The sequence below is a fragment of the Melozone crissalis genome, unplaced genomic scaffold, assembly GCF_028551555.1.
Source record: "Melozone crissalis strain CALT ecotype California unplaced genomic scaffold, PUWL_Pcris_2 ptg000018l_1, whole genome shotgun sequence".
In the NCBI taxonomy this organism is placed as follows: Eukaryota; Metazoa; Chordata; class Aves; order Passeriformes; family Passerellidae; genus Melozone; species Melozone crissalis.
Genome location: NW_026535796.1, coordinates 40,684,013 through 40,827,865, shown reverse-complemented (window position 1 = coordinate 40,827,865; position 143,853 = coordinate 40,684,013). Strand labels below are relative to the sequence as shown.

Sequence of the window (143,853 nt, the reverse complement as noted above, 5' to 3'; positions counted from 1 at the left end):
TCAATTGATTCCCTTCTGCTCAGCCACAAGACTCCATGTGCTGGTGGGCTTAGCATAGTGTTCAGTGCTCTCACTGGACAGAGCTGGGGTGGTTATGGTGGCACACCCAGCCTGTGGTTCAGGGAGCAAAGCAAGCTGCCCTTCCTCCAGCATCATCCAGCTCCCCCAGCTCAGCTTTGCAGGGCCTATACTCAGGCATACAGGCACAGCACATATCCCTGACACAAGGACAGCCAGCATTGCACTGCAAGAACTCTCCCCAGCCTCATCTACACTTGTCAGGCATCTTGCAGGCAGGTCAGCAGAGCAGGAACCTGACTAGGAAGGATTTCAGCCTTGGTCAAGTGTTCGAGTGGAGGGGAAATGCTTTCATTTCTTAACTTTCCCTTAAAATAATGCGCACGATCTGTTCTGGGAACACCCACCAAGTGAAAATCCCTCTGGAGACTGCCTGCCAAAGCCTGTGAAAATCCCTTCTGGGAGCCCTGTCCGCTATTTCAGACACAGCCTGCTCATAGGAACATAAATCTGCTGTCCTCACTGGTGAAGATTATTTGAGCTGGATTTAATGTGCCTAGGCACATCTTTCTTAACTTAGCTCAGATAACCACCTGCTGCTTCACGTGCATTTGTTGCTCAGTGCAGATCTCTAACAGAGTCCCCCCTGCTGCTGACAGCTGCCCTGGGCTGCACACTCACCTTTTCCCCACCATCTGGCACAGTCTCAGCAGAACTGGTGCTAGGGAGGAAACCACTGATCTCTGCTCTGCCCAAATATTTTACTTCGGGATTCTTTTCTGTCACAGCATTTTGCCACCTTGTCGAATCTGGAGCAGGGAATACCTGTTGTTTAGGAAAGAAAGTAATAGAATATAGCACAACTCCCTAAAACCATAATAGAGATGACGCTTATGGAAATTTATCAACATCTCTAAAAAGTTCCCTATCAATATGGTTTACAAGAGAATGTGTTTCTTTGCTGAACCTGTGACTGGAAGACCATATGGGAACTGTTTTGCCACTAAAGTTTCATTTAGGGGTCAAAACCACCGAAGCAGGATTCTGAATTGTATGGGTGATCTCTCTCCATTACAGTAATTCCTATAGTAAAGAGGGGAGGTGGGGAGAGCAGGAATAAACCACATATGTTAGCACTTCTGCTGGCAACTTGGTGGATTGTTTAAAATCAAAGGAATCCCCACATTTTTTGGGACATGAGAACATTGGCACACAGAGACCTTTTTAAGATTTGGCATAAGACACCACTGTTTTTACCCACAAGTAGCTCGTGCTGCCAGCCACTCCAAACACACTCCCATCTCAACATGCTGCTGGCACCAACTCCACCTGCTGGAAACAGCCTCACGTCCCAGCTGGATTCAAGTTCTCTGAATGCAATTGTTAGATTTGAGAACTTGACTCTGCTAACATCCTTCTCAGGATTAAAACCTCCAGAATCAACAAGTGCTTCACATCTTTCTGAATTAACTGATCAGAAGTTTATCCTCATTCTAATGTAAGGGTTTAATGCCATCCATGTTCTTTAGAATTCACCCCTTTATCCATGTATATCAGAAAATTAAATGCAAGAAGCAAAATTTATCCTGTGCTTTCATTTTATACACAATTTACATGCAATCAATTCAAGCTGATTTAGTTTATCTAGTATGATATAAAGTAGATGATATAATCACAATGAAAGATTATTTGTGTCTGTTAGCCAAGGCTCCTGGAACACATTACGAGCATTATGCATCAGACTTCATGTTCACAGACACCCACCAACATCTTATATACACATACTCAGAACAGAGGATTTCACATGGCTGGTCCAGTTCTGAATTCACTATTCATAAGGCTCAAAAGTTTGAGTTAAAGAAAGGCTTCATAAGACTTCCACCCTCAAACTGAAACTCTACCCAGTGGGGAAACTACCCTGTCAGCTGCTATTGCACTGAGTGTTAATTACCTTCACTGTTAATGCTTTGCTTCATGCCTCCTGTGTCCTTTCATTTCCAAGAGATGATGGGCTTTTTATCATCCCTTCAGCTGCCAAGCAAAGCACACTCTATTAGTATAAGTGTCACAATGTGGATGTTTATCAGCTGAATAAATTATTGCTTAACCTTTCCTCTAAGCCAGTCATGTTTTTATTACTCTTGCATTCCTATTTTCCAATTGATAAAGAGGAAAGAGGAATATAGCTGATATCTACACAAGGCAATAAGACCTTGCAGGATCTTGATACTCAAACCTCTGTCCCTGATGCTTTCCTCAAACTGACATTTCTGCTTCTCTCCTAACAGCATTTAACAGCCACACAACCAGCATGTGCTGGGAAATCCAAGCATCCAGATTGCAAGGTGGTAGAATACATGCATTATTAAAACAGTATTTTAAAGAGCTAAAGATCTGTTCACTCAGATGAACTAATAGAAATACCGTGATTCAAGAGATAGGAAGCTGTCATTATGAGTTTTACTAAATATTATGGTCAAGTCAAAATTAATTATTTGCAAAAAATTTTGATTCATTTAATCTGGGGATCAGCAGTAATATCGGGTTTTAAAAAATCACCTTGTGTGCTAAATCCACAATTTTCTAGGTTTCCTACACATTTGCTGAAATCAAACACATTCAATTCTTGAATTTGGAAAATACCTGACTTTATTTTTTTGTTCAGAGTTTTTCAAAATAATCTAAATGAATACCCAGATATGCTTAGATATGCACAGATATCAACAGTCACAGGAAAGTTCATGTAATACTATGTTTGTGAGTTCATGAGATTGTTGGCATTTTTCCCAGTAATTCAGTGATTTTATTGTCCTAGTATGCTTGTTTTTTGAAATAGGCAGATTAAACTCATACTTTGTGAAGGTACATCAAAACACCTTCATTAGAATTCTGTATGATTCAAAGTTTTTCTCATGAGTATAAATCAGTAGTAGCTATGATGGTCTAATAACACCAGAGATAAAATTTGTTGGCAAAACCAGAATTTGTTATTAGGGGAAAAAAAATATATCACCTAATCTAAAAAAATATTTGCTTTCTTTCTACCAAATTTTGAAAATGTCTTGAGTCATTTTTGGATCATTCAAATATCACAGATTTTATTTTTTTGCAGTAGCCAAACAAAAAGGAAGTTGCAAACATAGTCCTCAGAACATTTTTACTTCTGTTTACATCAAACATTGCCTTCAAAATTACATGAAAGTTCCTCTAATTTTATACTGTTCTCAGTGTAAGTTTTCCTAGAAGACAGAGGCTGTAAACTTGATGCGATACTAGGAATGATTATCTCCAGATGTAGTGTTCTTTCATCAACATCCATTTACTATGTGAGTGGAACAGCTAGCTTTTTATTTAAAAATAAACAACAAGAAAAACAACAACCCCCCCCCACAAACAAAAAAAAATAAACAAACAAAAAAGAAAGAACAAAAAAAAAATCCCAAAACACCCCAATCAGAAATCTTCTCAGGAAGAGTTTTAAAAAATGTATTTCCTTCTGATTTGTCTCTCACTTCTGGAAAGGCATTTAATCATTATCAAAGGGTGTCAAGTGATAATCTCAGATGTGGCAATCAAGTGCAGGCACAGCTTTGATGCAACACCTCACATGCACAGCAAAACACCTTTCTGGAGTTTCTCCCACCAGTTAAAACCTTCAGCCTTTTGCAGGAGCTGAGCTGCTGTGTGAGCTCAGAAGGACCCAAAGACTCAGCTGGAAATGCACTCGAGCTCCTCAGTGAGCTTCCTCGGGTTTCACACCGAGTCAGGATGTCCAGCCTGTGGTTTTGGTGAGAGCTGCACCCACACAGAGCCTCTATCACTGCTTCTATCTCAGACTGGGCATGAAATAATGCTTCAGACGACTGCTGGGTCTACTCCCATCTCTGGGGTCCTATCAATACTGAGAAAATGTTGACAATTTGATAATGGACCATTATCATTTGGGAAAAATGAGAGAGAAATTGAAAACAAACATCTAGTAAATAGAATTAAACATATTCTCCCATCACATATTAGACATGCTCAAATCATAGAGTATCTGCTGGAGGTCTGCTGCTCAGCATACATGTTTACATCAAGGATTACAAAACTTTTCTCTCCTGTTATATCAGCATTTAGTCTGATGCAACTCTGATAACTACTCCAAAATCACTTGCTTACCAGCCACTGCAATACTGCATCATGAGCATATAAAAACCCCAACATCCTATGGCACTAGACGCCTTCATATTTTTTAACCTTAAAATCCTTCCCCCTCCCTGCAGTGCTCACCTAGCAACTTTTGTTTACAACTCCAGCATCAACTCCTCCCCCTAGGCAGGCCAAGATCTTGAGCATTATGAGCTTCCTGACTGTGGAAATTCTGTCATCTTATTCCTACCACACCTACTAAAACTAGTCTGCAACAATGTATGAGGACACTAGAACAGGCATTTGTTGAAAAGACTTTTAAGTATCTATTTTTGCACCTGAACATCACATCAAATTCTTCCCTACCAAGACTAGTTTTTGTAGTCCTTTTCTAAATTATGTAACCAACATTATCTGCTAGCTAAGTAGAAGAGGGCTATGTAATTTTTCTAACAGTTGTTTTTTAGCCAAGCAATATATTTGGTGAGTTTTGGTTCGTTTATTTATAGAAGTATCATGAAGTATCCACTCGCTACTTAAAGAAATCCTTAAAAATCCCTCAAACAAAAAAACAAATAAAAGAAAGAAGAAAATTTACATTTCTTTGCCTTCCTTTTATTTCAGAGGTAACCTACCTGATAATAAGCTTCCATTAAATGTTAATAAAACAAAGGTTACATAATTCACTATCCAGCAAGGACTAAGCAGGATAAATCCAGATACTAATGATGGTTTGTTTGGGATTAATGGTAAGCGTTGGATTAGTTGAGGGCTTCTTGGTATTTGCATTTCCCAGCTCACAACAAAAATTCCAACAGCAAAAGGCTAGTGCCACCTTTGGATGAAAACTCATATTAGATCCCTCAGTCAATCTGATTTTCTGTCCTGCTACTTGTCGTGCTTTCAGAAAGTTAAGTAAGATTTAATCAGAAAGTTGTTTTTTCCTTCTCTCACCTCTTTTTTTCCTTTCTTCTCCCACTCAACTCTAATTTTTAAGTAATAGAGAAAGAGTTCTTCCCTCTTCTCAGTGCTCAAACTCTTTGGAGTTTATTCTTGGAAATGTATAAGAAGGTCTATTAATTGTCATGATACTTGATTAAAGTCCATTTGTAAGATATTTCCACAAATTGTTAAGCATTTGAGGGAGACAAAAAAAAAATCAGTGAAACTTTTAACCTAAGTTTAGGTAAAGGTTTATGTAACTTTGATTCTTATTTTGGTACTTCACACATTTCCAGACTTGTCCTTATTTTACCTTGCTTCAGATAGCCAGAAATATCCTCATCAGTCATCAGACCTGCAGCACCTCATTCATCTCACTAAAAAAGGACTTCTTCATTTTGAAAGGCTGTATCCAAATGTGGTATACAGCCACTGGCTGAAATGGAGTTCACTTTCTTCACAGGGATCCTGCCCTGCTGTGTTCTGAGTTTGAGACTAGAACAGTGTTACTTAACACCCCAGTGGTTTTGGCTACTGCTGAGCAGCACTTGCACAACATCAAAGCTTTCTTGTTTGTCACTCTGAGGGTGGGCGAGGATTTGGGAGGGAACAGAGGCGGGACAGCTGACACAAACCAACTGAAGGGACATCCCATACTGTGCATCTTCATGCTCAGAGATAAAAATCTTGGGGTAGGGGGTGGAACACCTTCTAGCATAGCCACTGCTCAGAGTCTGGCTGGACATGGCTCTGCCCATGAAAGATGCAGAGAGCAGCACCTTCCCTCGACCCTCCTTCCTTCACTTTTGAAATGTCTTTACCTTGACCCAGGCCTTTTCTTGCTTTTCTTCTTCCTGTTGTGTCCCCCACCCCAGTGCAGGAGGTGTGAACAAGCAGCTATGTGGGTGCTTAACTGCTGGGTCAGCCCACACCAGGATTTGTAAAACCTGTGTCTCCACAACAGAGGAACACCCAGCATCTTATTCCTTAAGGCAAATTAGTGTAACATTACTGACAACCAAATCTACCGTCATCCTTGGTACTAATAAAAGTGGAAACAGTAAGCAAAAATCCCAGAGAGGCCAATGATACCATTTACTAATTGGCTTTGGTTTTCCATCTGTGTGTGGGGGTTTTATAATTACATGTGTGCTTTATTTGATTTCAAGGGCTCTGCATTTATTTCTAATAGTAGTACTCTCCAGTCTTTATTGGATGATCCTCTGGAAACCTTGTACTAAGAAAAGAATGTGATCAACCAAAACCTTTAGTTCCTGTGTTCAGACATACCTCTACAGCAACATGAAACAGATACCATTTAATCTACCATACACAGGTAAGTGACAACTTGAGAAAGACAGTCTGGAGTGAGTCAAATCAAAAGAAGGGACTTTTCTTGATGATTTCCCAGTACAACCAATTAAGTCCACTCCCTGCACACCCTGTGGCCTTGTTTTTCAATTTTTCATGATTTCTTTTTCCTTAACAATTCCCCTTATCCCCTTAGGGGTGAAAGAACAAGGGTTTGCTTTCAACTGAGGAAATGCTCTGATATCAATGCCCCTCTATTGCCACCCTATTTCTAAAGCTTCTGATTGTAAAGCTGACCAAAATTTGGCCAGCTGACTTCTTTTGCTCTCTGCAAGTACCTCCTAGACTTGAGGATAAAAGTCAGGATCATCTGAAAAAAAGGTTCACATACCACACATCAACACATAACTGAAGTGATATCACCATTACCATGTGAGTCCTAACACAACCATTTATTGGAGAAAAGGCTCATGTTTCCAGTTTTTTCATATGCCCCTACCACTAATGCCTGAGTGCTTCTACTCACTTACCACTTGAGTCAAGGTCAGGTGAATATGAAAATGGTGTAGGTCAGAAGATTCCTGAACTCCTAACATGCTGGGAAGTGTATAAAGAGTATCTAAAAATCATATCTTGAATAACAGCATTTCTTATTAATGTTTTAAGTAAAAGTCAGTCAATGAAGCAAAGTGCACATGCAAATCTACTACCAACTCTTACTTCCTCACATTTTTATCCAAATGAGTTTAGTATATATCCTAAAGGGAACTCTGGAGATGCCAGCATGTCTGTGTACATTTATTAAAATGAAAATAAACCAAAGTAGATAAAACCTACCAAAGAGTAAATGCTGCTCTTTTCTCAGCTCAAGCTATGTTTCTTGGCCCATCTGGCACTCAAAGCCACCTTTAGGCTTCCGTGAACCCAAGGCCATATGAAAAAAATTATATCCCAAGATAAAAACACACATCTCCAGACTGTGAGAGCTAGATTAAACCATTTGACATGTATTTCATCCCTGTCCTGCCAACGTAAAATGCAGCAACATGCAGGTCCTTTCTGCCAGTACAAACTAGTTCTGTTTATTCTATTTATTCAACCCACCACACACCTGCAGCCCCTGCCCAGGTTGCTTACACAGGGGCTGACATTCTCTCAGACCTTGACCATACTCAGCTTTAACATCGTGGTGGGACACACTCAGAAACTGAGAGCTGACCACTTTAGTATTCACAGAGTGTGGACCATCACCAGGTTTTACCTTTATGACTGCAGCCAACTAGCTTTAAAAGCAGTTACCTTGTACCCAAGTCAGGATTTTAATACAGAACATAAATCCCAGCAGATGCTGGAAAAATGCATCCAAAAAGCTGGGTAAATATTTGGCCAGAGGATCCAGCCTCCAGTCTGGCTAGTTTAGAACATCAGCTGCAGCAAGAGAAAAATAATTTGCAGACTCTCATGAAGCAATTCATCAGAGCATGTAGCTTACAAATAACAAGCAACACTCTGCTAGACTTACAGTACCTCCAGCCTAAGCACACAATTCCAAAGAATGAATTGTGACCTTATCACATGATCTACATTTCTCTACTACCTTGCCCACACAGGCTGGCTCCACTACCCCTAACCAAGATGCTAACATGGGTAGAAGCCAACAGGCTGACAGTGAGTTTTGCCCCTCTTTTCTTTCCCTGACCAGATGGGAGTCTTCCCTTTCTCCAGCAAGCAGCTAGAACTGATGTGACTGCCCTGATCTGAGAAAAGGTAAAGAAGAAATTCTGTTCAGACCAGGGGTGTGGGGGAGACTAAGACCCAGCACCATCTCAATTTATAGTCTCCCTGTGGCAGGCTCTGGCTTTCCAGCCACCAGATTACTATCTCCTAACCCACATTAACCTACACATTCTCTCATCCACCACTCCAGAAAACTATTAGGCTGTTATCCAACACATTTAAAAGTGGTACAGCTGCAAAGGGTTACAATAATACCAAAGAGAAACATCAGTATTGTGAAAGATACAAGTGATTGTAGAGAAATGTATTCCAAAATTTAACAACATGGTAGGCAGTACAACTCTAAATAGGCAGTTAAGATCCACTGTAATAAAAATTTAGGGATGCAGAAATACAAGTGGACTCCTTATGTGTGAGAGACTGTAAGTTTACCAGCTGAAACAAAAAAAAGACCATTCTCTTGCAATGCTAGCAGAAATCCCATGTTGCCCAAAACTTCAGCACTAATCCCTGACTTTCAGTGCTCTGCTGTAACAGCTTATGCAGCCAGGCCCTCCCCATGTGCCTCCTGCAGAGCAGACAGTGCCTCACAGTGCTCAGCTCGACAAGAGCAACAAGACAGTCACGACTGACACCATAAAGATGTTTGTTCCACATATGGTCGCAGCTCACACTTCATTAGTGCCTGTTCCTAAATGACAAGTTTATCTGCTGCTTTGACGGTAGCTGGCTCACGCCTGCCTAACCATATTGCAGGCAACACGACTAACCCAAGAGCATTTTGGTTCCAAGAAATTCCATGAAATTTACTTATCTGGTGAGAAATCGCACACTGGCAAAGCTCTTTCAAAGGCAGACATAGCCAATAGGATGGCTCATGAAGTCTGTAACATTGTTAATCAAGCACTTAGTGGCTGACAGCACTGGATGTTTACACAGTCTGGATCCACTCGTTGGATCAGTGGGCCCAAAGGGACACTCTCAGGGTGGGCAGTCACAGGCTTCCCACAGGCAGAACACCCCAGGAACTTGGGTATTTCTGTCCTACTGTAATTTATGGCCAGTTAACACCAACTTCTGATTGCTCATCTGAGTGCTGGGGGGTGGGTGGGAAAGCACAAACACCCACGAGCAGCTCTCCTGCCCCTCTCTAACCTCAGCTTCTCATGGGTCACAGCCCAGTTACAGCCAGCCTGTCCCACTGCCCTGCTGAGGTAGTGCCTGGGGCAGCATGGTAACAGTCCCACCTGCTGCTCTCTTTTTCTACTGTTTTCCCATTGCCACTCCATGCCTTTGTTTCCAGCTCAGTGTGCCCACATGGATGCGGTGAGGCGCCCACGGACCCCCTCCCTCAAAGGACCCCTCACCTTCCCAGAGGTGACCCTCACATTGTGGTGCCTCTGGCCCCTCTCAGCTGCCATTCCTGCTCAAAGGCATCAGCGCTGCTGGCCATGGGCTGCCCACACCACAGGCTGCCCATTCTGACTGGCAGCACCACAGGGCAGGCGATGGCCCCGTGCCAGGCAGGGCAGCCCCACTGCCCATAGTCACACACGGCTGTGCAGCGCCCTGCTCTGCACCACACAGCTTAAAAGTGCAGAGACAAACTATTTAGGGGGGAAAAAAAGCAATCTCAGTCTACCCTTGCTCTTACAGCACTAGATAATTCAAAACATTGAAATAATATTAAAGTAGAACAGCACTAATACTTCTGCGGTCTTTGACATGAAATTGTGGAAAATCCTCTCATGATTTACTTTGGATTTGTTTATCTGTTCTAGATTTGGGGTATTTTTCCCTCTGCAGATTTCCATTTGTTTCAGCATATATACCAACTATTGCTATGCAAATTCTTTTATTCAGATTTCTTTTCATAGTAGCTTTTGTTTCAAAGGCTTGCATAACTTGCTAAGGAACTTGCACTTTAAAAATATACATACTGAAAACAAATTAACATTTTCTGCAGGAGGTTTCAAATAACTTTACAAAGGGGAGCTAAAAAGGAAAAAAAATCAATTATCCTTTTAAGTGGGATATCAGAAATGAGACTTTTTAAATTACTTGAAAGTTATATGGATGAGTTTGTTCAGATACAGAATGTAATTTCAAGCACCATGCCATTTCAGAAGGAAGTCTCTTGGTTTCCAATAATGTACTTTCCTCAAAAGGGACTTTATTTGGACCAGAGACACACAAACATCCTGCTTTTCCAAAGAAACTTCCTTAATGCCCACAGTGAACCGAATTATCAATGTCTTTGGTCTTCAAAGCTCCAGCCTCAGACTACCCTGAGACACAAGCTGTGCCCTGCAGGCACAAATGCAGACTTTGGGTGATGGTGCTGCAAGGTCTAGAGCACAGAACCTGGTACTGGGCAGGTGAACATGGCAGCAAGACATCACATAAACACACAGCCTAGACACATGAGCTGGGATTCTTTACAAAAGACTGGTCTTCACTAATACCAGCCATACCAGTTTTGATTTCTAGCCAGCTTGTTATCACAAACTTTGCCTTTTCTTCTTTTTTGGTGTGGTTTTTCAACCGTCAAAATGACTTGCAGTTGCATCTATATGGGCACAGAGAAAGTGTTTGCACTGAAATTCTCTGCTTATTTTCATGTGACCATTGCAGGAGTATGTACTTTTCACCTCTGAACTGCAATGTGTTCTACCATGTTCTTTTAATGATGTAGCTAGTAGTTACCAGCCAAGAGGACTCTAAAATTAGTTATTTCTACAGCTTCTGGATGTGATGAAAAGCACTCAAAAATATCTAGAACCTCCTTCATATTTTACCATTCAAGACAGCATTATTATCTTCAGGAATACAATATTCTGAAAAGACAGTTCTGCCCATCAAGTGTCACTAAAAGTCATGGAAAATTGGACATGTTTTTTATTCCCAGAAGAATAGAACCAAGGAAAAAACTTCATGCTTCCAACAGTGCCTGACAGTCTTTGTAACTTCTACACATTTTGTGACTGTATTATTGAGATGGTTATTCCATGAATTGCATTAGTTTAATCAGACAGTAAAGTTAAAAAAGGAGCAGCAATACAGGGGCAGATGATTTCTATTCTATTCTATCTAATATCCCATTTATTGACTGAAGCATTCAAACCAAGGACAGACTTGCCTCATACAGGCATCCATGCATCCCCAAAGAACAGCAACCCCTCTCTCAATGGGCACTCAATACTCCACAAGTGTTATGAGATAACCCCCAAGCTTTCTGAGCTACTGAGACTCTACATCCTCATTTTGGCTCAATTTCAGGACTGCCGCTGGCACAAGCTGAAAAGACTGGAAAAGCAGACACAACAAAGCATTGAGTTTGTTTCTTAAAAGAACTCACAGAAAAAAAACAAAAAAGCAGAGCTGCTGAGTGTCCCAAGTGAACCAACGAGGTGTCTGAAAGAGCCAGAATGTATGAAACTGTAAGCTAGAGTAAGAAATTCAAGGATGCTGTTTTAATGTACTCCTCTCTTGAGCTTAGTCTCCGTAATTAAAAAATAAAACAGCAAACAAAGGGCATTTCAGACAACCATCCATCCACTGTATCCATGGATAAACAGAGACTCCTAAGGGGAAGAAATGCACAGAGACCCCTGGAGCTGTGGTGCAGAAACCCAGATGATACCAAGGGAAGGTCTCAGCTTCTCATGTTCTGGATCACATCTTCCACTTTCCATAATCAGCAAGGGAGCTCCAGGCTTCTATTCACCTACACGATGTACCTGGTGTTAGTATAAGAGTAAGTGCTCTTCTATCCACACACCACAGCAGATTATGGAGTAGAACATTCCTACCCATCCAACTAAGAGAAAAAAGCCCAGAGGAGGTAGTTATGCTAAAGCAGAGTATTAAAAACATACATCACAAATAGGCTGAAGCTGATGATCCAGAAAGTAATTCTGAAGTATTTGCCATGGGAATATAATTAGACAGCCAAGTAGGAATCTGCCTGTCTTCCCCACTTCCAGCTTTCCCCTATGTCTTCCCTAAAGCATACCATTTTTTTAGCATAGATAGATGCCCAATCAGACTAGATATTAAAGGTGCCTTGCTACTAAATTTCAGCTGCTTGCATAGCGACACAAGCTACTTACCAAGTCCAGGGCAACAGATTTGCTGGACAATCGAAAAAATAAACCTTGGGAGTCAAAACAAAGCAGCTGACTTGACAATTTTCAAAATACTGTAAATAATGCTATATTTCAGCAGTTTTCATCAATCACACGAAAGAAGCCAAAGTTCTGTACAATAAGCAGTGTGTGGCACTGCTAGGAGAGAGATTTTACACTTGTACCTACATCAGCAGGCAGCAGACTTTCAAGGTGTAATGCCCTATTCAAAGATTTCCCTGCATCTAGAGCCACAATACACAGAAGACATGGCAGAGCACTTGCAATCAGAAATCAAGGCTTACAGAAGTATATGCTTAGGAAATCAGCACTGTTTTAAACACTATTTCAGAAAGTTCATGGAATTAAAAAAAGGGCAACATCATAATGAAAAGCCCTTTAACGCAAGGAAGATTTTTCAGTATTGAGCGGCCCAATAAAAATTCCCTCTAGGTCTGATTTCATACAATTACATTGCATATGATTGAACTATCTAATGAATAATTAAGTGGCAGAATGGTACAATCAATATAATGAAATAAAAAGCAGAAGTAAATATCAGTTAATCCAATACAAAGCTGTGTATTCAAAACCATACAGACCAACACTTTGACCAGTGACAGTGGAGCACTGAATTTATTAAAACTTTAAGAAAAGACAAGAAAAAAAGAGTCTTGTAACTTCTTGTTGTTGGTGTCAACCCATTATCAGTTGATAAGGTGGAAGTTTCCAAGAAAACCCATGATTTGCCTTTAGTGCTCTTATGCTTCTATACTAAGCCTCATTTCTTCTTTTCTCCCCATGAGACTGCACAAAAATTCCATTTATAACCTGGTGCCCCTAACCCTGCCCTTAGCCATAACCTGAAGTATGAACCAAATAAATCACCCAGCACAGAACTTCAAGTTGCTTCATAAGCAACTTGCAGCCATGAAACCTAGACCTGCAGACTCTGCTGTGTGATCAATGAATTTAATTCTTTATGATGCCGTTCATAATCCTAACATAAACTCATCCTGGAAAAAAACCCACACACCATTATCTTCTTCTGACGTGACATGCTTGCAGAAGCTGAAAAATTAGCCACTAAAACTTTCCAAAGCTTAAACTCATGCTTAATTCTATGGGGAATAATTGACAAGACAATCTTTCAAGCAAAGCAGAACACCATCTCCCTAGAAAAGTCATCACAGTTTGGTAATTTCTCCTTCCTTCCACGTTGCCTAAAGCTCTTTCTTCACTCTATCCATACTGTATTTCCAAACCAAGAATACCAAGGCATATATGTCTTTTCCCAGTCTCAAAGTCCTCAACTTTGCAGAAAGCATAGTGCCCCCTGACTAGATGAGCTATTTTAGAAGCACTGTTAGAGCCTATGTTCTGACAAGCAAAGGAAAATTCCGTTCACAGACCAAAAAATAACTGTATAATTTGGAAGCTATTTGTTTCTTAGAAAACAATCAGCGGAACAGTCCTGCCAATGTAGAAGTAAAATTACCAGAAGCACTCAAGTGCTGTACTCAGGTATGTAACACTTGACTTGTATGCACAGCTCACACAATGCAGTCTCTAGCTGGCTTTGAGATCATATACACATGCATCAGAAATACAATCTCCAATTTTGTGTTTAAATAATGTAAATTACCCATTTCCATACATGAGTTTAAAGGCACTTATTTTTATATGTAAATAGCAGCAAGGCCACTACTCAGATGTTCAAAATGTTCAGTCTTTCCAGGGGGCTTCTTGAACACAGAGCTATGATTTCCTTCACTGGATATTCCAATACCTCCACACCAGTAGTTGTCTTCTTTTTTTTTTTTCAGATGGCTTTTTGCATCAAGTAGTCAGCTACCACATAAAAATCCTGTACATGTGAAATCAAGACCACACACTGTAACTGGTCAAAGACGGTGCACAATGTTGAGGAAATAAAATCAGTAATATATGATGGCACAACTTTGTTACTTTTTCATAGTAAGTTATTCAAACAGTTAGACCAGACTACACAGAATGGACATTAGGTGCAGTTTTATAGGATGAGACTGCCATGCAGGCATTTTACACCTATACAGCTTGGAAGGTATGGACTATATACATGCTATCCAACTTCTTCCAGTTGAACATTCATTTTTCTTTTTTCCCCTTCATACCAGAAGCAGAAGAATTTTACATAAGGAAAAATATTAACTTCTTAATTAAGTTCTGTCCTTCCAATCAATGGAGCAGTAACCTATGGGCTACTCAAATCACTTTTTAAAAATTCAAGAATTAAAAAAATACCCAAAGCCAATGCCCAGAAGTAAATAAAATCATATTCCACACAACAAAAGTGGTATTTTGACACTCCTAGAAGAGAAATCAGAAAATGAAAAGTCACACTGAATTTCTACAATAAACTGAGTGTTAGTTCTATTCTAGTCATTAGTGCACAGAAACACAAAAGCTGTGCTGAAAAACTGTTACCATCGACTCCAAAAGGAAGCAGATTAGGATCATGGTTTGCAATATCAGAGTGTTTTTTGATTGCAACAGAAACTAAATTTAGACCCAGTTACATAAAAAATACTAATAGCCTTAACACTTTTAATCAGCATAAGAGGTTTAAAGATACACGAATGATTTAAAGTCTGTTGACTAGTTTTATACTGCTTTTGCAATATTGTGCATTAGTAAAATCAGGGAGATTATGAAAGAAATACTAAAGCATAATAAAATTACATAAAACATGAAAAGCAGGCTATGCAGAGTGACTCGGAACACTGACATTAAGAGAAATTTTACTAGAGTATGTCAAAATCAGAACTTCTCTATAGATTCCTGCAGCATGGAGGTCAATCTAATCAGGTAATGCAACCCAAGTACCTGGTAGGTTCAGAAAATAGGTTGGACTCTTTGTAAATGCAGTATTAACTTGTGTGATCCTCCAGAGGGCAAAGAATAAAAGGCTTACTCCCCTCATAGTGCTGCGAAGTGCTGATCCATGACTCGCACCAAGCACAGAGCAGTCTGGCAGCCTTTCAAATGCCAGGGCTGGCACGGGGACGGGCAATATGCTCCACCAGCTGTGCAACTCCTTCAGGAGCTGCAACACGGCAGAAAAAGCAAGTCCCTGATGATTCTCCACACAAGTTCATTACTATGTCTTGCAGAGCACCTGCCAATAATTTAGGAAGTATTGATTAAATCATGCTCAGAGTTTTTTCCTCCATGAAAGTTAAATAAGTTCTCTGAAAACAAACGAAGGTACAATATTGCCCTAGAAGAAATAATTACTTGGGTATGCTATACCTGTTGCCCCAGATATATAGTAAAATTACAAAATTACAAAATGAGTGGCATTGTTATCACATGCAATATCACAATTTTTTGTATGTAATCCACACCATGAAAACATTTTCAGATTCATATATAGAAGCATATGCAACAGGTTAGTTAGGTAAATGTGGGTAACTTTTTTTTTGCTGATTTTTTTTTGAGAGTTCACTACAGTGGCATCAGAAAGCATTCCTGAGATGCCTGTTCCCATCGTTGTGTCCTAGCTAGATACAGAAATTAAATGGCTGACAGTCCTTCTAAGTTTCAGTGATGATTAAGTTCTAACTATATCCCATTTTTTCCTTTCAAGAATCTTTCAAAATCTCTTGTACAACCTTACTACACAATTTGAGTGTTACTGCTGATAAAGACATATTACCTACCCGCCTCAGGATTATTTCTAAGAAACCTTGGTAATAACAGCTGAGATGAGTACACTATAAAACTTACACAGATGGACTTAAGACTAAAAACCCCACAGTTTGAAGCAACTACAATGGAAAAAAAAAATTGTAAAATAAAGTATACTGGAAAATAAGGTATAATACCTGTCAGTCGCATTTTTGCCCTTTCTACAAAAATATAAACAGCTGGAGAGGAAGCAGTTCTCTGGATTAGATTAACTGCAATGGTTTTAACATAAAACTATAACCTTAAACACCAATAAAAGGTAATCTTCAAAGCTTTAAGCTATTAATGATCTCCTTTCTTTGCTAGAACTCAGCAATCTAAACTGTCTCACTCCAAATTAGAGTTCTTGTTCTTTTTTACAGAGTCGTAAAGCACTTGAGTAAATGACTGTGCTGTGTATCACAACATGGTTCAGAACTGGTGAGGAAACTAAACAAGACTTGAAGGCACCTGAATTAAGTGACAACTTTAAGAAGGTATCAGTAAAACCACCACTTGAGGAATCAATCACTCCAAGAGCTGTTGCTTAACAACTGTGTTGCTAAGAGTGCATTCTTCACACCTATATATATCCCCATAAACTAATTAGTCATAAACAAAGGAAAAAATAATTTTGGTTGCATGTAAAAATAAGAACCTTTGACATTTTGAAGATGGAATTTTTATTTACTTGCAAAAGTTCTGACATTGTTATTGACATTAAATGTTATGCTCTATTTTCTACATCTCAAATACCAGCAAGGGCATTGGTAGCCAATACTACACAACATGATGAACACGGTCCACTGGCTTCCCATGTAATTTTCCAGAGTCAGTTTTACAAAAACTGGTATCAACCTTGGGCCAAGTTCAACACAAAGCCTGTGGTTTGGTTTGTGTAATTTTTTAATTGAAATAAGCACCACTGCAAATTTCTTCAGAATCATTTGTCAAAAATAGCTTTTAGAGACATTTTTATCACTTCCAAAAAGCTGCATGGAAAATTAAAAATATTTAAGAAAAGCCTGCAGAACTGAAGTAATGTATTTGTTCATTACCAACATCAGTGACTGCTAGACTGCAGTTACAAACTATACTTTTTGGCAGATGCTTAGCTCATTATCATTCAGCTGTTGAATCACAGATCCAGCTTGCATCACCTAAGAGGATTATACAACAACCGGCAGGTTTTTACTGCTTAAAGCTCATGGAGCAAACTTGTTTCTTCTGACCTTAAGAGTTTGTATGGATCCTTCTCTCCCAGGAAAACAGTTACAGGGCTTAATGGAAGTTCTACTAAAAAATGCAGGAGTGAGGTTGTCTTTTTGATTTTTCACTTCTTATCACAGTAGTAATACATAACCTATCAAAGATAGTAAAACTTGAAGTTCACTGTATGAAACAATCTTGTTCTCCCAAATACTTGTAACTATATTCCTCTTCTACCACTGTGAGGAAGTGTTAGAGCTGAAAGGAAGAATCAGTTCACTTACCACTGAACTGCAACTGTTCTGTACTTGCAGGAAACAAACCATGCAACAAGACTCCTAAAATAAATGCAGGTGGTGCAGGATGGACATGATCTGGCAATGTGCTCTTGCAGCCCAGAAAGCCAATTGTATCCTGGACTGCATCAAAGCAGCATGAGCAGCAGAAAAAAAGGAGAGGATCTGCTCTCAACTCCACTCTGGTGAGACCCCACCTGCAGTGCTGCATCCAGCTCTGGGGTCCCAGCACAGGAAGGACCTGGATCTGTTGGAGCAACTGCAGAGGATGGCCACAAAGATGATCAGAGGGCTGGAGCACCTCTCTCATGAAGGCAGGCTGAGAGAGTTGGGGTGGTCTAGCCTGGAAAAGAGAAAGCTCTGGGGAAACCTTAGAGCACCTTCCAGTACTTAAAGGGGTCCTACAGGAGAGCTGGAGAGAGACTTTTTATAAGGGCATGTAGTGACAGGACAAGGGGAAATGGCTTTAAATTGAACAAGAGCAGGTTTAGATTAGGTACTAGGAAGAAATTCTTCTCTGTGAGTGGGGGTGACATACTGGCACCAGTTGCCCAGAGAAGCTGTGGATGGCTCATCTCTGTAAGTGTTCAAGACCAGGTTGGAGAGGGCTTTGAGCAACCTGGTCTAGTGAAAGGTGTCCCTGCCCATGGCAGAGCACTGAAACCAGATGATCTTTAAGGCCCCTTCCAAATCAAACCATTCTATGATTCTATGCGATTTTGATCTTTGTATTATATCTCTTACAATCAAAATGAGTCTCAAGAGAAGGTAAGATACTGTTTAATACTGTTTCAAGTATTTTTAAAAATAAATGCCAACAGACAATTTTATAGACTCTTTTGATCTAGTTTCATTATCCCATTTTGAACTACCATTGATGACTTACACAGTTTTCAGACCAAGAACTACAATTCTGGTTACTAGATACATTTCTTTATCAGATTTGACTGTGAGATCATCTTCCCCAGCACTTCCTTTCCAAAACTACGAAAACATCTCTAAAAGCCATGAAACAGAATATCATGCAACATTCAAATCCTTAAAGAAAAACTACTTTTGGCAAAGACTCAAAAAATTTTAGTAGTTTTCATGGTTTAGCAATGGTTAGTGCTCCTTCCAAAACACTCCAAACCATGTGGCTGCCACTTGTTCACTTCTCCCTTCCCCTCTCCTTCCCCTCTTGGGGCTGAAGAGAAGAATTGGAGTCACAAAAAGTGAAGACTGTGGGTTGAGATAAGAACAATTTACCAGAAACAGCAATGAAGTAAGAAAATGAACAGTGACAGCAGCAACATTAAAAACAGAAGTGTACAAGGGAAGTGAGCAATTCCCATATGAATACTCACCTCTGCTCCAAAGGGAGCCCAACAATACCACTGCCAGGAAGGGACCCCTTACCCATTCTTGGAAAATGACCTGAGGTGGCATGGAATAACCCATGGAATTACCTCTGGGTTATTCCTGGCTGCTGCAAAAATCAACCCTGTCCTGGCCAGAACCAAGTTTAAGTGTTTTCCCCAGGCAATACACTCTCCTTTACTACCTGAAGTAGTAATACATGTCATGCCTTAGCAAAGAAATCTTGATTCTGTACAAAACGAGTGTTTTAGGACACAACCATCTATAACAATTATTTAGATTGGGGAAGAAGCATGTCTCTGCTTATTAATTCCTAATGAATAGCATTTGACTCCAATTAAAAACTAGTAGATACGGGAAAATCCCTACATTTCGAAGCAAGTTGTAGCAGCAAGTACATCTCAAATGCTCTCTCAAGACTGTTACTCTGACAGAATGCTGGGCATCCTACCTTTCCATTAACAAGGTATTTTGAGAATTGGATCTGGTTACATCTAAATATTGTTGAAGAATGGAGAAGATTGTCACCTTCTCCTCCAGCCCATAGTGTCAAAGTAAAACGATTAAAAATGAAACTTGTCGGATTTGGGGCTGTTTAGATAGTCTGGAAAAAGCCCAAAGATGGCCTTGGGCCGCCCGAGTTCGAAAGGACGAGAAGAAACTCCAGATCTGTTCTCGGTCTCGGTGTTTATTAATTGCTTATCTAAAAGATTTTCTCTTGGCCTGACAGAGTTCTGCTCAGCAGTCAGCCATGGGCACACACTGAGAGCCCCTGGGGCGGCCACCTATCTTTATACCCGGAGTTACGTATACAATATTTATCATTTTTCTCCAATACCCTCTACCCTTATTAACCAGTGTTCCCCTAGTAAGGTCCAATCCCGGAGTGCCAACATCACCACAGAAAATGGAGACCTAGAGGAAGAAGAAGAAGGAGAATGGCACGCCCCAATTCCTCCATCTCACCTCTCTAGACCCCCCTGTACAGAAATTTTAAACCCTGTATCTCACACTCCAATTAACTTATCCCTTCACCATTCACCCCAGTGGAATCCTCCCATCCTCATACTGACGTCATCTCCCCTGTGGGATCAAAGTCCAGCCACCAGACATTTCTGGCAACATTCCAGGACTCCCGAGCCCCCCAGGGGTGGTCTCGTTCACCCTGCACCCCAGTTCTGAGAGGCTGAGATCCCACAGAAACTGTCACAAACAATGTTATTTAACTCAGGGTAAAGCTATGTTTTGATAATAGGAACAGCAAAATAACTAATACTCGAATTATCTTTTTATCATTACAGACCTTTCCTCTGTCTCCACATAACCTTGGCTCTTCTTATGTGACGAACCTAAACTATCCAGGAGCACAGGAAGGAAATATTTTTATATTTTTAATTGGTGAACACCAAAACTAGGTTTGAAGTTAATGTTCTTACCCTCAGGAACAACAGAGGGCAGAATAAGAAATGGTACTCTTTGTCACATTTTTACTGCTAATGAAAGACGTAGAAGCCTGAAAACACAACTTAGGGATCACAGCAGTACTGACATTGTGTGGAGGTAAGGGGAAAGAAATCTTACAGTTCAGATAAAAACTAGAACCAGACTAGTAACTCTGAAAATCACACACAGAAGTTCAATTACTGTCTAAAGCAAATCATAGTTAAGAACATATCAGGGAACTGACAGCAGAACAGGCCAAATGAATGAGCACTGGCTTCAGGTGCACACTGCTTTACTAGCCCTGAATGCCCAGCTGAGGAGCACACCTGCCCCACAGCACCAGTGCAGCCTGTGATGCACTCTCTACAGACCTCCAGTCCCAGCTCTCAGCTGACCACTTGCACCTTGCATGTCAGCTTTCTAGGTCTGATTTCACTCTTCAGCCACACTCATGCTGAACAGACTAAAATAAGAAGCTGTTTTGCTTATACTTGAGCCTTTTTCTCAGTGATAGCACTAATTTGGGATGTCAGCACACACTAGAATTTACAGACTGATAACATGGCTGATAACACTAAAATTTTGTGATCTTAGCTGAGTTTGTATCAGTAGGTCAGAAAAACAAACAAAATGGATAGAAAGGTTTATGATCACACTGTGCTGTCTTTATCCTTTTTTCAAAAGCAGCACTATTTTGACTTCCTAAGGGTTTTTTTTCTTTATTAGCATATTCCATGCAGGGGTATGTGATCCCTTCCCATCCTAAGCCCTCAAGGTTAAAGTCCTACAGCCAATATGATTATGTACAAAGTAACTCACTTTATAAAAGTTCACTAGTACAAACAACAGTAGTAATACAATAGTATTCAGCAACAAGTATGCAGCATCATATAGATTTACATAGCATTGCTACAAAACCAGAGCATTTCTATGAAGTTCTGGATGTCAATATAAGGAAATACACATTTTTCTAGACTGTTAAGAAAAAAACCCCAGATTTTGTGTAAGAAAATACATTCTCACTCAGTATTGTATTTTCAAGTTTTTACATTTCTAGTACACAGTTCCATTAACTGTTTAATACAGTCTTCACTTTTAATCTATTATTTTAAACAGAATAATCTGTAGATCGGAGAGAATTTTTTTGTTGAGAATGAACTGCAAAGTAAATTATCTTTCCATTCATAGCCCACAGGGCTATTTTTTGCCACTTTTTCAGAAGGTTTTATTTAAGCACACACACAAAGAGCATATATTACACTGTTTTATGTAAAAAGCAAACAACCCTCCACTGCCAAAGCTGGTGTTTCATACACGGATAGGGGAAAAAAGGATTAAATAAACTTGAGAGGCCATTCGTTTTCATAACTTAATTTCTGAGAAATTAATGAACTCAATGATGTGTTTATCCTTACCTAAAAGGTAAGGTAAATCCCTAGCATCAGCAGCTACAATAAGTCTTACTGTCATCTAGAACAGAACATGGTACAAAATCATTAAATACATTACATGAACAGATTTCAAGAGAAAAGATCTTCCTGAACATGGCTCATGTCACTCTGAACAAACAGCAGTGCATGGATAAAGGCTTTAGGCTTTGAAAAGTATTAAAATCAGAACTTAGAAAAGTTTTTATAATTGGCATAATTTTGCAAGAGCTAGGAGTTACAAATTCTGTAATGTTGCACAGAAGTTACTCTGAAGCATAATTACTGCATTTTAAACTACCTGAAAATATAATCCAATCTTCTTAGAGTAATTGCCCAAGTAATTTTTTTATCCTGCAGATTACAATATGAAATGCTGTTTCAGAACAAATCAGTAAGATGGAAGAGATACAGCATTAAGATGCAGCCAGGTTAACACTGGGGTAACTTTAAGCAGTCTAGCTTTAAGTGGGCTGTTAATAATGTACTTCAACTAAACCCAATTTAAAAACAAAAGAGGGAGATACTTGAGACTGTTCCCTAAATCAAACTTACTTAAAAAAACCCTAAGCAACTGAAACCAAAACCAAAAAACAACCTCACAGAAACTGAACAAAACCAAAGAAACCAAAGCTCTTTATCCAATCTTATTTTAGAACAAAAGAATGACTTTTACATGTTTCGTACTCTTTGACAGGAAATCTGTGAAACCAAAACATGCCCTGACAAATTGAACCTCTCCTGAGAAGCGTTCATAGTCATAAACTCATTTATAATGTGTTATGTGGGAGATGCCAAGTTGTAACAGTTTAAGAGTCAACTACATGGAATGTACCAACAGATTTATGAACAACAGTAGCAGTTACTCACAGGTTCATGGCAGCTAAGTGATCTTTGTGAATTAGATTTCCCTGTATAAATTAGAAAACTACAAAAAGTCAGAACTGGGAGAAACCTCCTTTGTCTGTAGAAGTTCAAGTGAAAACACCTTTGCAGCACTTTTCTTAGACAATAGCATACTGCTCGTATAAAAGGTCTCTTATCCTATAGAAGTCCTGGCAGAGGCAGCCTTCCAATCCAATACGCCCTGTTTCAGTCTGAAACAAAAGACATGTTTCAATTGATTATCTTTACATTAATTAGAAAGTTCTTTTATTACTAAAATAATATTTTATTTATTACTAAAATAATATATATTATTTTCCAAAGAGATGAAAACACAGAACACCTACCCTGCGGACAGCCACCAGGTTGTTGCACACAAGCACTCCTCCAACAAATTCAGCTTGTATACCTTCCCTCAAGAGAACCTGCTTGAAGTCAGACAGTCTTGGCTCATTCATAAACACAGACTGATGCCCAAGAACCTTCAAAACAACACACATAATTTTACTGCTGCTATTTAACACCTTCCATTTTTTCCAAAGATCTCATTACTGCGTTGGCAGCAGTGAGGCCAAGACTACAGGACTCTAAATTGGTTCTATTTCTGTTCACCTGCAGCAATACACCTTCAGGACAGAAAAGCCTTAAAAGTTGCCCATCACAAAAAGCAAAAGGTTTTTCTTGGCTCCCATATTGAAGACAAACACAAAGCTACAATGAAGATCCCTCTTCCAAGCCATGCTATGCTAGGGACCAAGCTGCAGTGAGCTGTACTGCTGATCAGTACAGCGTGCTGTGATGGTTGCCATGAATCTGAACAGACCTGGGAGCTGTCTCCACAATTCTCTAGCTCCCAGAACAGACTACATTTAGGACTGTGAAACAGATAATCTTAAAAAGCATCTCTAGGATTAAAACATACTGGAATAATTCAACAGAAAGATAAAATAGTTATCTCCTAAAAGGCAAAGTATTTTAAAAGCTATGGTAAATTTATAGAAAAGATAAATTTAATAAATTCTCAAATCACTACTATAGAAGCAGATGTATGAACGTCAAAGATCTGTATCTCAAGCATATAAAGTATCTTCCATGGCATCAACAAAACGTAATAAAATCCTGACGTGACTAACACCAACTGATTTCTCTATCTGCATGTACTAATTACAGATATGACACACACTAACTAAAATCTTATTTCATAAATATATGGCACTGTTAATGGATGCAAAAGATCATCCTCACTGAAAAGCACAAAAGCTGAACAAAACCAGCACCAGGTTTAACAAAGAGAAACCTAAACATGAAAATCCAGTTTCAGTTAGGCTTTCATTTGAGTAAGATCACAGTATCAATCTCTAAGCACTAGAAAAAGACAAATTAATACAGAGGTCTTAACAAAAGAAATGCAGAGCAGCATCATTATCATTTCTGTACCTCATGAGGTGGCAGAGGTTCCAAAGTAGGAATGATCTCACTCTCCTCACACATCTCCTTGTCATCGTCACCAAAGAGGCTTTTCATGGCCTTCTGTTGTGCAATCACACTGGAGTCTGAAGAAGGCACATCCACTTGCATCTCTAAGTCTTCATCTTCCCTCAACTCTCCCTCTTCCAAAATAACTCCAGTATCCACCTTTGAAACCCTCATGTCCAGAACACCATCTATCCAAGCCAGCTCAGCGTCCTTGGCTTTACAGAACTGAAGAGAGCTGACAAGAGAATCTTTCAACCTGACCTGGGTTGCACAAAAATAAAAGTACTGTTAGTTTTATGGAAAATACAGAGGTCTTACTTCAAGCCTTAAAGATCAGCAAGTTTCTCTTCACCATCTTTCCAGTTGGTTTGATTCATGCACTCTAATGAAGAGAAAGGATGGAGCTGGTATCACTAAGACAAGATACTTTAAAATTTAATTTATGTAACACTCATATCACAACTTAAAAAGCAGCAGAGATCAACACCTTTCTCATCTTGGCTCAAATTAAAAAAAGAACCTATTGAACTGCAAACTTAACTTAAATTTACAGCAAGAGCAATAATTTCCTTTTAAAAACCAGAAACCTTTTTTGCAGCCAAGTTATTCCTCAGCTGGTCTTGGCAAATTCAGAGGAAGTTTCTATAGATACATTTAGGTTACTGACAAATAGTTCAAAATTTCAACTCTCCAAAAAATTATAATTTCTATTTTATTGTAAGAAAAAATGTTGTAAATATGAGAATTTTAAGTGCCCTTACCCTGATTCCTCTGGTGGACTCTGGGACTTTAATCCTTTAAATAAAGCTCTACTCTCAGAGATTGTTATCCACATTAGGAGGTCCATGATTCCCACAGTGCAATCAAGGCTGCAGCCATGTGAAAGAACCACCAGCTACCCACCCTTGTGCAGCACAGCCCACTCAAATGACACTGTGACACTGACACTTCACTCACATCTATTATTTTCAAATTCAACATTGCCACTGCACTGCTCCTGGGTCATTTCTTACACACTAGCAACTCTCACAGCCTAAAAAAACAAACAAAAACATCCCAACAACCAACAAACCCCATGCACAAAACATGCTGTTTCAAGGCTGCCATAACTGGATGGTTTTTAATAACTGGAATTTTCTACTTTCTATAGGATAACAGATTTTTCTCTAGAAAGAAACAGAAGCACCTCTTTCAACAATTCTACCAATGTTTTTCTATTAACTTTAAAAGAACAAAGGAATAAAGGACTACTACAAAAACTGTGAGACAATTCCCTCTAAACAATTTCAAAAATTAAATTGGGAGCATACACAATTTTCACATAATTCACACAAGCTATTCCAGCTTTCTTATTTAGAACTTAATATATTGAATTTAATTTTCATGGCTAACATACAGCAATACATGATCATAACCTTACTTTCCAAGAATCAGCACATTAAGTTTTTGGGGGGTATGGGTATCTAATTTGTTTTTATCATTAACTTGCTCCTAATTTTACATGTTCACTCTTAGGTACTATTTAAGTACGAAGCATTTTTTTATTCTAGCTCTTTAAGGCTCCATTTGAGATTCCAAAGAGAATCCTGAATTGCAGCTAGTATACAATGCTATTCTAAATATAGGCATTATAAATTTGTAAATACTTCAATAAAGCAAACTGATGCCCCCATGGACACAAACATGCAAAATTGCCTTTTGCACTTCAGGTAAAAAACCCACTGATATCCCATTCAAGCTTTCAAATGCTTATGAATAATAAGCCTCAGCAGAATGCTTATCTAAACACAGAAAAACACAACTAATGCCTTGAACACACAAAACTAATTGAACTCACAGGTGGTATCACTTCTCCTCTCCCAAGAACAGAGGGCAAATTACATTCTGCTCATACAGCTCTACTACAGTCCACAGTAGTTACACAACTAAAAAATTCCAGTGCCTTACCTGGTAAATGTGTGTTTCACTTGTAGCATCTACAGTTTCATGAAGTTTGGGCATGTAAACTTTTATATCTTTTCCACCAAAAGCTCTGCAACATTCTGCAAGGTCCTGACTGGCCTCAGGTGGGCCATGGACAATCACCAGTTGTCTTGGTTTCATTTGGTTAATAATTTTTTTAATTGAGTCCCCATCTGAACGTCCTTCATAGTCAATGTATGTAACTCTGGCTCTAGTTTGAATGAAAAACCCAAGAATAATATGTTTCAGTTTAAAAGATTAAAACTTTGAGTGTTCCAAAATACTTCATTAAGATATTTTTTAATTATTGTACATCAACAAAAGCTGTCAGCACAAGGTATATTATGGATCATCAAATATTAGCATGTGTGTATTTAACACTATACATTCACAAAATTCACTTACATAGTTATCAAAAAAATAAGTTATCCAGGAAATAAGCATACTTGAATATGTTATCCTTTTAACAAACATACTTAAGCATCAATGTTAACATACTATTGTATAATTTCATCTATCTCTTCCAGTTGTCTCCATAAGACAGGAAACAAACCAAACTTTTTAAGAGTAGGGAACCACAAGACTGTTCTGCACTCCCAGAAAGACTAGTAAAATACAACTTAGCTTGGGGAAAAAAATAAACAAAAATCAAGTCCTTTCCCACTTTCTTAAATCCAAGCTAGGCTTTTGCCTAATTTGCACGGTACCCATGCCACTGTTCCAGTAGAACTGAGAAAAACAAAGTCACTCACTTAATTTCCATGGATTCTGTTGCAGAAATACACTTGGTAGGAACATCTGATAAATCCTGGTCCATAGGCTCCTCTCCATTTGTCAAACCAGACTCTAATTTGCTTTTTTCTTCTTCTGTTGCTTGAAGCTCTGGAACTAGAAAATCCTCAGGTCTAAAGAATGAAAGGTATTTTGCTTTTTAGAGTAAAACCAAAGCACTATCTAATATAAAAACAAACAGTGCTGATTATTACTACTAAGATTTTTTTGTAACTGCTATTGCCAGCAACAACAACACCTGCCAAATATTTCTGTACTTGAACAGAGCTGATTTGGAAAGTATGACCGTCCTATCTTAAAAAAGAACTTGAATAACTTAGGAAATACTAGCAAATTGGGGATTTCTAGCAAGTATTCCTTATGCAAAGCTGACAAATATCACTGAACTTTGTTAGGATGAATAGTGTTTTCTCACCTCGCAAATTTAACATTAAGCGAAATTTAAAGCAGAAGAAAGTGAGGTTAAAATAATTTAAAATCTTCTATCTCCAAATATTTTAAAAAAAGCCTGGAGTGAAAATACATCCTGAGAGGTGTGAACACAGATCAAAGATCAGCACTCTGCAGCTTCAATCCTTATCATAAGCTTTCTCTAAGACTAAGCAGTTTGAAGAGCATATAGCAATGCTGCAAAAGAGACAGAATGGTGAATTTAATTCCTTCTAGGTTTTGATTATTTCATAGCTACTATGTTAGTGTACATTACCACCACATACTTGATAATTTCACCATATTCATCCCATTTAATTCTTTCTTCAGGAGCTGGAAACATTGGATAAGATTTTTTTGCCTGTTTGAAGAAGCTTCCTTTCCGGCTACCTTCACCTTTCATCATCAAATCATGTTTGGTCTTATGTAAAGTTGGCTGGTCAATATCCTCTTCAGCATCACTCTCATCACTGGAATCAATATCTGCCCTGAAATGACATTCCAAAAACACCTAGCACTTCTTCTTTTTTTTTTTTTTTCTTCAGGTTTCATATTACATAAACACACTGACCAGAAAATAACAGTTGGCATAACAGTAACCAAGGCCATGGGCAGTTTATGTATCTGAGAAAGAGCTCACAGTTAAATGGCAGATGAAACTGGGCCTATCAGGGCAACACATTAAAGACAATCCCTCCTGATTGCTCAGGGCCCTCAGACAAGGCCACTGAAACTCTAATTCTCATTTAGGCCTGAAAAGAGTTGAAGGAGCAGAATAATCACACAGAAATCCCAACTCTGATCATAACAGCAGTATGAGCAACATACTTACTCTTTAGACTGCTCTAACTTCTTAGCTGCCTCTTTCTTTAGTTTTTCCTTTTCCAGGTATTCCTCAAGTTCTTTTCCTTCCAATTTGACACGTTTTCTCAACTGCAGATGGAATTAAAATTAATGTTATTGTGAGTAGCTGGCACAACTTTAATACTTCTCCTATATGCTGCTGACAAGAATATTTGTCCTTGGGCACCAAGGGCAAGTATAAATTGTATGTCACATTTTTATGGCAAAAATGTGGTACCTTGACATCATGATAGTGTCAACTTGTACAGTCTACTTTAAATGAAAGCATTTCTAAAAATATTAAAATCAATTAAGCTTTCCAAAAATAAGTGAAGGCAAATACACTTAGATGAGCAGTGGTTTTTTTGTTTTTCTATTATTAACATCAAACCAGAAGAAGCTAGCAAAGTCATACTAGCTGGCCAAACAATGGTAGATTTTGTTTCTTGTCTTCTGAGTACAGTTCACTTTGAATAAACTGAATTCTAGTAATAATCTAATAGTATAATTCAATTATTTCAATCCAATTTAAAACCAAAAAAAAAGCTGCATCATCAGTGCTGAAATTATCACTGCAATCACAGGGGACTTCCATAAATTAACAATGTGCACCAGAAAGAAGTAGACACAGGTGCACAGATTATTGAAAACAATTTGAAAGCATGAATATCAATTAATTATTTCCTAATTTCCAGCATTTGCTTATCCTTCTAATCCTGTTGGGATATATTATACTAATTTAACTTGATTCTCCTCTCATCCAAACCAGGAGAATTTTCAGCAAGACTAACCCATCACATGTAGTGATCTGTATGTCAGCTGCAAGCAGACTTTTTTCTGTGCTTCTATTATTGTAGAAACACAAAGGAATGAGTTGCCTAAGAATAAATATTTAAAAGGAATTTCACGCTCAGCTCTATTAATTTTGCCATGCCGTGAAAAGAATTTGCAGTTCTCAGTAGGAGACCTATTTTTATGTAAATTTACCCACAATCTGATAAATATGCAACATACTGATTTCAGGTTTTTCTCCACCACTAGAAGCATTTCCAGAAGATCAAAAGGGAAACCATGTTCAGTTTTGCCCACAATAAGAACCTGGAGCTACAGAGACAACTCTTACCTCAATATCTATAACTTTTTCAGAAGGATTATCAATCAGGAATCGTGCTAATGTTCCAGGTGTAGTGCGATAAGTTAAAATGATAGAGTTTTTGGAATCCTGACACCACTGAATGAAAAGATCTCTAGAAAACCCACACTCCAAGTCAGGCTGACTGGCAAGAACAACTTTAGGGCTAGGCACTCGAGCCAGATCAGACAGACTGTGGCATAAGGAGAGATGGCGGAACTGGAAAGGGTTGTTTCTCTTGTCTTCAAAGCACCTCATCAACTTGTCACTCATCCATTCCACCTAAAATACATATTAGACAAACTTATCTATACAATTACAAGTTGTTCAACAGCACAAGCTTCATATGAAGTACAGGATACAATATGCCCAGGATTACTGCAGTATTTCTCAGCAGGTGTAGAAATAATGTTGAGCATAACCAACACTGAAACAAGTACTTTACGTTCTCTTTTTTAACAACTACAAACTATGCTAACAAGTCTTATCATAAAGACAGACATCAGTATCAAGAAACATACACACTGTCACAACTGGACACTGTGTTACTTGATCAAAAAAGCTGAGACACAAACATGCACTACAGAATAAGGACATTCACCCAGTATTTTGCCAATTTTTACCATTAAAAAGAAAAGCTTTTGCATAAATTTCCATTACTCTTCATAACTGGATTTTAAAATCAAACCTGTGATTTAGAGAACTCCACTACATTGTAGCTGACATTATTCAAAAGTGCAAGAGAGTAGACTCCCAATCCTGCATCTTTTGTTCTCCAGATCTGATCAAGAAGCTGAGCAAGTTCCAGAACTCTGCCTGCTGTATCCACAGCTATTAACACATTTCCATCACCTCGTAATGTCTCCAAAACATTAGCTAGGAACAATTAAAAACAAAACAAAAACCTGCTTACACTTTGAACCAAAGTTAGAAGGTTTGTGGTGTGGCTGAATCTTTTTTTTTGTTATGTCACACTAGCAATCATATCCAAAAGTATACTGAACACAGAAACAAATGAAACTTCAAAAGAGATCCAAATCCACACTTCCACCAAAATTAAAGGGAGCTGGAGTTTTCTCAGTAGCTCTGAAGATCTCTCTGCCTTGGTATTTTTTATTTTGTTCGTTTGTTTTGGGGTTTTTTTAAATTAAAAATCAACAGAAAATGGAGTTTAAAAAAAGAAAGTGCTGAGGAAGGTAATTTAAAAATCTTTGAAGAGATTTAAGGATACTGGGTAAAATACAATGTTTCCAAATACAGTTCATTGTTGTTAAGAAAACATTTAACTCACAAGATCAGTATCATCAGAAAAGAGTAATTCAAAACTTGTTACATTTTAATAAGGGTTCTTAAGTTTAAATGCTAATTAATTTCTCATAGAAAAATAATTTATAGTGGCTAATAAATCCCATTACTGATATTTTTGAAGCCCAAACAATACATACTCAGCAGCTGTTCATCCCTTTGCTTCCTCCTGGGTTGTACATAAGTAGCATTAAATGAATCTGTAATAAGCAATGAAGGCCTGCTCAACATTTCCAAGGAACATCCATTCAGATGGCTGTGGAAAAAAGGAAAAATCTCACTTTTTTGCATTTCTATTTAATAAGAAAAAAAAAGGCAGCTAGATTCCAGATATTTGCATGTACAGAAACAAAACTCCTCAGCTGCTGAATGCTTCCTGCTTCACATTTACAAATAAATAAAACAAATGGAATAAAGAAACCCAGAGCTAATGCTTGCTTCAAACTGATTAATCTGGATGCAAATGAAATTAGTGATCTTATTAGAACTGGAAATGCACTTCTGCTTCCACACCTCTTTATCACCCACTAAATGATGCACAGCTAACAGCTAAGAACTGTACATTTCCATGTTGAACTTACATCTCCCTCTTGTGGTTGAAATCAACGGCATAAACAATTTCTTCCTCCCCATCCTTGACAATCTTCCAAATTGTGCCTCCTATCATGTGACCAGCTGGCAATGGTGTGATTGACAAACCATGTCCTTTACCTACAAAGGTTTTCAGTATTTTAGGTAGATTGCACATATTAAAATCCAGTACTCTGAGCAAGACATAGTAACTTTAAACAACTGAATACCCAAATTACTACTGAGAGAAAAAGTCAAATGAAGTATGAAAAAGCAGTAATATCTGTCCTTCCCATCTAAGCAGTAATGTCAAAATATTTTGTAATTCACTTTTATCCTTCCTCCAGAATAAAGAAACTAAAGCAAAGATCAATTCTTCTCTCCACCTCCCACTGACACTCAGAGCTGCTGTAACTATGGACATAAACAACAGTAATTTATATAAAAACATATCACAATGATGCAAGCCAGGATCCTCTCTGGGGCAACACTTCATGTTTACTATAGCATTCACTTTTGAGGTACTTAGGAGAACTTACATAAATTACACAGTCTGGAAGCTTTCCAGAATGACAAACACACAAGTTAAACACAGCAGAAAAGGTGTTCATGTGCTGCAGTCAGGGATGACAGAACTTTTCAGCATCTGATGCATTTTTCAAATGCACTGTTGCTCCCTGTATATACATCAGGTTAAAATGAGACTACCCACAACCATTACTCATTGACTCTGCTGCATTAAATGCACAATAATAATTAATAATTAAACATATATTATCTTCTTAAAAGTCTCCATTGAGTCTTTTCAAATCATCTCCATTAAATATAAAAGTTGGTTGGTTTGAAAAAGTTGTATGATAAAATTGCTCTTTAGATGTAAGAATTGCCAGGGCAGACAAAGCCCTGCTACAACTATCTCAAAAAGGGACCAACAGTCTTTCAAGGCCAACATCCTCTTTCTGTTTTCCAAATAAGAAGTCTTTTGGCAGCACTATTCATGAACCTGTAAAATACTGCACCTCAGAGACAAACTGCTGGTGGTCAGCCTCTATGTGTCTCTGTTCAAGAAGAGAGTTTTATTTTATTCTGATCTTTACATTCAACACAAGTGGAAAGCTGCTGATTGTCACAGGTCCCAGCAATACACTACACTGAGTATGAGTGAGTCACTGAAGATCTCCCCATTAAATCCTCCACATGCTGCAACTTCATCTCTGCTCTGCAAAGCTTTCCCTTGTGCTTGTACTTTCCAGCTCTGAGTATCGGCTGCTAGAAGTAAGTAAATACTTTTAATAGACATCAGTAAATTCCAAGAGAAGTTACAAAAACACAAAAGACAAACAAATAGCTAAACACTGTTTGGCATGACCTCCTCCTCATTAAGTGAAAGTTCTATCCATGTCTAGATACAATTGCAATTGATACAGACTGACATGAAGCTTATGAATTCAGCACTGCAAAACACACAGCATTTCAGAACTCAGTCCCTTTACAAAAGTTACTTTAACTTGTAACTGCTCTGTTGCCTTTCACTAAAAGTAATTTCTTGAGGTTTTGGTGACAACTTTACCTTTTAAGTTCACAATCTGAGAAAACTTCAGCTGTTGTATCTTATCAAAGGCTGCATCTACATCATCCAATGTAAAGAGTGTGAAATCTTCAGTGTTGTGGCGGGACTAAAACAAACAAAGAAGCAGAGAGAATTCAAACACTCCACCATCAAAGATGTTGTGTGTGAAAGCATCAACTTGAACATACCTGGTAGAGATCATACATAAACATCTGTCCCATTTTATATACAGGAATAGTTGCATAAATGGCACAATTCAATCCCATTTTTCCAACTGCATATGGAAGTGCACCAAGGTGTAGAGGGTCAGGGTGGGAAAGGAGAACAGCATCAACCTGGTGTACATGCCTGTAAAAAGAGGGCCAACAAAAGCCATTGGAAGGAGTTCTGTATGGTTCTGTGTATCCCCTGCTAGGGCTGTTTTGAGAATACATACACAGTCTGAATGCCAAACAATGAAACTTAAACTCTTCAAGAACTGGAACAGTTTTAAAAATCATAATTAAAACTTACAGGTGTTTCCTAATGTTCAAGTACTTAAAAACACAACAACAAGTGATTTCAGAAAGCATTACTTTAAGATCTGAAGACATTTTCACATCAAACTCCTGATGAGAAAGACCTTAGTATATAAGTGGCCACCAGAAAGTAAATTAACTGAGGGACCAAGAACATTATCAGTACAGATTTGCTACAAATTGCTCATACACCCCAAAACAGACAACAACTTCTCTTCTGATGAGCTCAACCAAGTAGAAGAACCAAAGATACAACAATCCTTCAACTGATAAAAGATAAAGCAAAATATATTTCAATATTTTCTGATCAAATCAAAATATATATCTTAAATACAGAAAATAGCAAACATATCATTTAAGAAAAGTAGCACATGAGTTTGGGGGATTTCATTACTCTTAAAACCATTTTTTTTTCCCTTACAAAGTGTTGTATAAAATTAGAAATCAGACTAAAACCTTTCTACATATCACAACTGAAAAGCTTGAGGGCATAAAACACATGTAACAAATGAAAATACAAGCTGGACTGACAGTTTTTTGTTCCCTTGCATAGTAAGTGGAACACACACATTCTTCTCAATGGCTGTTATGAAAAAGGAATTTTATCAAATCACTTTGAGATAAGACACTTGAAAAATTTCATAAATTATCCTCAGTACCTAACAATCCTCACTTAAAAGATTTTAAACACTGCAAGTGTGTCAATGCTACAGAACTAGTATCAAAAAGCTCAGTTTCTTTCCCAAATTTCCATGTTTCAGTCCTAACTTGGCAATCAGCACAGCTCCTTGCTGTACACCTAAAAAAGTTCAATAGAGAAGTCTGGACAGATTTTGGTTTGGAGGGTTTTTTCCCTTTGCAGGGCTGGTGTGCTGACAGAAGATGTTTTCCTGACATTCTATTCAACTTGAAACAAGAGCCAAGAGTTGAACTGCTTTGTATTCAGCCTACATGCAGGAAGGCTTCCTCTCCTATTTAAAACTTAGTTAACTGTTCTAAATTAGCTGAGAGTGAAGGTCAGTCTCCCCTAAACTGTATCACATTTATGACAATAAAAAACAAACAAATCATCCAAGCCAAAACAAAAACTGAACAGTTTGAGAATTACAGTTACAAGACACAACTCACTGGCCTGACAAGGAAAAAATCCCAAGTTTTTGCAGGAAATGTTTCAGCAGTGTGATTCCCTTCATGTAAAATATACACTAAACAAAACCAAAAAAAAAGAACAATTTTTCATTTAGCAACACCACACATTATACCACTGCATGGAATTTTGAAAACTTTCAAGACAGACCGAGGCCTATTTTAAAAACAGGTGCATGAACTGAACTACTTACTTCCTCAGAGAGTCAATAATATCCATAGAAAAGTTTTCATCCCAGCCACAGTCCAAAAGAAAACGAAACTCATCTACTTGCAAAAGATAGCAGAGGGCAGATTCCTCCTGCACCCCCGAGAGGGTAGTCAACTTGATAATCGATGTCATTTTCCTCTCCAACTGTTTAATCTCCAAAATGACTTATCTGAATGGAGGACAAAATGTTTCGTTGACTGACACAAAGAAAAATTCCATTTACTTAGATCTAGCTTCACATATTCCTCAAAATATGCAGGCTAACGGTGTTAATACTGTTCAACACAGCTGCTCGATACCAGTTAGGTCTCAGATATTAACATTCTACTCTTGCAGGTCTTATTAGAAAGAGTTGGAGTTAATTTTCTACAATATATATTAAGGATAATTCGAAAAATGATCCCTAGGAGCAGCGCAGTTAGCAGCAGCTCCACGGAGCTGGATGGGGGCACCCAGAGATGGCACATCCAGGGCCGCGGCCCCTCAGAGCCAGGCCCTGCCCAAGCAGGGACCCAGCGCGGGCCGGGCCGGGGGCTCCGGGACTCCAGAGCCCGCCGGGCCCCGGCGCCCGGGCTGCGCTCGGGCCTGGCCTCTCGCCGGGCGGGGACGGGGTGATGGGGACGAGCCCTGCGCCCACTCCAGTCCGAGCCGCGGAGAACGAGGGGCAGAGGAGGACGGTGAAAGAGCCGATACCTGCCGCCCTCAACCACCCCCAGCCCGCGCCGCGCTCGCCGCCATCTTGCGGGCGGCGGGGAGGCGGAGCAGCCGGCGGAAGGGCAGCGGGCGGCACCACCGCCAGCCCGCCGGGGGGAGCGCGCTCCTCCCCCGCCCCTGCGCAGCCCGTGGTCTCGCCCGGCCCGCCGTTCCCGGTGCCCTTGGCTCGGCCGCTGCGGCTCCCGGTGCTGAGCAGCGGTAATGGCGGGGTCGCGGCGGGGCGGGAGCGGCGCTGGGGGCAGGAGTGCTGACGGAGGTCCCTGGCAGCGCCTCGCTCCGTCCCCTACCCCTTCGCCCGGGACACGGCGGGCGGGAGAGCCCCTTAGCCGTAGGGCTTCATGGCGCTGTTGCCCCTGGAGGGGCGGTCGGGGTCCCGGGCAGGCCGGGGGCGGCTCGGCCGTGTCGCGATGGGGCCGTGTCGCGAGTCAGCGGCCGGGGCCGGGCCGGGGGGTCCCGCCGGGGGTGCGTGCGGGGTCGCCCCACAGCGGCCGCGGCGGAACGGCGGCGGTGCTCGCCCTCGGGGCCCGGCCGGGGCTCCGGGCCCGCCGCTGGGGGTGACCGACTGCGCTGGGATCGCGTGTAATTCCCTGGTCTGGAAGGGTTTGGTTGGGTCGGAAAGGTTTGCTGGGCCTCGTTAGTCTGGAGAAGAGAAGACTGCGAGGAGATTTTATTAATGTCTGTAAATATCTCAGAGGCGGGTGCCAAACTCTTTTCATTGGTGCCCAGCAACGCGGCAAGGAGCAATGGCCATAAACTAAAACACAAGAAGTTCTGCCTCAAGACGAGGATGAACTTCTATAATTTGAGGGTGACAGAGCGCTGGAACAGCTGCCCAGAGAGGTCATGGAGTCTCATTCTCCTTTCTCATTAAAAAACCGCCTGGATGTGTTCCTGTGTCATCCATCTGCTGCAGGTGATCCTGCCTTGGCAGAGAGGTTTGACTGGATGATCTCCAGAGATCCATTCCAGCTGTAATAATTCTGGCATTCTGTGATTTTAGAAATGTTCTTCCTTATATCAGAAATGCCCTTTCATTTCTGTCAGCTCCCCACTGCATACACAACTTGTCTTTGAGACTTGACACAGAAAATAAAGTGTCCTTCTACAGGAGTTTAGATTATGAAAGTGTCTAATGTTTTACAGAGCAGCGAACTTCTGTAGGGTTGCTTTAATGAGTAAATTAAAGAGATGTTCTATTTCTCTCCTGTTTTAGGATGAAATGCTTTTTTTCCCAGGCTCAACAGTTAGGATTATTTCTAAGAAACCCAGTATGGGTTTGAGAACAGTATGTGTCTCCTAGGAACTTTTTGATAGCCCTCATGTGTATTATGTCATTGTAGAATCCTAATAAGTGAGAGTAAAGGTGCCAAGCATGCAGCAGTTTCCAAGTGCAGATTTATTAGCACCTCTTACCTGTTCCACTTTTCTTTCCAGCAGTCATGGTGAATTTCGCCCAAGCTGTGCGTGAACACTGGGTTCACATCCTTGTTCCCTTAGGATTTGTGATTGGATGCTATTTGGACAGATGGAATGATGAAAGATTGTCTGCCTTCAGAAACAAGAGCTGCTTGTATAAAAGGTCTGCTTTATGATGCTTCTTATGTTCATATATACTTATTTTTCAAAGTGCTTCTCAGTTCTTTTTTAGTTATGAGTGTAACCAAAAAAAGGGAAGAAAGGCCTAAAAATATCAAGCATTCATGAAGTGTTTTAGGTCAGTAATACCTTCTGAAAATGGAATCTTTAGGAGCTACCTTCATGAAAGAAAGGATCATTAAGTGCTGTTAATGACTGTAAAGTTCTTGGTCATGAGATATGGAAACCATGATTTTGACTTTATAACTTCCTTCAGCAAGAAACACAGTGCTTGAGTTTTAATTTTCTCTCTTAAATTTAAAATTATCACAGCACTTTTCAACCAAATACTTTTATAATAGTGTGTTACTTCAAAATAATCTCAAAGTTCTTGAAAATTAACATACATGCTGCTATATCTTCCCTGAATTATGTGATTTTATGCACTGATCAGTTTGGGTTTTCTGGCTGTGACTCCTCAGGGAGCATTTCCATCAGAAAACTTGAGACACTGACTCATCTGTGTCAGTTTAATTCTGTATTAGATCATCAGGTAACAAAAGAAGAGGGGAGAAAAGTCATATTGCATGAACTGATAGTAGAAGTGCTATCAGTTTGTGTGCCAGTGGATTTTTTTTCCAACTCTGGCCTCACCTAAATTAATTTTGAGTAAGAAAGAAAGCTTTTGACATAATCTACCCCCCTGGTACATTAGCACTTTTCTTAATGTATTTGTTAGTGAAGTTGGGCTGCTGTGTCAGCGTCTTGTAAAAATCCCTTCTTCTTTCACACCTCTCTTTCCCCTAAAGTAATAAATAATTATATTTCAAAGAAGTAGTATTTTTCATTTTGGATCCAATTAAAAGTCTCTTAACTCCTTAGAAGTCAGGTGTTCTGTGCTTCCAATTAAATGAATGGAAATCAGAGGACTCAATGCATTGAAGCTTTTGAAGAAAGGAGGAAGTTTATCAGTATGGAAAGATTTTTAATTGATAGCAATTGCAAGGAAAGTTAAATTTTTACATAAATCTCAAAATGAAGGTATTGTTGAATATAAAGTAACACAAATAAGCACTTACATTTATTAATAATTATTCTAAAAAGAAAGATACTAATTTTAGTCTCTCCTCTTTTTCTACACAGGGAGTTGAAGCCTGGTGAAGAGGTAACATGGCGATAAAAGCTGATGATGAAAAGGAAAACATTTTTGTTTGATTCATCATCTTCCCTCACATATTGAAAGAACAGGAATATGGTTTTTACCCTGAGAGGATACTACAGTAAAGGACATCTGCAATTCATCAGTGCTAGTTTAATTTCTGGTGTTACTTTTTGAAGTTGATTTAATTACATAATTAATATGTGTTCAGGAATTCCATTGGCCCACAAGTGTTGAAAAAATTTTCTTCCCTACTCTGGAAAGGAGAGGAAGAACTATAGAATAAACTATGCAAAAATCATTTATGTTCAATGTGGTGGTGTTCACAGGGGTCCCAGGACAAGGGAAGAGATGAGAATCTTGACTCCCTGTTTCAGAAGGCTAATTTATTTTTTGGTGATATATATTATATTAAAAGAAAATTATATATTAAAACTTACTAAAAGAAGAAAAGATTTCATCAGAAGGCTTGAAAGGAATAGAAAGGAATGAATAATAAAATCTTGTGGCTGACCAGAGAGTCCAAGACATCTGGACTGTGATTGGCCATTAATTAAAAACAACCACATGGGAACAATTAAAGATGCGCCTCTTGCATTCCACAGCAGCAGATAATTATTGGTTTTCTTCTCCTCTGAGGCTTCTCAGGAGAAAAATCCCGGCAAAGGGATTTTTCAGAAAATATCATGGTGACGGTTGTTACTGTTGTGTGGGGTGTGGAATGCATGTGTTTCTAGCTATTTCATGAACTAGCCTAATCCCAGAATGTGCTTGACAGCTACCGAACATGGTTACGTTTCTTTCTGGGTTTCCTCTGTAGGCTTGTTTGGAGTAGTGGTAAGCAGTTACTGCAGCTTTGTGAGCAGACCAGGAGGGTGTAAGGGGCTGGTGAGCAGGAGGAGCGGTGCCGGGCGCTGCTCCGCTCGGTGCGGGGAGGAGCGGCACCGGGGCCAGAGCCGGGATGAGCAGTACCGGGCCGGTGCGGGGAGGAGCGGCGCGGGGCCGGTGCCGGGAGGAGCAGTACCGGGCCGGTGCGGAGAGGAGCGGCGCGGGGCCGGGGCCGGGATGAGCGAAGCGGCAGCGGGGCCTGTACGGGGCTCTTCGGCGGAGGAGCGGGCTGGCGGCGCGTGTCGCTGCCGCGCGGGAGCGCTGGCGGGCAGCAGCGGCGGCTCAGCCCGCCGGCCTCCTCCCCGGCAGGGGGCGCCAGCGCGGCGGCCGGGCCGGGCCGGGCGCAGCCAGCGAGGCCTGCCCTGCGCGGCCGGGGGGCGGTGGGCGCTGCGATTGGCCGGGCGGGTCACGTGCTGTGGGGGCTGCGGCCGCCACAGTAAACATGGAGTCGATCTTCCACGAGCGGGTGAGTGAGGCAGAGAGTGCGGGGGGACCGGGCGGGTCCCGCTGCCCGCCCGCCTTGGCTGTAGCGCCGTCGGTTGTGGCCGTCCGGGCCGCCGAGACGGGGGAGGCGCGCGAGCTCTCTTTGAGAAGCTGCTGGGGCGGTGCCCGGGCCTCCCGTCCCTGCGCTGAGCGCGGAGCTGGCTCCGGAGCCCCCGGGGTGCGCTCGGCCGGTGTCGGGCCGGGACGCGCTGTCCCTCCCTGGCATCTCGAACCTTCGGCAGTGGCTTGTTCTCTGCCCCGGGGGAGAGCCGAGGCCCTCGCTCCCCGGTGCCTGTGCCTATGGCCCGTCCCGGCTGGGCGCTGCCAGCCCTGCAGGGAAAGGAGAGCTCGGGCGTCCGCTTTAGCACGGGGTCTGTGTTCTGGGGAGTGCAGAAACAGCCCCAGGTGTGCGGAGGTGTAGGCCGCAGTTCGCATGGCAGAGAAATGGGTCCGAGGATGAGCAGGGGCGGGCAGGGCTGCCCCTGTGCTCTCAGAGCCGTCTCGTCACCCAGCCTGGCTTGGCTGTGCCTGTGTAATGAGCAGGGAGGGGCAGAGCCGCTGGAGAAATCACAGTTTGTATAGTGTGCTTCTGTGTGCCTCCTGTTTTGGAGAACAAATGCTGCTGTGAAATGCTGTGATTTATCCAGCTTCGCAAATATGACCTATTTCTGTTCTAATGCTGTTCAAATTGTAATTGGATTTGTTCTTGCACTTTGCCTGTGTCTCTTCAACTTTGTTGTGTTAATCTTTCTACTAGTTCTGTTACTTTGTTTTGTTATGTGGGATTGGTTTCCTTAAGAAGTCAAGTAAAATAACTGTGTACCTTCCTTTACAAAATTGTTGTTCTGAAATCCATAAAACCTGGGGAGTAGGTTTGGGTTTCAAAATTTGGCAAGTGTTGTGATGTTAAGTAGCCGCTGTTCAGAGGGTGAGTGTTTGATTTCAGCCGTGATGGCCTCTGCTTCAGTGACCTTCAGTGTGGCTTTGAAACCAGTTTAACAAAATGTACTCTTTTCTTACATGGCCTGGCTTATCACAGTACGAATTAACTTTTTATTGCTAAAAAGTTTCCTTTTAGAGAAACTACTATGTAAGCATGTAATACAACTAATTTTCAGTGGTATTTTACTGTCTCTCTGTTTCTAAACCAGTTTCATATAATTCTGGTGGGGAAGCCTGTGATTGTTGAGCAGGTTCTTCTGTCACAGTTTTGTCCAGCAAGTAGGGATGTGCTCCCAGAGGACAGAAGCTGCTGTTTGCTCATGAGTTCCTTGCTGCAGGGAGGGCATGAGCTGGAGGAGGCTTCCAGACTGCACTGAAGCCTGGCCGGACAGCCAGCCTAGCTTTGGTAACTCATTGCTCAACAGAGTGGTGAAGCCATAGGAAGGTTCTGGAGTAAAGGGAACTTTCGAGGTTTCAGCTGTAAGGGAGATCATGGGAGAGTTCTGCATATGATTTGTTTGATGCTTTTATGGAATTCTAAACAATATTCTTCAAAGGCGTATTTTTGTATTCTTAGTTTCTGTGGGTGTGGTTTGAGGGAGGCGTGTTCTGTTTTGTTTTTAACGAAGAGCATGTGCAGGAGAGTTCTTAATGTAAATAAAATGAAGACTGATTAAAACAGAGAAAAACAGCTTTTTAAAACTGATGTTACTTGTCTTGCACATGGAGTTACTTTTATTTGTAGAAAAAGGTTGCTTTTCATGGGAAGCTGCTTTGGTTGGTTTACGTTGTGGTTTTTTTAACGAGGTAGTATTTTAACTCATATGTGAAAATGATGGAGCCTACGCATTCATTCAGATCAGAGATTTTTTAAAATTTTTACTACAAAATCATGGCTGACATTGTTAATTATGTCTTTTAAAATTTGTGCTGACATTTTAAAAATCTTACCGTTTTTAAAATCTTACAGTTTTTAAAAATCTTATAGTTCTGTTACCTGTAACGTGCTGGATATGTAACAAAGTATCTGAAATGGTTTTTTATTTGAATCAATATCAATTGGTCTATCAATAAAAAAAATTCATTGTTTAATATGCTGAATTTAATATTTTGTTTCCCCAAAATTCTTTTCAAGATTTTCAAACTAGTGGTATGACCTTAATTTATCTACTTCCTATATGTAAATTTCAAGTGGAAAAGGAGCTTTATTGTTACTCCAGCACCTAATCACTTTCTCAGCAATAACGTGGAGGGCAGATTGTCAATAGCCACCCCTGGAAGAGAACAATAGTTAAAAAATATTGAGAGTGTCTGTTATAGCAAATGTTTGTTCTAGGAAGTAGAGATCTAAACTGTTTGATTTTCATGTATTGATGTTTAAGAAGAAGATGGAATCCATTGTTCTGATGGTTGTAGAGTCTCTGTGATTTGTTGGGTCATTAGCAATATTAATGGTGTTTTCAAAAACAATTTTTACATGAAATTTATTTCCCTTAAAGAAATAAGGTAGTATGGATGTTGGCTTTTCTCCCATGAAGCTGATGGGAAGATTGTATTCTATAGCTTGCAGTGTAATACATTAAAAGAATGTATGGTGTTCTGCAGGAGTGGGGAGGGCAGAAGTTTGCCAGAGTGAAACAGATGAGTCTTTTTACAGAGTTTGCATCAACCTGGGGTGATTTTTTTTCTTTTTCTATTGTTTTTTTTTCTCTTCCATCATTAGCAAGAAGGCTCATTGTGTGCTCAGCATTGTCTGAATAATTTGCTGCAAGGTGAATACTTTAGTCCTGTTGAGTTATCCTCTATTGCACAGCAATTGGATGAGGAAGAAAGGATGAGAATGGCAGAGGGAGGAGTATCTAGTGAAGAATACAGAACATTTTTACAGGTAAAATTGTGTTCTTTTTAGGTTGCTTGATATTGCCTGAAATGAAATATTGTCTGGCACAGACCTATTCTTGCATAGCTAGACAAGGTTAATTTTCTAGTGCTAAAGCTTTTTAAATTTATAGGCATCTTAGATATGTCATTTTCAAATGTTACTAGTACAGCTTTACACTAATTCTACAAAAAGCTACATTACCTTCATCTTACAAGTAGGAAGATCAGGCATGATGAGGAGGATCAGTAATTTGCCTTTTGTTTTTGTAAGCCAGTGTCAGATAGGAACAGAAATTCCCATGTCTATCTGCCCTTTAAGCACTGAACATCTCTAAAGGTTTGAGTTTTAAATTAAAATGCCTATTTGGGGCATTGTAATCAGCCTTACAGACAAGGACACAAATCATTGCTTTAAGAATCTGCAGTTACATTTATTTTCACAGCTCAATTATTTTTGACCTTTTATGCTTATACCATTTTTCCCCTTTCTCCCTTCCAACTTCACATCGAGCAGCAGCCTTCTGTAAATATGGATGATAGTGGATTCTTCTCAATTCAAGTAAGCACAGCTCTCTTCTGACACCATTTTCTGTTTATGCAATATATGTTCTTTTATGTAATTTAAATGGCATTGACATTTCCATCTAGTTACCACTTTATGGCCTTAATGGGATTAAGTGCTGGAGTTCCAAATGTTCAGAGTGTTTTCCTTTAAGAACAGTGACTTGCAGTTCTTCAGTTCATGGGCCTCAAATCCATGGGAGAAACATGGATTCAGGAGCTGTGAAATGGCACCTGCTGGCAATAAGCTTGAGTTCTAAGCTGTTTCTTGTGGGCACTTCAGGTGTAGACCTTGGCTCCCAGGTGAAAAAGCATAATTCAGATTGCTTTCTCAAATTATAGATTGGAAAGCCCTTGGCAATGGTTACAGGGTTATCACAGTGATCTGAAGATTTTTCTTGGGTGTTTTTGGGTTTTTTAAGGCCATAGGGGAAGAGTAATTAATAATAAATACTTAAACCAGACCAACAGCAAAAAAAGTTTTGAACACCAAATTGGGGGTTTTGTCTAGATTAGAGCTCTAGGCATCTTTGGCTGTCTCCCAAGCTTTCAGTGGTACTTGTCAATGCTCCAGACTCCCTCAAGAGCTTCACTTCCTTACAGCCAAATGGGCTGGTTTTCTTTTTAACAAGAAACCATTAACAGTTTGGCTTTCCTGCTGTCTTTGGGCTGCTTCAGTAGCTGAAAAAAATGCTTCCTTGTTCTACTTTTTTGTCCTGTCATTGCTTTGTCATTTGAGGCACAGTTGGCTTGCTGAAAGGAATTAAAATTGTTAACTTAAAAGTTCTTACAGCCTTATATCTTGTAGCTTTAAAGAGTTACTGTGAAAGAGTTGGTGCTCAGATCAATAAACTGACTGATCCTGTGATAATCCAGTGGTACAAAATTCCCAACAGTTACCGTGAAGAAAGATTGAGATTGTATTGGGGTAAGGGCAGAGCAGTGCATTGCAAGTAGAGAGATGACAACTACCAAAGTGTCTGTGGAAGGAGGAATGGCAGCTTTGTTTGGAGGAGTATGCTCATTAACCAGCTGAATTAAATCCTAGTTTTGTTACTTCTCCTTAGATAAGATGTGAGTGTTATGCTTGCACGGGGATTCATGACAGTTGCATTTTGAGTAATGTGATTCCTAGGTTTCCTGGCAATGTTTGAAATTAATTTTTATGAAAACAGTATAATTGTTTAGCACAGCTAAGATGCTTGCATTGCTTGAATTTAGATTTGAACTAGTCTGACTCATGAAAAGTGTTCTTTTTTGACAGGTTATAAGCAATGCCTTGAAAGTGTGGGGTTTAGAACTAATCCTCTTCAACAGCCCAGAGTACCAGAGACTTGGGATTGATCCTATGTAAGACTCCCTTAGCACCTTGCTTTTATTTTACTGTACAAATACTTTTTGTATTTTATATTTTAAGTCTTTCTTTTAAATGGCTGTTTTATGCTCTGTTGCATTTTGATGTTTGTATTGCCCCTGGCTTTGATTCTTTTTCCTTTTTTTTTTCTTTTTGGGGGTGCATGAGAACATCTGTCCTCTGTGCCTTCATGGTATTTTAGTTTCTGTGGCATCACAGATATATGGAGATTTCAGTGATATTGGCAACTTCCTGAATGTTATAAAAGCAGTATGAGTATTCTGTAATGTAGCATCAATAGCTGTATTACTGAAACTTCAATATAATAAAGTTCGAATTAGTGATAGCAAAGATCTTAAACATTATTATGTACTCTGATTTTAGAGTATTTAATTTTATTTATATCTTTTGTTTTTCTTTTTACAGAAATGAAAAATCATTTATTTGTAATTATAAGGAACACTGGTTTACAGTTCGAAAGTTAGGAAAACAGGTGACACTGTCTTTTTTTATTTTAAAATTAACTTCAGAAATGGGTGTGGAGAAGTGGTTGCAAGTAGTTTGTCCTTCCCTTTTGCAAGCTTTTGCTGCAGTTTGGTTTAATAGTATCCCATATTTTAAAAAAAGGTAAATGTTTGTTTTATCACAAAAATGCCAGGCAGGTCATTGTAAATATTAGCCTGGGAAAAGACTGTAGGATCAATTCCCTAGTGAATGTCCAGTGGGGAGCTACAGGTCTGCTAGGGTCTTAGGTGACTTCTTAAGCTATTTTCTTTTTTTTTTGTCTGCATGAAATACTGAAGAAAACTTATACTGGGGGTTCAGGGGGAGTAGGGAATCCTGAACAAAGATTAGGATCCCTACAGAATTCAAATTTATTTTAATACAGTAAGATAGTGGCACTGTAAAATAATTTTGTATTTAAATGGGCAGTAAATATAAGAAAACATTCAAGTTTTTGATGGATAATAATGCATACTTAAAAGTACATATAAAAGCTTATGAGCTTTTATACAACATGAGCAGATTTGGTGTTTGGTTTTTTTCAGAGAAAACATTCATGGGAAACAGGTTTAAGAGTCTGTAATAGTGGGACAGGAATGTGCCCATTTGGTTCCTTTTTCCAAGTTCTGTCTACTTATGTTGTCATCCAGATTTAAAAAATAAAGAACAATCACTTGTTAGTGAGAAAACTAAACTCGACTGTTTGGCTTTAGTTTAAAAGTATGGCTAATGTTTACAGGCATTTTTTGTTTATTTGATATCAAAAAGGTTGTCTTTAAATTATGCTTATTAAGCAATGCAACCATGATGGGTGGAATTTTATGAGGGCATTCTAACCCAAGACATCCTAAGCTGGAGAGGGAATGCTTTTTTCCTCTTTTACCTGTGGCTTGAAACCACATGAAGACAGTACTAGGTGTCTGTTATCTAGAGAGTAATGAGGAAATTTGCCAAAATAGGTTGCTTTTCTTCTGTTACAGTTAAAGCAAAATTAGTTTAACAAAATTTTCTCCTCCATAATGTCTTTTAAAAAGTTGCTATAGTCAGTCCATCAAATTTTTTACAGAATTTTTTATTCCCCTGCTCTTCTACACTGTTGGTTTTTTACCCTTTGCTAGTGGCAAGGAGTGTTTTTGGCAAATAAAAGTGATTGCATGACAGGGTGGTAGATAGTCACTTATATTGTTGTATGGGCCTGGCTGCAGGTGTGTGGATGCATATATGAAAGTTTGGGTAGATCAGTGCATTTCTGTGAGAATGGAGATAAAATTCTCCTTCCACTAAGTCAAATGGTGCTTTCTGGTTAAAACTGTCTAATACTGAATGAGTAGGTCTAAAAAAAGTTCTTTAGCTACATTGGAATTATATATGGAGGCCTAAAGGTAGAGTATTTTGTTACACATTGAATAAATTTTTTCTCTAGAAGTTTGATGTAAGTTTTATGTAAGTAAGTAATACTGTTTCTGTTTAGAAGTATTATAAATTACTAGTTATGGTCTTTGGGTAACTAGAAATGAGTTGTGTATGTTTATGTGAAGGTGTTCCCTGTTGTAATACAGTGCTGTACTCTCAGCATACTAAATTTGAGTAATTTTTTTGTTAATTTAAGTTTAAAAATTATCCGAGAGAAGGGTAAACACTACTTTTCAGCATCACTAGCTATTAAAGGTGGAATGTTCCATGAAAGTATTTAATTGAAATAATTGAATGTCTGTTTTCTGTATCTATTTCTTAACACATAGCATTAATTGATGATGGGTTTCTTACTGCATTAGTCTCAGGTTTAAAACTAGGATTAAGCAGAATTTTAGAATGATGTCTGAAATAAATCAAAATACAGTGGTTAAAGATTACCTGGTTTAATGTGTTTCCCTGGTACCAGTATTCAATAATGTGAGAGAGCATGCAGTAATTTCCACACTTCAGATGTCCTGTTAGAGTATTTGAAGGACAGTGTTTAGCAGTAAAGGTATTATGCTTCAAAACCCTTTAATTTGATAATTTATTTTACTATATTTATTTGGATATTCCATAATAAAAAATTACCATAATGTACAGGAATGGATTACCAAGGAATCTTCATGCTAATTTGTTCTCTCAACCTTTTTTTTTCTTAATTACAGTGGTTTAACTTGAACTCTCTCTTGATGGGTCCAGAACTAATATCAGATACATATCTTGCACTTTTCTTGGCTCAATTACAACAGGAAGGTAATAGTAACTTGCAGATGTTAAATCTCATTAATTAAAAGTAGGTAATAATCATTATTTCTTAGAGCTTACGTATTCAGTTAACTACCCTTAGTTTTATGATTGAAATAGTGAAATAACCCAAGTCCTTATAATAAAAGGTAGAGTCTTACATCTTAAATTGCACATGATTGTATTCCATATAGTGTGCATTTTAGAGTGCTTGTATGTGAACTTTAATGCTGTGGACTTACAATTTCTTTTTCTCAGGTTATTCCATATTTGTAGTAAAAGGTGACCTGCCAGACTGTGAGGCTGATCAGCTGCTGCAGATGATTCGGGTACAGCAGATGCAGCGACCAAAACTGATTGGAGAAGAGGCAGCACAGTCAAGAGATCAGAGGTAAGGTAAATAAAGATTTTATTTTAATCATCTTCAGTGTGATTGGTTTGTAATTTGGAAGTAACAAGAAGTACCTTTAGTTCAATGTGCAGTGCTGTTGCACACATGAAAAGCAATTTGATGGGCAGCAAATGGTGTATTTTTAAGTGGGCAAAAGCTGGCTTGATGGGAATTGAGTCTTTCCATGTGCATAAGCATATCATAGTGCAGATTTTTGACTTAGGGAGGAAAATGGTGTAGCAAATCTTATAAACTATGGTTAATAGTGATTCTTTTATAATTAAGACTGGTTTGTGCATTCTGTCATAAGTAGAAAAGAATGAGAAACTGGTATTTGAATTCCACATCATATAAATCATGCAGCATTCCCTTTTGGAATAATTTTGCTGTAACGTTGTGGTGCTGCTCATTTTTGATGCATTCTGCTAATATAAAACATCCTTTAAAGCACATAAAATTAGTACTTGATGCACTTCTGCAATGATTTCACTGAATTTTCATAGTGAACAAATTGCATACTGATAAAAAGGCTTTAGGCTTCTCAGAGGAATTAATTACTTTTTTCCCCTTTGTAAAGTTAAACTACTGTTGTAAATTGATGGAATAATTAGCAGTAACATGGAAAGTGTGTACAGTTTACATGGGTTCTGTTGCTTTAGTGTGGCCTTCAAGGCCTCCTGAGAAGGAGACCGTATGCACTCTTTTCTGCTGGTGTAACTTTTTAAATAGCAGTAGGTTTGAATAACATGTATCATGGCTTTTTGTGGGCTTATCATTTTTGACACTTTACTATCTAACAGCTTCTTGTCAATGTCCATTGCTTTACGGGTCAGTGTGTGGCAAATATATGTTAAGGTTGCCCTGCAGTTGCTTGCAGCCCTTTGGTGCTTTTTCATTTCTCAGGAAAATAATTGTTCATGTAACAGACTTTCACAAGAAAAATGTTTTTCCCAAAGTTAAACCTAGAGTTAAATTGGCAGAATGTACTAATTTAAACCTCATGACAAAATGTAATATAATTTCTGTCTGAATTTTGCTATGAATGTATGAATTTCACAGGCTATCCCGAGGTGATGTGGACCAAGCAATAGAAGTTAACCATCCCTTTGATGGAACAGGCATGTTAGACGAAGATGAAGAGAATTTTCAGAGAGCCCTGGCTCTAAGCAGGCAGGAAATTGATATGGAGGATGAAGAGGCTGATCTTCGCAGAGCCATCCAGCTCAGCATGCAAGGTGCAGTGCTCATCTCAATTTCTTACAGTGCTTTAAGCAGCTCCTGGAGTCAGTTTGTCAGGCAGTTTTTCCAGCATGTGTCACCATCTCTGGAAAGACTGGTTTGAGGCATGGAAGGACAATCCAGGATTGCATGTAACTATCTCCCTCCTGCTTTTTAAAAAGTTGTAACTTGGATGTTGTCATTGATTATTAGGAAGGAAGAACAAATTGGCAAAGGATAGGAGGAAAGGGAAACAGTCCTAAGGTGAGGAGAAGAGAAATTATCAAGCAAAGTTCTTCTAGGTGCTTAGATCTCACAAAAGTCTTTCTTCTTCTCAAGTTTGAGGATGTTTTTTAAGTTATATTTTATTTACTAACTTCATTTTACTATAATTAGTAGGATCTGGCATGTTCTGCTTTCAGGCAGCCGTCGAAGTGAGCTCTCAGGCTCATCACCACAGAATGTGCCTCAGCCGTCTCACAGCAGTCAGACAGAGTCCCTTTCCTCAGAAGAGCTGCGAAGGAGAAGACAAGCATATTTTGAAAAGTAAACTAGCTGATAGAAAACTGCATGTGGAAGTACATGTATTTTTCAGTGCTTTTGGGGTGTGGATGTGTTTCTTACTGAGGTCCAGCTCAAATTTTCTGTCTTAATATGATTTCCTAACAGTACCTGTATTTTACTATTCTCAGGTGGTTCCTACTCAGAAACCTTTAGTAAGAGTGTTTGTTAATAATGCAGTAGTCTTGTTATTACTGCAAGTCTTGTGAAGAAAGAAAAGAAAACATTATAGGAGTATTTTAAATGAAATCCTGTACATTTCTGCAACTACCTTCTCAACAAAAAGTATTATTTCTCTAAGATTCTGCTTTGGGTAATGATGCTTCTCATGTGCATCACATAAAAACATTGTACATATTTTATGTTACTGTTCTGGTGTATCTTCTTAATAGATAGTTGAGCTATTGTAGCTTTTCCTTATCTGTGTCTTACAGTAATAGAGGAAATAAAGACCAGGGAGAAATGCTATGGATGGGAGGAGTTAGACTGCACATGGTAGGATAAGAATGCAGAGCTACCAGATCCTGGGAAAATAGTCTTGTGGCTTGGAATATAACACTGGGAAGATTATATCTGAAGGTTAACAGGGTGAAATGATGAAAGAGATTTTGGGCACAGGGGTGTTATTGTACCAAACAGCTTCTACTTCTGACTTGACTCACATCTCATACTGATGTTAATCTTATTCTCTTACAAATTTATGACACTTTCAGACAGCAACAACAGCTACAGCAGCAAAATCAGACTCCAAACCTACAGGACAAAGCAGCTCCTAGTTCAAGCACTCCAGAATCTGGCCCAGGTATTGTTTTTTAACCTTTGATTCAACACTGAAATGTGTCTTCTTCATCTTTGTGTTGTTTGTTAATTTTCCTTCCTTGCCTGCTTTGCACTTGAGCAGCCATTCGGATTGTGTGTTACAGCCATTACTGTATTGGCAGTGAAGGAAAGTATCACTTTCCTGAAAAGCCTGTTTCCATTTGAATGTCAATATCCCATTTCAAATGTAGACCATTGCTATTACCCTGTTTGTTTTCTAAATTAATTTTAAAGTTACGTAACAACTTGCAATAGTATCTGACAAAATTACTGGAACCAGTTTAGAGAAGACCATGTGTAGACCTTACCAGTGGCAGGTATTGGTGATCCAAAACTGGTGTATATTGTTACAAACTGACTTTTGGTGAAAAACTGTTTGCAAAATGTTCAGTGACTTTGAAAACAAAACTAGTTTTGTCAGTGGGGTAGGAAAAGGTGGGTGTGGACGAAAACAACAAAAGCATTTAACTATAATTAAGAACTGTGAATTTATTACAGCTTGTATGCATGTATTGTCTTTAGGAGGAGATATGAGTGAAGAAGACATGCTTCAAGCAGCCATGAATATGTCTCTGGAGTCTGTCAGAAACCACTTGAATTCAGAAGAGGAGAAATAACCTCATTTTTTCCCTCTTATTGTCAAAACGCTAAGTCTCCATTAAAATTCTACTGTGTGGATGTTGCACAAGCAGGGTTCATTTCAGAGTTCTGGAAGCAGGAATGAAAGGGGGGCTGCTGGAGGTCAGTTTAGAAAGGATCTGCAAATACAAAAAGGATTGCACTAATTTAGAGAACTGTAGCACTCCTACAGAACATCTGCTCACAAGAGTAGTGGTGTTAAAATTACTGGAACCATTCACACAAAGTTAGACAAGGGTAGCAGCTGTAACTTCAAAAAGTAAAGCTTTTAAAGCTTGCATTAAAAAAGCAAGTTTAAATTGTTTTGAAGAATTCTGTAGAAGATACAAATGGTGCTGAAAACAGCATCAAATTATTTTCTTCAGTACTAATGGAAAAACAGATCCAAGTAATAAGTTATGCTCATAAATTATTTTTAATAGATCACTCTAAAATGGAGAGAGTAATTAAATTCCAGTTATCTTAAATAATTTATTTTGTGATTGTTTATTATGAACGACTTAACGTCAACTTTTTGATCCTGCTGTCCACTTTTGAAATGATCCATTCTGCAGGAGAAACAAGAACCCATAAATTTCATACTTTTCAATTCAAGACAAAATTGTATTGTTGGCTATAATGTTACTCCTGAGTCTTCAGTGATTTCTGACTTTGTAACAATTTTTGGTTTTACTGTCAATTCCAATTGTAAATTTTAGATCTGTGTTTAACATACTGTCTTTTAGCAGATAACTTGCCTTATTTGGCTTGGGGTTTTGTTGTTCTTGTTTCTTTTTAATTATTGTTTTCTTATGTTCTTTCTTGTTAAAGCCACTTTCTTTTTACTTCAAAAGCAGCATGTACTCAATTTGGTTTAGCAGGTTTTCTTTTCTACCTCTTCCAGAGAATTTTCCTCTTCAAGCTCAACCTTTTATTCTGGCCTTTCAGTATGAAAGAGCTGTAACTGAGTCTAGGAGAAAGTAGGAGGGGATTTAGGTGCCATAAAGTCAGTGCCACACACAAAGATGCACTCCTGCAATCTGAAATGACCCCTGTGCAAGTAGCTCTTTTAAGAATGAATATTTATGCCTGTGTGGATGTTCTTTCTGAAATGCTTTCCATGAGTGTCTGTCAGAATGTTGCAGTTTTTTCAGGAATGGCCTTTATTCACGCACCTTACAATTTTTTATTACGTTGTTTCTGATCCTGAGAAAAATTGGGAAGCAAAGTATGTGAGATGGCTTATGCTACTGGTTGTAAGACATTTGCTTTGATATCCAGGATGAATGTGTAACAGGGTGACCAAACCTGACCTTGAACTTCAGTGCAACAAAAGAGAGATGTTTCATTTTCCTAAATGGTGCTTGAAATACAAATTCTGTTTACATATAAATTATATGGAAATATGTTGTAGATAGAGTATATAAGCTGTAGTCCAGTTAAAGCATTAACAGTTAGCACAGGCATTCTAAGAATCTTTCAAAGATAACCCCAAATTTCTTTATCAAAAAATTCTCAAGTTACATCTTTGCACAATAGTAACACTTAATTAAAATTAGTAGGAAATGAATGGTAGCTAGATGGATATACACATTCAGCATCAAGTAGTACTGTACATGAAAGGGCTCTTACCTCTCAGTAAAGATTTGTTTACAGCAATGGTTTCCTGATAGCTTGGGATATTAATATAGTATGCATAGTTGAGCTAAATTCTGTTTTTCTTATCTATGTGCTGGATTTTCACCAATGTCACCAGAACCACTGGTATGTGTTACACAGTTTGGATTTTGACATGAGACAGCACTACTTTTTAAAAACTGATTTTTGTATTTTTAAAATAATCCTGTCATCCACATTACAATTATTTGTGATGTCTCAAATTAATATAGCTAAACAATTACTTTAAAAGTCCATGTATGCATATACCATTTTGAAATGCTGTATTTTTCAGGGTGTGATTTTTTGCTTTCAGTTTGAAATTTCTATGAAACTGAAAGCAAAAAAGGTGTCTAAAGCACTGATTTTTTTTTCTCATCTGTCAATTAACCACAGCTTAATTTTCCTTTCTTGGTTGTGCCATAAACTAATTCTGAAATAAGACTCATTTTTATAAATAGATGTAGATTGGCAAGCTGATGCCAGTATTTGGAACTCGAACCTTTTATTCTTTCTTATAAGAACATAATAAAAATATTATTTCTAGCTCTAGCAGCCCTATATTAAAAAACCCCAAAAACTCAGCCCCTTAAATCTCACTGACTGTAACCCAGACCAACTGCATGATTTTATAATCACTAAAACATGGAGGTTTGCCTTTGAACTTTCATGTCAAATCATAAGTCACTTCATCACCCCAGTATTTTAATATGGAAGAAATATAAAATGTCCCTGTCTGAAAGGCAGAGCTGAGTCAGTGATCACAGGGACAACTATTTTCCTTTCTATGGAGAAATGCTGTCAGTCAGCAAATACCAGTTTGATTTTTAGAGAAATGTCAAGTTGAATGATGTAGGCATATCAATTAGACAAGCGGTTACCAGAGAGCAATTTAAGCTACGTCTGTTAATTCATGTAATTCTGTCACTGAAAAAGACCTAAAGCAGCCAGTCCACCACTAACTGTAATGTTCCCAAGCACCACAGCTGCACCTCTTCTAAATAGCTTCAGGGAGGGGGCTCAACCACTTGCCTGGGCAGCCTGTTCCAATGGTGGACAACCTTTTCAGGGAAGAAACACTTCCTGGTACCCAAACTGAACCTCCCCTGGTACAAACTGAGGCCATTTCCTCTCATCTTGTCACTTGTCACCTGGGAGATGAGGCTGACCCCCACCAAGCTACAACCTCCTTTCAGGGCTCGTAGGGAGTGACAGGGCCTCTGTTTGAACTGTACCCAAGGAAAAAACTCATACTAATTGCTGACAGTACATTTTTTATAACCCAGGTCTCAAGTTCAAAATGTCTGGGCCTGCCAAGAAGCTGTGAATAAACTGCTGTCATTTTTTGGTGTTCATTCTTTCAGTGATAAACAGTTATCAGTGTGACTTAACTATGCTTTTCATTTACTAATTTAGAGTGTACTTCTGGTGTTACCTACCCTGTCATGCTGAAGGGTTGGGTTTTTTCCCATGTTTTAGCTTTAGGCCAAAGTCCATTGTAAGGGAGCAGACATTGGTGGGTTGTTGTTTTTTTTTTTTTTAATTATAGAATTATATTTGATGGAATTTCAGGCTTCATTCATTCAACAGACTTTACCGTTTTCCAGTGAATGGTCCATGTGACATAAGTTATGGTTTTGTGCCAGTAAAAATAAAAGGGGCAGGAGTAATACAATAAATGTCTTCCATAATTGCTTCTGTGAGTATAATTCTACAAACTGCTTTCATGGTCTTACAGTGAAGGCAGGAGGAACAAGAGCTGTAATGCAGTCATGCTTGCATGCAGTTCTTGTTAGGCACAGCAAGTACAAATATGGGCTGTTTAAATGCTTACATTTTTCTAGACCTGAAACTAAGATATGATATGATATGATATGATGCTGGCTTACTTTAAGATTTGGGCTTCCTGTGTCCTTCAAAGAACTGAAGAAAATTTAAGTGTAGTTTTCAGCCAAGGTACTTTTCTCACTTGTCATACTTCATTACTTTGCAGACTACTTCAAAATAACCAATACAAACGTAAATCTATGATGTGTTTTAGTGTTGGACTACTGCTTCTGTTACAAACTTACAGAATGGGGGGGATTAAAATGGCTTCTGCAGGTGTCTAGTAGACAAATATCATTTGCAGGCTGGTTTGTCTTATTAGAAAACTGACTGGCTTAAAAATTAACATGTTACAGTTCTAAAATGTGACATTTTCTAGTATTAATTGGTTCAAACAATAATAAAAACATAAAAATGGTGGCCTTGTACAGAAAAATACAGTATAGGGGAATAGGATCAGAGAATTAGAATTCAGGCTTACAAAGTAGTATTCTGCAGTTCACGTTACCAGCACTTCACTTTTAAAGGAATTGAAATAAGAATCCAAGGAAGAGAATAACTGATGTGGAAACTTTTTAAGGGCTTAGGTAGAAAATTATGTTGTTTGCTTGGTAAGCCATTACTGTCTTGCATAGAACAAACTTAAGTCCTGGAAAATCTTGATAATTAATTTACAAGTCATTAAAAAAAAAAAAAGAAAATATGTCCAATATGTAATAAATACCTATTCCATATACACAATCACTTGGTCAAGTGAGAACAATACTTCATACATTCAAACTGCCTGGGTCCAAATTCTTCTTCAGTTTAGAATTGGTAGCTTTGTCTTGTGTCTAGGTTTTCATCTTAAAAGCATGAGCTCTTCTGCAATAAATTGTTTTAATCCTCATACACACATTTTGCCTTATTTGCATTTCAGAGATGGAGGGAATGCTGGAGTATTTAACCTGCCATAGTCACCTTCTTCCCCAATTACAGTTCTTCAGACAGTTAGTACATGTGACTTTTCAACTGCTTTCATCAAATCAAAATACTTATATATTATTTTCCTTGTTAAGAAAAATAATTATAACTACACTTTTCTTTTAATCTCCCCCCATCCTCAGTGCAGCCACTGTGTGAATTCAGGAGGGAACTTCAGGAGGGAAAAAAAGAGATGTAATACTTAAATGCCACTGTGCAAAAGCAAAATGAAAAAAAAAAAAGAAGATAAAAACCTTGATTTTGTCTTTAAAGCATGTAAGCTTTCATAAAATGTTACTTTTTGCTACATGAAACCCCCTGTGTACAAATCACTGTAGAGTTAGGATTTTGTAAGGGAATAATTTTTCATCTCTTAACCTAATAGTTGTGTATTTTAGAAATCATTTTCAGTAAGATTTTTTTTGTCAAGACTGTTTTCATATCACATCTCTGGCTCTGGATTCCTGTATAATTTTGCCTATTTTGTATATATAAAGCATAGAATACTGAAAAGATTTAAAAAGGGAAAGCTGAAATGCTTTGTCATTGTTTTGACTGGAAAATGGCAGCACTGTTCGATATTTTGAAAATGCTCTCCAAATAGGCATGAATATATATGGTTGTATTTGATATCACTTTTTTAAATAAATATGATTATAGCTTCTAATATTTCTCTCAAGTATTTCATATGTGCTTTCCCTTACGTGTGGATTGGACACAGAATCATCAAACATTGAACTCTCATCCCTGGTGTCAGTGGGCTTTGCACCAGAGGTGTTTACACAGAGCAGTGGGATCGTTTTCTGTTGCTGACATTTAATCAACTCTGAGTCTGCATCTGTTGGTACTCCAGAAGTTGGGTAAAGACACTCCTGTTAAGGAAGGAAGTTGGTGCCAATTGTAGTTATGTTACATCTTTTAAAATTGTATGCTTTCTAATTTTTAAAGCTACAGTTTCCTGCTTTGCTGCCAGAATACTCATTCTTTTTGTGACACAATGCATTGCTCTTGTAGCTTAGTCAAAACAGAGTATACTGGATGATTTCCCTTACTAACAGTGGATGAAGTCAGTCAGCTAAAAAAAATTACTTGCAATGCTAGATAGTTTCTAGTTTTGCAAGATTAGTAATTAAAACGAGCAGTACAAAAAGTCTTCTGTGCTACTTTACTGACTACATCCCTTACTTGGCATTATAAAATTTACCACCATAAAAGAGATTTTTATCATCCCTAAAGATTTAAATGTCTGCAGGACATCTGTGATCTTAGTTGAAAAAATGCTGAATTTCCCATAAAAACTCTTTGGCCACACTAAATGACACATCTTTACTGTCATGAGGACCCATATGGGCTTTGTTAAACCAATGATAAGGGGTCTTTTGAGTATTGTAACTTTTCATCTCCATTAAACCCAAAAGTGCAAATTAATAAAACTGATAAAGGTACATGCCTATATTTCATGCTATATCACAGCACTAGCACTTCCTACAATTCTGATGCTTTTTTTTTAAGCCAGAAACAGATTTGAAGTGGTGTATGATTGGTTTTACTGTGGATAATCATAAGGGGGACAAGTATGCCATTAGATTAATATACTGGTGAAATCAGTTATAAATCTGATAGAAAAACTGTTCCATGAAGAGGGACAAGTCTTTATTACAGAAGTTTTAACTTCTAAACTTTTGGAGCACTTACCATGCCCAGCCTTAGCAGCCTCTGTGAGTGGCAGAGGGCAGTAAAAGGTGATAGAGCATTGCAGGCCAGCCCTGAACCCTTCACCAAGCTCTGCAAAATCCTGTTTGGGGAGCAACAAGCAGGTTCTTCCATGTCTGCCTGGTAATGTTTGCCAGCTTGTAACTCCAGAGCCTGTGTTTTGTGCCTGCTGCATTCTCAGACTTCTAAAAAAGATTTCACCTGTGAAATGCTCTTCTCAGCTTCATTTGCTGTTGATGTGGTGCTTTAATCACACCTCTTTTTATGTAGTTATCAATTTGAAATGGGCAATGATCCAACTGCCCTGTATTCTATTTCCAGCATTATGTATTTGTATAAATACATATGTAAATATATAAATACATTTCCCTGTATTTATATCAGCATTTTTATAACTATCATTCTGATGGATACAAAACTGCTTTTTCTGTAACAGTGCAGTACTCTTTGTAGTCCAAGTTTAAATACTTCGCTTGATAAAAAAACAGAAAGAACTTTGAATTGGAGCAGTTTTGGGGTTCTGGCTGGAAATACAACCAAGAATCACAGGATGGGTCAGGTTAGAAGGGACCACAGTGGGTGATCTGCTCCAACCTCCCTACTCAAGCAGGGTCATCCTAGAGCACATGGCACCGAATTCAGATGAATCCCGAGTATCTCCAGGGAGGGAGCCTCCACAGCCGCTCTGGGCAACCTGTTCCAGTGAGCGAGCAGTCACTGCACAGTAAACAAGCTTTTCCTGATATTCAGGTGGATCTTGCTGTGCATCAGCTTCTGCCCGCTGCAGAAATCTCGTCCTGTTGCTGGGCACCAGCGGGAAGAGCCCGGACGCGGCCCCTCGGCCCCTGTCCCTCAGATTCTGATAGACACCGACCGGGTGCCCTCAGTCCTCCCTTCCCATTCCACTCCACGTACATCCAAAGCAGCCGGGCCTCCAGGATCTCGTGTGTGTTGTGAGAACAAACACAAATCATGCCTTATCTCGTGCACAGCGCACTGTTTTGCTCATGGCCCATATCCAGCCGGTCGGGCGAGTTGCCGATAATCACACGGCGCTCCACGCCGCCATCCCGGCATCCCCTGCTCCCGCCCACGCCATATCCGCCTCTGAGGCGGCGCTCTGGCCGGGCCGCTGCTCTCGATGGTGTTTGGGAGGGGTGTCATGGCGGCCGTTGAGGTGGCAGCAGCCGGAGCCGCCGGGAGGAGTCGCTGAGCCAGGACGGGACCAGACCAGACAAGACAAGCCAAGCCAAGCTGGGAGAAGCTGCTGAGCCGGAGGAGCCGGCAGGATGTGCGCGGCTTTGACGGACGAGTTGCCGAGCCCGGTGTGCTGAGCTCGGAGCAGGAGCCGCGACCCGCAGTAGCGAGGAGCAGGGAGGCGGAGGCGGCCCCTTGGCCCGCGGGCAGCGGCTGCAGGGGCCGCCCGGCAGGGCCGAGCGAGGCCCGGAGCCCCCGAAGCCGCGATGGCGTCGTGGCTGGGCGGGCTGGGCTCGGGGCTGGGCCAGTCCCTGGGGCAGGTGGGCGACAGCCTGTCCTCGCTCACCGGGCAGATCTCCAGCTTCACCAAGGACATCCTTCTGGAAGGCGCGGAGGAAGTGGGCGGTAAGGGGGGCTCGGGACGGGCCTGGTTCCGTGAGGGAGCTCTTCCTCTCCTCCTCCTCCTCCTCCTCCTCCTCCTCCTCCAGCCGCCGGTCCCCTCCGCACCGACCGCGGCGGGGCCTGCGCTGCCCGCACCGGCCCGCAGGGAGCCGGTCGCCGCTTGGTGCCTTTCGCGAATGCTGCTGCTTTTGCTGCCTTTGCTGCCTTTGTTTTTGTTTTTACTCCGCTCTCATGATCTCAGGATCTGGAGAATACACAAATATAGTCCCAGGCTCTAATAGCAGATGTGAACCCGTTTTAGGCTTATTATTGAGAGGTTTCTGAATTCCGTGAAGTGTTATGTTGCTCCGGAATGGCAGCACTCAAACAACACTCAATTTCCTTTCTGTTTGCTCAGTTTAGATAAACTCTCAGTTAATTAGCTGCTTTTACACCGGTTCCATAAAACTGCAGAGTTGTAGTGCAGAGGTTGTTTTGCCACTGGTGTGATCTAAGTGTGACGTGTCACAGAGGCAAAGGTTCAGTGTTTGTCAGTGTTTTGTTTATATTTCAGTTGTGCCCAGAGAAACCTGTCAGGTTCTACAATTCCCTTATAGCCAAGTAGGAGAACCTTGCTTTATAAGGATTAGTGGCTACAACGATTTATCTTTAAAACAGAAATTTAGAGGAAAAAACCAAAAACAAAAAAACCCAGAGATGTCAGAATAAGATATACTGTAAACCAGTAGTGAATAGTGAATCTGTTCTGCAATATAATATTTTCTTCATATTTTTTTGTAATGACTTGTTTTTTTTGAAAAAAACTTTAGTAAAGCTGTTGTATAATGTGGTAATAAGTATCAATAGATTATTATTGCTAGTATTACCGTCATGTAACTATAAATTATTTTAAAAGTTAGCTTTCTCAAAACAGTGTTAAGAATAGAAACTACAACAGCTAAGACTTCTGCATAGTCATGTTAAATGTGAAATTAAGCAATTCTATTTAGTTTACAGTCTCTCATCTATGAAGTATTGTGAAAAAATATTTTATTTTCCTGAGCTGTGCAGTCATCTAGAGTGTTTGTTTTGCTTTTTGAAGGATAAATTGTGAATTCACATTGGTGTACGAGTTTGTGTGAAAGAGATGTACAGATGTTTAGTAGTTAGTTCCAGGTGTGCTTCACTGCTGGATACTGCTGTGAACAACTTCAGTCTCCTAAAAATTTCAGGGTAGTACATTCATATGATGACTGGACTCCAGGGTGTAAAAAATCTAGTGCCATCCAAGTACTCTTCTGTAAAAACCTTTAAATAATATGTGGCCTTAACAACACTTTTCAAGTAGCTCCTTACAGTCTGGGGTTTTTTAATTTCTGAATTGGTCAAAATTTGCTAGGTTTTAATATTATCCTTTGCATTCAGTGTTCTGACTCCCATCAGTTGTTTGTGGATTATGGACTTGCACATCTTCATTTCACAGTTTTCATGTGTAGATTGTTTCCTCTGCAGTCAGTGCTTGAGCTGTCTCAGTTTTAAACAGCACATGAGAAATAATGAAATTCAGTATTTACTTGGAAAGTAGTACAATTTCAGATTTTGAAATATTGTTAAGGTTGCTTTATATCAATTCAGGATGATTTCTCATTGCTAAAAGGCAATGTGGTGTTTCTGTCCATTAAAGGTGGGACATAGGAGGAGTAATCATAGTCAATTTAAGGAAGATTGATCATTAAAATGTATCTGGAATTACATGCCATTTCTGTTGGATAAACTGGGATGGTAGATGTATCCCCTTTTTAGAGACAATGAGTCTTATGGGGTTGATGTTTTGTTGGGTGTGGGTGGTTTGATTTTTCTTCTGAAAGTTCAGTCACTTATGTGCATTTAATGAAATTAATACTTGTTTTGAAATTTTGCATGGCATTACAGAGAAACACAGCTCTTAGGTCAGGAACAAGTCTGAAATGAGAAACAGGTTTAGGGACACAAGATAGTCAAGTAAAACACTTATCTCCCTTACATTAAACCTTAAATGCGTACTAATCTCTTAGGGTTTTGATTTGATTTAAAGCCTAAATATGAATGAACTAAATTAGATACAGAAAGTGTCTGAAAAATAATTCTTACAGTGTTCTGATAAAAAACAGCTTTTGATATTAAGCTAGGAATGAGCATAAAAGTAGTGTGAAGTAAGATATGTATTAATAACTAGTCTTAACAGATTGAAAGGATTGTGATTAAAATGAAAATTTTCACTTTCTTTCAGATGCAGCAACAGAACTCCATGTGTCCAATTCTAGACTCAGAGAAATAGAAAGTATTAATGCAGCACAAAAGCTTGAAGTAAGAAATTTTAGATCATTATTTTGTAATTAAATGCAGTGATTATGATTTGTTTTGCATGAAGTTGAAATATTGCACTGAAATTCTTTGTCCTTGGGTAAATCCAGAAACAAGGGTGACTGGTGTTAGAATGTGACTCTGGTTTTGTGCCAAACTGCCATCACAGTTAGGAACACACATTTTATTTAGGGACAGACATGTTTATTGGGCTATGCATGTGCTGCAAGTTTTCATCTTTTGCTGACTGTGACTGTTCCTGCCTGTCAGGAGGACTTGGACTGCAGCAGTAGGCTTGGCTCTGAAAAATGTGGGCATTTCCCCTGGTCCTGTTCTCTCTCTGTTGTCCTGCTGTTTGGGCATTCTCACATAGGCTGCTCGTGCCTCTCCAAAACCACTTCAAAATCTCATGTACCCTCATGGAAAGTGACTTTCTGCACTCTTGAATAGGACTTGTTAGCCTTGTGACTTTCTTTATGTCTCTAAATAAATAACTTTCATGTGTGCCTTCAGGCCTCAAGAGGATTGTGAAGTTAAGGTACTATTTTGGGGACATAACTGTTCCTGCTTGTCCTCTTTCTAGTTTCTTGCCATCTGCTCTTGCCTGAGGTCAGAGAGAAAACACTGGATACTAGCTCCAGTTTGTGGTTTGTGACTGTTCTTAAATTCTGCCTGTGGATCTTGCTAAGATGTGACTCAGCCCTGACTTTTGTAATTATTGGCACTTATCTCTGGTCATGGCAGCCCTTTTTTCTGGAAGTGAGCTGGAGTCCATGCCATATAAAAATGGAAAGCTTGGACATAACCGTGATTTGGGGCCCACACACTGGTGTTACTGAGTGTTTTGAATGAAGTAGCATGAGAACCAATTTAACTTCTTTGCTGTCCAGTAGCTTTGTGCTTTTCTGATTCTTTAAGGACTGTTCTAAGTTTACCAACATTCATTTCTCATTTTTGCTAGAATGATAGATTGAAAAAAGTCTGTAGTGACTTAGAAGAAAAGCATGAAGCAGCAGAGCTGCAAATAAAGCAGTTGTCTATCGAGTACCGCAATCAGCTTCAACAAAAGGAGGTAAGACAGTAAAATTTCTCAGTATGTCCAATAAACTTACCTGTTGTGCTGTTTAATGCCTTTGTTCTAGTGTCTATTCTCTTCCAGTGGAAATACTGGTCACAGCTATGGCTTCTTGGTTTGTTAATGTAGACTAAGACACATTTCATCAAATCCTGTAATGTAAGCCAAGCTGCCAGGAGGTAATTGAGACAAGAGAAAACACTCTGGGAATGTCGTGCAGCTGTCAGAATTTCTGTTGTTTCTGGGATCACTGTGAGAACAGACACTCTGCTGCTTTCTATTTCTGATTCAGTTACTTTAAAAGAAGGCAACAGGAACAAATTCCCATTTGAAACAATTTTGTCTTTAGGTATCATTATTTATCTTAACAATTATTTATTAGGCATCATTATTTATCTTAACATATACAATTAAAGAGAACAGAGCTAGCTTTCAAAATTCATGAAATGTCCCTTTGTGATGGAAGCATCAGCTATATAGCCTATTGCATGAGATTTCATAGACCTAAATGAAGAAAGTTGCCAGTATGCTGAAATATACACAAAAAGGAGTTTCATTTCTCATTTGTTCACAAATTCATGTGGGAACTAGAGGAAGCAGAACTATGAGATGTATGAAATTCTGCTTGTTAAATACAGTAACAGAGTTGTTACAAGAAAATTACATGCAGATAATTTCACTTCATTGTGAGTAAATTTTCACTGCATTGAGTTGTTAAGCATAAAAGAAATCAATTGTAATAAAAATAACTAGAAAATCATTATATATTGTTTAACTTTCATGTCTGAATAGCCTCTTACATATTTTTTTTTTTTGTATAACTGGTTAGCCTGGATATTGCTGTAGTGCTTGTGTACCTTTACTGCTAAAAAACCCATGTATGTCTGAGGTACTTCATAACACTTGAGCTCAGGGTGGGGTTTTTTTCTCCATTATGAGAATATTTGGAGGTTTTTTCATTTTTTTAGTGAAAGTGATCAGTTATTTGTGATGGGGGTGTTGTTTGGTTCACATTTCATAAGGCCACAAAGGGTAGAGTGTATTTTGATATTCTTCTTATTCAAACAATGCATTTTATTTTGTATATCCAGGTGGAAATCAGCCATCTAAAAGCCAGACAGAATGCACTACAGGAACAACTGCAGAAAGTACAGACAGCTGCTCAGACTGCTCAGCTGGGAGCTGGTGTTTTGCCAGCAGCCACTGCATCAGCCTCCTATGTTCCAGAGGTCAGACATTCCTCAGGTTTTGAAGGAGATGACATGGATTTTGGAGATATAATCTGGTCACAGCAAGAAATAAACAGATTGTCCAATGAAGTTTCCAGGCTGGAATCTGAGGTTGACCACTGGAAACAGATTGCAGTGGTGAGTGGTTTCCCTTCCACACTGCCCTTCTCTCTCCACTCCAAATTATTGTTTGCATTGCACTTGGATTTTTGCAAGTTCATGCTGAAAAATTTCTAGAAGCAACATGTTGTGATGGTAAAGCTGAAACCTTTTTTGCTGTCACATCACTAAGAACACATTCAGTGACTAACTTCCAAATGCTTTTTTGCTATGCTTTTATGCATGATTTGTCAAGTTAGGTAAAGGATTTCATGATCATTCACCTAGAATGGGTCTTCAGGGTTTCATTGTTGTTCAGCCTTTCAAAAAATACTTCCCTTCCTCTTGGCTATGTTAATAATTTTTATTGCTAGCACAGTACTGTTCAAAGTAGTGGTTGGATAATTGGATGCTTTTATACTTTCTCTTCTCCCAGTCCTTGATATGCCAGTTATAATTAATGGTCTGTTGAGACAAAAATAAATATAATCTTTCAAGCTGCTGCTGCTGTGAGTTACCATTTTTCAGGTATAGCCTGATTTCAGAGATATACTTTTCCCATGTGAAAATACTCAAAACTAAGCAACCCTGTTGTCTTACTATGAGCAATAACACCCCCACTCCAAATTTTTACCCATTATATGTAGTAATGTAATAATAAAAATCCATGAAAAATTAAAATGTTTCCATTAAAATGTATTTTTTTTAAAAATCAGAATTACAGTGGATTTTTATTTTGCTGCATGTTAGCTTTGTTGTTTTCTACTTTTGAGTATCAATAGAGGAACCACTTTGATAAAAAAATACATGTATTTATCATATTTTTCATATGGATATATGGTTTGGGTTTTTTTAGTCTTCCAAAGTGCAAGGCACAAATGATGCTGAACAAAGTGAAATATGCAAACTACAAAATGTTGTTAAGGTAAGATGACAAACTTGTGCTTTACTCTTCATGGTTTTGCATATGGTGTAAATGGTGTATGGTGTATGGTTTTGCACATGACTTGTAAATATTTTAACTAACACTATTATAACATCATTAAAAATGCATGGGGGCATGTAGTAGCATAGCAACCCTTCAGTCAGCAGTACAATATTATAAACAGTTACTCTGAGAAAGGGTGTTTGTATGATTTGATAATTACAGTATGTTAGCTTGAAACAGTGACATTAGTATTTACAAGGGCAAATCACTTGTGAAGCTGTTGATCAGTTATGAAACTGTATTTTAGATATACAGAATATTTTCTCCCTTCTCAGAAACATGTTGCCTTTTTTTGTTGAATGTGTAAAATATAGCTTTTACATGTCATCCTGGAAAATTACTAAAAATGCATTCTAGTGTATCCACTTTGTATGGAAGACTTATAATTTATTTACATTAGTTTAGTATTTGCTCTTGTGGAGAGCATACTATTTGTGTAAATATATTTTTAAAAGGAATTTCTTTCTACGTGTTTAAAAAATCCCAATCAACAAAGATAAATAACCTGACGTCTGTGAGAAATCCTTCAATAAATCCTTGAATTAGACCGGGGGAAACTTCTTTCTTTTGTATTGTATTATTTCTTACATAAGAAGACACTGTGCTGTATTTTGCCATTTTGTTTCTCTAATGATATTTTTAGGAGCTGAAACAGAATTTAAGTCAAGAAATAGATGAACATCAGCATGAGCTGTCAGTACTGCAGGATGCCCACAGACAGAAGTTAGTAGAGTTAAGTCGTCGGCACCGAGAAGAGCTGCGCGAATATGAGGAGCGAATTGAGGAGCTTGAGAATCGGTTACAGCAAGGTCTCTCTTACTACATGCTTTCTGTTTCATTTTATGTGGGCTGAATTTGGGTTAAAATGCTGAATATGCATGTGCCAGTACAATATATATCAAATACATGATGTTTAGAATTTAAATTTAAATTTGAATTTCAGTTCAGCTTCATGTTTAAGACACGTGTCCAGTATCTTTTATTCGCTCTGGTTGGCTTGAGCACTGGAGTGATAGCATTTAATCTATGGAATGTATCAATCTGAAGGGTCATTTTGCATACATACCAATTGTTGTGCTCTGAATTTTGCACTTTCTGGGTTGTTTTTTTAACTTAAACTGATTATAGGTAAGGATAAGACATACTGAATCGAAGATAACAAAGTAACAGGACAAAAAAATAACTTTTGGGAGAATTGGAGAACTATGTGCCAGTTGGGTTACTTGACAAAAGCTCAAAGATTGGGTGGTGAGACAGTGGAACAAGTTGCCTAGAGAAGTTGTGGATGCCCCATTTCTGGAAATGTTTGTGGCCACATTGGAAAGGACCTTGAGCAACCTGATCTAGTGGGTGGCATTGCTGCCCATGATGATGCAGGTGTTGAAACGAGATGTTCTAAAGGCCCTTCCAACCCAAACTGTGCTGTGATTCTATGATTGCTGTAAGGACCACACCTTAGTGTGTGGCATGACTATAATGCAGAAGCTCAGGAGTTCCTACAAATAACTTTTTGTTGCCCTGTAAGTATTTCATCCTCCCTAGATATAGTCATGCCAGTTAGGTTTCCTCAAGAGGCTTCTTTGTACAAATACATAAACTTTACCTCTAAACCTCTGTATTTACCTGGAAAAATTTGAACTTCTAGAGAGTATATACTCTCCTTTTGGAGCAAGAGATCTATTCCCTTCTTGGAAAGAAGGGAAGTTTTTTTTTTTTACAGCTTGTCTAACTTTAAAGGTAGTACTGATAGGGAATTTATTCCTTAAAATCAGATGCCTGTTAAGATGTAATAGGTTTTTTCACTTCATATACATACACCACCAGCAGGACTAATATAAGGAAGTTGAAGGCAGAAGTCCCTTATCTTTTACATCACCACTTATCTGCAAAATAAATACTGCTAGTGGCTTTTGAAGAACTAGAATATTTTATATTTTTATTTTGGTCATTCTGTCTGACAACATAATAGGGACTAGGACAGGGTCAGGTGTTTGAGCTGACACAAAAGTGAATTCACAAGTAGTGTGCTTTCATTTAACTTTTTTTTTCTGCACTCTTCTGATGATGCCTTTTTGTACTGTCTGACATATCTGGAAATTATAGAAGATTATAGAGAAATATGAATGTCAGTATAGTATGAGAGTATGATGGATCTGTAAAAAGGTTAATTCTGAAAAATGTTTTTCTTCAGTTGAAAACCTTTGTGCGTCATTTAACAAATTATTTGGAGGGAGTTTTTCTCTGTAACAACTATTTGGCAAACCTTTGGAATGTAATTAATTAAATTATAAATGGGTTTTGCATCAATCTGAATTAGATGGGGTTTGATAAATTATTCTTAGAAAATTGAGAGATTCCAAATCCTGATAAATTAGATTCTCATCTCCTCACCATGAGGGGATCAAGTATATTCTAAATTGCAAACTAAATATATATAAGTGTCTTGCAACACTTATATTTAAAATTGTCTTGAGCCATGCATGTGAAAGTATTCAATAAGCTCCTTGTCCTACCAGTAATGTGTATAGCACAGCTCCAAATGTTAAACCTATTTAACCAAGCTTTCTGTTAATGATGACCTGTCTTTGTTTTAGTCTATCTCCCTCTGTCAGGAGAAGAGGTGAAAGAAGAGAAGCAAAAGATCTGGAGTGATGGTTTTGGTTAATATTGCAAATAATCTCTTTTGTCTTTTAGATGGTGTGAGCACTGATGCCGTGGATGACTCTAAAATTACTGAACAGAAAAAAAAAGCTCAGAGTCCAGATGGAGGACAGGTGGAAGAATTGCGGGTTGTAAAGGACCTAGAGGATGAAATAAGAAAATTAAATCACCAATTATCTTCTGCCAAAGCAGAAAACAAAAATCTTCTGAAAGAGCAAGAATTTGCAAAGCTAGAAAAAATCCAAATAGCACAAGATTATGAAAAGCTTAAATCTGACTTTGATGCACTTCAAAGGTCTGTGGCAGAGCAAGATGCTCTCCTGAAAGAACAGAAGCAGCCCCAGTCAAAGACATCACTGCCACAAGATGTTGTCAGCCTACAGCAAGCATTGTTAGGTACTAAGACTATGATTTTTTTACTATTATTTTTTATTTCTAGTATATTTTCAGAAGTTTTCACTTCTAAAACTCAAAATTTATTTTATGAATTTAAAACTGAATATGAGAATATGTACCTTTAAAGTATTGCTGTTCTAGAAAAGCATTGTCCATTGAAGTAAGATGAAACAGAAAAGAGAATTCTGTTAGGACTACTGTGGTTGTCATAGGGGCTTCTGATTAGGGAAGTAATCATGTCTGCCAACTGTTTGGTAGGGGTTTTTGTCTTTAAAGGTAAGTAAGCCTCAATAGAAGATGTTTGTTTAAATTCAAAAAGTACATTTTTTGTGTGTGTGTATAAATACACTCAGTTGCTCATATCTTCTCCTTTAGGAAACACTAATATTCCTGTTTAAGAAACATATCTGTAGGTTCAAAATGTTGTAATATTTCATAACTGATGAACTCTAGTGCCAAAGTCCCCCTAATGTGGGATGAGTTGTGAAAGTAATAATCTGCTTTGAGGTGGTGACTGATGGTATGTTTGAGTGTTTTATGGCACTCATGCTTGTCATCACAAAATGCTGTGAAACTATCCACTTTGAGCAGCAGAGTTCTGTTTCAGCAAGGTGGGAGAATGTTTTTGTTTTATTGTTGTTTGAAAAGTAGTAAATTATCTATTTGATTTCATTTTCCTTTATAGAAGCAGAAAATGAAATAGCAAGACTTTCCAGTTTAAATCAGGTAAAGCAATTTCTAAATTGGTTTTTTTTGTTTATTTTTTTAACATTTGCATTTCTACATAAAAGGCAACGTAATATAAAAGGAAATAATTGTACTTTAATTCTGTAATTATATGTGAATTTATAGAAACAATACATTTTTGCTTGTGAAACTCCACAGCGTATTCTATAAGAAAACCATTCAAGTTCTACCCATGTCATTATTGCCTAGAAAGCTGTAACATACATTTTCAAAGTACTAATAGTACATTCTGTAAAATATGTCATTTTTGACTTCTGCTTTAGCATGTTTCAGTTTTAGCACTTACCAGTTGTGAAATATTTCTCTTCTGTGTAGTACTCATAATAATGCATTTCATCTTACTGATGAAGTGAAGTGGTGGAACATATCACACCTTTAGTTCTTGGTGGTGTTGTCTTGGTCCTTTATGAACTCTTAGACTTGAGAGATTTGGTTTGTTTTACTTTGTATCCAGTAGCATTTTTCAACTGAGTTTTTCTGTGTTTTGCATGCATTCAAGAGTTCCCATAGCATTGTTCATAATGATGTTGTTTAGATGCCCTTGATTAAAACTTCTGTCTCACCATGCAGCCTGGCTGTGTTTAGGGTGGCTCTTGCAATTATAACAATTTATCCCAGCTGTCAATTCATACCTCAGAGGTGGATATAACTTCTTACCATACCATGGCTTTTTTGCAGAAGTTTATGCACTTAAACCAAATGATGAAGAAATAAATATGAATGTGTGAATGGTAGAGAGAAATACTTCCCAGCAAAAAATTTTTAACTGGGGTAGTGTTTATTCAGGCTTAGAGTTCTAATGTAATTTCAGCAAGATAATGTCTGATATTTACTTTTTTTTTTTTTTGAGGGACTTGAGAAGGAACTGACAAGTGCACAACATAAACATGAGAATATTCTTTCTTCGAATACAGAGGATCAGAATTCAGAAATAAATCAGTTAAGACAAGATTTGGAAAGGAAAGAACATGAATTAGATGAAAGTATTGCTGAAAGAGAAACATTAATAGCAGAGTTGGAAGAACTAGACAAGCAGAATCAAGAAGCTACTCAGGTAATAAATACTACAACTAATTATTGAACTGCTGAATAAATGTTTTGAGTTCTGTGTATGTATGTTTGTCTTTTAAGTTGATCTTTGAACATAGATAGCAGGGAAATATAAGTTATCTTTTGAGGCCTAAAAACAAATACTTGGGGCCAGTATTTCTCTCCATCTACCATCTCAATGTGAAATTCGGAAGCACAAGTAAAACCCACTTGTTATAGACAAAAAAGAAATAACGGCATTTCAGCTATCCATAAGAGATGTTACTTTATGAAGTCCAGTTAAATAGTCCCTGGTTTTTCATTGCAACATTTCTGATGAAATTTATCCTGATAATATTCTGATCTGTCTTATGATAGTATGTATTACAATGTTTTTTGAAACTCTTTCCTTTATAATTTTTAATTATGTTGAATATTTAAGTTACTTTTTTGCAAGTTCTTTATAGTATGAGCATTCGTGAAATACAAAAGTCACCAATTATATATAATTACACCTCTTTGTCGGAGTTCCAGTATATTTGACCTGTAATTTGAGTTGCAAGCCATGTGTTTTCAATTGTATTGATTTACCAGTGAATCACCTACAAAATTAATCCAAAGTTGAAACAAAAAGTTGAAAATAGAATATACAGATAACTTAAATATAATGCCACCCTTTTTTTAGCAATGGATGTTTGCTGAATTCCAAATGTCTTGACAAAGTCTGACAGTTCTTTTTTTTTTAAGAAGGTCTTTTTTTGTTTCTTCATTTAGGTAGTTAAGGTTGTTTTGGGGTGGTGGTTTTTTTTTTTTTTTTTGGTAGTGAAATGTAATCTGTTCTTATTTGATATTTAGTTTTAATTAATTTAGCATTGACTAGTTGGTCCTACTTGCCAACTTATGTTGGCGACTAAGAAACATTTTTTTCGTCTCAATTGATTTTTATTGTTTAGAGGATAGAAGTGAATGAAGTGCATAGTTCAGCTGCTTTTGCTACCCTAATGAATTCTGTTTTGTGTTCATTTCTAGCATATGATTACACTGAAAGAGCAGCTGTCGAAGCAACACACAGAAACTGATAGTGTCATCAAACAGCTGAAACTTGACATAGATTGTGAAAGAAAGAAGGTATCAGAATTAGAAACTGAGAAGATGAAAGCTATTAAAGAGTTAGATAGTCAGAAAGAAAAACTAAGCCACTGTTCATATGCACTTAATGATTTGCATATAACTAAGCAGCAGCTACAAGACAATATTAAAGATCTTCAAGAACAATTAAGGAAAGCCCATGAGTGTAATTCACATAGTAAAAAAGAAATTGGAGAGTTGCAGCAGAGACTAAAAGAAAGAGAAGAGGAACTTGGTGTATCCTTGAGCAAGTTAACAGAAAAAAGTAATGAGGAATCTAACCACACTTGTCAAGATCTGATTCTGAAAGACAGAGAAGTAGAAATTGCAAAACTACAGAATGATGCTTCAGAAAACAAACGAATAAATGAAGATCTACAGAAATCTCTGTCTAATCTCAGAATAGAAAATGGAAAGCTGATGGCAGCCATTGAAGAACTAAAACAGGAGTTAAGTGATGCCATTTCTGAGAAAAAGAAAGTTCATTTGGAAAAAGACACTCTTGTGGAGGCTTTGAAAATGGAGAAAAGGCAGTTAGAGAGTGAATTAAATGAGACAGAGAAGAGGCTTTTGGAACAAGCACGTAATTATGAGAAAACTATTGAGGATCTGTCAAAGGCCCGTAGTATGGACACCAGTGCCCTGCAGCTCGAGCATGAGCGCCTGGTGAAGCTTCACCAAGAGAAAGACTTTAAGCTTGCTGAGCTTAAAAAGACCATGGAGCAGATGGAACTTGACCATCAAGAAACAAAGGAGATGTTGACTACTAGCTTAGGAGGACAAAAGCAGTTGACGGATCTCATAAAAGAGAAGGAGGTATTCATTGAAAAATACAAAAATCAAGCCTTACAGGCGAAGCAGGAACTTGAGGAATATATGAAAGTTTCAAAAAAGCAGGATGTCTTAAAACAGAACTTGGAGGAAAAAGACAGAAGTCTTGCAGTCATGAAGGAAGAAAATAATCATTTGAAGGAAGAAATTGAACGGCTTAAGGATCAGCAAAGTAGATCTACACCTGTGGTTGAGCCTAAAACTTTAGATATTATTATTGAACTTGAAAGTGAGGTAACACAGTTAAAAGTGATAAAGAGTAATCTTGAAGAAGAAATAAAAGTTCACAAAAAAACAATAGAAGATCAGAATCAAGCAACAGTGAAGCTTCAGCAGTCACTGCAGGAGCAGCAAAAGGAAATAGATGAGTCCAAATTGCAGTGTCAGCAAATGAATGTCACACATGAAAGACTCTTTTTAGAAAAAGATGAGGAAATCAAAAATTTGCAGAAAACAATTGAACAAATTAAAACTCAGTTGCACAAAGAGAGACAGATTATTCAGACTGATGCTTCTGATCTTTTTCAGGAAACCAAGGTTCAGACTCTTAATGGAGAAAATGGAAATGAAAAGCATGACTTATCTAAAGCTGAAATTGAAAGACTGGTCAAAGGTATCAAGGAAAGGGAGATGGAGATTAAGCTGTTAAATGAAAAGAATGTTTCTCTAAGTCAGCAAATTGATCAGCTGTCTAAGGATGAAGTTGGTAAACTTACTCGGATCATTCAAGAGAAAGATTTAGAAATACAAGCTCTTAATGCTAGAGTTTCCTCAGCTTCCTACAGACAGGATGTTCTTTCCCTTCAGCAGCAGCTGCAAGCTTATGTTCTGGAAAGAGAACAAGTACTAGCAGTTCTAAGTGAAAAGACAAGGGAGAACAGTCAGTTAAAAACAGAGTATCGTAATATCATGGACATGGTCGCTGCTAAAGAAGCAGCTCTGGTGAGGTTGCAGGAAGAGAACCGAAGGTTATCCAATAGATCTGAAAACAGCAGTCAAGAAATGTCTAGAGAAACTATTCAGAATCTATCCCGTATCATTCGAGAAAAAGACATTGAAATAGATGCCCTAAGTCAAAAATGCCAAACCTTACTGACTGTCTTGCAGACATCCAGTACAGGTGCTGATAATGGGGCAGGGGGGGTGAACAGTAACCAGTTTGAGGAACTTCTGCAAGAACGTGATAAACTGAAACAGCAAGTAAAGAAAATGGAGGAGTGGAAACAACAGGTAATAACCACGGTGCAGAACATGCAGCATGAGTCAGCTCACCTCCAGGAAGAGTTGCACAGGCTGCAAGCACAAATTTCAGTTGAAAGTGATAGTACTTCAAGGCTGCAAGTAGATTATAATGGCTTGATTCAGAGTTATGAACAGAATGAGAAAAAGCTGAAAAGTTTTAGCCAGGAATTAGCACAAGTTCAACACAGCATAGGACAGCTTTATAGCACAAAGGATCTCCTCCTGAGCAAACTGGATTTGGTAACACCATCTGTGGCAACAGCTGCCACCGTTTCACAGCTTTCAGGTGTTCAATGCAGTCCTCCTGAGGCGCTCAGTGAGGAATCTAAACTCCTTCAAAATGAGTTGGAACAACTGAAAAAAAAGTTACAAGAAAAAGATTCAACTATCAGGATTCTTCAGGAAAACAATCAGCGATTATCTGATTCTGTTGCTACAGCATCAGAGATTGAAAGAAAGAGTCAAGAAGGAACTGAATCAGAGATGAGACAGATCAAAGAAAAACATGATGTGTTACAGAAGTCACTAAGAGAAAAAGATATATTAATTAAATCTAAAAGTGATCAGTTACTTTCTGTGAGTGAAAATCTTAGTAACAAAGAAAATGAAAATGAGCTTTTGAAGCAAGCTGTAACTAATCTAAAAGAAAGAAATTTAATTTTAGAAATGGATATTCGAAAACTGAAAGAAGAAAATGAAAAAATAGTTGCAAGGTGCAGGGAAAAAGAAACAGAATTCCGTGCACTTCAGGAGACTAATATGCAATTTTCAATGATGCTGAAAGAGAAAGAGTTTGAGTCTCACTCAATGAAGGAAAAAGCTCTTGCTTTTGAGAAGCTGTTGAAAGACAAAGAACAGGTATGTACTTTGATACTTCTGACTATCTCTTCAAAGTAGACGGATTCGAAGTAATATGCTTCCTGAGTATTTTTGTGTTGCAAGGCCATAGATGTCCTGCCCTGTTCCTTGTTAGATAAGTTGTATCTTTACACTCTTCCTGGCAAAGACTATGCCTCAGGTAAAATTGCTGGCCATGTTTGAAATATTTGTTTATGTCTTCAACAGGGCAAGACAGGAGAATTGAATCAGCTGTTAAATGAAGTTAAATCAATGCAGGAAAAGGCTGTTACTTTTCAGCAGGAGAGAGACCAAGTGATGGTAGCACTGAAACAGAAGCAAATGGAGAGCAGTGCTCTGCAGAGTGAGGTACCACCAAATCATTTATAGTTGCAAGAAATAAACGAAAAATGAGTAAGAAATTGCATCTGTAATATTTTTTGGATTATTTTAGTAGCAGTCACTTGTTAAAAGCATTTAAAATTAATACACTAGCAATGTGCTTCAATGGATATGCGTTACATTTTTTACTTAATTTTTTTTATATGAAGTGACAGTCCAAGCAACTTATGGTATGTTCTACACAGGTGCAGCATTTGCATGAGAAGGAGCAGCGCCTAAATCAGGAACTGGAGAGGTTGAGGAATCACCTTTTGGAAATGGAAGACTCATACACCAGAGAGGCTTTAGCTGCAGAAGACAGAGAGGTCAAGCTGAGAAAAAAGGTTTTGATTTTGGAAGAAAAACTTGCATCCTCATCTACTGCAGTGGAGAATGCCAGGTAGTCTTAAATATCACAGTTAACTAAACTGATGCTCATGCCTCTATTATACTGAGCTTCTATCCTGTAGCATACTAAGTACTTGAAAAAACAAAAAGATAGGAACATTTGTTACTCAGAATCATGAGGGTGATTTGAAATATACTTGGCTACTGTCAAGAGTTTAATGAATTTCTCCTTTCAGTAACAACTATTGAAACCTTACATCATCAACAGTGCTTAGAACTAGAAAAAAAATCCTTAACCCATCAATTTAGCTGTGTGTTAAAGTTTGAAAGAGTCTTATTTTATATTCTTCAGTACACAAGCATGCATTGTCTGTGAGTGTCATGACTTGTGAATTGTTTTAGAGACACTTACACATTAGTACTTTGTCCCTGATACCATGGAAAGTATACACTGCTGAGAAATTCCTTCTTCATAGTGTAAACATATAGAGCAAGATGCACTGCATTTCTCATGAGTAGCAGAATCTGGGAGGCTAGAATATTTTGGCACAATGGGAAATAAAGTGGAGCATTCAGTCATTAGTAAGTAGGAAGATGTACTGAGTTCTTGGAGACTGGGGTTAAAAGTAAAACCTGGTAGAAAGACCTATTCATTCATAGTAATTGAAGCAGACAACTAGGAAGATCCAGATTTTTTTTTATAAAGATGCTGTTATAATAATGAACAAAAAATAGGATTTTTTCTAATGCATTTCAACCAAAAGACGTTAATTGGTATTTTTTTTCTTTGATTGTTAAAATTTTGTTGGCAGACTTCTGTTAAATCTCTTTTTAGGTTGGTTTTGTTTGTTTGTTTTTAAAGAGGAATTGGGGGGAAAATACCATAATTTTTGTAAATTGAGCTCAAAAATTTTGGTAAGAATTTTTTTGGTGGGATTTAATTTTCACTGTGATAAGTTCTGTTATTTAAGTAATGTATCTTGTTTTCATTAAGCCATCAGGCTAGTCTGCAGGTTGAATCTTTGCAAGAGCAGTTAAACCTAGTGTCCAAGCAGAGAGATGAAACCATGCTGCAGCTGACCATCTCCCAGGACCAAGTGAAGCAGTATGCACTGTCTCTGGCCAACCTGCAGATGGTACTAGAGCAGTTCCAACAGGGTAAGCTTTGTCCAAAAGTAGCAAAGATTGCAACAAGTATTTTGCAGCTGGATAGTTACCATATTTTGGTGCTTTCGAAGTATTGATTACCTTGTTTCCTTTTTGATAGCCTGAATTTCAAAACCTGTTCTCTATTAAAAACTTGAAAAAAACTATTCTGTGAAAACTGTTGATCAATATCACATTTATGGAATTTGAATTCCACCTCTATCTCGTGAAGACCAGATATGAAAATGCTGAGGCTTTGTAATTGCATATCCCAAGAAGAGTTACATGTTGTAAATTAAGATAGTTTTGTTTTGTCTCTTATTTTTAATTCTTTAGAAGAAAAAGCTATGTATTCAGCAGAGCTGGAGAGACACCAAAAACAGAGTGCAGAATGGAAGAAGAAAGCAGAAAACCTAGAAGAAAAAGTTGTATCACTGCAGGTGGGCTAAATAATGAAATTGAGCATTGTGAAACTAAATTGTAATTCTTCACTGAGCAAGCAAAATAGCATTTTTCTGCTGACACTCTATTTTCTGAGTGTGTTTACAATCCAGTTATTTGAAAGAACAAGTAATTGCAGTCTCTTCATCTGTTGTGCATGATGTGTGTGGTATTAGGGTAATGTGATATTGATCTCCCTGCTTCTCTTTTTTTTTTTTCCTTTCCTACCCTCTATTTAGGAGAGTTTAGAAGAGGCAAATGCTGCTCTGGATGCAGCATCCAGGCTTACTGAGCAGCTTGACATCAAAGAGGAGCAGATTGAAGAACTTAAGAAAGAAGGTAACTACATTTTTTTTGTATTTCTGCTTAAAATATTTCAACAGCTGAGGAGATAATGTAATATTCCTAGAAACTTACCAAAATTCATATCCTATGAGGGACTAATTCTGTGCCACATTTTGATGACTTCCTTGTTTATAAAGCAAGTATAAAAAAGTATATTTACCTTCTGTTAGACATCTTTTTCAAAAGAAAGCCCTGTAGAAGTTTTTTTTGATTTTGGGGGTTTTTCCCTGTAAATACCAAGACACTTGAATTAGCTCTGTGTCTATTTTAAAAGTTGGTGAAAGGCCAAATGTTGTCAGATTTTCCAAAGTAGCTACCATATTTGACATAGATACAGAGCGCAGTGAGGTAAAGGTGTGCAGTGGGTACAAGACATAGAGGCAGCAGCTCTTGCACAGATGTGACTGCAATCTCTGCTGGGTGCAGTGGTAACCCATGCTTTGAACATATGCAACTAATTATTGCTATACCTTTTTAAATGATCATAAGTCTTACTCTTGTAATAAGTGATGTTTTCTTGAAGCATTCTTGCTTATGACAGATAGGTGGTGTGAGATCTCATTGGAAAATCTTCAAGATTCCAGCAAGAGCTCTACAAAAAACAGTCTATTGCTTTTCTGCTACATATTTGAATGTGTACTTACTTAAATTTACTTCTCTCCAAGTGCACTTTGGCATCCAAGTGGGCATCATAGATGTGCTTCCTGAGTTCACATATGAATTTTATAAGCTCAATTAAATTTCAAACTGCTACATAATGTACAACTACTGATCTGCTTTTGAATTGACTGATCTGTATATCTATATCTCACTACAGACATTCACAGCAAAAGTTCACAAATCCTGGATTGAAATTAACTTTGGCATAGGCAAATACTGCTCTTAAATGGGAAGTTCTTCATTACTGTTTATTTTGTTGTTAAAACCTTGCTTAAGAAAGCAGGAGGGATTTAAACTCACAGAGAAAACTGAGTATCAAGCGGTGTTGTATTGACAAGCAATGTACTTGATAAAAAAATCGAAATGGAATTGCTGCATAAAGGAAACAGCACTTTAATGTTGTTGTAGGGTAAATAATGACTTTTATAGAAAGAAAAAATAACACTTCGTATTCTCTATTTATACAAGAAAACATAAAATGTCTTATTGCAAATTGGCCAAATACATTCCCAGACACAGTTTTGTTAGCCAAGTCTTTTGAAGGATTTCTTCATGGATTTTTTGGCAGAAGAAGTGATTTTAATGGAAAAGTATAAGATGTACCAGATGCAGTTTTCTGGATTGCCATAAATGGTTAACAAATTATTGGACACTGTAATTGTCTGGTTTACAGCAGTCCATGCTGAGTTTTGGCTCAGGACATTTTTGTTACTTAGTCTTTTCATACACCCCAAGTACATGTTTAAGTCCTTTTCAGCTGTAGGATTCTATTTTAGAGGGAAATGTTCCATTTAAAAAATATTTTTAAGATAAAGTTGCATAATCACTGTGGATGGAATATAGCTCTGTAGTGGTCCTGAAAAGTTGATCCTCTTTGATATCAATTTTCATTTAAATTATTAACGCTTTTAATTTTTTTTAATTATTAATACTTTTGTTTTAAGATCCATCATAAAGGAATACATGAAATTAATAAAAATCGAAAAAGCAACTCAAAATTGTCTTGCTTTGTAGAGAAATAGCAACAGTGTAAAATTTAATTGAAATTTGTTTTCAAATGCTGCTTGTTTATCTTTTTGTGGCATTGGTGGCATGACTCTCTATTCCCTTCTGCTCTGTGGACATGCAAATAACAACTCACCTATGTATGCTCCTGCAGCTGTATCATTCTATAATCATGTTGCCTATGTTTTCCTTCAAGTGTTGGTGTCCTATTTAACCATATTTACAAAGCAGCATAATTTTAAGTAAATGTAAACTTTGAAACCATGGATTAATTCTCCTGTGCCTCACCCTGGTGTGTTGAGAGAGAAGTGCTGAAGAGCAGTCACATTATTGGAATGAAATTCAATGCATATGGATGTAGTTGTTACAAGATACATTGTTGTATAATACAGGTTTTCCTTTAGTTTTAACTTGCTTTGAATGAGGAGCTTACTCTTGAATAAGAGCTTTCCCAGCATGACATTAGGTTGTTCTATTCTGTACTCCTTAAAATTCATATTTGTGAAGTAAAATGTTTGCATAAAGATGTGGAGTACAGGAGAACAGGGCATAGTAGGTTGCATCCATTTCACAGACTGGCTCTTTGATGTGTGTATATATATGAAATCTGTGTGAATTCTCATGGAGTTAATTAATTAGTGTTAATTGAGAACTATGTTTTGTCAACATAGTTGTGGCATGTACTTATTAAAGATTGGAAGTTGTGGAAATGAGTGGAATCCCTTTCCATGCACCACAGATTATTTGAAGGTGGCAAAAATTCATAGAAGTCATTTTTCTTACAAAGATGTTGAGGCTTTTTAGAAATTAACTATAAGATAGATGAAACAAAAGCGTGTCTTTTGTGGCTTTTTAATGAAGAATTTTTAACTAACATGAGCCCAAAAACTGTTAAAAACTAAGTTGACCAGCAGTTTTTCCAAAGGATTTGGAGGTAAGCATTATACCTCATAGGGAGAGAAGAGAGAAAGTTCATCCCATCTGCTTATATCTGTAATTAGAGTTGGTCTTCACACAGACAGTCCATTTTACAGTATATTTGTCAGGTTTTTGTGTTTGAATAAGGCTCAATTGTACTTTTATTAGGCTTCAGAGGTAGTATGTTGCAGAACCCCAGTCTGGTGAGAAATGACACTTTTGCTGTTTTTCTGGTCTTAGGCCACCTCACATTCATTGACTTATAATTCTGGCCTACTTATTCAGCTTGCAGGCCATGATGCCTGACTGAAGTCTTTGTCATTTTTCTCTCAGTCATGTTTTTGGTTCATGGTAGCTGTAGCATTTCATCTCTTCCATTCATGGTTTTGTTCCCAAAAGTAGGGGTCATCTTGCATATGTCTGCTTCTCTTGCTAGAATACTGAATTTTGAAGCACAACACTGTTTCTATGGTGCATTAGTGTGTCCCAGCATGCTGTTTCCAGGGCTTGCATCAGTCACAGGAGTGGGAAGGGTCCAAACAGAGCAGACCCTCAACAAGCTCCTGATGTTGCTCTGCTAGCAAATAATGCATCTAGGAAACTGAAGAACTCCTTGGTGCTTCAAAGGAGCAACTTGATGGTAGGGTACACAGAATACCTGGGCTTGGATAATATTGGAGGTTATGGGCAGAGATCAAAAAGACCTGATGCCACCATGGAATTTGGTCTTTCTGAAGAAGATTGCCACCACAAGACTACAGACCTTGCTGAAGAGTTTCTTTCTAGTTCTGTATTATTTAGATATAAAAGAGCAGTTCATCAGACCTTCTGCAATGTATTTATTTAATGTGTGGTCCTGTATTTTAACTTTGAGTATCATTCCTGAGATGTCAGCTTGTGGTTTCAAATAGCAATGACTTACTAAGTTGACACCTTTTTTTAAAAAAATCACATAGATTTTTTGGTTTTGCTTTTTATTTAAAAGCACCATAGCAATGTTTATGAAGGTATATATTACTGATTGATTTTGCAACAACGTTTCAAAGTTTTTGTTTCTTTTGTTGTGACATTACGTTTATAGGTGAGGTCAGAAGAGAAATGTTAGAAGATATGCAAAATAAATTAATGAACCTTATGAACAGCACAGAAGGAAAAGTGGACAAGTAAGTCTTTAATGAAATATTTGGTCTAAGTTTTTGGGTTTATTCCTCTCAATGTACAGATGTGGCACTCGCAGTTGCCAGTGTAGTAGAGGATTGTACTTCTGTATGTTGTCTTGTAATTGCACTTCTATTATTTTGACATTTTTCAATTGCTTGGTGGTTGTAAATAGTCATTTTGATTAGTAAAACCAATAGATATGTGACTTTGGCTCACTGATTTGTTTCTTAAGCAGAAGTGCACTTCTGCGGCATCAGCTCTGCAAATGGAGATAAGAGTTCTTAATGAGCATATTTTATAATGTTCAGGGTGTGAACAGCAAGCCTTTTCATGTGTCTGCATCACCTGGATGTCATGTAAATCTCTTCCTTGGTGCTTTTTTTTTTTTTTTCTTTTCTACCCAGCAGAACTGGAACAGGGGTAGGCAGATGGGCTCCCCTGCCCCCTTCATTATGTCTTGGTTTGGGACTACACAGAGCTTTCTTTTTAAATACTCTGCTGAATCAAGATCTTAGAACAAAGATTTTCTCTGACTGTAGTATGTACATCCAAATAGCTCATATTACCATTCAGTTTCACCTCACTGCATACAATATTGCTAATACTGTCCAAATCCACACTGTGTAAGAAATAACTTAGAGGAAATTGGTGAGGTACCCTTTAGTTATTTGTATTTGGTGTGTTCATTTATATTACTGTAAATTAGAGAAGAGTATGAGGAATAAATGCATCAATATTGTCGTGTCAGCTGTTACACAATAGCAGCTTGTATAACTACCTTCTTTTATTCTGCAGACTGTTGATGAGAAATCTCTTCATTGGTCATTTTCATACTCCAAAAAATAAACGTCTTGAAGTGTTAAGGTTAATGGGAAGTATTTTGGGACTGAAAAAGGAGGAACTTGATCAGGTAATACTTTGCAGAAAACGAGGCACTTTTTTTTTCTTTTCCTTTTTTCTTTTCTCTTTTTCCTTTTTTTCTTTTCTTTTTTTTTTCCCAGTATCCTTGTCTGAAAGTAGAATGACTTGCTGCTGAGGTAAATGTCCCTGCACATTTTGTAGGGAAAGTGTTTTTTCTTCTTTTCTCTCACTTTTTTTTATATGGGACTTTTTAATGTTTTTTATATGATTATCTTCATCTTTTGATAATGTTGTTTTAATAGGGTAGATTTCATTTTGCTGAGGAATGCTGATGCAGAAAGGAAAGCATTTTGTGCTGTTGTGTAGAGTAGCTGTAATATATCAGTTACAGAAAAGTAAGCCTGTTGTATATGTACCAGTAGTTATTGTGGAAAATGTGAGGCTTATGTTTTTAAATAAAGAGGCAAGTTTTTAGACTGCCATCTCTTTGGGAGGTGGAGAATATGATTTTGACAACAATAAAAATTTGTATTTATCTCTAAGAGTGACACGTTATGTCGACTTGCAGCTTGTATTTATTCACTTTCTTTTATGCGCTGCTTTATTTTTGTTGTTTCCTAACTTTGTTTTCCTTAAATACTTCTCTAGTTACTATCTGAAGAGCAAAGAGGAGTTACAAGATGGGTGACTGGCTGGCTTGGTGGAGGAGCTGGGTCAAAGAGTGTTCCTAGTACACCTTTGAGACCAACTCATCAGAACATTTTTAATAGTGTAAGAATTAGTCATTCGTTCTCTTGGTTTGAGTGGAAAAATGGGGAAGTTGCATATTAATGCCATGTTTGGCTCATCAGTATATTGAGCTACATTTACTGGTGCTGCTGTATCTTGCCTTAATTGTTTTGTGCAACTGCTTTGGCAAAAGGTTTTTTCCTGCACTAAGGAAATATTTAGACATTGAAAATTACACAGTGATAAATCTTGTCTTCTAATACAGAAGACAATTACTGTTCCACTGGTTCCTGGCATCACTCTCTTACAGTATGGACTTCATCTTGCAAACTATGAATGCTGGAAGTTAAATGTATGTGAGAGTGTGGAATTACACAATTCTCAACAGTATAGAGTATGATGACATTGTATTTTGATGATTGTGTTCCCATATGTCCTTTAAATTGAGAAGCTTTTTCAGCTGCTGCAGCTAGTGCCTCTTATGTACAGCATATAAAACTTATATTTTAAGTTTTCAAATAGTTTAAAATAACAGATCTAATAGCATGATCCACAGGAGCAGTTTATCTATAGAACTTTCCATTTTGCAGGCCAGTAAATAATATAGTCAAGGACCAAGCACTGAGGGATTGGAGTTTTTGGATTGACTGGTTTTTTGCTCAGTTGAGCTAGAAATATTGAGAATGGATCTCTGTAAATAATCTTGAACTGTAGGGATTGATTTTTTCTCCCTAAAATAGTGCAGGCACATAGGCCACTAAAGGACTGTGGTCTGATTAACTGTAGAAGTAAAAGAGAAAAATTAATGCTTCTGTGTGAATAGGACAGACTTTACTAAGCCAAATTTTATCTTGTCATACTACCAACATCTTAATCATTCCATGCTTCATTTATTTGAGATTCTTTATGAAATAAAGCATGCAGGGCCTTTAAGAGAAAAGATTGGGTTTTATGTGTTTCTGAGGGAGAGATTTGTTGAGTAAAGACTAAGGAAGTACTGTAATGTCAGTAATAGCATAGAATTCTTGAAATAACTGGCTTAAATCAATAATGGAACCATGGTAGAAGTAAGTTTGTTATCTTTAGAGTTTATCAATTTTATATAAATGCCTCTTAGTGAGACAACAACAAAGAGTGTATTTTGAAAATAAATTTGTCTCTCACTGAGGACTGCTTAGTACTAAGTACAAGTAAAAAATTGATTGCAGGGCACTTGACAGCTTTTTATTTTATGTATATATGTATTTTTGACTTAGTGCTTTTCACCAGAGCATCAGTGAAATATAATAACTAGTAACTTCTTATAGTCTTTTTCAGAACTGTTCGTGAAATTCCTTGAAACTGAATCTTCCCCAAGCCTTCCCCCACCCAAGCTCTCTGTTCATCACATGAAACCTTTAGGAGCAGCAGGAACTGGTAAAACTAGCAGTACTCCACCCAACAGTCAAATGCAAGGTAACATTCTAATCTTTACACAGAACATAACTAAGGGTAGAATTTTCAAGAGGATTTTAATGCTTCTGTGCTTCCTCACTTGTAAATTAAGAACTTGATTTCTTCTCCCCAACCATGTCCTACTTTTGTCTTTTTTTTTTTTATTCTTCTCCTGTCTCTCCTTCCCATTGCATCTATACCTCACTTTCTAAACTCTCAATACAGAAGATTAGAGGAACCAAATTCTCTTTGATACAGGAAGGATTTAACAGCACCTGTTAGAGTCAAACAGTTGCTGTGTAGACAACTTCATACAGTGTAGCAGTGAACCCAGTCCTGATTTTCAGCATCCCTGTTGATCAGCTTGTGTTGAAGTGAGTGAAGAATGCAAGTAATACAACTTTGCAGCATCTCTCTGGTGTGTGTAGAACCTGGTTGCTCAGAGAGAAACAAAAAAAAATCAGTTAAGTGTATGGCCTGGTATGAAATCTCTGTAAGCTGTGCAGAAGTGTTGACTTTTTCTAAGACAGAGAACAGTTCAGCTTATATTATACATGTTAAATGAATGAACTTTTGTCTTAAATAATTTAAAATTCAAATCTTCAATTTAGCTAGTCCAGTTTGGACCTAACTTTTTACAAATGTTTAGGACTTCACCTTAATATAGGCCTGCTGGTTTGCAGAAGCTTGCTTTGTTTGAAACTTAGCTGTAAACTCAAAAGAAAATTAAAACAAAAAGCCCTGAACACCAAACCCCTAGATATTATGTGTATGTACAGAGATAGCATGAGATGCTAAAAAAGCTTCTTTCAATTCACCTAAAGTAGTTGATTGTTACAAAGTGCTGTTTATTTATGGGGGTTTTCTTGGGGCTGACCCTGGGGAAGCTGTGCCATGTGTTGGGAAACCTTCCTGTGCTCTGCATTGTAGTGCATGTGCCCTTACACCTCTGCACAGTGCTGGAGTGAGTGTGACAGATACTTTGTGTCTGGCACTGCAAAGGTGAAGTGAACTGCAAAGGGTGTTCATGTTGCCTGTCAGATGTGCACGTTTTCTTGGGTAGCTTGAGCTGTTACAGAGTTTTGGTGGTGGACTTGGCATTGCTGGATTAACAGTTGGACTTGATTTTAAGAGTCTTCTCCAACCTAAAGGATTCTATGGTTCTATGAGAGTAGTCAGAGACAATAGGAGTCTTTGAAGGTGTCTACAGTCTATGGCTAGGAGATTTTCAAGGACTTACATGTTGCAGAAGTAATAGGCAGTTTTAGAACGTGTCTCTGAACAAATGCTGAAAAATTGGATAGATTTAGGAATGCTTTTTAACAAAGTGTTTTCATTGTTGGTTTGGGTTTTTCTATATTCCAGATTCTCCAGTCTCAGGAATGGGTAGAAGACCAGATGCAAATCCATTTTTAGCACCTCGATCTGCAGCAGTGCCTCTCATAACACCAGCTAGTAGTTCTGGACATCTGCTTATGAAACCTATTTCTGATGCATTGCCTACTTTTACACCACTGCCAGTGTCCCCTGATGCCAGTGCTGGTGCTGTTTTAAAAGACCTCCTAAAACAATAGATGACCTTGTATCAGTACGATGATAGCACTTTAAGTGAGAACACTTATGTTGTATATAATTTACCACAATGAGGCCTTCTGTAAAAAGTCATGTATTTGATTGCAATTGTACCTTGCTTTTCTTGTACTTACAAACTTATCAGTGCTTCAGAAATTCTAATGGTGGAATGAATAATTGCCTTCTGTATAGCAGGCATTCATTTTGGGTGTGGGTTAAATATTTAACTGAGAAAAAAATCTATCTTGTTGCTAGATTGTCACAAGACAAAGGATTTTTAAACCTTAGGTATACTTGGTTAGTTCAGATATGCATAGACAGCATTAACTCTTTGGTGTTGAAATTTGTTTTTCCGTTAAAATGATCTGCCATCTATGTTCAAGAACCAGACTAAAAAAATAAATTAAACACCCAATTAATGGTGTTTATTTAATGTACTTTTGGACATGTATTTCTTATTTACAAGTTTTGATTGCATTTGGGGGCAATTTGAGGCACATTAATATCTTTGCACAATGATTTGGTTTGGCCCCCCAGACTAAGAGCTGTTTTCAGCAGTCAAACCCATCAGCACCAAGGAGTTAACTGTGAAGTGAGGCTTCACATCCACGTGAAGAATGGGTAATTTAGCAGATGATACATTCACATATATATAAAGACACTGTGCTCTAATGGTCCAAGGTGTATATATGAGAGAATTTTTATCTTGCAAGATTTTGTAGATCCAAATATAGACTTAAAGCTTGAACACATGTATAGAATTAAAAGGGAGGAAGGTGCTTGCTTATCTCAAATGTGTAAATAGGTCTTTGTACAACCAAGGCCAAAGTCAATTATTCTGTAAATTTTGCTGTGATAACTTGTACACTTTGTTTAACAGGTAAAGAATGAAGTTGCATACTAAAGAATAAGAGTCATCCTCATAGTGAATCTGAGATAAAACATCTTCAGTTTAAAATGTGTCATTTCTATGTCTTTTTATATGCCTCTCCTTGTTAAGTCAGTGTTAAGATAACTGTTGTGCAAGTTCTATATTAGAACTGTCAACCTTCTTCATTTTCATTAAGGTTCTGGATAAAATTGTTGTAAGAGTTATATTTAAATAAAACTAATTAGTGAACTTGTACAGAATCAACCAAAATAATGCAAGAATTCTTTGCATTTATTTATATAGAGGTCATATAGTGAATTTTGTTTATTGCCTTGAAACCTAGCAAAGGTTTTTTATTTGCTGTACTTACTTTAAGAGCTATTTGAATCCCTTTTCTCCAGTATAGTAGCATTCCATGAAAAACTTAGCAAATTTGTAACTGGATTGACCTACCATATTGGATTTTGATTTTAAATTTTTTACCCAATTATGGACAGTTTGATTTCTGAAAAGACAGCAGCCACATATTTACCAAAGTAAATTTTGTGTTATGCAGTAAATGTAATGAGAATGTCAAATTACCTCAGCTGAGAATATTGCAGTTAGTTACTTCAAATATACATCTTCATTTAAACTGGACTGGAACAGCTACTTTTTTTCTATATAGTGATTATAAAGAAAAGTGAAATCAGATGGCTTCTGTGCAATCTCTCTTGGTCTTGTAGTCATGTCTGTTTAATGATATATAGCTGCTTCGCAATAAAATTGCCTTTTGGTGAGCCAAAGCAGAAGGAAATGGTTAGTTTTTAAAAATTATGTGACTTATGTGTTGTAAATTACAAATGGAGTCATGCTGCTCACAATTCTCTGAAGATACTAACTGTGCAGTTCTTAACTTTTTAAATGCATTATTTTCTTCTTTAACTGCAGAGAACTTCATATGTACACATTTCTCTTTCAGGGAGCTTTCTAAATTGCAATAAAGAAAACATAGTGAGACCAATTATTTCTGCATGCTGTAAATCAGTTCTGTTTATACACTAAGCTATGAGTTTGAAGAGGGAAATCTAATACCAAGCAGAGGTACTGAAGAACTTCAGAGTTCCTCATTAAGCTCCTTGATGGAGACAAAAATCTTCTACAGCAGAGATACAAAGTGCTTCAGTCCTTAAGTCCTAGAAGGTGAGCTCTGTTGAACAAGACTTAGAGGTTTCTTTTCTAGGGCTTATTCCACAGGTACATTGGTGAGATTTGATGCTGTGTTAGAAATCAACTGGACTCTGTGTTCCAGGCAGTACTTTCGTGCAGAAAAGTATAGAACAACTTCATTATTTTGTTTCTTTCTTCCTTCTTTGAATGTTTCACAGACCATTACAAACATTCAAGCTTTGTTTTCATTGAATGATTAGTAGATATATTTTTTCCTCTAATTTTTCTTCTGTGTTTACATTGTTCTTGATAACTGTTCCATATATAATTGCCTTACCAGTTTCCCACATGTACATACGTGACTCATGTAGTCTGTCCTGTTGATTGTGTGGGTTTTTCACACAGCAGCATGAGGAAAAAAATCTCTGGAATTTGTGAACAAGGTGCAGCAGCTGAAATTTTTCATTCTTTCATTTAACGTAATTGTTTTCTATGGCTTTTGCAAGGAGAAAGGTGTCTGATTCTCCTAGTTTTGGTCTAACAAGCTGTCAGTTATCTTTAGTTGTAAGGTTACAGAACTCTAGTAACAGATTCATTTTGCAAGCTTGATGTAAGGGGGGAAAATGAAGGCTAGGGTTTTCTGTTCTTCTCCTTAGACTTTCTGATTTTTTTGCTGTTCTTTGCTTCTCCTGCATTCCATGCACAGAGAAGGAAGTAACTGCTTGATCTTTCTAGTTGCCACTGTAAAGGAATGCACAGTGTGGGGTTTGGGGGTTTTTAAACTTTCCTGCATTACACCAGCTAGTCACTGCAATATAAATTCACACATTGTAAGGACCAGTGTAGAAACAACTGGGTTTTTTACCAAGTGCCAGTCCCCTGCATTTTATTATTGTTTCTTTTTGTCATTCTTGACTCATTTGCATAAGTAGTTACCAATAAGGCAGGCACTCTGGACTACATGTTGGAGTGACTGATGGCTAAAGCAGAAGAGACAGAATGGAAGATGCTTGCCTTGTAAGTATTTCACATTATTACATATCTCATGAAGACTTTTCAGTTCATTAAGGTCTTATTGCTTGTGTTGATATACTGCTGGGTTTCTGGTATTTTCATAGAATCATGAAATGGCCTGGTTTGGGAGGGACCTTCAAGATCATCCTGTTCCAACTCCCCTGTCCCCTTTCACTAGACCAGGTTTTTCAAAGCCCCATCCAGCCTGGCCTTGAGCACTTCAGTGAGGGGATCCACAGCTTCTCTGAATAACCTGTTCCAATGTCTCACCACCTGCACATGGAAGAGTTTATTTTTAGTATATAATCAAACCCTACCCTCTTTCAATCTACAATCTGTGGGAAAAGTGAAAAAATATTATATTTGAATTATAGTCAACTATTATTAGAAGTTTTTGCCAGTTATTGATAGAAGAGAGCTTAGAAGCCGTGTGACATGTGGCATTTCAACAAGCACTGACAGGCCACAGACCAATGGTATCAGGGAAACAATTTATACCCATGTTTTGTGGTTGTTAACAAAATGAGTGAGCTGACCCTTGTACCAACAAACTGGAATGTTCTCTCTCCCTTAGTGTAAAGGACACTCTTCAGAGAGCTGCCTGGATACTGTTTGAATATCAGCCACATTTGAATATTACCACAAAGGTAAAGGGAATCTTGGCAGTACCGTGTGGTTTACCCCAAGGTTTTCATTTTTGACATCAGATGCTGCTTGCATTTCCCCCCTGTGAATTTCCAGATAGTCATGCAAGCTGGATTGAATTGCAGCATGATCACATATGGGAGTACAGACCAAGGAGGTTTTACAGATTTGAGGCAGCTAGGAATTATTTATTTCATGTCACTTATGAAATAGTAGCTATCAGCCAGCACTATAGTACAGCCACTCAGTATCTAATTTTTGTTGGAATAGTCCAAGGGGTTAGGAAAAAGAAGTGTTTAATGTGCTCCAAGTGGTGCATATTTTGTCATTTGGCAGCTTTCTGCTGAAGCTCTCCTACAAGGTGAGCAAAGTCAGATGGTTGATTTTTAGGTAGTAAAAGCTGACCAGTGGCATCTCCTGACTCCCTAGAATGGAAGCACTGTTAAACAACCCTCTGAGAACAGAATGCCCAAGAGTCATAACACTTCAAATCTAACTTTTTGTAAATTAGGGTGTAGGGAGCTAAGGCTGTTCTAAAGTTTTGAAAATGATTTTAGACCTTTTCAAGGCTGCAGAGAAAGACAGAAGCCCACATTAAGTTTGTTGGAGGCAGCTGGATTTTTAGAACTAAATAAAGCTACCCTCAGGATTACTCAGGCTACTTAGGTAGCCTGAATCCATGAGTTTCCTGAACAGGTAGTGTAGTATGACCAAAAAAATATATTTAGCCTAAGCCACAAAGGGGCAACTGGATGTAAATAGAGCAACAGTTAGAGGTAGTAGCAGTTTGAGTAAAATCAGGGGTAAGAAGTTGGATAAGAATATTAGTTCCTAAATGGGAACAAGTACGAGAGATGCAAGCTGCAAACATTATTTCACAGAATCCATTAGGTTGAAAAAGACTTCTGAGATCATTGAGTCCAAGCTTTGACCAAACACATCTTGTCAGCTAGACCATGGCACAGTGTCACTGCTTGACAGCCCTTTCTGTGAAGAAATTCCTCCTGATGTCCATCCTGAACCTTCCCCGGGGCAGCTTGAGGCTGCTGTCCTCGCATCTGGTTGCCTGGAAGAAGAGATGCCAACTCCCAGCTGGCTACATCCTCCTTTCAGGTAATTGTAGAGAGTGATAAGGAGAATTGAGATCATGAGAGTGGTTCCAGACACTGTTTGGGGGCAGGTGTCCAAGAAGCTGCATAGAGAAAGGGAAATAAAGGTTTCATGTTTCAGCTAGTCATGGAGAAAGCCAACCACAGATTGTAAAATTAACCTTTATGTAAAACTTGTTTCCTTTTCTCCTGCAGTACTTTTCCTTATTTTTATAAGATGTTACAGTATTTAAGTCATGCTTTTGCTTGTAATAAAAGGATATTTTTCAGAATTGCAAGCAAATTACTGAGTTGATTCTGGTTCACCTATGTGTTTTGGTTTACATGCCATAGCATGGATACAATGCTAAATTGTAGCAGGAGTAAAACTATAGTAAGGAAAGTGGTTTGAATGGTAGACTGGAGCATTGAAAAATAGTAATTAAAACTGAAACTTTTTCTGGAAATAGATTTGGAAAATATTTAGACTGCACTTCGCTCTACTCTTAAGTAGTGGGTGCCAATAAAAATGAAGGCAAACAGAACACTGCCTTATTTTTGACAATAGGAGCAGTAACAGATGTAACAGTTTTCAGCTAACTTAGAGAAGGCTTATTATAAAACTACAAAAATTTGAGGAGTACAGGATTCTAAAGAAAATGAATGAGTCATAACTAGGATTGCCAGATCTGTCTGGACCCAGCTGCAGACTGAATAGCGCATTGTCTGCAGAGTGCTCTGGATGGAGGACCTGCAGAGTGCCACTGCAGGAAGAAGGGATGCAGGTGGTACCTCTGTCCTTTCTGACTCTGAACACAGTGTGCTTCCCAGAACCTGCCAAGCAGGCAGGGCTGGAGATTCCAGGAGCCTGCTGCACTCTGATGTTCTACTCCTGAACTGAATCAGTGGTTCCAACTGCCTTGTACAGATACTTAAATAGCCTGATGCTTTGCTGGCAACCTGAAGCCTTCACTGCCCTGGCCAAATGGGGCTAGGCAATCTAGTTCATAAAAGGAAAGATTTTCACTGGAAACTCAAATGGAGTTGGCTAAAGCCAACTCATTTGAAATGCATGGAGCTAGAGTAAATGCAAAAATAATTCTCTACACCTCTATATGGAGCAGAGCTATGTTTCTGAGATAGGTAGTTCTTAAGGATTTTCTCCAAGAAAATCTATGCCTAAAAATTCACCAAACCATTAAGGTTGGAAAAGACCCTTAAGACCATCGAGTCCAACCTTTGATGGATCATCACCACATCAACCAGACCATAGCACTAATGACACATCCAGTCATTTCTTAAACACCTCCAGGGATGGTGACTCCACCATCTCCCTGGGCAGTCCATTCCAATGCTTAATAACCTTTTCCATGATGAAATTCTTCCTGAATTTCACTGTCTCCTGTGCTGTGCTACTGATCTCCAAATATTTTGGGCTTAATGTTCTCTATTTTATTTACCATCATACATAAACCAATGAAATACAGGATTGTATTTGGTACTTTCACTTCTTCTAGCACGAAGGCACTTTTGTGAGATTGCAATTCAGATAAACAATTCAGCTGTTGCAAAATGTCATATTTAATTCAGTTAACGATACTTAATTTCTAAATGTCAAGTGAGTTCTGATGAATGGTTTTTCTTCATTTTCTTGATTTGTTCTACAACCTCTCCTGCTGGCATTTCAATTCAGACATATCCTCCCAAACTGGATTTGGTTTTACTTCTTTTTCTTTTTTCCTTTTTTCCCTTTTATTTTTCCTTTTATTCCACTATGGTAATCTCTTGAAGTTTCTCTAGCAATTGCAGATAAAGAAGAAACATTTCATTTTCTACAGTGATTTTATCTTTTCTAAGCACTATTTTTATACCTTGTTCATCTGTTGGCTTTGCAGACTGTTTGGCAGTTTTCCTGCTCTTGGTGTGTCTGAAAAAGAATTTATTATTAGCTTTTATGCTTCTTATGATTTGTTTCTCAAACCTTCTTGGCCTGACTTTCTGTTTTTCACATTTAACCTGTCAGAGTTTTTGGGTTTTTTTATTTTCTTTATCTGGCACAATTCAACTTCTTGAGTTTTGTTATGGAACTGTAGACAAAATGGGGACTGATTGATTTATCAGACTCTGGCGATGGACTCCATTTGCAGTGCAAGTGCCTCTGTTGGAAGATGGGTCTAGTTCCACTGACTTCACATGGCTGCTTGAGGTTCTGGTACCCCACAATTCCTGAATGGATGGGAGCCCTGGGCATGGCCAGGCTGCTTCTGAATGGGGAACTCCTGGTGCTGCTCATCTCCTTCTGCTGGGGCAACCAGTGCAACTGAAGGCAAAAGCCAGCAGATTAAAAAAAAAAAAAAAAAAAAAAAATAAAACAAACCAAAAAACAAAAGACTGTGTTAGAAACGGCACCCTCTTTCAAGACTTTGTAAGCTCTACAGCACATATAGCACAACTAGGAAAATGTGAGTACCTCCCTGTTCAATGGGATTTCTGCATTCAGCATGTTAAATTGCTGCCTCACAGCAGCACTTGTTGCTGCAGAGCAGTGAATAATAAGTCAGAAAACAAACAGGCAACACACATCATGTTTACCACCCAGTTTCCCAGCCAGTTCTTATGAATGGCATGGTTAGGTCACAAAAGTAAACAGGTAATTTGTGAAATGGTGTCATCCCTGCTGTGGGAACAAGTACATTAAATGTAGGCGTTCTTAAATCAAAGAAAAGTTTATAAATGTCTTCTGGGATTAGGAAAGCAGTTGAGAAAGTATAAAACAGTCAAAACTATTTCTCTCCTTATAGGGAAACTTTCTGTTACTCCTGTGTTTGACTAACATATAACCTCAAAGATCTTAAGGAAAAGACCCAAAAATGTGCCAAGTGTCTTATTGGAAAAAGAAGCCAGGAGTCTTATATTGTATTCATTCACCTATGAGAGTGAAGCATGTTTAAAAAGGGAATGTTTTCCACCACTTGGAAGAAGAGAAGCTCTGAAAGAAAGGGTTGATGTCAAATATTTTCTACTCTGGCTCCATCACCAGGGTTCTGGCAGGTGCCCTTACAAAAATAGTGCACATACTTGTGAACATTCAAACACCCCTGTTGAGAGATGCCATTTCCACAGACTTGTTTGGGTTTATTCAGAACCTGAAGTGTTTTAATGGAAAACACAGAATATGCTCAATGCTACTGTGGCTGATCTTTAGCTCTGGATCAAAACAAAGTGAATTGCCAAAGCAGAATGAAAAGGAGAAAGGATGCCCAACTAAATCTGATTTAAAAAAAAAAAACCAACACCAAACACAAAACCCACCTAAAATATAAGTTCCATGTGGTGGAATAAAGTGCCTGGGAGCTGAGGAAGCCCAGAGGAAGCTGATGTTTTACTGGCACTGATGCCCAGCAGCCAGGGAAAGCTGCCAGGTTAACCTGTAAAGGTGAAGCACTGTCTCCAGTCAGCTGCTCTAAGGTGCCCCTGGTGCTGCCAGATGTGCCCAGTGTGGTGCTTGTGTTAGTAAAGGGCTTGGGAAACTGCAAAAGACTCAGCAGTCCTGAGGCATTTGAGCATAAAATAAATCAGTCCTGAATATTTCTAAGGAGGGTTTTAGTACATACTTCTAACTGTCTGGTCGTAATAGGAGCCCAATGGTTTATGTATCCCAGGCACTTGTGAAGACTGAATGTTGGCTTGCTGCAACAGTGAAACAGACTTTAGTCTTGGTCCAGAAGTATTAAGAGTTTTAGGTCTTTATTTATGGAAGGTCATTATTAGCTGAAATGGGCCATAAAGAATTTATGCTTGCTGTTAAAAGGAGCTGGTAAACATTTTGTCACAAGATTAAAGAGCATTGTTTTCAACCACATTGTCTAGACCATTTGACAAAAATGCAGAGAAGGCTACAGCCCAGTTTATGTACATGTCAATCTTATAAAATAAACAAAAACAAACTAAAATATCTGTCTAGTTTCAGGCAAAATGTGAACTGCAGTTACCAGAGCTATGCTGAGATTCAACAGAAAAAGAAGTAAAATATGACCAGTGGGCTGGGGCACCTTATTCTTGGATACTCAGAGCAACTAAGGGGGAGATGGGAGTTCTCAAGTGCATCTTTTGTCTTTAGGTAGAGGATGATGTTCCATATACTTTTTACACAAAAATATTTTAAAAGTACAAATGTCAGTCATGTAAGGATTGAAAACTCAAGAAGAATGTTGCAGGCTGTTGCAGACTACTGCCATGAATAATTATTACTCTCTGCTGAGAGTTATCACATACACAAAAAATGCTGTGAAAGGCTCTGATTTTTTCCTGGGAAAGGTACAGTAATAATTTAGTTTGCTTGCTTACCTTACCTTTATTGGGTTAAAAAACCCTGAACAATATTGAAGAATTCTTCCAAGAATATTACTCTTTTTTGCCTCAGGCATCTTCTTAGACTGTCCTAGAAAGTACTACAGCTAAACAGATGGTCATGAACAACAAACCTGATCTGACTAAAGGGAATATTCCTGAAATGGCTCTGTCTTACAGTAGATGTAGTTCACTGGGCTGTTTTAAACTGTTTGGGTTTTGATATGTACCTGCTATCTAAACCTGTATCTGATATATGTACCTCCTTATCCAAAGGGACAAGTAATGTTTTCAAAGCAGTAAAGTGGAGTCAGATATTAGTCCATGTTTAGAGTAGCTGCATTTCAGAATGGGTACAGTGATGCCTGGGCTTTCCACTGGTGATTTCTGTCCTGAAAGAAGCTGGCTGTTAGAAACTGGTATCAGCGTGACCACAGACCTGTAAAGAGAGTACAGCTTTGGAGTGGTGTGGTTTAACCCCTGCTGAAGCCAGGACAAATATGCAGAATTAGAGTAAACCAAGGATTTTAAGGGTTTATTCCAGTGCTTGGGCACTGTGAGACCACCTGGTACAACTCTGCAGGGGGCTCAGCCTGCTGCTCTTTGGAAGCAATGACATCAGCAGTATGCTGTGCCCAAAGGAACATGTGCCTCAGACAGACAGGTGACATCCCTGCACAGGAGGGAGGAGGGGTGCTGTATTGGCTCTGTTTTGCATGGATATCTCATGCAGGTGGGAAGTGTTGAGGCAGCTGAGCCCCAAGAGATGGCAGCACAACAGGAACTGTTACATTTTCTCCTTCCTAAAAGTTGTACTGTGAGCTGCAGATCAACTCATCACATCTCAAGGATCCTACATTCCCAGTACATTTTAATTAGCACTACTGATATCTTTACAATTGCATACTATGTTAATTTTCACTGTTAATTCTAGTTTGTGTTATGGTTGGCTAGGAAAGGAAAATATGTGTAGCACTGTGCTTTTGAGCTTCTGGCCTGAGCCATCTGGAACAGGTTATTTCATCAGTCATGTTATGAGATGGCAATTATAATTCAGACAGTGAGCAAAGCAGACCTCATCTGATAATCTAAGGTAGTCTTTGAAAAATTATAGGCAACCCTCCCCAAACACCTGGAGTTTGCAACTGAGGTTCTTTCCTGGGAGGTGAAAGAAATGAGCCCTACTCTTTCTCGGGCAGAATTAGGGTTTGAGGCCATGTTTCCTGTGTGGTGCTATCCAAGGGGCAGTAGGGTGAAATGTGTGTGTCAAATCACTGCCTGTGTTGAAACATCAACATGTGACAATATCAAAAGCTGGCTTACTTGGCAGTCTCCAGGAACACTTAGATCAATGTCCACATCAGGCAAAAGCTCAACTTGTGAATCTCACAGAGCTCAGATGCTTAGATGCTATCAAAACACAGTTGTTTCTACAAGTGCCCAGCAGTTTTGGGGTAAATGGTAAAAAATGTTTTACCATTTTTGCTCGTAAAAACTTTTGGTTCCCTAAGATTTGTAGGAGCAAAATGAATGTTTTCAGTGTCTATAGCTTGGACATGCAGGGTCTAAAGTGTCAGTTATTGGAAAATTCCTTTAATGAATTTTGGTTTGTATGGCTGGGTAAAAGATGTCTATGACTTGGCATGTTGAACGACTTGGGGCTCACAGATCTACCACCATACAGACTTGTGTGCTTTGACTCTTCTCACAGTTCAAGAAAATTTTCTTGAAAATGTTCAGAGTGGGGGAATTTCAAAAAATGACAAGAACATCAAAGAAGGGTGTTTGACAGATATGGTTCTGGAGAAATGTAAGAACAAAATCAGAGTTAAAAAAGGAGATGAAATGTTGTGAAACTTAGAGGAAGACTTGTTTCTGCAAGGAAGATTTTCTGTTCAGGATGCTAAGTGAAATTAACTATTTTTAAGTTCCCTGACTTATTTACAGCTTTTGTCTTAGCATTTAGAATCAGTCAGATTATGTTTCTAGTGCTGAGGGCTCCTGTTCATCCAATGCTGTGCTTCATCTGCAGGAGCATAACTCTATTCACATGTGCAGTTGTCTTATCCAAAGAGAGTAAAGTTATACAACACTTTTTATGTCCCCCTTATTATATATTACACAATTTTCAAAATCAAAGTCTTAATTGGAGATACGGTTTCAACCCTAGCTATGCACAAAGCAAACTTTGAGAACACAGTTATTTAAGAGAGCCCCATTTTATACTGGGGACAGTTCTGCACCTCCTCACGAAGACAAAGACACTGTCAAGGCAAGCTAAATAAAGTAATGGATTTTATAACTCAGGGGGATATTTGAGACCATTGACGTGAGAGCACCACTACACATGAAGTTTAGCCAACATCTTAAGCATAAATGCTGAAGGTGCCAGCACAGGGTGTTGAAAGGTGCATCAAATTGTTCATTTTTATAGGATGAATAAAAGGATTTTATGCACCACAAAATCCTTCCCTTATACAACCCTTCATACCAAACAGAGTTGTGAAAAGGCTGTGGCTGCATCTGATTGTTTTGTGACTGATGGCAGTTACAGAAAGGTACTGCAGAAATTCCACTTAGCCACAACATCAAATCCTTTTATTTTGGAAAAATAACAGTCACCAAGCTGTAAACTAGCCCAGGTTGTGGTTTGGTACACTTTTAATACTCTGGTTTTTATCCACTCCAGCTGTCAGATGGAGACAGGAAAAATCAAAACATTTGTACAGTATTTCTTCTTAAGGGAGCCCCTTAGGTGGTGAGATCTGGATTCACCTCCCGTCTCCAGGACTGGAGCACCTCTGCCAGTTGGCTGATGGATCAGAACTCTGAGGCAACTATTTGGGAGCAGACTGGTGCTGCACTCAGTGATTCTGGCATGCATGCAATGATTTTACCATGTGATTGTAGAAAAATTCAGTGGATTAGCAAGTGAAGTATTATCAGATGAAGCAAGTTCTTTGTCCACACAGCTGGATGCACAGAGCATTTGCTTTCCTGTAAAGCAGTTTCTCATTGCTTCAGTAGATTTTTCACACTTCTAACATACAGTGAGCACTGCTACTCTTAGATCTGTTAGCTCTCCAGGTTATTGAGTGTATTGAGAAACTCTGGTGGTATGGAGCAGTGAGAATACTCACTGTTAAACATTTGCCACAATGAAAATTGTCCTGGTCTTTGCTTTCTAGCCTCTCTTGCCTGTTTTCTGATCCATGAAAAACTTCACAACGTGCCCTGCAGCTTCTTCAGAAGTCCCTTGTGCACGTTTTTGTTAGGCTTTTGGGAACTTTATTAAAAGTAAGTAAATTGGTTCTTGTTTATCTGCCAATGTATAGACACTGTTTGAATGATTCCAGGTGAGTGTTTAATTTTCCATGCAGTGCAAGTGATGCAAGCAATTCACTGAGAGATAAACTGTCAGAAATGGCCTGGAGCCTCTGGTGCTGTCATTTTTGAAAGGTAATTTGGACCATTACAGCCTGTTAACAAGATACAGAGGTCTTGAGCTTCCCTTTGGCTCCAGTACAACTTGTGGGGCCTCAGCACCTCTAAAGCAGCTCAGTCCTGGTATCTCAAGCTGGATTTTGAGGCTTAGAGGCAACTTTTATTATTATCTGTTATATCAACTGTAATTCTGTTTCTCAATCTGTTACACAGAGATGTATGATAATAATTTCAGGTTCCTTAGAAATAAAGGGTTTTCTCAAATGGGACACTCAACAGAAATTCAAAGTAGTTGTTTAATGTCCTTGTCTGTCTTTCATTTCAGTGTTCATCTTTGGATCCACTGTAATCTTTGCTGTGTCTGATTGCTTACCTTTCACATCCCATAAATGTTGTTCTTGACCTACTAAAGCTCTGCCTGTGGCAAAGTTGCAAAACACCTGAAAAAGTACTTTATTTCCTTCCTCTTTAGTCATAACTGGAGATCTGCAAGTTATGCTTTTCCTGGAGAAATATTTCATATCATAAACTGCTCCCTTAAGCATGGGGTCAGTTTAAAAAGAGCCAGTGTTTGCAGACAAGCCATTTGCTTTCCTTTGAATGTTTAATTTGTTTATTCCTGTTTTCAAATAATCCCCAAGCAATGTAGTTCCTGTAGCTGTGATAATCATGAATTTGAGTTATTCACCTCCCAGAGGGTCAGACCTTTCATCAGTATGCCATTGGCACAGAGCAGAGAGTGTTGCATATTCATTGTCCAGGACACCAGCTAGAGGGCCTCCAAAAAACCCTGACTTTTTTTTGTTCTCAGAGCAAGGAAAACAATCCCTTCCCTTCTCCAGTCCCTTGATAAGGCTTTCTGTCCAATAACGGTGCTCTCTGCTCTGAGGCACATTTAACTGTGAAGTTTGCAGCGGGAGAGGCTTTCCTTCGAGCTGTTAGTGTTTTATCCTGGCAGGCTCCTCGAGGTTGTTGTGAGGAGTCTAGCCAGTTGGTGAGCTTTGTAATCTAAACCAGCTGTCCCAGGCTGAGGCCCCCATTTGCATTGTTTAACATACTTAGAAAATGAAGTGTTCATTTTTAACATTCCTCCTCCAATTGGTTTAATGCTGAATTACAGAAGAGAACTAAGCAAAACCAGGTGCTTTCTCTGTATTCTCTCCAGTGTCTGAGGAGGTACAGACGGCTCCCGATCTTCTCCATTACTTGCCATTTCATTCTTTGGACTATAAATGACAGAGGAACTGAAGTGCTAGCAGAGGGTAATGTTTGGAAAACTTTCTAGTTATTCATCAGCACAGACTCTGGGTTTTTTCCACCTTTCCCCAACGGTTTTGGACATGCAAGGATTAAGAAGGTAAGTGGTATGCATGAAACTTCTTTGCTTACTGACGAGAAACCTGCTTGTGGAAAATAGCTGTGGCAGGGACATGTTATGCCAATCCACTTGCAAAAGCCATTTGCAAAGGGATCTCAATGATCAGAGGTGGGGAAAGACGATCTGCCTGTTACTAAAGCTGTGCTGTCTCTGACGAGTTCCTTCTTGATCTGTGCTTATACTCTGCGCATCTGCGGCAGTGCTGAACTGCAGCAGCCACGATCCCACTGGCTACAGTGATTGATTGAAGTTAATTAGTTACTATTGCAGAAAATTGCTGGTTTAAAATATTTTGCCTGCTGGGCAAGCTACTGTGACCAGCTGCGTGTAGTGTTGATAAGTTGTGCTGCATGTCTGTTAATAATTCTTGAGGGGATTTTAGATCTAAAGTAACGAGCAAATTGAGATCATGGGTGCAGACAGAACACGTATGAGGCAGTAAGGTCGCTCCCCCACCAAAAGGAAAGAATATATCATCTTGTAGTAAAGGAAACTAAAGACTGTCTAAAAATGTTTGAGTTTTGTCTGGCTATTTTATGGGGGATTTTGTTATCGTGCACTGTCCTGCAGCAATGTGCAGCACAGCCCAGTTGCTGCATATGTCAATATTCTGCTATAACCTGTTGTATTCCTTCCCAATGCTTTTTCTCACTCCATGCAAAGTGAGTATGCAGTCTTTATAGAAATGTACACTTTAAAATCTCTTCAAAGAGATCTGAGGAATCAATAAATTAAATGCAAGCCTAAATGGACAAAATTGTAGTTTGAATGCTTTATATTGAACTCTAAGGGAAACTCTTAGAAAAGGCAGAATTTGCCTTTTCTTGTCACTCAAAAGTTGCCAACAAGCACAATCTGTCTCCACAGCACTATGAACAACCATTTTAGGGTTTTATGTTTACTTTTCAGAGCTTGTCAAATTTGTTGTAATGTGTCGGTCATTGTGTGTGGTTTTGTCTGATGCATTTGTAGGTCTTGCTCAGCAGCTCAGTTTGCACACTGGAAATCAGGAACAGCTCTAAGAGAGAAAGTTGGCAGCTCACATGGGTAGCAGAACTAAGGCTACCTAAAATATCCTCTGCTTCCTGTACTGGTTTTGTGGGAATGTATTGTACCCAATTGCCATTTAGAATTTCAATCCAAGATAAGCAAGGTGTGGATCTAATGATACTAGGAAGTTTTTTATAAATCAGCAGCAAAAGAATGAAATCCACAAGACCAGAAAAAAAGTAGTTTCTGACTGTGCTTTCATGGTTTTCTATCTGTTAGTAAATATTTGGAGGTGGAAGGTTACTTGACCATAATTTTTATGCTCCAGGCAAGGAGCTCCAAAAATAGATGTAGGGCTCTTTTAGTGAGGGAGCCTTGTCTTTCAGTTGCAGTGGAGAGAGACCCAGTAGGGAGCACTAGATGTGAAGATGATGTACCTGGGGAAGGCTGCATTGAAGATAGCAGCTTCTGGTAGCTGGTGACCTGGCACAGTGTGCCTCCTTCAAGGCTGAGCAAAGGGACAGAATCTGGCCCCAAGCAAATGGATTCACCTCAGATAGAGCCTCTGGGGATGAAATGCGGTTTAGCGGTTGGAGCAGCTGGCTTGGATTCAGGACCTCCTGCGTGACATGTCTGCAGCCCTGCCAACACTTCACGCTGTGAGCTTAGGCAGGGCCTTGCTTGGGTTTACCCATCTGTAAAACGTGCACAGTGTGCAAGAGAAGCCTTCATTTTTGCAAAAGAAAGGTGCCAGAGTGGGGGAAGACCACTTTATTGAATATTGCACACTTGTTCATCTAACAGCTGCTGCATTGGGTGTCATAAAAATCAGATTAGTCCATAGACAGTTGCAGTCTGGTTTCAATCCCAGTACCATCAGAGTCATTGGTTTGAGACCTGAATCTGGCCCACAGTTATATTTCTCCTTCTCCAAAGGCCAAATTCACGTTAGCAAAACTGGAATACACTGAAGTGTCACTAGAAATTAATTTGTCCATGTGTATTTAATTCTATGTAACAAGCCTGGATATCAGAAAGTTTTCAGCCTATTTTCTATGCACATTACAGGATACTGACCGCTTTCACACTGGCTGTCTGCCTTTCAAGCCCTGGAAAAGCACAGGTGAGAGGTGCATGCAGAGACGTGTGTACTGGTTTGTACTGAAGTGCTATATGGCATGAAACTTAACTGGCTAGCAGGTGGATAGGAAGCTCTGTGGTCTGGGGTTTACATGGAAAGGAAGTTGTGTGGTCTAAGGGTTTAGAGGGGAGAACTTGGAGCCAGCAGGATTCTGGAGTTGAACATGGATTGAGCTTATTGACTCATCCTTGCCAGCTCAGCAAAATATCCCTGTAGAAACCTGGACCTCACTGAAAATCTGATTCTGCCTCTAAACTGAACACTTCTGGAACAGGAAATAAGAAAAACTATGCCATGAAACCAGAGACTGCTCAGTTCCATTGTGAGAAACATCTGTATTTGGAGAACTCATTCATAGAAATACATCTTTTCTGTGTACAGCAGGATCAAGTCTTAAGACTGTTTAATTTTGGACTGTGATCCTGAATGACTGCATCCCAGTTTTTATTTTCACTTATGCCCAAACCCATTTCTGTTCAAGAGAGTGGATGGAAGTAAAGCAGTCCAGTTCTTGAAAAAGCAGAATCATTAGTTATTTTTATGCTCAGGCTCCAAGTAACTTTAAATTGGGAAAAACTGTTCCTAAAGGCATGTTGTTTGGATCTCTAGTTAATAGTCCAGATATATTTGGTATCCAGAGAAGTGTTTCTAAATACCTTTGCCAAAAGCCTCTGAAATGTAGTTGTTTTTTTGCTATTACATTGAAAAATTCCTGCACTGGTCATGCTTATTTATATTTTTGTGATTATTGGATCTGTATGGGAAATGCTTTTCATGCCCCTGGAGAATTTTTGAGATGTCTTTAGAGGTTTGTTGTTATAATTTAAAAAATATTGTTTACATTAGAATTTTTATAAAAACATCTTGTAATATAAATTGATTTTTGAAGTTGCTTTGAAAAAGCAACTTGAAGCTGAAACACCAGCAATGACTTCTTTCTGAAGATACTGAAACTGGTAATTTTGACAATATTGGAATCTTTTCTAGAATAAAGTTCCAGAAAGTTTTTGAAACCAGTCCTACTATAGTTTCAGTGTTTCTGAATCGTCATTTTTTGGCCAAAACAAAATAATTTTCTTAACAACTATTTGAGCTTTTCCAGCTAACCTAGGTGTAGTGTGTGCACACAAAAGGGAGAACAAAAGGTAGAGTACATACATTCTTTAAAACATGAGGGTAATTATACATTCTCCCATTAGAATATCTTGGCTTTCCACAACATGATACCAAAACATCTTGGAATGGCAAAACAAATGAAGGCAGAATTCCTCCATACTTGTCTGACACTTTTAGCAGGGGTTTTGTGTATTCACATGTGCAAGTGGCAGGTGCAGTCCAAACAGTGCCATGTGTTTCACTTCAGTCCTGTCCCTGGTTCCTGCAATGACCCACTTCCACTGACTCACCCCTTTAACCCTTTGTCTCCCATCTACAACTTACTACTTTTCCAAACATCAATTAAGCGCTTTAATCTGCCACTCATGAAGTCCAAAAATATCTCTATCATTAAGATATGACAAAAAAGGAAGGATCTTGAGCACACTCCATCCCTCTGCCCTCTGGTGGCTTCAGTGGTTCCTGTTTCCTGGATATCTCTTGCTTACATTGCCTAGTACAACCCATTTACTGGAAGATCCTATGCTTGTGTCAATTGCTTTGCCCCTTGCTAAATAGCTGGAGGCTCAGTCAAAAACTAGGAAGAGCAGAAAATCATTTTAACAGACTTTGAAACCTTTATCACCAGGACTGTCACCAATTTAGAGATGCTGAGGTCACTGAGGAGGTATTGAAGACTCAAGGCTGCAGCCTTGATCATGACCAGCAGAATAGGAAGGAACAAGGCTCCCAGTAGCCTTGAATGCCTATGACATGTTGTATAAAGATTTATCCTCTGAAAACTACAAGGTTTGGTGGAAAAGAAGAGCCTTATATTTTTAAGCTTGTTATGCTTCAACTGTGGCTCTGGATCAGTCAGTGCCTGATGTGTTGTGTGCTGAATGGGCTGTCAGGGGAGCTTCAGAGCCTGTGGGAGATGTAACAAGGACCTTCGAGATGAACCCCCCTGTTCTGGCAAAACCAAAACCCCAAATTAGAAGACTGTAATTCTGTGCTAACAACTCATAACACATTGTACCCCTGTACTCATAACTCATTGGTGGCCCCTGGGCAGAGGAACAGCCTGACGCTGCCATCCCCTGAGGGTGCCACTCCTGAGCTAAGGGACTGGAACCTGTGCTGAGGCCTCAGGGTCATGGCTTGCTGACTGTCCTCTGGGGAAGGAGCTTTATTTTGATGTACTGTACCCTGCTGAACAATTGTACTAATCATAATAACCCAGATGAGCATTTGACTCTGCAAATCTCTCATTCACCATCACTGAGTGTCCTTTTTTCTCTCATTTTAGCAGCAATGCACTAATGGGTTTGACCTGGACCGTGCCTCTGGGCAATGCTTAGGTAGGACTTTGATTAAATCAATATATTTAAATTTGGGTTCAGAAATCCTGAATTTATTGAGTTAACATTGTGGTGCTCCTACTATGTTTTAGATGAAAATTTCTTACTGTGTGATAAATGTGTGTTTGTATACATGTATATACAACAAATATGTGTATATATAAATATGTGTGTATGTGTCATTCATAGCACTGATCTTTGAAATTGTTGAGATACTAACAGGCTGTCAGGGCTACTCAAACAACAATGATGCATTTTGATAGGAGTTCAGTGTAGCTGCCAAAGGACAAGGGCTGTTCACCCTCCTTCACTTTCTCCTTCAAACTCAGGATTTATTGTCTTTGTTGCCTGTCTCCACCAGCAGGCTCAAATAAAGTCTTCCATTCTCAGAAATTGAAACTTCAAGTAAACTGAGCTGAGGTACTGTAAGGAAATCTGCACTTTGTCCAGTAGCATCTTTTTGTCAATCAGTCTCCGGGGCAGCATCTTATACATGCCATAAAGTCACCCAAACAGAAAAGGAAAAACCTGCAGCAGATTGTTTGTTCTGCCATAGCCTACTGTTTCTGTGACCCAAAATCCAGGGGAATGCTCCATTTGGCTAAAGCAGTTATATCTTTCTAAATTTAATTCAGCCACAATTTCAGTCAAAGCAAGAGGCCTGAACTGTGTCCCCAGATCCGAGCATCCCTAACTCGGAGGGAGGGAACTGAGACTTCCAAAGCAGGATCCAAATTTCACAGCTGGGCAGACCAAACCATCAGTTTCTGAAATCCTGATCTGCATGTTGTGGTTTGGACAGACCCTCCAGCAGGAACAGGCAGTAGCATGCTGCAGCCATGTGTAAATCAGTGTTTAAACCAAACTTCTACGGAAGAGCAAAGCAGGCCTTGTCCTCTCCATCTATCCTCTAATAGTATGAGTACTCTAGAGTGCTCATAGTATTAGAGGATAGAGGGATAATAAATATAATATTCTCTAATACTCATAGTATTAGAGGATATAGTACTCATAGTATTAGAGGATATAGTATGAGTACTCTAGAGTAGTTTTACTACTCTAATAACAGGAGTAGGTCACAGGATATGTTGAATATAAAAGATGTTTTCTGTTTTAGTGCAATCTAACTTCAAAGTGAGGCTCCACAAGAAAGGGTTAGCCATTTAATGGAGAATATAACTTTTTTTTGCAATGTTATGCAAAAAACACATGAACTATTTTTTGACCAGTCCCATTAAGGAGCAGTCACTTCTTAAACCTTTGCAATTTCCTTGCAGACATTGATGAATGCCGGACCATTCCCGAGGCCTGCAGGGGAGACATGGTGTGTGTGAACCAGAACGGGGGCTATCTGTGCGTGCCCCGCACAAACCCCGTGTACCGCTCGCCCTACCTGAGCCCCTACTCCAACGTGTACCCACCACCCCCGGCCCCCGGCCCCGTCCCCAACTACCCCACGGCCACCCGGCCCCTCATCTGCCGCTTCGGCTTCCAGCTGGATGAAAACAACCAGTGTGCTGGTAAGCACTACAAATCCTTCTTCTAATTTGCATTTATGTTAAAGCCTGTCTGACATTGCAGAAACAATTGTCCTGCAGCTGTCCTTCAGTTAATGCAGCAGTCAAGCCCAGTATTTTGAAGTCAAATTTTTTTTTAAGGATATAGGCTGTATGCTTCATATAATTATTCCATGCAAACTAAGATGTTGCCGTCTTACTTCAAAAGTTCCATACCTTCTCAGCAATTTCTCAAGTGCAGCTCTTCACAGCACCGACTCCATCTCTCTTCAGAGCACATCCAACAAACTCCATGTCTCCTCTCACCCAGCTAACCCACTCTTTTGTAGCACTCTTCTTCTTATTGGACACAGCTGTGGCCTATTAAGGGCAGGCCTGTTCCTAATCTTTGGTGATTAGCACAACTGCAGCTCCTCAGGTGTGAGATTACCTTCTGCACTATATTTTCTTACATTCTATCCCTCCACACTAAGATACGACTCAGTCCTATTATTTAAGCAGAAAAGCCATTTTCATGAAAAATGTAATGTTTCTATGAGATAAACAGCCATCTGATGGCAGGTGATTTGTCAGTGCATCAAAAGCATGCCTTTAATGCTGATGATTCTGTCCATGAGAGAGAAGGTGGCCCTTCATTTGAAGTGTTAGGTGGAGCCTGGGGAAACTTCATTCATCTCTTGGCTGTATGTGAGCTGGTCTTTGACAAGAAAAATACTAAACCAGAGAAGCCATGAGCTTTCACAGCCTCTCTTTAGACTGAGGAACAGCACTTACTTCAAAACTACAACAGAAAAACACAAGACCTAAAACTGACTTGTCTTTTGGACTTATGTTGCCCTATTGTCTGAAATTTCTGGCAGGACTTGGTTGCAGATGATGTCCTTTCTTTGTTTCCCTACTGAGGAGACCACAAGAGCTTCATAGGAGCTTTAAAAGTCTAGAGTTAAATTCAGCTAACATTTGGGACATATTTTTTGTATTTGAATCATTGTCCTTTCCAAGGTGGGAAAGACATATTTTCTCACCAGCACTCACAGTAACACTGACTGGAAAAATAAAACTAAAAAAAAAAAAAACAAAAAAAAAAGGAAAGTCATAAACCTTGGGTTTTTTGAAGAGTTCTTAAATCATGGGATCACTGAAGTTTGCTGTAAAAATAAGCATTTTTGCTATCTGATTCTTTGAAAACAGCTTCTAGTCCATTTCATCTTAGCAAATTGATCAACCTGTTCTTTTATCTACTGATTTGTAGATTTCCAGGAAGGTTTTCATTTTGCTCAGTTTGCTTTAGATGATTCAGGAAATGGGGTAGTTAGTAGAAAAGAAATGCTGAAATGAAAGTGGAAATGAAACCTCTGAATGATACTGTCTGGTCTGCTCCATGCAAACCAGAATAATCAAAACAGGAAGATTTAGGGAACTTTTACAGTGAACTTTCCAGCTTCCAAAGGGCACATATGTTCCTATTTATGCTAGCAGAAATGAGAGAACTTACACTTTTTTCAGTCAAGACTGCTCACTTCAGTCATTTTAACTTTCAAATATTTGGGATTTAATTGTAAAGAAAGTTTGGTGATGAGAGACATTAATGAGAATGCATGGGAAAGGACAGGCTGCCATTTGAGCACCACAGCAAGTGGGAGCAGTTTTTGTAAGTCTACATCAGATTTGAGTTTGGGTAGATGATGTGACAAAGGAAGAAAAACAGAACTAAAAGAAAATGAGACATGTCAGGGGTCCATGCTGGATTAGATTTCATTTTTTATTTAGTGAAATTCTCTGGAAATATTCACTATTTTGATGCAGTATCTATTGTTGTATCTGTGTGTGTTTTGTATCCCTGTGCCCCAGGATGGAAAGAATGGTCACCAAAGGAAGTAATTGGGTCCAGGTCTCACTGTGGTGCTGGTAGAAAGGCCTGATCCTCTGTTTCCAAGGTTCCTGGAGCAGTTAAGAAGGTTATGTGTAGTGCCTTGCTTGAAGTTCTTAGAGGCAAGACATCAGGGAACCTTGACAGGGTCCTCAGGAGCAACCTAAATTTTACCAGGTCATTCAAGAAAGTCTGACCCACAGGATCATGGCATCCATAAGCCAATTATAAGCATCACTCATGTTAATGGTATTTCAGCTGCTCTCTGCTTACCTCCTTGTCCATATTCAGCATGTTCTTAGGATACAAAGCACTCCAAGGGCTAATTGTGTGGTGGAATGGTTGAAAATCATGAACTAGAAGTAATTTTGACCAGTAGCTGGGCCACTATGTAACAGGTTTGTTAAGCTGGTGTTCAGACACCACCGTCTAGCACCTTCTTTCCAAATAAAATTAGTCAAAGGTATTTCCATTAGAGATAATGAGATTTTCTGCTATTGACTGCAGGGGAACCAGAGCTATTCTTGTGCCAATGTGTCTGGGCAATTTGCAGATTTTAACAGAGTACACATTTTTGTCTGGTCAGATACAGGGTTACAGATCAGGGTCACATTTTCTACTGCTAGGACAACAGAAATGTTTACTTTCACTTTGAATGTCAGTCAAAACAGCTTATTAAATACAGGAGCATTTTCTGGGAGACTGGGAGATTTACAGCCTCAGCTTTGAAGCACTGAGGTTGTTCAAGAGACTCCCAAAGTGAAACAGGACAAAAATTTGATCTGAAAGTTGTGTGAGTTTTAACAAGCTCTTTCTATTTTTATTTTTTTCCTACCACTCCACAAAATGTAGGGAGGCTGCAAGAAGGTTGCTCTGTCCCAGTCTGGCACCTGGCCTGCCTGCCAAGGCCCCACATTCCTTGGCTCTCAAGGGAATGTGCACCCCTGGCTGTTCACATAACATTCCCCCTCGTGGGGCTGATATGTTTCCATGCAGCAAAAAAAGAGATATTATCCATTCTTCTCCCTTTCAAGCTTTTTGGCCTCATCCTTTCTGGCCTGGATGGTCACAGACAGTGGTTAAGTGTCCACAATCCTTCCCTATCCTGGCCACCACTCAGTCTTGCCAAGATTCTTTCACCTCCAGATGTTGTCCTTTATAAAAACAAAACTTTTCCTGGCTCAAGTGCCTCTCAAAGACACCTGTCCACGATAGCTTTGCCATCCAGTGTCTTCTGTGTTCTGCAGAAGTACCTGTAGCCATTTGTGGTAGCAGACAGAGAAATGTTTTAATGATAATTACTTGTTAAGTCTTCCGTGTGTTTGATTCCTAATACGTGGTAATTTTCACCCCTGGAGCTGCTGAGTGCTTTATATTTTGTATATGTAAGTGGTCAGTGTTTTCAACAGCACAGAGTTTTTGTAAATCATTCCAAAGCAGGTTGGGAATGATTTATAACCACAATTAATGTTGGAATAAAAGATCACATACAGAAAAAAGCAAAGAACATCTCGTGCAAGAGCACTGTTTGGACTGTTTGTCTTCTAACATTACTTCTCTATAAATACAGAATGGGTTAGTCATAATAATGACTTTTTGCACAAGGAACTTGGTCTAGTAACTGTTGGCTCCAAATTACTGGAGTGAGGGCCTGTGTTCTTGCTTTATACATTTGTAAGCTGAGAGCTCTTTCCAGTTTCCTTTCACTCCACCTTGCTGTTTCCTGATTTACAATGATCTTCAAAACATGCCTCAAACACAGATCCTTCTGGGCATTGTGAAAAGAACTGTACTGGGTGGGCTCTTATTATTGCTTTCTCTCCAATTAATGCAAACTCACAATGTGAGGAGATGATGGGGTTGGAGAGGGTTGAATAGAGAGTTCAGAGAAAGCAGATCTCAAAGATAGAGAGGCAAATGCTAGGAAAAGTACGAGCATAAGGTCAGATGAGTATGACCTAGATACACAGAGAAGGGAGGAGGGCAGAGGAGGTAATTAAAAAAAAACAAACCCAACAAAACATAATTGTTATTTTTAAAGCGAAAGGTAAAAGGAAGAAGGAAATGGAAGGATGCTGTCCCCAAGTACAAGAGAGAATTGTTTTTCGTGCCCCATTTGTGCAGTAGTCATTGCTTCAGCTTTCCTTGTTTCTCAGAAATTGGCAGGATCTCCTATATTCCCCACCTATGGGTCCCCAGTCCTACATTTGTGGAGTGAAACTCCTTCCTTCAAAAGATTACCTTTGCACAGATGGGTTTTAGATCATTATCTTTATATTGCAAACGTACCTAAACCCCACATCCAAGCCTGCAGTTGTACTGCCCTGCCTTGTGCCCAACCTCATTAAGAGCAGCCTATGTCTAGATGAGTTTTCAAGCAAAATGAAGGAACCAGATGTTCCTGTGTGGGGAAAGGGAAGGGAAATTAAAAGACAGAGAACTGAAAGGAGGTGCCCAGGTCTTGCATCAGGCTCATGGCTGTGCTGGGATCGTGCCCAGAGTTCCTTATCCAATGGCTTAGCCATCAAGCTAGGCTGCCTCCTCCTAATGACTTTCCTAGTCACCTCTCTGTGCATATAGAAAAAGGAGGAAGAAAAGTAGGGAAATGCAGCAAGGAGATTATCCCTTACTAGGGTTTGTATAAAGTAAATAACAATGGAATCCACTCCCACTGTTTTAACCCTATTTGGTTCAGTTCTGTGTCTTTCCCTCTTCCTCTTGGTCTGTGAGACAATCTCTTTTGCTGCTCCAGAGGGCCAGTTCCTGAAGGTTATGCATGATCCCTGTTAGGGAATTACTGCCATCATGTCCAAATTAACCAGAGAAAGAAGGAAAGATTACATGAGAACAGATTCTGTGAGAGGCTGAGCTCAGACTTCTGAAAGTATAGGCAATTGTTGACAGTTCCTGATTAAACTAAGGGCATGATGTGTAGCTTTTACTTGTAGTATGGTTTTCTGATGGGCTTGTAGGAGGAAATGTGAATTGAGACCTCACACTGCCATAGCAATGGGAAGGTTTCCTCTCAAGCATCTCAGGAGTTTATAGCTGGTGGCTAAGGCTTGGGCTGGAGGAGTTTGTGTTCAGTTCCTGGCTTTGCCATAAAGCATGACATTCCTGGAGTCACTACCCCTGGAAGTGTTCAAGAACACCTGGACATGGCACTCAGTACCGTGGTCTAGGGGACAACATAGTCAAAGGTTGGATTCAATGGTCTCAGAGATCCTTTCCAGCCCAAATGATTCCGTGATTCTGTGATTTTTTACTGGATATTTTGGGGCTAAAGTGAAATAATATTCATCTTCAGGATGACACTAAGATTAATTTCACAAGGGGATGATGGGTGTGGAGGTGACTTCCAGGGAAGTATCATGTAAAGATAAACAGACAGAAAGGTCCAGTTTAATAATTCTATAGCAGTGAAGCTCAAGGCGAGACATGTGGCACTCAGTTATTTCCCCAGTTGTCCTGGTTCCAGCCAGGACAGGGTTCATTTTTTGCAGTAGCCAGAGGGGGCATGGCCAGGACCCAGAGGTTATTCTGTACCCCCTCATGTCACTGCTGGGGGCAGGCAAAGGGACTGTGTCTTCCAGGAAGAAGGGATTCCTTCCAGCTGAAAAAATTCATACAGGGTTGTTTATTGTCCAGGCTGCAATGAGCATTTTTGTGTGTGAATCACTCTCTTCTGTACACTTTTGTCATTAATATTGTTGCTGTTATTGTTCATTTTCTTATCTCACTGCTCTTTCCAGTGTATTGTTCTTATCTCAACCTGTGATGCCTTTTGTGCCTCCAGTAGGAGAGGGGGAGGGAGAGCAGCTTGTAGTTTTTTAGTGGCAATACTAAATTAGAAATTCCCATCCCTAAGCCACAACACCAGTGCACTAACCTGGCTGGAATTCAGTGGCACTTTTGTCTGTGTCTCTGCATAGATCAGAGAAGAGGGGAATTCCAAGCCCTTTACCTGTATCTCCAATTTGCTTCAAGGAATATCTGAGCTACAAAACCTTTCAGCAGCCATTTGATCCTGGAGTTTTTCAATCTTCTACTTATGCTGTATTTGTTTCATGTTTTAGCACAACTCAAGATGGTTTCCCCTTGATTATTTAATGTAATCAGACTAGACAAGCCAGATAAAATAAAAGCCATATACATTAAGGTTCAAGACCATATGTCAGGAGAGTAATGAAAGAAGAATCATTCACATCCTGGAGTACAGATAAACTTCACATAATCCTGTCCCATTGGATAAACCCACATTATACAGCTCCAGACAAACATAACTATAAATCTTTTAGATCCAACTTCTGTGCTTCTGATCTGATGGCCTGATCTATTCACAATCCCAACAATCCTCATAAAGGTAATCAGGAGTTAACTATAAAATAATCACAGGTTAAAAGGTACATCTGAAAGCAGTCAGAGCTCCTTCCTCCTTCAGGAAACCATAGCACCAGCACAGAGAATGGGCAGGGGCTGAGGAAAGGCGAGACTCATCCAGCCACTACAGTAGGGTCCATCAGTAGAGTCCTACAGAAATATGACCATCAGTAAAGGTATCCTGTCCAGCTTACCATGGGGAATGAGGGTCAAAATGCTGTTTTTCACTGAAGTAAATCCATTTGTAGTAGAGGAGTCAGCTTGATAGAAAAAGCTGCTGTACATATCGATCTGTAGCATGGTAAACTGAACCTTCTGTGGCTTGGCTTGCTCCTGCTTTCATTCCTCCCTAAGTGCAGTGTGGGAGGAACACAGTCTGGTGGTTAAAGCACAGGCAAGTGCTTCATTTATTCATGAAACTTCTACTACTAACAAAGGAATGAGTAGAATCAAACCAAGAAATATAACATGAAAGCCAATAATGCTGGCATGTAACTAAGCAAACGGGCACTCTTCACTGGAATGAAAACTAGCAGGCTCCTGGGTATCCAAAGGGGTAACAGTAGGAGCAAGCCCATCATTCTGCATGTCAGTGCCCTTCAAGCACCACTCACTGACTGTATTTATGTGTGATGATGTGAAAAGTGAAAGCAGAATAAATACAACTACAGTATAGCCACAACTGAACTTGAATGAGCTACAGTCATACTGGGTAGGTAGGTGGACAACAGCTGGGGACAAAATCACTTAGACCCATGACTACAGTCCCTTTTTACTTTGGTGAAGCTCTTAAAGCAGAAGTTCTTGTAGTGAATTTATTAGGTTCAAGTTAAGCTGTCTTGAACCTAACTTTAAGTATCTTATGGTCAGGCAGACAGGTACCATATTTTTCTCCTGTAAAATACTGATACCACAATAAAGATTTCCTAGATTTTGTGGCATTCCTTGACATTTCAAGGTCAAGATAGACAGGTGGTCAGATCATCATCTTATGATTAAAAATTAGTAGTGTTTGAATTTGGTTTCAACTTTACCTTGAGTTAAACTGATTCTGTCTGTGGAAGTGTGTATCTGCTATTAGGGAGTGATTGAAAGTTTTCTAGTTTCTTTTTTACTGAGCTGTGAGCCAGGAGGGAAGCACAGTAGCATACTGAGGAACAGCTGAGCGAGAACAGGTCATGTTATAACATGATGGGTTTGTGTGCAGAGAAGGGTCATAAGCACAGAAGGGACAGTGTCCTTGTCTTGTTAGATGTGCAGGCTACAGTCCAGACACAGGAAGGTTGAAATTTTTCTAGACTGTGACCTCTCTATCTCATGATGTGTTTCAATTTTCCCTCTTTCTTGGAACTGTATGATACTTTGGAATACAAAGTGGCAAGAACCCAGGAATCTCATCTCCCTTGAGATCTGCAGACTACAGAAGGAAAGGGTATACAAGGAGAAGTTCAGCAGATACTCAGGGTTAATGGGCTCCGTTGTGCTTGGTCTCTGAAATGGGGGTTATTGCTCACTGGGCTCTGAGCCAAGCAACACACAGACTTCAGTTGTCACCCAGAGTGGGCTGGCAGGAGGCTCCATCTGACTCAATTCAGAGGAGCAGTAATCATGCCCAGCCTGCCATATCCTGTGGCATGTGCTGCCAGGGCAGGGCTCACACCCCTGCCACTAATCTGAGAGTGATTCCTTACACTCCCTGCCAGCCCTGGTTTGATACGTGGGCCTTTGTTGCCGCCTTGCCTTTATTATGTCTTACTTCCAGGGATTTCAGCAGTGCCAAATCAGTTAAGGCCACTATGTACAGATTAGCTCTGTCTGCTCTGGAGTAGATTTCATGAGCTTTCCTTTATGGAATAGCTGTCATGCAAGACAGTCCCACCAACTAGGCCATTCAGGGCTTAAAGAAAATCAAGTCACTTAACAGTGCTGGGAAACTGACAGGTATTATGAGTACCCTGCCCCAGTCTGACAGCTCTTTGGCTTGTTTTTCCCTCATTTTCCTATGAGTGACACTTTCTCTACCTTCCTGTGGTATAATGTGCAGAGTTCAGTATGTGACAGTCTCTCCTCACATGGAAGGCTGATTCATTTCAGTGCCCTTCATAGCACCAGCACTCTACTCAGGCCTATGTCAGTTTTTGCATATATTTGCATCACCCACAATGCCTAGAGATGGCAGTGTTCTCAATGACTTAAAAGTCACTGTTTTTCTTGGCCTCTCCCTTATATGTTTTGGGTCAGTCTTGTTTCTTTTCATTTGGTTCCAGCCTGAAATTGGCCATGGTTATATGTCACAATATAGATGTTAAGCCAAAATATATAGAAAATATGAATTCTCTTCTTTGCCAGTATAAATCAGCCAAATGGACCATATGTTTTGCCAGACTCTATAGAAAGTGATAATGTGCTGGCACTGTTCCTTTGTCCTGTCCTTAAAACACCAGACCCATGACAGAGCTGCCACACAGAAATAGCTGCCTGGAGTAAGATGTTGCATGGAGTTTAACATGCTCCGACCCCTTAATCTGCCAGTCCTCTGCCTTCCCATTTTACTACTTCAATGACATGAGAGAATTTTTCAAATAAATAAAGCTGCTAGAAGATAAATGTGAGTTACAACTAGCCCAGTTCAGGGCAGTTTTTAAACCATTCTGCCACTTTTCTGGGATGTTCTGCCCCTTGGGGATGACAAGATGTGATGAAATTCATCTTCATTTTTAACACCAGCAAAACCTTTTCTTCTTTCAACTGTATCTCATGGTTGCAGGTGCTCTGTGATATAAGAGCACACTGCAGTGTGAGGAGAAGGATGGTGCAGAGCACAGGCAGCAGTTTAGGTGTCAGGACAGCTGAAATGCAGGCCCAGGTCCCCAAAGCTTGGTTAAATCCCCTGCTCTCACTGACCTGCATCCTCCATGTGAGTTTAGTGTAGAAATGCCCACTGGTCTGGTCTGCAGCCTTTGTAATGGGCTGACAGTACTGCCTCAGACCTCTTTGCTCAGTATTGCTTCCCGAACTCACTACTTCTCTGGGGAATCTCAATATAGCCAAGGAATCATCTGGAAACCCTTGAGGGGTCTGGGTTTTCAGGAAGATATCTTTAGCATTTACTGAAATTTGAGGTGAGAACAGTGTCTTCTCTTGGGCATTTGCAAGTCTGAACATGCAAACTCATAAGTCCATCCGGAAAATTTTCTTGGTTTTTCTATGTATTAGCCATATGTCAGTAACATGCTACTACAGTGAGAAAAAATCTGCTTGTATTCATGAAGCATTCAGATACTGAAAATAAAAGTGCTTCAGCTAAACAGGGAGAGTCTAGGAGGAGAGGGAGAGGAATGCACCATAAACTTGCAGGGTCTGAAAGAATCCACAATCTACTGCTTGGTCTGAGACTGTGTTGTTTGTTTTGTTTCCACAAAATAATTTTAACATCTGCTTTTTCATAACATTTTGAGCTTGGTTTTATTTTCTTTTTTTTTTTAAGTAAATGAAGCATTAACTTGTGAGTCAGTAAATTGCTGGTTGGATTAAAGGCATTAATTGGCTTTGTGGTACAACCAACATATCTGCAGGTAACACTGAATGGGAAGATTGTATAAACAGTAATACACAGAAGTCTAGGAAAGCTACAATTGTGATCAGGAAATTAAGGGACTGGAACCCAGCAGTAGGTGAAAAGATAACCTAACACAGGATGATCTGGTGGAAGATAATAAATAGAAGGCAGTGATATCAAGAGCAGTGCAGCACTAGGCAGTTTCTGACAGTGTTACTAAGACTTCTCATTCTAGAACAGAGAGCAAATAGTACTTCAGAATGTTCTGTTGAGAATGGCTCCAACCTACTGCCATTAGGTATAAGTACTTTACTACCAGAAAAATGTAGACAAGTTTATGGAAATGTCAGTATAGAGCAGCAGCGAGTTGGGGCCATTACTGAGGCTGACTTTGATTGAACTATTAAAGTGTATTATAAAACTTAGGGTAAAATGACAGTAATTGGAACTATAAATGACAGAAGTAGAATTTTGTATGGTGGGTGGTACAAAAGACTGATTATTGCTGAATAGGGTAAAATTTGCTGAAAGGAAGGAAATTTACTTTTAGACTGAACATAATAAAGCCCTTTATGGCACTGTAGTGTATCAGGTTATACAAGAACACACTAGGTATGTTGTAGTGGAGGAATAGTACAAAATGTAACAGTAGAATCATTTAATAGCTGCCTGGAACAATTTTTAGCAAGAGTCTCACTCAAGTCAGAGGTGCAATAAATACTGTCAGGTGTGGTTTGCTGTACTTTTGAGTCCTCTGATATATTTCCAGCTTCCAGTGTGTACAGAGGCACAAAAAAAGTCCCAGCATGCTTTATCTAACTCTGCAGAGAAAAGCTCAGAGCATGGGTTAGAGCCTCCACCCAGCAAACAACATTTACTGTCACTGTGGCTGAGCAATGCAGAGCTGCGAGAGCCTGCACGGGTAGCCTGACATCCCCTTTCCAAGCAGGAATCTTGGAGCAGAGCACAGTCTGCTTGCCAGACTGCCACTCCTTAATCCCGGAGCAGGAACCAGGCCAGGGAGAGGAGATGTGATCTGAAAGCCATAGCATGCTGCTAATTTCCTGCTATTGCAAACCCTGTGGGGAATCCCAAACCCGGCATAGGCTGGAGCAGCCTTGGATCAGGCTCCTGCTCTTCAGAGGTAGACTGCAGCAATATATACAACACTCATTGCCAGCAATTCACTAAGCACTGCATCTGGAGCTTTATTTCAGAAGCAGATTGAAATTATTTTAATTAAAAGCAGGACTGACTTTGTGATGGAATAGCCCAGGCCTGTGCATTGACAGCTGTCAGTTGATTTCAGGCACTCATCCCAAAAGACTGTAGCATGCCAGCTTTAGAAAGGAGGTGTTTTTCTCCACAGAATCAGTGCTGTTTCAAGATACAGTTCAATAAAACCTGTATTGTGTTTTTCAGGTGGTACATTGCATTTTGGGACAAAATTTTTTCTCGTTAACATTTTCAAGGGTTTAACTAGTCATAGATGAAAAGTGGTATAAAAGAACTTTACAGGGTTGCACATAAGACTTCAAACACTGCCCATGAATTTAATGAAAAGAAATAAAAAGTTTATCTCCATGTTTCTCAGGCAATAGGCTCATATATAGATTTGAGTCCAGAGAACTATGGCATAGGTGTATCCTATACAGACTAGAGAATGCCTCTAAACATAATGAGTGGATGACAATTTGCAGTATATCCATTAATGGCCCAGCAAGTCACATGCATTCTGGAGCTGGTAAATTCATCAACTAAAGATACAAAATACTATTATATTCTGCTCCACAAAAATCACAAGCTGACATCTAGAGAACTGGGACATGAAACTGATTCATAAATACATGATCCATCCATGGTTCATTCCCTTTGATCTGGGGAGGGACATGAAATGCTAAACTAAGCACTATCTCCAGTATCTGATTGGAGATTATTAGAAAGACTATGAATTGTAGAATGCTAATCATGCTAAGAATTTGCTAGGCCTGCTTCTATCCTGGAGACTGTGCCTTTTAAAATGGAACTGCTCCCTTGTGTGACTCAGTATGACCTGAGACCTTGTGGCAATAAGGGTTAATAAAAAAATGTACTATAAAGAAAAAAATTTAAATTAGCTTTCCACTACAGCAGGCCCACATGATGGAAAATTCACTGCGATGTACCTTCTAGAGAGTAAAAGCAGGAGTTTTGTCCAGGAATAATCACAGAGATTAAATGTTCCTGCTGGTTGGGAACATTGTCTCTTCTGTTTGTTTATTTATTTACTTTTCAATTTTTTTAATTACCCAAAGAGAACATAGGGTTTTTTTCAGGCCAGGCTGCTTGAAAATGAACTGTTTTGCTTGGGAATGCTCAATGTGAACATGTCTTTCTGAGCTTTCATGGATTATGTGAGAGCTGGTGGGATTGCCTGTGGCACTGCTCATGTGGCCAGTCCTGTCAGCTTGTAGGAATTTCTGAGTTCTGCTATAAGGAAGGCTGGCTTACCTTGGAGGTCTGGGGACAAATGTGTGCAGGTCTGTCTGTGTGAGTAGTGCAGTCTGGTTCTGTTTGTTCAGCCTCCAATGAAATGGTTCACCAACCTCGACAGTTGCTACTAAATTCAGCAGAGATTCACATTTTAATTATTTTCTCTTAACTACTTCCAGGGGGGAATTCAAAGTGCAGTCAATTTCTGCCTTCACAGGCACCCAATTCTCCCAACCATTCTGATTTCCTGGCATAAGAAAGACCTGGTCACACTGAAGATATGCAGCAAAGGACCACTGTGGTGCTTAGAGGGTGGCAGCACATGTCATACAAGGAGAGGTTGAGAGAACTGGACTTAACCTGCCTTAAGAACATGAGGCTTCTGAGGGAATTGTACTGCTTGCTGCCTTCCACTGTCTAATGTCAGTGTGTAGAGAAGATGAAGCCAGATCCATCTCAGAGATTATGTGGACAGGAATGGACAAAAATTGCAACATGGGAAATTCTTATTAGCCATGAGGAGAAATTTTATCACAGTGAGGTGTTCAAACACTGGAAAAGAGGTTCAAAAACTTTGTAGCTGAAGGTCGTACCCTTGGAGAAATTCAAACCTCAACTAGAAAAGGCCCTGACCAGCCTGACTGAATTGTCCCTGTTTGAGTGGAGGCTGAGACCAGATGATTTAGAGAAGCCAGCTTCAACATGCCTTGTGCCATGGCTCTGAAACTGCAGTGCCTGAAGTGCAGTAGCCTGTGTCTGATACTGGTTCGAGCCTTTAATATATTGAAGGCTCCCTTAAAATGAAAGTAATACTCTCTTTGTCACATGGACTATGGGTTTTAGCACTGATCTTAAAGTGCTGTCAGATCTTTGAATGGAGTGGGGTGCAGGCTCTGCAGACCCAACCAGTTAAGTGTGACTCAAAATTTACATCACAACCCCAGGGTCTGCAGTGAGAACTAGAGGTCCTTTTTAAGAAGAGAGACCTTCAGATCTCTGCCCATGGCAGCAACTCCTGCCAGCTGCTCCAGAAGCTGTCATGATTGACTAAAGAGAGTGTTATCCTTGGCACTAAGGGCGCTGGGGACCTTATCAGAGGAGAAAATTTTTTTTCATATTTCATCTGAGTTTCAAATCTGTCCATGTGTCAGCATGTTTTATAACAATCTCAAAAGTGCCACAAAGCTAAGGTAATTCTTGTATAAATGTTAGGACGTTTTGGGCTCTTTTATAAGCAAAGAATGGGTAGTGGAATAAAGCCAGTCGAGAAGAAAAATCTCTGCAAATACTGGCTTCCAGACTCAGACAGCTGTGTCCTCATTACTCTTAATAGCAAAGAGCTATGAATGTTGGGCAACATTCCCCCCTGAGTGTATACATAGCAAGCCATCTATTTATTTATTTCAGTGGTGGTGATCATTGGAAAATGCCTATAAGCCCTGCTCAAATAACTGGCTTTAACTCAGACTTGGCATTCACTGCTTTATAATGCTTGAACCACATTTTCTTGCAGTGTTCCAAAAACTACCGCCAGCCAACCGAGTTGCAAACTGTCCTGGATAAATGAAAACTGTGTGGATATGGGAGGTTTACTTTGTTCCAATTAGTGTGTGATGTGGATGTCTACTGGCAGCTTTCCTGCTCTCCTTACTCTCAGTTCATGGATCCCTGGAAAAAGAGGTGTTTCATCTCAGAGGGCTTTTTCACTCTCTCCCTCTCTCTCTCTCTCTCAGTAGCCCCTTTCAGTTACCTGTAGGGCCTAAATTAGGAGAGAAAATTCCTAGATTTGGGAAATTCTGATATAGTAAGATCTCAAAGGAGATGTGCTGAGCCTTTAGAGGCAGAAAGTTGTGTTTTATTTTGCCCCAAGAACTGCCAGTTTTGAGCAGGACCATAACCAGGTTTTAGATGTTTGCAAAACTCCCAAGCAGGATAAGATGTGAAACTGCATCAAAGAAAATTTCTAATAAAAGTTACCTAACATTTGCAGAAGTCCTGTCCCCCACCTGTCAATCAACAAATCAATTGAGATAAGGGCAGATCTTCCTCTGTATTAATCCTGGCATAAAACAGAAGTCTTCATCTGGATGGTCTTGACTGAATTTTCTCTCCATGAAACTGAAGATTCATTTCACTGAAAAACTGAGAAAATACTTCACTATAGGAACTTTGAGACACACATTCTGCAAGCCAGGCTCTTTTCCCTGGTTTAGTGGCTATGTGAAGGGAATAAGGTGTTAGCCTCTTGGAGAAAGTCAAAGTGTCCATTACATGTGTGTTTGACTCATGTAGCTTCAAGTGACATGAGGCAATCTACAGCCATGCCACCTCCAGCTGGTGCCTCTTTGAGTGCTCAAGCCAAGCAGTTTTGAATCCAGTCCTTGAATGAGATGCTACTGATTATTGCTGAAGCTTTTGTGACAGCTCAGTTAGTCACAAATCCCATACAAGGGATCTCTATCATGATATCCCATGACATAGATCCCTTGTTGTCTTCTTTTCATATGTATTGAAGATTTCAAGTTATCCTGTCAGAGCGACTGCAGCATTCATACTGAATTTTCTCTATGGGTATGTACATATTGCTCACCTAGAATCTCACTTGTTTTTTCAGTTGTTTGCACAACATGCTTGATGTTGCACATCCAAAGTGGCTGCATTTTAGTGGAAGAAGCAGCCCTTCCAATAAAAGTTTCTGTTATAACCTGCAGGTGGATATTTGTATCCCATTGTTTTCACTGTGTCTTTAATTTCTGGATCCATTTGGATCCATTTCTTCTGCCATATTAAAAGTCAGACTGTTCTCTTCTTTACTAGTTATTGTGGTTTATTCACAGTCCCAGACCTCTCTAGACTGCCAAAACACTTGGAAAAGGAGCTCTTAATGACTCAGTTAAAATGTACGGTCAAGAAGTTCACTTACTAGAGGAAATGTAAACTGACCACCAATTGGCTAAACCAGCTGGCTGGACTATTTGTGCTTGAGATTTCTCAAAGCTCCCCAGGGAACAAAAGTGGGAATAGCAGTTCTCTGCTTTTAGTTCTCTCATGTTCTGTACCCTAACAGAGAAGTCTTTGAAAAAATTTGTCGGAGGAGAAGCCAATAGCATTTGACCGACATGTTTAAAAGCTTTATAAATAATGCTTTAAACACCTATAGTTTTGATATATTCTTTCTTTCAGGTCTTTTTTAACTAACCCATAGTAATGCAGAGAAAATATACAATTCAGCCATAGAATTCAGTATTAATAGTTCTACACCTCTTCTGTAAAGTTTTATAAGCCTTTTCTTGAGATTCTTGCATGAGACTATTTCATATCATGCAGCAAACTGATGATTGTAAGAATCTTTTTTCTTATTTCCTGGCTCTGACTGCACATTTTTTGTTTCCATTGCAGTAGAAAGTGCTACTTAGATAACCTCCCAGCAGCTGGGAGCATTCTTAATAAAAGCTCACTGGCTCCTCTCACCACTGTGCCAGCAGATCACAGTGTAGCATATGGTCATACAAAACAGGTAATTTTGAGAAACCACAATAACACTCCATTTATTCAGCTGAAAATATATTTCCTGATGATGAAGATAAAACCATGTTGAGCAAAAACTTCTTTGTACCTCCTAATTCAGCAGGTTCAGTGTCATCAGTGGAATGGCAATGTGTCTACCTCACTTCTGCAGGGTACTTGGGTCACTCTTATTCTGCTATACTGCAGCTATTTGACACAGAATCAGCGCAGCAGGGAAATAGCTGAGATTCCCAAATCACATGCACTGGTCATGCATGTGCAGAATCTGCAGCCGGAAATCATGAATCAAGAGAATACAGTTATGTTCCAGCCCATGGAGTTTCCATCTTTTAGCAAAGCTCTTGGTTGAAATTAGTAGCTTGTCTTCTTATTTTTTTTTTCTTTTTTGATCCCAGGGTCAGCTTACTGACTGTGCGTTTGTGCAAAAGCTCCCATGGGACACCAGGAATAGTCCACACAAGGGGCTGTGATCAGAGAGCCCTGTGAATTGGGGGGAGTGAGGATCTGTGGTCATGCAGGTGATGCCAAGTGTATGAACCATGCACAGGTGTGGGCAGAGAGGGGAGAGGCTGCTGGCCCTTTAGTCCCCTTGCTATGCACTTCTTTGCATGGCTGTCCTGTAAATCTCAGCCACAAAAGCAGGACTAGAACTGTGTTCAAAGAGCAAAGTCCTTCACAGTTTAGCTGTTGTTTATCATCTCTGAGTAATGTGTAAAGTGCTCTCACTAAGGAAAGGCTAAGATGGCTGGCAGGAGATGCAGAACCTGCGACACATGTTGAGCAATTTTCATACCAGGCAGAGGGAGCAGAATTACACATTCATGCCTCACACTTATTTAGTATCCATTTCCAGACTGACCCTCTGTGTGAAAAAACTCACTTTAATCTTGTTTAGCCATCAGCCAATAACCTAATGCATATGGGATGCAGATAGAAAATTAATTCAGCAATCAATGGCCAGTCCTCAGACAGTGAAATATGCAATTAAACAGGTGTTTAGAGAGTTGATCTTGGATTATGTCCAAGCTCAGCAGGGTCAGTTGTCCTTGGAAAAAACACTGACCCCACACAGCAGCAGTTTGAATTTGGCTTCAGTCTGCACTTTAGGAATGTGGCATTGTTATTTCTTCCCTTTTCTTATCAAATGTAATTATCTTGAGAAAAAAAAAAAAGTTTTGAGAAAACATGTGATTTCACTGTGTAAAAATCTACTACTGAGGAAATTATTTTTCAGTGTCCAAATAAGGAGTGGGGGAGAAGTCTGGGGAAGGTGCTCTGTTCCAAGTAATCTTGGACCTGATACCCATGTTACTGAGCTCGGATGTTTAGTCCTGGCCTGCAATTATGCCTATAAAAAACAGACATCCAATCTTTGTATTATTTTAAAATGGAGCCCTGAGGGTTATAAATGACTGAATGAGCTTTAGTGTTTGAGCAGACAGAGATTCTGGAACGAGCTGTCAGCTTTGAGCCTCTCTTCCAGATCATTGCATCTTAGGAGCCGGGTTAGCTCCTGGGGCTGTGACAGTAAAACAGTGGGACTAAAAGACAGACAAAATAAAATAAAGACATAGGGCCCCAAAATCACCCACACCTCCTTGTAAAAGGGGGAAGAAGATTTTCCATGGTAGATGTTTTGCAGTCTGCAAGACCTGTGCTCTCACAACTGTCATATTAATCTCCAGTATTGCTGTGTTGAACCCCATGGTGCTGGTGGCTCTCAAATAGTCATGATGGCAAAAGCATACCCACTTTTGTCAATGGCTGACCAAAAGAGGGAAAAGCAGCCTTAGCTACTACTGTGACCCACAGAAATTTGTAGCATGATTATCAGAATTCATTACTTAAGAAAGGAAGTCATGCATGCTAAATATGTTCCAAAGAGAACAAAATGTAACAGTCCATCTGCGAAACAGCACACATTGCCAAAAGCATATTGTCTTGGAAATCTGCTGTCCACGTTGGCTTCCCCCTTCATCACAGAGTCCAAGCAAAGTTTCACTTCTAATTGTCATGGTCTCCAAGAGTGTGGTTCTAGCTCAGAGATGATAAGCCCACATCCTTCCATGACAGCTCTCTGCTCGTGCTGCTATCCCACTGACAGCCAGCTGGGAAAGGAGCTGCCATGGGGAGTGGGATGCTCACAGTGCCCGAGCACAGACCACGTCTGTGGAGGGATGAGGGCAGTCACAGATCCCACCACTCACCACCCCTGGATGCACTGAAGGACAATAGTCTCCCTTGTTCCTGTTGGGGCAGGTGCAAATCATCTCCTTGGGATGGAGCTCCCGTGGTAAACATTCCACTCTCTGCATTTACTCAGTCTTGTGGTATTTAACCACATGCCCATAAGTACCAAGATTTTTTTTATCCTTTAAAAGTAGCTTTTTGTCAAGAAGATCTTTCCTTACCTGAAGGGCTCTGAAAAGTGTCTGAACTGATGGGTTGATCTTAAGGACTTTCTTTCTGTATTCTTTAGTGCATGAAGTCCTGTCTATGCACAATCCTCTTTTTTCTGAGCAGAAGAAAGGCAGTGTCTTTGCTTACAGTCCTTGAATCACACCTTCCGGAGGACAGGTGCTCCCAGTTCCTAAATTCCTCTGCTCCTTCCCCTGTTGTCTGCTGGCTTCTTTCCCTGGCTATCCACCTCGTAAAGTCACTTAGATTGCTGAAAAATCTACTGCTTCCTGCAAGACCACATCCTCTAACCTTCAGCTGAGTCCTCTTGAGGGTCTTTGATTCAGTGAATTGTCTGTGGTAATAACTTGGATACTTCCTCTTTTACCTGATTCATCCTTCACAAAGAAGCAATCACTCTCTGTACTGAAAGGAAGGTGGTTGGCATGCCCAGCATATTTAGGCTGATGACTTAACATCTTCTAGTACAAAAAATGTTATTAACATTTTCTATGTTTTCCACATATTTCTGAAGTTACTAAAAGCATTAGAGGTACAATTTCTTTCACTAAAAACCATTTTTATTGATTAAATACAAATAAAAAATAAAAAATGCACACACGTACATTTAAATATTTGCAATGCAAAAATCTTTTGGAAGAACTTTTCAAGTTCCTGTTCTCATTTTCAGTACTTTTTCTGGCCCAGTTAGATTTCCTAATGGCCTAGGAAATGGAAAATGAGGTAAGGCAAACAGAAAATCTCAGGTTATGGATATAGACAAAAATAACCAAACATTGAAAGGTGTTAGACTATTCAGTGAATACTTTAAGACACCATTTTGACCACATAATCTGTCCTTTTTGTGACCCAGGACATAGAACCTTACCTGTCAAATGGTGTTTTGAAGACACAGTTTTTTGCTACAGCTTGTTTGAAAGAATAAATATTGTTGAGGTGTAAGACCCTAAAGGACAGGAACAATCTTTAGCATCCTAGTTTTTCTCATATGTAATTTCACAGCAATACTCACAGTCCTATCTGTAAGGGTAAGAAGAGGTGTGATAACCAGATAATTATTTCAATTTGCTACTGACTGCATCAATAATTCTCTTTCTGCTTCAGTAACTACTGGGAACTTTGAGGTTCCATGCACCCTCTAGCATGTGTTGTATTATGTTTTTCAGATGCTTAATCAGAAGCACTAAAGCATCTGTCTAATTTTTATTTTTAATCTGTCTTCTAAGCACTGAATTATATGTCTTTGTCTTTTGCTTTAGCGACCATCTCAGATAAGAATATAGTTTCCATGCAGATGCTTACAGATCACAGGCAAATATACCTTGAATCTTTTCTTAAATAGATTACTAAACGGAGCATTATCTTGCTCTAAGATAAATTTTTGTGGCTTGGAATAACTCTTTGGAATCTCTTGGTATTTCTTTGCAATATCATTTTTTAAAATGTTGATGCCAGAAATGTATTTCAGTAATTATTGCACTAATGCAATGTACAGTGTAAGAACAATTTCCTGTGTCTACTCAGTGTGCTCACGGTAATGCTTTTCAGCAGCATGATGTCAGGAAAAGTTCATGTTCAAGTGATTACCTATAACAACCCCAGAGGTTTGTTTTTGACCTACATTTTTTACTCTTGATATAAGACCTTGCATTTGTCTGTCTTGAAAAGCACTTTCAAATGTGCCCACCACACCTAGCGAAATACTTTCATATAAGACTTCATTTCACATTTTAGTTCTTTACTGCACCAGCTTGGGATCCTCTGCATTTTATCACAAATGTGGAAAACAGTGGGCCAAAACCAGATCCTCAGAATTCCACATTTATGATTCTGTCTTGAGATTATGCAACCCCTAGTTTTAGTCTCTTTGGTTTGAAAAATACTGAATATATCTGGTCTTCATTCAAAGGGTTAGAGTGTTGGTTTTCTTTTTATGCTGTGATTTCTTGCAGTATTATTAATACAAATAAGAGTGGTCTCAGTCCTGTGTTCTTGGTGAACATGAGTCAGTGCCATAAAAAGACTTCCTGATAAGAATTAGCCTCCCTGGTGAGATGTAGTGTTGTGCTGCAGTTTCACATCTAGCTTTCCTTCCTATATTAATATGTTGCTCCATTTTTTGTGCATGCATGGCTTTTAAATTATTTATTTTATCTTTAATTTATGAGCAGCGAATTAAAAATTTCATTCATTGTTCTATGATGTGGCTAAATTCTAAAGAATCCACTAATATCTATTAATATTAGCTTTTACAGATAATAAAACACAAAGCCAGTAATTTGCATGCTAAACACCATGAGTTCACATATTTATTTTGACATTATAAATGATATCTATCCAGTCACCAGGCATCCTGCCATCCATTAAAAATACAATTTGTACCAATAAAAACAAAGCATCAGCACATCACATCCTACAAAAGGCAGGCAGCCAGCCAGAAATTAAAAAAAAACTTTCTCCACCCTTGCAATCCCCAAATGAAATCCCATTGCCCCAGCCACCTCACCTCTTGTCAAAATGTCAAGTAAAGACAACATCACACCCCAGAGCTGCTAAACCAAAGCACCACAGCCATAATTTTTAATGCAAACACACTGACCTAAGAGAGAGGCATGTGGTTCATTTTGGAGTGTTCAGACTTCGGCTCTTTCAGCCCATGTATCCTTACAAAGGGATATGGAGATGCCCTGTAGCTCTTCTCTCCTTCTGTCAGTAACCCAGAGATCTCTAAATCTCATGGCTCACAGCCACGAGGCTCTGTTCATTGTAGGTGGTATTTCTTAGGAGGCACAGAGCAGTGGTCTGCACAGGCCATGTGGTTGCTCTCAGTGCTCATCTGGGAACTAACAAAGTAAATCGTTCCCACTTCAAGTCAGATTTTAATTTGTCTGGAGTCCTGCCCAAACTTCTGCCTTTGGAATTAGCTGTGGGAGCAGTAATGTGAATACAACAACTGGAAGGATGGGTGAGAGAATATCAATGACCACTAATTTAATAGCACACAGCAGGATGCCCAAGAGCTGAAACAACTAGAACCAGCTTTGGCCAAGCATTCCTTGGCAAGAGAAGTTTTGAACAGTGATCCATCTATCCTGCCTTGGTTCTCTAGTGTGCTGAACAACTGCTGTCTCAAAGGAGTCACCCAGAGCCACTAGTCATTTGGAAAAATCTGAATTTGTTCAAAATTATTAGGTATGACAACCTTTAACATCCTCACTTTTTTCATATGCAATTTCACAGCAACACTCACAGTCCTGTCTGTCAGGGTAGGAAGAGGTATGAAAGCCAGATTACTCTTTTAACTTGCCGTATGTTACATCAATAATTCTCTTCCTGCTTCAGTAACTACGGGAATCTTTGAGGTTCCATGCAATATTAGGGTGGAACAGCAACATTCCATAGAATTTAGCTGAAAGAAACTTTGCTGCTTCCAAGGTCCTTTAGTAGAAAACAATGATGGTTAATCTTTTATTTTACATCTCACTAGCCAATGTACAGTCTGCACAAAATTTCTGAAAAAGTGGTATCTTGAAATGTTCATAATAATAGATGCAGCTTGTACATGAGAGACTACAAGACAGAAAGGTCTGTCACCTGCTCCTGTTTCTGTTTTGTAAAATGCCCTATCCTGAAGAGTTTTAGGTGCTAAACAGTGAGGGAGACTGGACTATAGCAGAGATAATGGATTTTCATGGATTTTGTAATCCTTGCTTTCCAAAAAGGAAGCAGGGTGATGGAAGATGAAAAGCAATGAAGAGTTCCCAAAAGATAAATTCTCAGCCCATGAGCTACAGTGTGGCCAGTGTATCTGTGCTGGCTCGTCCAGCACAGTAACCACCAGGTACCTTATCTTCTCTGAGGACAGATCTAATTTGTATTTTCTTCCCAGTCCACCTCACAGCAACTTTTCTCTGTTGCCACATACTGAGTCATCTAGCCAAAATCACATGAGGTATCCCTTAACAGTAGCTATTATTAAAGACTAGACGTTGTTTGGATGCAGGTAAGATTTTCTAAGGATCTTGGTGATGAAAGATACTAAAAGCAGGTTTGGTATAATGAAAACCATCCTTGGTTTATCAGTGATAGGTGACAGCATCTGATGCTTTCATGGCACTGAGATCATCAAATATCACACTTTGTTAACATCTTGAATGGAGGGCAGTGGGGTTTCTAGGGTTTCTTGCTAGCATGCTGCCCTTTAATAACTCTTCTGCTTTCCATCTGATTAGACTTTACCTTGGGGCTCAGCTGACAACTCACTGCAGTGTTTCTGTCCATGGTGAAGACTGTGACATAAGTTGTGCTGTGTCAGACATACTCTTCCAAACTTCAGGATAATGCACCTCAGGGATTTCTTAGCCACTTGTGCTATCCTTACATTGAGTAGGCCTCACAGTTTTTTATTCTCTGAATTTGTCTTATCTGCTTTGAACCTACAAAACTATTGAAAATCTATAATCATGTGCAATTAGATTGCTCAGGTATTGTGTATGACCCATCACAGAGGCAGAGGTAGTACATATGGGCTCTGAAGTCCCAGAGCATGAAGACACCTAAGATTTATGCTTGAATGGGACAGAAATAAGCTGTGCAACCAGACAAAGAAATTACTCATGCCTTATTCACGGATTGTCATGTTCCACTTGCAACCTCTTGCAATTTTCATTCAAACAAAAATGCCCGGGAACTGTTTTGATGTAACTTCTATGTCTATCCATAGAAGATAGAACTTCTATGTCTCTATCCATAGAAGACAGAACTTCTACGTCTATCCATAGGCAATCTCTTGAAATTCTACGACTAGTTTTCTCCCAAGTGGAAATAATCTGGGATTCTTTGGGTTTGTTGGTTTTTCTTTTTTATTTTTCCTGCCAAATGTCTAGTTTTGACTTTACCAACCACATCTGCTCTTACTGTATGCTGCACTGTGCAAACGGGCATGACACCCTATGTCTCCCAGGTCTGATGTCCTTTAAGAAGATAGCTAACATCAGGCCAACTGTTGCACCAATAGTTTTTTTAGTGCACAAATATCTGCTCTCAGTGAGCCCATATAATGTGGATCAACCCAGGGCAGACGGCCTGGGATTATACTACCTGTTTCAATTGTGAAGGCTGCTTGCCAAAAATACTTTATTTGATTGTATTGGCTGTGTCAGTAAGAGTTTAATGGCACCTCATGGTAAGGGGCAATCTTAGAGAATGCCAGACATGAAATACAGAACTTGGTGTGCTCCCTCAGGCCCAACCAAAAAGATTTGCTGCTACCAGTAAAGCTGTTTACATCTGCTGGTTGCATAAAGCTTCTTTAGTGAAGTCACTGAGGTACTGTTCAGTGCAAAATGTGATGAGTCAAGGTGTTCTGCATAGACAACTTCAGGATCATCAGGTTTTCTGGCAGAAACTCCACAGAAGGCCTTCATTGTAAAAAATGTTGTGTTTAAATGGAAATATGCTTCCAAATACTACCACAAAAGGTGAAGACTGGGAGTAAGCAAATAAATCTGCTTGTTATAAAGCAAATGGAAGAGGATCAATGTTTTACTTCTCTGGAGTGGAGCTCAAGCAGCTGCTACAAGGATGATTTGGGAACAAAACCAATCCCATAGCCACTTGTTGCTTAAGTGAAAGACGTTGTATCCCTGCAAGAAAAATGCCCCACAAAAGAGTGGAGGATCTGTTGTCTTCAAACTGCATTACTACCATTTGTGGTGAGACCATGACCCTCATTTTGTTTCCACTTTGCTTCACCTATTAATATTACTGGAAGCAGGGAACATGGAAAATGAAAATCTCCTTTTTAAGCTTAGTGCAGACTAAGAAAAAGCAAAATTGGCCAGATCCCAAGGTACCACTCCTAAAACAATAAGCAAGCATGACAAATAGAAAGCTTTTTCATTTAGAAAACATTAATGTCATTGTTATTAAATTTATGGTCAGATAAAATCTCTGTTCAGATTCTACCAATTATGTGTGATATGCTATGAAGGGAGGATACAAATTTTTTAGCTCAATCACAGAAGCAATAGCTGAACTGAACAACATATTTATGGACCTATATAGTCTAGACTTGTTATCTCACCCTTTCCCCACTTCCCCCACCATTTTGTCAGTCTTCATCTGGCCAATAAATACATGGGAACCAAATTCTGACAGAGTTAATTACTTCTAATTGTGCCCCTCTTGTTATCTTATCAATTTTGACTAACCATAAATTGCTCTGATACAGATATTGGCAAGATAAGAACCCTAGACTCCCTCCATATGTACAATATGTTTGTATTTATTTATTTATGTATCTGAGCATGTCAGATATGCTGCTGTGGTAGCCTGGATCAGTTATTTCATGACTGCTAGGGTTGTACAGCTGACTGGCTGCGCTTGCTGCCTTGGGGGCAGGCACAGACATGGAATTCCTGCCCTCTGCTGCCTGCTCCAGCCCGGGGCATTGGGGAGACACTTTCAGTCATGACCTAACAAAGTCTGGGTTAATAAGAATCAGAGGAGGATCAAGGGAGTAGCATTGCTAGGATGACATAGTGCTTCAGCAAAGGCCAGTGCACAGTATGCTGGAATGAAAAATAGTTAAGGTATCAATAAATAAAACATAAAAATTTAGGTTGGCTGGGGAAATGACACAATTTATCTTTTGGCATTTCTATTTCTGACATCTAGAGACAAACCTGATGCCTGAAACATCAGGAAAGATATTGAGCAAGGCGTGATTCAAAATGAATTTCTGACTCTGAAAGGCATTTTTAATCAGTTAGGTTCCAGGGTCCTGGCTTATATAAATGTAAGAATGCTATTCACCTCCCTTGCAAAAAAAAGGGGGGAAAAAAAAAAAGCCCACAACAAAAACACCCTAAGGGATTGCAATAAAAACCCAAATACATTAAACCCAGTAAAGATGGCGAGGTGGGGGGGTGGAAATTAAAAGAAAATAGTACTATTGTCAGGAAATTGATTCCAGGGAAGTATACATTTTTTTGGTCAGGTAAAGGTTGATTTTTGGTTGAACTTTGTGTCTGAAAAATTACAGTGAGATGGTCTGCATTGGTGGGGGTAGGAAGTATTTTTTTTATGTCTCTGAGTTGTGTTTGTACATCTCTCAAACTCTCCTTCATCTCTTACTTTTAAATGGAGTTGCACAACCCTTTCAGCAGCCTCTCCCCAGGACTGAACACTGCTCTATAGCATGGAAATCCCAGCTCAGTGACAGCAAATGTGGAAGTTACAAAAAGTTTGAGATAATGAGAGACTTTCCTTGAGGAGAAAATACTGGGTCACCTGCAAAACTGAGATTTGATGTGCATTCTCAGTTCTCACTGCCCTCAGACATTTATTAGTGTGATTTTCCTTCAGGTTATGGTCATTCTCTCTACTCCTCCAAACTCTGCTTCCTTGCACAGAGGCAGTGTACACACTGTTCAATATGAACAATCTTTTGTTGTTGCCATTTCTAATATTTTCCTTCTGTATTTCTGTGTTGCAGATGTGGATGAATGTGCTTCAGATTCTCACCAGTGTAACCCCACCCAGATCTGCATAAATACTGAAGGGGGCTACACCTGCTCCTGCACTGAAGGCTACTGGCTGTTAGAAGGCCAGTGTTTAGGTAAAATCCTCAATTGCTACAGTATCTGAGTATATGTGTACCTGGGGCTCCCTGAATTAAAGTCACTAAGCACTTTTGCCAAGGACACAGTTAAACCTTCAGCTATGTGGAAACTCTTTTGTCTCTGAAAGTGCCAATGAGGTGTTTGGCAGAGAGACTCCCCCATGGAACAAAACTGTAGCTGGAAATGCCATATGACTAGCATCATAGTAGTGTCATAACTGGGCTTTTCGTATTTCCAGTCTGAAGGATTCCCTTTCATGTAAGATCAATTGCAAGCATGTGTGCACAAAGATTTTTGCCCAAACAGACTTGTGCTTTTGTTATTGTGACAGGGTGGACCTGAAGGGATCCATATCTGATACCAAGAAATGGGAATGACAGTAACTCCCAAGCCAACCAATTCTTTTGTTTGGGGGTAAGAAAAAAATTACCTCTGAACTGGGTGCCATTTCACAACCTTCCATGCAATTTTATTTCAATTTTATTATTTTCCTTGCAGCAATACCCTGTTCATCCTTTTAGCTCAGTCGTGTTGAAAAAACATTGCTCAGCAAACAGCACAGGAAAACAAAGCTTCCATCCCTCCTCTCCTCCAGCCCTTTCCCCTCACCTGACATACACATGGGATGATGATGTAGACATTAATCTTAGGTACACAGGTAGGACCTAGGAGTCAGCATACAACTTTTTTTTAAGAAAATTTACCCATTATTAGTTCTTTCCCTGCAGTGCAGGCTGTTTGATGCCAGCTCTGCAGAGCTGGACCATCCTGTCACATCTCCACTGGAAGGAGAATGGGCTTTCCCTGCCCATTTGTCCCTGGAGCATCTCCAGTTATTTTCCAGCTTTCTCCTCCCAAGTACCAATTCCATGAATTCCTGGCTGCTTTCCTAACTGCTGCTGTGAAATTCACCTGGCAGGCACCAGGCTGAGCCCTGTCCAAGCTGGGGTCTGTGCAACCACAGCCTCCTCAGGGAGTCACTGTCTTGCAGTTCCCCTGGGATAAGAAGTCTCCAAGGCCCCTGCTCCTTAATCTGTGATAAATGAACTTCTCAAAGCTTGTGCTGGGGAATGTACAGGCATGTGTGGTAGGATGGGGATGAGGGAGGGAAGGAAGGCAGACTCTGCTCTGCATCACCTGTTCTGTTACCGATGTACTTCTCCCAGTTACAGGCCAAATGAAAGGGTTGGGTGCAGCATTCAGGATTTGAACACAGATCTAAAATACTCTTCTGCATGATGGTTATAGCAGAGAAGTGAAATGGCTGCATTGATGAATTGATTTGAGTACCTGCTCATGCTTTCTAAAATAGGGAATAACATCCCAGTATTGCCCTATTTAAGTAACCATGGGATGGATTATTGCAAGGCAATGTGAAAAAGGAAAAGCAAATTGTGTTTAGAATTGCTATATTTTCCCCTAAATTTCAAAGAAGTCTCACTTTTCCATACTTTATACTGGCTTTGGAGAAGTGATCTTTGCTGCCATAAAGCAGTAAAGCAATACTTACTGTAATCAGAGGGCCAAGTTGGGGTTTAGAGACAAATTTTTTTGGGCACTGTTATTAGTGCAGTGGAATTCAGTGAAATTACCAATTACTGTTGGTAAATCACCATTACAAAAGCCTACACTTCTATCTGTTGCAATTATCCTGTACAGTTTACACAGAGAAGCCAGTGCAGCATATCCACATGACCCACCCACAAGAAGCAGCCCTGTACAAGTCCTTATCCTCAAAATGTAGCACTCTTGAGATAACAGTCCTGAAAAGACAAAGCATGAACTTCATGTAATGCACTGTGCCAGTGAATGAGGTGTTAATTTACTTAAAATCTATGTTATTTTTGCAGGATTTGTTGCAGCCTGCTGCTGGTATACTCATCGCATCTGATCTGACCTTTAAGTTATCTTGCTGATTGCATATAATATTCTGGGTTTTCTGTGGCATAAATTTAGCTTCAAAGCTTTAACACAGCCATTTAAAAAAATCTCCAATAATCAAAAGCTGGTTGATACCAAAGGAAATGTTAAGGCTTTGAAAGGACAGCTATTGCAGGTGTTTCATTTTAGTTTTTAGTTCTGAGGCAAAAATCTTCTAGCACTTACCATCTTACATGTCTTAGAGCATTTTCTTGTGCTCATAGCACTCAGTTGCATGCACTGCCAATGCTGCAATTCAGCCCAAACTGCTATTTTGGCATTAAACGAACTGTTTACACAGTCTGTAATTTGTCAGTTAAAAATTCATATAAAAAGAGAATGTGACTATTTGGAAAAAAATCTTTCAAAAATATCCTCACTCAAAAAAGAAGACTGTAGTAACAAACACTGCTGTTCCAGTGAGCAGCTTTGGTATATGTGGAGGCAAAGAAGGTTTCTATTTTGATTCTGCCAAAATTTCGCTGCAATGTTGGCTGTGGTTGTGCTGGCAGCCAGGTATCCTTTGAGGGAGCTGCTTAAAGGAACAAACTGGGCAGCCTGATTTAAACTGAAGGTTACAGCAATGCCAATCAATTCATCAGAAACACTGGTAGATGCCAGATATGGATAACACCACATTACCACATTCTCCTGGGGACAGGTACATTTCAACTCTAACTCCATGTCTGAACGCCTGGAAGTTTGGCTGTGACACCATGACCAGTGTGCTGGGGAATTTCTGTGTTATCAGCACTGCTGGCTCAGTGTGCTGGCTGCTTTGTCTGCCATGAGGAGATGCAGAGCACTCCAGTTTCCCTCCTTTTCCCCGCAGACATAGACGAATGTCGCTATGGGTACTGCCAGCAGCTGTGTGCCAACGTGCCCGGCTCCTACTCCTGCACCTGCAACCCCGGCTTCACCCTCAACGACGATGGGAGATCCTGCCAAGGTAAGGGTAGGGTGAACCAGGCCTGAAATCTTTGGTCCCCCCTCAGCCACACCCTTAAGACTTGCTTGGTTTTCAGAACACAAGTGACCTTCCCAGCATTGCTGTTAGAAATGTTCACAGGTCAGTCAGACAGATATTTCTGCAGTTTCACAGTACCTCAAAGGGGTACAGGTGCAACAGCACTGGTGTATCAGGAGAAATATGCACAGAGGCCCAAACCTCAATTCACTCAATTCAGTGGAATTACCAAGTGTTCAGGCACTGAATTTATTATTAAAATGTGAGGTTGTGTGACCCGACTGAGACAGGAAACCTTTGTCAGATCAGTAAATCAGAGTCTCCAAGGTTCCAGACTGGAGTCCTAAGCATTAGACCACCTTTTGCTGTGCTGTGCTACCTCAAAGTCAACACAACCCCTTCACAGTCTCTCCCTAGCAAAGCAGAGAGCATCTTCCCACATGATGCAGGAGAAGGTCTGTGCTCATGATGACCAGAAGTTGTTAATGTCCTACAAGGGAAAAAAAGACTGCCTTAGCCCAAGGCTTCCATAGGACTCCTCATCATTGCATTATCTTTCTTAGGAAGATCCTGCTGCTTTTTTCTCAGATCTGTTGTGATAATATTGGTTCAATGGTTTTCAAATTGCAGGACAAGGACAGAAACATTTATAATAAAAAATTCATCCTCATCTTCCGTGTTATGTTTTAATTGAAGTCATTCCCAAAATGCTTCACTTCCACACATGTTGTGTCCAACATGCTATTCGCAGGCATCAACAAATAAACATCCAAATAAACAACACTGACCTTGTTATATTTTTTCGGAACAAATCGTTCTGACTGTACAGCTAATCTCTTTGAAATGCTCTGCAGAAAAAAAAAATGAAAATGGAGTTTGGGGAGAAGTCACTGATGAATTTGGCATTGTTTTCCCATAGATGTGAATGAATGTACAAGTGAAAACCCTTGCACTCAGACCTGTGTCAACACTTATGGCTCTTTTCTCTGCCGCTGTGAACCTGGCTATGAACTGGAAGCTGACGGAGTTAACTGCAGTGGTAACTCTCTTATTTACTCTTTTGGTTTAATTCTATTACATTTACTGTTTCAAAGGCATTGTTTTTACAAACTTTCTTAGAAGTTTTTTGCCTTGGTCCATGGTAGCATCAGGATAGCTGCAACTCATATGGGACGGTGTTCACAGGAGTTCTTGGATGAGGGAAGAGATGAGGATCTGACTCCATGTTTCAGAAGGCTTGATTTATTATTTAATGATATATATTACATTAAAACTATACTAAAAGAATAGAAGAAAAGGTTTCATCAGAAGGCTTAGCTAAGAATAGAAAGGAATGATAATAAACGTTTGTGGCTTGGACACAGAGCCCGAGCCAGCTGGGCTGTGATTGGCCATTAATTACAAACAACTTTATGAGCCCAATCACAGATCCACCTGTTGCATTCCACAGCAGCAGATAATCATTGTTTACATTTTGTTCCTGAGGCCTCTCAGCTTCTCAGGAGGAAAAATCCTAAGGAAAGGAGTTTTCCTGAAAGATGTCTGCGACACTCATATGATCTTCTTTCCAGCTAAAGCACTCAGCAAATGCCCAGGAAAACTCCGTGGAGGAGGGCCACAAATGGTTTAAAGAAATAAGCTAAATATTCAAAAGCTCCAAGGTAACAGCAAAACATAAGAAAGCACTCTGTAATGCTAAACAGGAAGCTTTATTAGAGCAAGTAGAGATAGCCTGAGGACATTCTTCCATGATTAAAGAAATAGTTTATAGAAAGCACTTTTCCATTTGTCTGTTGAATGCATGTATTTCCCTTGCTCTTAAGGACTGCTCACTTCTGCCTGAAACTTTCCCCAGTTTCCCCTGTATGGCTCTGGCTTCACTTTAAAAACAATATATGATTTCTTAGTACAGTTTTTGCTGACCTGTTCAGCACACACCAGAATAAAATGTGCTTATGTCACTGTAATTTTTCCTTCCTGGATTTTGTTTTTATTGTATTATTTTATTTTAATTGAAGGCAAAACTTATTTCTTTGCTTATTGTACCATTAGCCTAATAAAATTAGAAAATTCAGCCAATATGTCTTGGAAAAATGCACTGGAAAATACTTGAGTTTTAATTTACAGTAAATAGATGTAATATTCTGTTTCTGAGAGAGAAGACATGAGATGCAGTGTACATGATTAGTCTTTCCCAAGATATTTTCCCTGCAAATCTCCTTGTAATAAGGGGAAGAACAAATATTAAATATCTAAAGGGTGTTAAGAATTAAACACCTAACTAAGTGTCCTGCACTCTGATGGATTTTCTTCTTCTCAGTTAGGGGGTCTGAACCAGATAAGTTCATTGCAATGCCCAATAAGGTGGTGCTTGAGCCTCATCCATGAGAGCTGAGCAAAAGGGCCTTTCCACCATCCAGCAGAAAATCTTTTCCTGACAATCTTGTGCAAGAGATGTTTGACAAAGCAGGTCAAGGTTCTCTGGATGAGCTTCTTCCACTCCACAGCAATCACTGGACATCTGAGGCTTGCAAAGGGAATGCCTGGTCAGGGGGACACTCTTGAGAGACACCCAGGATTCAGATTTATTTCAGTAGGAGTGGAGTTAGTCCATGGCCTAGCAGCCAACTTACGATAAAACTGGAAGGCATTCTTGCCCCAATTCAAGGAGAGAGGCAGAGATTCCAACCTGGCTTTCCCAACATCATCATTATTTTCTAATCACAGAGGTCTTCCAAGTGCATTAGATGTGCTCTGAAATGACAACCACCCTGTTGTCTGCACACAGGCAGCCAGGAGAATGCCAGGAGTGTTTAGGAACACTGTGGGGCCAAGAGCAGGAATGCAGGGCCCTTGGGGCTCCAAATCCCTCAGGACCTGACAGCAGCCAAGTACCAGTTACACAAATCCAGTATGCTGGAGGTCTGGGCTCAGATGCCAGAGGATGCCTGATATAAAGTGCCTGATATTTCAGCCACTTTATGGAGTCAGCCCTCAGTCCATGGAGCTTCAGGAAGGTGTTTGTTTCTGTGAACTCACTGGGGAAACTAACACAGTAACAGGACTCTGTAGGTGTAGAGTCCCTTTCATCTCCCTTTTGAGAATCTGATTTCAGCCCTAAAGCCACTTGGATATATTTGGACTTCAAATACTTTCCAATCCATTTGCACAAAACACCAGAAGTGAATAAATGGACTGAGCCCAATTTAGAAGAAAGGGAAATTCAGTCTGAAGAGTAAAAGTGATTTGCCTGGGAGAGTCAACATGTCAGAGCTGGGAATAAGAACTTGGGAGTTCCTGGCTGGGGCCCTGGCCTTTGTTCCTTTCTTCCCCTGAACAGGGAAATAAGGAAATGATTAGTGGCAGCCTCCCTCGGCCTCGTGCCTTTGCATGTGTTTCCCCTCCGTCAGCCATGGCTCCATGTGCAGCTCTGAAGTTCATCTTTCTCACTTGAGCACAGCCCTGCAGAACACAATGACTGGTCAACTCATGAGAGCAAGGGGCAAAGAGCTCAGTTTCTGCTTTCAGTCAGTGTTTGACAGACTGCCCGGCCTCCCATGTATCTGGGAGAGGGCTGGGCCTTGCAGTGTGTCTGACCCAGGCTGGGATGTGCTCTAGGAGTCTTGTTGGAATGACTTGGAAGTAACTGACTAGAGGCTAAAAAATATGAAACAGACAAGGCTGGCTGCAGGAGTTCTGCTGGAACCCATGTGGCTGGAGCCCTGGGAATCTGAAGCTTGTTCTCCAAAAGAAGGGGAAAAAAAAGAAAACAAAACTGCTGCCAAGTCTTTCCTTTTAAATTACAGTTGCAGCTTTGTTGTCAGAGTATCTATCTCTGACGTAAAACAGGAATAAAAACATGGCCAAGTGGTGACAGGTATTAGAAAAGAAAAATAAATAATTAAAAGCCGTGCATTGTGTTCAGCAGCAGCTTTGATTTCCTTAGGAAAAAAGTGTTTAATGAAGAACTTGTATTGCATTTTGTCAGGCTGCTGCAGAGCTCTAGGGAGCTGGTCTGAGTGGCCACCTGCCTGCAGGACTGCTCTTTTGACAGTAAAGCCAAGGACACTAAACTTTGGGTTTTGTTTTCCCACTGCAGACATGGATGAGTGCAGCTTCTCAGAGTTCCTCTGCCAGCACGAATGTGTGAACGGGCCTGGTTCTTACTACTGTACCTGTCCTTCAGGATATAACTTGCTTGATGACAGTAGAAGCTGCCAAGGTAACATTTCTGCACCGATTAAACCCATGGGGACCAGAAAGTAGATCCTGTGTCTAGAAAGAGGTTTTCAAGAATTGATATGCTTGGCTTTGGCATTGCACAGTGAAATACTCGCGGGGGTCAATTATGCAATTCTGGTAAGGATGTCAGCACGTGAATATTCCTGCTGAGGTGAACTAGTGTATTGTTTTAAGTAAGACTTTACTGGCTAGGAAACAGCTACACAGGAAACACCTCAAATGCTTTCCTGTCTGCTGTACATCTCTACCTTTCCCATTCTCTAAGGTCGGAGAGTTTGAGCAGCCAATTCCCTTTTTTTTTTTCCCAGCATTCAGCATGTGGGAGCACTCTAATTAGCAGAAGTGAATGGAGTAAAAACTGACCTTAAAAGAGGAGACAGTTATAAAAAGGCCACCTCTCACAGTGCAAGAGTTTTATGAATTTTGGGGTAATACTTTAAGATGGAAACCAGCTTGTAGGAGTGGTATCTTGTACATATTTCCCTGCTTCAGCCATTCTCTTATTCCTTGTGTTTTAGATATCAATGAATGTGAAATCAGAAACTTCACCTGCACTTCACAGCAAACATGTTTCAATATCCCAGGAGAATATAAATGTTTAGATCCAGTACGATGTGAGGAGCCTTATCTCCAGATTAATGAGAAGTGAGTAACATACCCACAGCCACAAAAGCAAATTCTGTCTGTGAAAGTTGTATCTAAGTTCTGTCTAACCGAAGAAGCTGCAATTTTACACTACAACCATGAAGTCTTTCTAAACAGCTATACATACATACTGTTGCTAAATTTACCACTGGTAAGCTTTATAAAAATAATAAATTGCAATTGCTTACCAGGTCACCAGGTATGATATGATATGATGTGATATGATATGATATGATATGATATGATACGATATATCATACTCAGATGTATGTGAAGTTAGACTGGAAAAACAGCTATCAGTTGACAAAACAGCAAGGCTTGTGATGTAGTAAGAGACATTTACTTACATATCTGACTTCATATATGCTCATATGCAGCTGGTTAGTAGCAGGAATATTTCCAGCAAATGGTAACTAGTTTATGCCTGGGAAGTACTTTAAAATATTAGATGACAGTTAGACCAGCATACAAATAGTTTCTTATTGCTTACAGGTTAAAAGTTCTGAATAGTTCACAGACTGACCCACCTTGCCCAGAAATTGGGTATGTCTGGATGAGGCTGTTAGTACTGTCACTGTATCAACTGGGAAACATTTGAGCAGGCAAACAATAAACCTAAAATTTCTTAAAATAGCCTGTTTCTTTCACATTTGTATGTATTTGCTGGGGCTCAAAATATTTCAGTTCCAGACAGATGTCAATATACTGCAGGCCACATTATTTCATACACAATGTTTGCACTAAACCAAATAATCTGGAATTGCTTGGTAGCCCAATATATTTCATAGAAAGTCAAGAGATTAGTAATTAGCTTCTTTCCTTTAGAACTGATGAGTGTATTTGCATTGTTTTCTGAACTAGGGTAGCTGAAGAGTGGACACATAGTGTCTGTCTAGTTCTGGGTTCTCCTCCCTTGGTGAGGGAGGTGATAGAGTCTTAAACTGGAATTTGAAATAACAGAATCCTCTGTATCTAAATTCCCCAGAGCTCAGCTACAGAGTCCTTGCAGAGCAGCTTTCATCAGAACACAATCTCTGAGCCTTGTGTTTGGTGGCTTTGGCTCATCTCTAGATGGGCCTGCTCTTAATTAGTGACATATGTCCAGAAGTGGTCAGTGTAAAATTGCCAAGTGAATTCCTGGCATCTGTGTTTTCTGTGGAAGGAACTGGGTGATCATAATGCCAGGAGCCTCTAGATGGGGGACATGCCAGATGCACTGTCTGAAATTGATGTCAGCAGTAGAGGTTATATCAAAAATAGTTAAAAAGACCCTTGCCCAGTAAATTCTCCCAACATTACTTTTATAAAGAGATATCCTGCTTTACAACTTCCTTAGAGTTCTCTGAAGAAATTAGCAGCATCTGGCTAGGGCACAGGAACTGATGCAGTCTGTTTGCATTTCCAAAGGCTTATGAAAAGACCCTCACATAGTTATCATGGAAATTAAGCAGTCATAAGTAACAGAGAAAAGTCCCTGGAACAGAAGAATGAGAAGCTGAAAGATAAAAATTTAACAGAGGATAGTGTTAAATTGTCAACTTTCATTAATTTCTGCAGAGGAAATTTCTGAGCTGGACCTACTTGGTCCATCATAAACAACCTGGGGAAAAGAATAAACCATGAGAGGGGCAAAGTCTGCAACAATATATGAAGACAGCAGATAAAAGTGGGTAGAAAAATACTACAGAATAAGCCTCAATGACTGTGCAATGAAAATGGCAGATTAAATTCAGTGTAGATGAATTTAATGTAAAAAGAAAATCCCAAATTCACAAATTAAATAAGGACCACTGATCTGATCATAATCCATGCAAACTGAGATTTGAGGGTTCTTGTTCCATGATCTGCAGTACTCACTAGAGGTCAGAAAAGCAATCTGAGTTCCAAATGTTAATAGGTAGAGAATATCCTTGGAGCACATGCTCTATTGTGTACCACATCTCTAAGACTGTGAAGCTCCTTCCCCTCCTGTCAAAAGAAATACAACTGGATAAAGGTTCATAAGAAGCAATGAGGATGCTCAAAAGTACGGAATAGCTTCCTTGTGAGTAACAGCCAAATTAGAGCAGTTCAGCCATGAACAGGGTCAGATATGAAGCCCTGAGATGGGTGAGGAGGATGAGCAGGGATTGACTGGCTGCTCTCCTTTCAGGTGAGCAGCTAGCTGGGAGCACCAGCTAAAGTCAGAAAGAGGCCATGTAAAGAGAGATGAAAGGGGCTGTGGGGCTTCTGGCCACAGGGGGCTGCGCATACCAAACATTCATGTGGGAAGCTGGAAAAGCTGATGATAAGAAATGCATTGATAGCTGATGAATAGAAAGAAGAAATTTTTGTTTCAGGGGTTCCCTGAGTCACAAACAATTGGAGACTGTTGGTGGAAATGTTGTATGCCTGTCATATCCTCTTCTTCCTTAAGGCTCTGCATTTGATGTTAGAGCTTTGGTTTGATCCAGGATGTCAACTGTATGTTTTCATGTAGTGTACAAAATATAGCGAAACAAAAATCACTACTGTTTATGTAGTACTACCAGTGAAATTATCTAATAATATTCTGGGGACAGTTCAGTATAAATTACTATCAGAACAAACATGTACAGAGTATTCCACACGTGCAGGGCTGCTTCAAAGGAAGTTCACATTTTTGAGTGATCTAAGGAGAATGGCAAATTATTTTTGCCAAGAAGACAGGAAAAAGGAGGCAGGACGTAAGCCAGAACAGCAACACAGAAAATGCTAAAAGTGAGAAAATGCATTACAAGTTTCATTGATTCTTTTAGCTGGTCAACGGCATTATTTGTTTGTCTGTTTATTTATTTATGCACATTTATTTATATAAATAATCAAATATTACAGCAATTTGTAACCCCTGCTGATAATTCTATCTCTGACAATCCTGTCTCTGACCACCAGCCGCTGCATGTGTCCAGCTGAAAACCCTGGGTGCCGAGATCAGCCCTTCACCATCCTGTACAGAGTGATGGACATGGTGTCTGGGAGGTCTGTGCCTTCGGATATTTTTCAGATGCAAGCAACTACTCGCTACCCTGGAGCCTATTACATCTTCCAAATCAAATCAGGGAACGAGGGCAGGGAATTCTACATGCGGGTAAGTCAGTGCTCCCTGGGGGAAACATGGAGCATCTTGTTGTTGGCTGAATGTCCTGGTGGCACAACTGAGTTTCTTGTGACTGCCACTTAAACCTTCAGTATGAGGCGTTTTTTTACACACAGATGTGCAGAGCAGTGTGCGGATGTGCAGGAACTGCTAGATCTCTCAGGAGAGTAACCTACCCAAAGCAAACATGCCTCTCCTATGAGACAGCAGGTTTAGGAAAGCCCAGAGCTGTACCCATGTCTAAGAATAGCTCAGGTTTCCCAAGCTCAAGAGAAACTATTGTGCCAAACTGTTTTTTATTTGATGGACAATCAAAACTGTCACCAAAAGACTCAATGTTTCTTTTCTGTTTTATTAAACCTTTTCATTGGAAATTGAAAAACGTGAAAACCAAAAAAGTAAGCAAAAAACCTACTCCCTAATGCCACCAATTTACCTTCTGAGTTCTTTGCTTTCATTTGTTATGATTTTTTTCCACTGAGAACATATATTTTTTGTAGACACTGTTAGAGAAAATGTAATTACCTGAGGTTTTTAAATTTGTTTTCCTCAGAAGATCTCTGTGTTCCCCAGTCATCTTTGCCACACCACCAGCATGCAGAGATTACAGGGGTGTCTGTCTGCAGAGAATGGGGCACATCCACAAGGGACGGTGACTCTCAGGAGGTTGATTTTCAGCTCCAGGCAAAACCTGGCTCTGACATTCACATTAAGTCCTGTTCTGTGGCTACTGAAGGTTCCCATCCCTCGTGGACAGGGATAGTGGGATAGATTCCAGGACATATTTCTCACAAGAACCTCAGATTCCCACTGTAAGAAAATGAAAATGTTTCAAAATCCTGAATTGACAAGCGGTCCCGTTATAATGATTTACATCTCACAACAGCTTTTCTGTTGCAAAGCCCTTACTGATTCCCTCATCTGAGCCAATCTAGCAGGTGCTGAGGCCTCAGCACCCACTCCCATTGCCCAAGCCTGCTACTCCACTGATTGACCATGCAGCCATTCGCTGGGCACTGGGAGGGCATGGGAAGGACACTGTGCCCTTGCTGAGGCACCAGGACCCAGCCTGGCACAGACCAGGCAACATGCCCAGCACCTCCTCATGGCTGTGTCAGCCTTCTCTGATCAAAGGTAACAAACACCCAGTCTTGAGGTAGAAGTGGACAGGTAAAGCAGGACCCACTGTGCCTCTGTAAGCTCCTGATGGAAAACAAACTGCAGTTGGTTTTAACATTAGCAGATCTGATTTTTAAATGCACATAATTCTCTGTTCTGGTCAGATATCACCAAGGTCTGCTTCCATTTAATAAAGGACTTGTTTTCTGAAGTGCCTTTGCATATTCAAAGTGTAAGGTTTGTACAATTAACAGACACAATGTACCACAAACCCAAACCCCATTCACATGGGAATACCTGCTCTCCAGGTTCTTTAAAAAAAGCCCTTCTGGGTCTCTGCTTCTTCACAGTAACTTTACATCAAACTAAAGAGTACTACAAAGACAGAAAGAAAGAAAGAAAGAGAGAAAGAAAGAAAGAAACAAACAAACAAACAAACAAACAAACATTTATCATTATTTGTTTATACCCTAAATCCATGTTTTCATTTTTTTCTCTTTTGGGCAATAGCAAGTGTCTATGTTCAATAGCTCCTTTAATGTGCAGGGCTCCCAAAGGCTTTACAAACTGTAGAAGGTGACAGTTCACACTGAAAAGAAGCCAAATGCTGCAATGAAACTCTGTCCCTTCAGTTGCAGTGGTTTCAAACAATGAAACAGAAAACACCTATTTTAGCTGCTTGAAGACTAGTGGGACAGTGGTTTTGAAGAACTAGTTTTGGCAATCTCACCTGCTTTCTCTTGTTTCGTGCACAGCAAACAGGACCCATCAGTGCCACCCTGGTGATGACCCGGCCCGTGAAGGGGCCGCGCACGATCGAGCTGGACTTGGAAATGATCACTGTAAACACCGTCATCAACTTCAGAGGCAGCTCTGTCATCCGGCTGAGGATATTTGTGTCACAGTACTCCTTCTAAACCTCCAGTCTGTGCCCTGGAAACACTAAGCCAAAAGAGACAGCTCCTCCTCTGCACAACTCTCTCCTGAAAAGCCAGTACTATAGAAGCTCCAGACCAAATCACCATTTCCACAGAGCTGTGACCCATGTGTGTCTAGAGGCCTCTTCATGCTCAGTCCAGAGCAGGATGCAAACAGCTGAAGATCCCATGTGATTGTCTGTGTGGTCATGTATTTTAAGGACTCTTCTCACTGTAAACACTTCTAGGGCATGAGTCTATGTGAAAGACTGTGAACCTTTGTAGCTCCAAGGCTGCTTAGCAGAAAGCACCAAAAAACTGAGGAAAAAGCTGGCTTTTGCAATCTTGCCTTTTTAAAAAAATTTTTTCATTATAAATGAAAAGCAGAAAAACAAGCAGAAACAGAAACAAAACCCCCACCTATTGAAACAAGGGACCTCAGGAGTCCCAGTTTGCATTCCCAAATATCTCTGGAATTATCAGTCAGGCACTTTGTTTCAATTCACCCTGCATTTGTCTTAGTTTCACCTGGTTTTTTTCATTCTATTTTATAGTTAAAATTAATTGTAAATTCATTCCAAAAAACATGTTGTACTATGTAATCTTTTGCTTTCTGACAAAGTGTCACCTGTTTGGGTTCCTTTCTGTATTAAATCTTTCTATATAACAGAGTTCATAGAAATCTATCACTGGATGGTGTGCTTTACAACATTTAGGATTTTATGCTTATTTACACTCAAGATTTTTGACACAGGCCTCCACTTCCAGAATAGTATCCAGCATAAGTAGAGACTTTAGAGCAGATAAGGATCAGAATTTTATTTTTCCCTGTTTTCCTGAGTGTGATAGATGCAAACAGCGTGTAACGGCTACAAGGTAGTATTACTAACTCTGTAGGTATGGCTGCAATTAATCTCCTGTTCAAAGACCACTCAGGTCAGACCTGTCCGTATTCCTTCAGAAAATATTTTTTTTCCACTCGCAATCTCTCTCCTACACTTCTAACATGGGGGGAAAAAAGCTGAAAAGGACTAGGAGCAGTCTTATTCATGCAGACCAGAGTATACCAGTACCCCAATCTCAAACAGTGGGCTTCCACAGTTTTCATGGGCATTGTCTTCTCAGGTATAACTGCTGTAGCCAAAAAAAAAAAAAGTTTCTTCTAAAGTCTAATCTGAATCTCCATTGTAATCTTCTTCTAAAGTCTAATCTGAATCTCCAATGTAATCTGTTGCCTTTTAGCCTACTTCCAGTAGAAATTGAGAACAGTTTA

The 143,853-nt window shown here is 39.3% G+C and overlaps 5 protein-coding genes across 6 annotated transcripts; 4 read left to right on the top strand and 1 right to left on the bottom strand.

The window, feature by feature from the left end:
- Positions 1–22,326: 22,326 nt before the first annotated feature.
- CPSF2 (cleavage and polyadenylation specific factor 2) lies at positions 22,327–35,307 on the bottom strand. The gene is made up of 15 exons (XM_054276121.1): positions 35,241–35,307; positions 34,531–34,716; positions 32,861–33,020; positions 32,673–32,778; positions 31,114–31,243; positions 30,673–30,788; positions 29,916–30,103; positions 29,219–29,509; positions 28,085–28,185; positions 27,540–27,740; positions 26,784–26,936; positions 26,017–26,242; positions 24,031–24,330; positions 22,941–23,075; positions 22,327–22,805 (listed from the first exon to the last, which is right to left on the bottom strand). The coding sequence occupies exons 2-15, from the start codon at positions 34,677–34,679 to the stop codon at positions 22,713–22,715; spliced, it is 2,349 nt and encodes a 782-aa protein (XP_054132096.1). The 5' UTR covers positions 34,680–34,716; positions 35,241–35,307; the 3' UTR covers positions 22,327–22,712.
- A 62-nt stretch (positions 35,308–35,369) lies between these two features.
- On the top strand, positions 35,370–38,296 carry NDUFB1 (NADH:ubiquinone oxidoreductase subunit B1). 2 transcript variants are annotated; one of them, XM_054275913.1, is made up of 3 exons: positions 35,370–35,459; positions 36,699–36,840; positions 37,980–38,296. In XM_054275913.1, the coding sequence occupies exons 2-3, from the start codon at positions 36,701–36,703 to the stop codon at positions 38,014–38,016; spliced, it is 177 nt and encodes a 58-aa protein (XP_054131888.1). In that variant the 5' UTR covers positions 35,370–35,459; positions 36,699–36,700; the 3' UTR covers positions 38,017–38,296. The 2 variants fall into 2 exon arrangements, with proteins under 2 accessions (XP_054131888.1, XP_054131887.1); XM_054275912.1 differs by having other exon boundaries at positions 36,696–36,840.
- Positions 38,297–39,296: 1,000 nt separating this feature from the next.
- Positions 39,297–51,054, top strand: ATXN3 (ataxin 3). Its single transcript, XM_054275465.1, has 11 exons — positions 39,297–39,349; positions 42,032–42,196; positions 42,704–42,748; positions 44,015–44,100; positions 44,531–44,597; positions 46,732–46,819; positions 47,069–47,201; positions 48,261–48,436; positions 48,842–48,965; positions 49,694–49,782; positions 50,322–51,054. The coding sequence occupies exons 1-11, from the start codon at positions 39,326–39,328 to the stop codon at positions 50,414–50,416; spliced, it is 1,092 nt and encodes a 363-aa protein (XP_054131440.1). The 5' UTR covers positions 39,297–39,325; the 3' UTR covers positions 50,417–51,054.
- A 6,970-nt stretch (positions 51,055–58,024) lies between these two features.
- TRIP11 (thyroid hormone receptor interactor 11) lies at positions 58,025–83,794 on the top strand. The gene is made up of 20 exons (XM_054275566.1): positions 58,025–58,178; positions 60,424–60,500; positions 61,459–61,569; positions 62,664–62,939; positions 63,757–63,825; positions 64,532–64,697; positions 66,583–66,945; positions 67,631–67,671; positions 68,543–68,746; positions 69,751–72,780; positions 72,988–73,128; positions 73,347–73,540; positions 74,483–74,646; positions 74,971–75,074; positions 75,315–75,414; positions 79,085–79,166; positions 79,960–80,074; positions 80,674–80,796; positions 82,062–82,209; positions 83,554–83,794. Exons 1-20 carry the CDS (start codon positions 58,040–58,042, stop codon positions 83,760–83,762), a joined length of 5,856 nt encoding a protein of 1,951 aa, XP_054131541.1. The 5' UTR covers positions 58,025–58,039; the 3' UTR covers positions 83,763–83,794.
- A 13,820-nt stretch (positions 83,795–97,614) lies between these two features.
- Positions 97,615–142,580, top strand: FBLN5 (fibulin 5). Its single transcript, XM_054276148.1, has 11 exons — positions 97,615–97,678; positions 99,758–99,812; positions 102,235–102,286; positions 103,564–103,806; positions 129,529–129,651; positions 132,408–132,524; positions 133,462–133,581; positions 136,642–136,764; positions 137,303–137,429; positions 140,340–140,535; positions 142,419–142,580. Exons 1-11 carry the CDS (start codon positions 97,662–97,664, stop codon positions 142,578–142,580), a joined length of 1,335 nt encoding a protein of 444 aa, XP_054132123.1. The 5' UTR covers positions 97,615–97,661.
- The last annotated feature ends 1,273 nt before the right edge of the window (positions 142,581–143,853 follow it).

Excerpts from the sequence above, each read along its gene's own strand:
- NDUFB1 (XM_054275913.1), top strand. The coding sequence starts at position 36,701 with ATGGTGAATTTCGCCCAAGCTGTGCGTGAACACTGGGTTCACATCCTT. Across the intron at positions 36,841-37,979 it reads AAGAGCTGCTTGTATAAAAG|GGAGTTGAAGCCTGGTGAAG; the intron begins GTCTGCTTTATG and ends TTTTCTACACAG.
- CPSF2 (XM_054276121.1), bottom strand. The coding sequence starts at position 34,679 with ATGACATCGATTATCAAGTTGACTACCCTCTCGGGGGTGCAGGAGGAA. Across the intron at positions 32,779-32,860 it reads TTATGTATGATCTCTACCAG|TCCCGCCACAACACTGAAGA; the intron begins GTATGTTCAAGT and ends TGTTTGTTTTAG. Across the intron at positions 28,186-29,218 it reads AAAAAGTTATAGATATTGAG|TTGAGAAAACGTGTCAAATT; the intron begins GTAAGAGTTGTC and ends TTCCATCTGCAG.
- ATXN3 (XM_054275465.1), top strand. The coding sequence starts at position 39,326 with ATGGAGTCGATCTTCCACGAGCGG. Across the intron at positions 46,820-47,068 it reads GGCTCAATTACAACAGGAAG|GTTATTCCATATTTGTAGTA; the intron begins GTAATAGTAACT and ends TCTTTTTCTCAG. Across the intron at positions 47,202-48,260 it reads GCACAGTCAAGAGATCAGAG|GCTATCCCGAGGTGATGTGG; the intron begins GTAAGGTAAATA and ends TGAATTTCACAG.
- TRIP11 (XM_054275566.1), top strand. The coding sequence starts at position 58,040 with ATGGCGTCGTGGCTGGGCGGGCTGGGCTCGGGGCTGGGCCAGTCCCTG. Across the intron at positions 58,179-60,423 it reads AGGCGCGGAGGAAGTGGGCG|ATGCAGCAACAGAACTCCAT; the intron begins GTAAGGGGGGCT and ends ACTTTCTTTCAG. Across the intron at positions 74,647-74,970 it reads ACTAGAGCAGTTCCAACAGG|AAGAAAAAGCTATGTATTCA; the intron begins GTAAGCTTTGTC and ends TTAATTCTTTAG.
- FBLN5 (XM_054276148.1), top strand. Across the intron at positions 129,652-132,407 it reads GTTAGAAGGCCAGTGTTTAG|ACATAGACGAATGTCGCTAT; the intron begins GTAAAATCCTCA and ends TTTTCCCCGCAG. Across the intron at positions 140,536-142,418 it reads GCAGGGAATTCTACATGCGG|CAAACAGGACCCATCAGTGC; the intron begins GTAAGTCAGTGC and ends TTTCGTGCACAG.